Raw genomic sequence first — 144,179 nt, 5'->3', positions numbered from 1 at the left:
ATTTAATAAGCCTAAGTTGCTGAAATAAGCCTATTTAATAAGCCTAAGTTGCTGTAATAAGGCTATTTAATAAGTCTAAGTTGCTGAAAAAAGCCTAATTAATAAGCCTAAGTTGCTAAAATAAGCCTATTTAATGAGGCTATTTAATAAGTCTATTTAATAAGCCTATTTAATAAGCCTATTTAATAAGCCTATTTAATAAGCACATTTAATACGTCTATTTAATAAGTCTATTTAATTAGCCTATTTAATAAGTATATAATGAGCCTATTTAATAAGCCTATTTATCGTGCCTATTTAATAAGCCTAATTATTGAGCCTATTTAATAAGCCTATTTATTGAGCCTATTTAATGAGCCTATTTATTGAGCCTATTTAATAAGACTATTTAATGAGCCTATTTAATAAGCCTATTTAATAAGTCTATTTAACACGCCTATTTAATAAGCCTATTTAATAAGCCGATTTAATAAGCCTATTTATGAAGCCTATTTAATGAGCCTATTTAATAGGCCTATTTATTGAGCCTGTTTAATAAGTCTATTTAATAAGCCTGTTTAATAAGCCTATTTAATAAGTATTTAATGAGCCTATTTAATAAGCCTAAGTTGCTGAATAAGCCTATTTAATAAGCCTAAGTTCCTGAAAAAAGCCTATTTAATAAGCCTATTTAATAAGCCTAAGTTGCTGAACTAAGCCTATTTAAAAAGGTATATTTAATAAGTCTAAGTTGCTGAAATAAACCTATTTAAAAATGCTATTTAATAAGCCTAAGTTGCTGAAATAAACCTGTTTTATAAGGCTATTTAATAAGCATAAGTTGCTGAAATAAGCCTATTTAATAAGCCTAAGTTGCTGAATAAGCCTATTTCATAAGCCTAAGTTGCTGAAATAAGCATTTTTAATATGTCTAAGTTGCTGAAATAAGCCTATTTAATAAGCCTAAGTTGCTGAAATAAGCCTATTTAAAAAGGCTATTTAATAAGCCTAAGTTGCTGAATAAGCCTATTTAATAAGTCTAAGTTGCTGAAATAAGGCTATTTAATAAGCCTAAGTTGCTGAAATAAGCCTATTTAATAAGCCTACGTTGGTGAACTAAACCTATATAAAAAGGTCTATTTAATAAGTCTAAGTTGCTGAAAAAACGTATTTAAAAATGCTATTTAATAAGCCTAAATTTCTAGAAATAAACCTGATTAATAAGGCTATTTAATAAGCATAAGTTGCTGAAATAAGCCTATTTAATAAGCCTAAGTTGCTGAAATAAGCCTATTTAATAAGGCTATTTAATAAGTCTAAGTTGCAGAAATAAACCTATTTAATAATGCTATTTAATACGCCTAATTTGCTTAAATAAGCATATTTAATAAGCCTAAGTTGCTAAAATAAGCCTATTTAATAAGGCTATTTAATAAGCCTAAGTTGCTGAAATAAGCCTATTTAATAAGACTATTTAATGAGCCTAAGTTCCTGAAAAAAGCCTATTTAATAAGGCTATTTAATGAGCCTAAGTTGCTGAAATAAGCCTATTTAATAAGCCTAAGTTTCTGAACTAAGCCTATTTAAAAATGCTATTTAATAAGCCTAAGTTGCTGAAATAAACCTGTTTAATAAGGCTATTTAATAAGCATAAGTTGCTGAAATAAGCCTATTTAATAAGCCTAAATTGCTGAAATAAGCCTATTTAATAAGGCTATTTAATAAGTCTAAGTTGCTGAAATAAACCTATTTAATAAGCCTAAGTTGCTAAAATAAGCCTATTTAATGAGGCTATTTAATAAGTCTATTTAATAAGCCTATTTAATAGGCCTATTTAATAAGCCTATTAATAAGCCTATTTAATACGCCTATTTAATAAGCCTATTTAATACGCCTATTTATTAAGCCTATTTATTGAGCCTATTTAATAAGCCTATTTAATAAGCCTATTTAATAAGTCTATTTAATAAGCCTATTTAATAAGTCTATTTAATAAGTCTATTTAATAAGCCTATTTAATAAGTATTTAATGAGCCTATTTAATAAGCCTATTTATTGAGCTTATTTAATAAGCCTATTTAATGAGCCTATTTCATGAGCCTATTTAATAAGCCTATTTATTGAGCCTATTTAATAAGCCTATTTAATAAGCCTATTTAATAAGCCTCTTTATTGAGCCTTTTTAATAAGTCTATTTAATAAGCCTATTTAATAAGCCTATTTATTGAGCCTATTTAATAAGTCTATTTATTGAGCCTATTTAATAAGCCTATTTAATAAGTCTATTTAATAAGCCTATTTAATAGGCCTATTTAATAAGTCTAATTTGCTGAAATAAGCCTATTTAATAAGACTAAATTGCTGAATAAGCCTATTTCATAAGCCTAAGTTGCAGAAATAAGTCTTTTTAATAAGTCTAAGTTGCTGAAATAAGCCTATTTAATAAGCCTTGGTTGCTGAAATAAGCCTATTTAATAAGGCTATTTAATAAGCCTAAGTTGCTGAATAAGCCTATTTAATAAGCATAAGTTGCTGAAATATGCCTATTTAATAAGCTTAAGTTGCTGTAATAAGGCTATTTAATAAGTCTAAGTTGCTGAAAAAAGCCTAATTAATAAGCCTAAGTTGCTAAAATAAGCCTATTTAATGAGGCTATTTAATAAGTCTATTTAATAAGCCTATTTAATAAGCCTATTTAATAAGCCTATTTAATAAGCATATTGAATACGTCTATTTAATAAGTCTATTTAATAAGCCTATTTTATAGGCCTATTTAATAAGCCTATTTATTGAGCCTATTTAATAAGTCTATTTAATGAGCCTATTTAATAAGCATATTTAATAAGTATTTAATGAGCCTATTTAATAAGTCTATTTAATAAGCCTATTTAATAGGCCTATTTAATAAGTCTAAGTTGCTGAAATAAGCCTATTTGATAATCCTAAGTTGCTGAAATAAGCCTATTTAATAAGGCTATTTAATAAGCATAAGTTGCTGAAATAAACCTATTTAATAAGCCTAAGTTGCTAAAATAAGCCTATTTAATAAGCCTAAGTTGCTGAAATAAGCCTATTTAATAAGCTTAAGTTGCTGTAATAAGGCTATTTAATAAGTCTAAGTTGCTGAAATAAGGCTATTTAATAAGGCTATTAAATAAGCCTAAGTTGCTGAATAAGCCTATTTAATAAGCCTAAGTTGCTGAAATAAGCCTATTTAATAAGCCTAAGTTGCTGAAATAAGCCTATTTAATAAGCCTAAGTTGCTGTAATAAGGCTATTTAATAAGTCTAAGTTGCTGAAAAAAGCCTAATTAATAAGCCTAAGTTGCTAAAATAAGCCTATTTAATGAGGCTATTTAATAAGTCTATTTAATAAGCCTATTTAATAAGCCTATTTAATAAGCCTATTTAATAAGCATATTTAATACGTCTATTTAATAAGTCTATTTAATTAGCCTATTTAATAAGTATATAATGAGCATATTTAATAAGCCTATTTATTGAGCCTATTTAATAAGCCTAATTATTGAGCCTATTTAGTAAGCCTATTTATTGAGCCTATTTAATTAGCCTATTTATTGAGCCTATTTAATGAGACTATTTAATGAGCCTATTTAATAAGCCTATTTAATAAGTCTATTTAATACGCCTATTTAATAAGCCTGTTTAATAAGCCTATTTAATAAGTATTTAATGAGCCTATTTAATAAGCCTAAGTTGCTGAATAAGCCTATTTAATAAGCCTAAGTTCCTGAAAAAAGCCTATTTAATAAGCCTATTTAATAAGCCTAAGTTGCTGAACTAAGCCTATTTAAAAAGGTATATTTTATTAAGTCTAAGTTGCTGAAATAAACCTATTTAAAAATGCTATTTAATAAGCCTAAGTTTCTGAAATAAACCTGTTTTATAAGGCTATTTAATAAGCATAAGTTGCTGAAATAAGCCTATTTAATAAGCCTAAGTTGCTGAATAAGCCTATTTCATAAGCCTAAGTTGCTGAAATAAGCATTTTTAATATGTCTAAGTTGCTGAAATAAGCCTATTTAATAAGCCTAAGTTGCTGAAATAAGCCTATTTAATAAGGCTATTTAATAATCCTAAGTTGCTGAATAAGCCTATTTAATAAGTCTAAGTTGCTGAAATAAGGCTATTTAATAAGCCTAAGTTGCTGAAATAAGCCTATTTAATAAGCCTACGTTGGTGAACTAAACCTATATAAAAAGGTATATTTAATAAGTCTAAGTTGCTGAAAAAAACGTATTTAAAAATGCTATTTAATAAGCCTAAATTTCTAGAAATAAACCTGATTAATAAGGCTATTTAATAAGCATAAGTTGCTGAAATAAGCCTATTTAATAAGCCTAAGTTGCTGAAATAAGCCTATTTAATAAGGCTATTTAATAAGTCTAAGTTGCAGAAATAAACCTATTTAATAATGCTATTTAATACGCCTAATTTGCTTAAATAAGCATATTTAATAAGCCTAAGTTGCTAAAATAAGCCTATTTAATAAGGCTATTTAATAAGCCTAAGTTGCTGAAATAAGCCTATTTAATAAGACTATTTAATGAGCCTAAGTTCCTGAAAAAAGCCTATTTAATAAGGCTATTTAATGAGCCTAAGTTGCTGAAATAAGCCTATTTAATAAGCCTAAGTTTCTGAACTAAGCCTATTTAAAAATGCTATTTAATAAGCCTAAGTTGCTGAAATAAACCTGTTTAATAAGGCTATTTAATAAGCATAAGTTGCTGAAATAAGCCTATTTAATAAGCCTAAGTTGCTGAAATAAGCCTATTTAATAAGGCTATTTAATAAGTTTATTTAATAAGCCTATTTAATAAGCCTATTTAATAAGCCTAAGTTGCTAAAATAAGCCTATTTAATGAGGCTATTTAATAAGTCTATTTAATAAGCCTATTTAATAAGCCTATTTAATAAGCCTATTAATAAGCCTATTTAATACGCCTATTTAATAAGCCTATTTAATGCGCCTATTTATTAAGCCTATTTATTGAGCCTATTTAATAAGCCTATTTAATAAGCCTATTTAATAAGTCTATTTAATAAGCCTATTTAATAAGTCAATTTAATAAGTCTATTTAATAAGCCTATTTAATAAGTATTTAATGAGCCTATTTAATAAGCCTATTTATTAAGCCTATTTATTGAGCTTATTTAATAAGCCTATTTATTGAGCCTATTTCATGAGCCTATTTAATAAGCCTATTTATTGAGCCTATTTAATAAGCCTATTTAATAAGCCTATTTAATAAGCCTCTTTATTGAGCCTATTTAATAAGTCTATTTAATAAGCCTATTTAATAAGCCTATTTATTGAGCCTATTTAATAAGCCTATTTATTGAGCCTATTTAATAAGCCTATTTAATAAGTCTATTTAATAAGCCTATTTAATAGGCCTATTTAATAAGTCTAATTTGCTGAAATAAGCCTATTTAATAAGACTAAATTGCTGAATAAGCCTATTTCATAAGCCTAAGTTGCAGAAATAAGTCTTTTTAATAAGTCTAAGTTGCTGAAATAAGCCTATTTAATAAGCCTTGGTTGCTGAAATAAGCCTATTTAATAAGGCTATTTAATAAGCCTAAGTTGCTGAATAAGCCTATTTAATAAGCCTAAGTTGCTGAAATACGCCTATTTAATAAGCTTACGTTGCTGTAATAAGGCTATTTAATAAGTCTAAGTTGCTGAAAAAAGCCTAATTAATAAGCCTAAGTTGCTAAAATAAGCCTATTTAATGAGGCTATTTAATAAGTCTATTTAATAAGCCTATTGAATAAGCCTATTTAATAAGCCTATTTAATAAGCATATTGAATTCGTCTATTTAATAAGTCTATTTAATAAGCCTATTTTATAGGCCTATTTAATAAGCCTATTTATTGAGCCTATTTAATAAGTCTATTTAATGAGCCTATTTAATAAGCATATTTAATAAGTATTTAATGAGCCTATTTAATAAGTCTATTTAATAAACCTATTTAATAGGCCTATTTAATAAGTCTAAGTTGCTGAAATAAGCCTATTTGATAATCCTAAGTTGCTGAAATAAGCCTATTTAATAAGGCTATTTAATAAGCATAAGTTGCTGAAATAAACCTATTTAATAAGCCTAAGTTGCTAAAATAAGCCTATTTAATAAGCCTAAGTTGCTGAAATAAGCCTATTTAATAAGCTTAAGTTGCTGTAATAAGGCTATTTAATAAGTCTAAGTTGCTGAAATAAGGCTATTTAATAAGGCTATTTAATAAGCCTAAGTTGCTGAATAAGCCTATTTAATAAGCCTAAGTTGCTGAAATAAGCCTATTTAATGAGCATAAGTTGCTGAAATAAGCCTATTTAATAAGCCTAAGTTGCTGTAATAAGGCTATTTAATAAGTCTAAGTTGCTGAAAAAAGCCTAATTAATAAGCCTAAGTTGCTAAAATAAGCCTATTTAATGAGGCTATTTAATAAGTCTATTTAATAAGCCTATTTAATAAGCCTATTTAATAAGCCTATTTAATAAGCATATTGAATACGTCTATTTAATAAGTCTATTTAATAAGCCTATTTTATAGGCCTATTTAATAAGCCTATTTATTGAGCCTATTTAATAAGCATATTTAATAAGTATTTAATGAGCCTATTTAATAAGTCTATTTAATAAGCCTATTTAATAGGCCTATTTAATAAGTCTAAGTTGCTGAAATAAGCCTATTTGATAATCCTAAGTTGCTGAAATAAGCCTATTTAATAAGGCTATTTAATAAGCATAAGTTGCTGTAATAAGGCTATTTAATAAGTCTAAGTTGCTGAAAAAAGCCTAATTAATAAGCCTAAGTTGCTAAAATAAGCCTATTTAATGAGGCTATTTAATAAGTCTATTTAATAAGCCTATTTAATAAGCCTATTTAATAAGCCTATTTAATAAGCACATTTAATACGTCTATTTAATAAGTCTATTTAATTAGCCTATTTAATAAGTATATAATGAGCCTATTTAATAAGCCTATTTATCGTGCCTATTTAATAAGCCTAATTATTGAGCCTATTTAATAAGCCTATTTATTGAGCCTATTTAATGAGCCTATTTATTGAGCCTATTTAATAAGACTATTTAATGAGCCTATTTAATAAGCCTATTTAATAAGTCTATTTAATACGCCTATTTAATAAGCCTATTTAATAAGCCGATTTAATAAGCCTATTTATGAAGCCTATTTAATGAGCCTATTTAATAGGCCTATTTATTGAGCCTGTTTAATAAGTCTATTTAATAAGCCTGTTTAATAAGCCTATTTAATAAGTATTTAATGAGCCTATTTAATAAGCCTAAGTTGCTGAATAAGCCTATTTAATAAGCCTAAGTTCCTGAAAAAAGCCTATTTAATAAGCCTATTTAATAAGCCTAAGTTGCTGAACTAAGCCTATTTAAAAAGGTATATTTAATAAGTCTAAGTTGCTGAAATAAACCTATTTAAAAATGCTATTTAATAAGCCTAAGTTGCTGAAATAAACCTGTTTTATAAGGCTATTTAATATGCATAAGTTGCTGAAATAAGCCTATTTAATAAGCCTAAGTTGCTGAATAAGCCTATTTCATAAGACTAAGTTGCTGAAATAAGCATTTTTAATATGTCTAAGTTGCTGAAATAAGCCTATTTAATAAGCCTAAGTTGCTGAAATAAGCCTATTTAATAAGGCTATTTAATAAGCCTAAGTTGCTGAATAAGCCTATTTAATAAGTCTAAGTTGCTGAAATAAGGCTATTTAATAAGCCTAAGTTGCTGAAATAAGCCTATTTAATAAGCCTACGTTGGTGAACTAAACCTATATAAAAAGGTCTATTTAATAAGTCTAAGTTGCTGAAAAAACGTATTTAAAAATGCTATTTAATAAGCCTAAATTTCTAGAAATAAACCTGATTAATAAGGCTATTTAATAAGCATAAGTTGCTGAAATAAGCCTATTTAATAAGCATAAGTTGCTGAAATAAGCCTATTTAATAAGGCTATTTAATAAGTCTAAGTTGCAGAAATAAACCTATTTAATAATGCTATTTAATACGCCTAATTTGCTTAAATAAGCATATTTAATAAGCCTAAGTTGCTAAAATAAGCCTATTTAATAAGGCTATTTAATAAGCCTAAGTTGCTGAAATAAGCCTATTTAATAAGACTATTTAATGAGCCTAAGTTCCTGAAAAAAGCCTATTTAATAAGGCTATTTAATGAGCCTAAGTTGCTGAAATAAGCCTATTTAATAAGCCTAAGTTTCTGAACTAAGCCTATTTAAAAATGCTATTTAATAAGCCTAAGTTGCTGAAATAAACCTGTTTAATAAGGCTATTTAATAAGCATAAGTTGCTGAAATAAGCCTATTTAATAAGCCTAAATTGCTGAAATAAGCCTATTTAATAAGGCTATTTAATAAGTCTAAGTTGCTGAAATAAACCTATTTAATAAGCCTAAGTTGCTAAAATAAGCCTATTTAATGAGGCTATTTAATAAGTCTATTTAATAAGCCTATTTAATAAGCCTATTTAATAAGCCTATTAATAAGCCTATTTAATACGCCTATTTAATAAGCCTATTTAATACGCCTATTTATTAAGCCTATTTATTGAGCCTATTTAATAAGCCTATTTAATAAGCCTATTTAATAAGTCTATTTAATAAGCCTATTTAATAAGTCTATTTAATAAGTCTATTTAATAAGCCTATTTAATAAGTATTTAATGAGCCTATTTAATAAGCCTATTTATTGAGCTTATTTAATAAGCCTATTTATTGAGCCTATTTCATGAGCCTATTTAATAAGCCTATTTATTGAGCCTATTTAATAAGCCTATTTAATAAGCCTATTTAATAAGCCTCTTTATTGAGCCTATTTAATAAGTCTATTTAATAAGCCTATTTAATAAGCCTATTTATTGAGCCTATTTAATAAGCCTATTTATTGAGCCTATTTAATAAGCCTATTTAATAAGTCTATTTAATAAGCCTATTTAATAGGCCTATTTAATAAGTCTAATTTGCTGAAATAAGCCTATTTAATAAGACTAAATTGCTGAATAAGCCTATTTCATAAGCCTAAGTTGCAGAAATAAGTCTTTTTAATAAGTCTAAGTTGCTGAAATAAGCCTATTTAATAAGCCTTGGTTGCTGAAATAAGCCTATTTAATAAGGCTATTTAATAAGCCTAAGTTGCTGAATAAGCCTATTTAATAAGCATAAGTTGCTGAAATACGCCTATTTAATAAGCTTAAGTTGCTGTAATAAGGCTATTTAATAAGTCTAAGTTGCTGAAAAAAGCCTAATTAATAAGCCTAAGTTGCTAAAATAAGCCTATTTAATGAGGCTATTTAATAAGTCTATTTAATAAGCCTATTTAATAAGCCTATTTAATAAGCCTATTTAATAAGCATATTGAATACGTCTATTTAATAAGTCTATTTAATAAGCCTATTTTATAGGCCTATTTAATAAGCCTATTTATTGAGCCTATTTAATAAGTCTATTTAATGAGCCTATTTAATAAGCATATTTAATAAGTATTTAATGAGCCTATTTAATAAGTCTATTTAATAAGCCTATTTAATAGGCCTGTTTAATAAGTCTAAGTTGCTGAAATAAGCCTATTTGATAATCCTAAGTTGCTGAAATAAGCCTATTTAATAAGGCTATTTAATAAGCATAAGTTGCTGAAATAAACCTATTTAATAAGCCTAAGTTGCTAAAATAAGCCTATCTAATAAGCCTAAGTTGCTGAAATAAGCCTATTTAATAAGCTTAAGTTGCTGTAATAAGGCTATTTAATAAGTCTAAGTTGCTGAAATAAGGCTATTTAATAAGGCTATTAAATAAGCCTAAGTTGCTGAATAAGCCTATTTAATAAGCCTAAGTTGCTGAAATAAGCCTATTTAATAAGCCTAAGTTGCTGAAATAAGCCTATTTAATAAGCCTAAGTTGCTGTAATAAGGCTATTTAATAAGTCTAAGTTGCTGAAAAAAGCCTAATTAATAAGCCTAAGTTGCTAAAATAAGCCTATTTAATGAGGCTATTTAATAAGTCTATTTAATAAGCCTATTTAATAAGCCTATTTAATAAGCCTATTTAATAAGCATATTTAATACGTCTATTTAATAAGTCTATTTAATTAGCCTATTTAATAAATATATAATGAGCTTATTTAATAAGCCTATTTATTGAGCCTATTTAATAAGCCTAATTATTGAGCCTATTTAGTAAGCCTATTTATTGAGCCTATTTAATTAGCCTATTTATTGAGCCTATTTAATGAGACTATTTAATGAGCCTATTTAATAAGCCTATTTAATAAGTCTATTTAATACGCCTATTTAATAAGCCTGTTTAATAAGCCTATTTAATAAGTATTTAATGAGCCTATTTAATAAGCCTAAGTTGCTGAATAAGCCTATTTAATAAGCCTAAGTTCCTGAAAAAAGCCTATTTAATAAGCCTATTTAATAAGCCTAAGTTGCTGAACTAAGCCTATTTAAAAAGGTATATTTTATTAAGTCTAAGTTGCTGAAATAAACCTATTTAAAAATGCTATTTAATAAGCCTAAGTTGCTGAAATAAACCTGTTTTATAAGGCTATTTAATAAGCATAAGTTGCTGAAATAAGCCTATTTAATAAGCCTAAGTTGCTGAATAAGCCTATTTCATAAGCCTAAGTTGCTGAAATAAGCATTTTTAATATGTCTAAGTTGCTGAAATAAGCCTATTTAATAAGCCTAAGTTGCTGAAATAAGCCTATTTAATAAGGCTATTTAATAATCCTAAGTTGCTGAATAAGCCTATTTAATAAGTCTAAGTTGCTGAAATAAGGCTATTTAATAAGCCTAAGTTGCTGAAATAAGCCTATTTAATAAGCCTACGTTGGTGAACTAAACCTATATAAAAAGGTATATTTAATAAGTCTAAGTTGCTGAAAAAAACGTATTTAAAAATGCTATTTAATAAGCCTAAATTTCTAGAAATAAACCTGATTAATAAGGCTATTTAATAAGCATAAGTTGCTGAAATAAGCCTATTTAATAAGCCTAAGTTGCTGAAATAAGCCTATTTAATAAGGCTATTTAATAAGTCTAAGTTGCAGAAATAAACCTATTTAATAATGCTATTTAATACGCCTAATTTGCTTAAATAAGCATATTTAATAAGCCTAAGTTGCTAAAATAAGCCTATTTAATAAGGCTATTTAATAAGCCTAAGTTGCTGAAATAAGCCTATTTAATAAGACTATTTAATGAGCCTAAGTTCCTGAAAAAAGCCTATTTAATAAGGCTATTTAATGAGCCTAAGTTGCTGAAATAAGCCTATTTAATAAGCCTAAGTTTCTGAACTAAGCCTATTTAAAAATGCTATTTAATAAGCCTAAGTTGCTGAAATAAACCTGTTTAATAAGGCTATTTAATAAGCATAAGTTGCTGAAATAAGCCTATTTAATAAGCCTAAGTTGCTGAAATAAGCCTATTTAATAAGGCTATTTAATAAGTCTATTTAATAAGCCTATTTAATAAGCCTATTTAATAAGCCTAAGTTGCTAAAATAAGCCTATTTAATGAGGCTATTTAATAAGTCTATTTAATAAGCCTATTTAATAAGCCTATTTAATAAGCCTATTAATAAGCCTATTTAATACGCCTATTTAATAAGCCTATTTAATGCGCCTATTTATTAAGCCTATTTATTGAGCCTATTTAATAAGCCTATTTAATAAGCCTATTTAATAAGTCTATTTAATAAGCCTATTTAATAAGTCTATTTAATAAGTCTATTTAATAAGCCTATTTAATAAGTATTTAATGAGCCTATTTAATAAGCCTATTTATTAAGCCTATTTATTGAGCATATTTAATAAGCCTATTTATTGAGCCTATTTCATGAGCCTATTTAATAAGCCTATTTATTGAGCCTATTTAATAAGCCTATTTAATAAGCCTATTTAATAAGCCTCTTTATTGAGCCTATTTAATAAGTCTATTTAATAAGCCTATTTAATAAGCCTATTTATTGAGCCTATTTAATAAGCCTATTTATTGAGCCTATTTAATAAGCCTATTTAATAAGTCTATTTAATAAGCCTATTTAATAGGCCTATTTAATAAGTCTAATTTGCTGAAATAAGCCTATTTAATAAGACTAAATTGCTGAATAAGCCTATTTCATAAGCCTAAGTTGCAGAAATAAGTCTTTTTAATAAGTCTAAGTTGCTGAAATAAGCCTATTTAATAAGCCTTGGTTGCTGAAATAAGCCTATTTAATAAGGCTATTTAATAAGCCTAAGTTGCTGAATAAGCCTATTTAATAAGCCTAAGTTGCTGAAATACGCCTATTTAATAAGCTTACGTTGCTGTAATAAGGCTATTTAATAAGTCTAAGTTGCTGAAAAAAGCCTAATTAATAAGCCTAAGTTGCTAAAATAAGCCTATTTAATGAGGCTATTTAATAAGCCTATTTAATAAGTCTATTTAATAAGCCTATTTAATAGGCCTATTTAATAAGTCTAAGTTGCTGAAATAAGCCTATTTAATAAGACTAAATTGCTGAATAAGCCTATTTCATAAGCCTAAGTTGCAGAAATAAGTCTTTTTAATAAGTCTAAGTTGCTGAAATAAGCCTATTTAATAAGCCTTGGTTGCTGAAATAAGCCTATTTAATAAGGCTATTTAATAAGCCTAAGTTGCTGAATAAGCCTATTTAATAAGCATAAGTTGCTTAAATACGCCTATTTAATAAGCTTAAGTTGCTGTAATAAGGCTATTTAATAAGTCTAAGTTGCTGAAAAAAGCCTAATTAATAAGCCTAAGTTGCTAAAATAAGCCTATTTAATGAGGCTATTTAATAAGTCTATTTAATAAGCCTATTTAATAAGCCTATTTAATAAGCCTATTTAATAAGCATATTGAATACGTCTATTTAATAAGTCTATTTAATAAGCCTATTTTATAGGCCTATTTAATAAGCCTATTTATTGAGCCTATTTAATAAGTCTATTTAATGAGCCTATTTAATAAGCATATTTAATAAGTATTTAATGAGCCTATTTAATAAGTCTATTTAATAAGCCTATTTAATAGGCCTATTTAATAAGTCTAAGTTGCTGAAATAAGCCTATTTGATAATCCTAAGTTGCTGAAATAAGCCTATTTAATAAGGCTATTTAATAAGCATAAGTTGCTGAAATAAACCTATTTAATAAGCCTAAGTTGCTAAAATAAGCCTATTTAATAAGCCTAAGTTGCTGAAATAAGCCTATTTAATAAGCTTAAGTTGCTGTAATAAGGCTATTTAATAAGTCTAAGTTGCTGAAATAAGGCTATTTAATAAGGCTATTAAATAAGCCTAAGTTGCTGAATAAGCCTATTTAATAAGCCTAAGTTGCTGAAATAAGCCTATTTAATAAGCCTAAGTTGCTGAAATAAGCCTATTTAATAAGCCTAAGTTGCTGTAATAAGGCTATTTAATAAGTCTAAGTTGCTGAAAAAAGCCTAATTAATAAGCCTAAGTTGCTAAAATAAGCCTATTTAATGAGGCTATTTAATAAGTCTATTTAATAAGCCTATTTAATAAGCCTATTTAATAAGCCTATTTAATAAGCATATTTAATACGTCTATTTAATAAGTCTATTTAATTAGCCTATTTAATAAGTATATAATGAGCATATTTAATAAGCCTATTTATTGAGCCTATTTAATAAGCCTAATTATTGAGCCTATTTAGTAAGCCTATTTATTGAGCCTATTTAATTAGCCTATTTATTGAGCCTATTTAATGAGACTATTTAATGAGCCTATTTAATAAGCCTATTTAATAAGTCTATTTAATACGCCTATTTAATAAGCCTGTTTAATAAGCCTATTTAATAAGTATTTAATGAGCCTATTTAATAAGCCTAAGTTGCTGAATAAGCCTATTTAATAAGCCTAAGTTCCTGAAAAAAGCCTATTTAATAAGCCTATTTAATAAGCCTAAGTTGCTGAACTAAGCCTATTTAAAAAGGTATATTTTATTAAGTCTAAGTTGCTGAAATAAACCTATTTAAAAATGCTATTTAATAAGCCTAAGTTGCTGAAATAAACCTGTTTTATAAGGCTATTTAATAAGCATAAGTTGCTGAAATAAGCCTATTTAATAAGCCTAAGTTGCTGAATAAGCCTATTTCATAAGCCTAAGTTGCTGAAATAAGCATTTTTAATATGTCTAAGTTGCTGAAATAAGCCTATTTAATAAGCCTAAGTTGCTGAAATAAGCCTATTTAATAAGGCTATTTAATAATCCTAAGTTGCTGAATAAGCCTATTTAATAAGTCTAAGTTGCTGAAATAAGGCTATTTAATAAGCCTAAGTTGCTGAAATAAGCCTATTTAATAAGCCTACGTTGGTGAACTAAACCTATATAAAAAGGTATATTTAATAAGTCTAAGTTGCTGAAAAAAACGTATTTAAAAATGCTATTTAATAAGCCTAAATTTCTAGAAATAAACCTGATTAATAAGGCTATTTAATAAGCATAAGTTGCTGAAATAAGCCTATTTAATAAGCCTAAGTTGCTGAAATAAGCCTATTTAATAAGGCTATTTAATAAGTCTAAGTTGCAGAAATAAACCTATTTAATAATGCTATTTAATACGCCTAATTTGCTTAAATAAGCATATTTAATAAGCCTAAGTTGCTAAAATAAGCCTATTTAATAAGGCTATTTAATAAGCCTAAGTTGCTGAAATAAGCCTATTTAATAAGACTATTTAATGAGCCTAAGTTCCTGAAAAAAGCCTATTTAATAAGGCTATTTAATGAGCCTAAGTTGCTGAAATAAGCCTATTTAATAAGCCTAAGTTTCTGAACTAAGCCTATTTAAAAATGCTATTTAATAAGCCTAAGTTGCTGAAATAAACCTGTTTAATAAGGCTATTTAATAAGCATAAGTTGCTGAAATAAGCCTATTTAATAAGCCTAAGTTGCTGAAATAAGCCTATTTAATAAGGCTATTTAATAAGTCTATTTAATAAGCCTATTTAATAAGCCTATTTAATAAGCCTAAGTTGCTAAAATAAGCCTATTTAATGAGGCTATTTAATAAGTCTATTTAATAAGCCTATTTAATAAGCCTATTTAATAAGCCTATTAATAAGCCTATTTAATACGCCTATTTAATAAGCCTATTTAATGCGCCTATTTATTAAGCCTATTTATTGAGCCTATTTAATAAGCCTATTTAATAAGCCTATTTAATAAGTCTATTTAATAAGCCTATTTAATAAGTCTATTTAATAAGTCTATTTAATAAGCCTATTTAATAAGTATTTAATGAGCCTATTTAATAAGCCTTTTTATTAAGCCTATTTATTGAGCATATTTAATAAGCCTATTTATTGAGCCTATTTCATGAGCCTATTTAATAAGCCTATTTATTGAGCCTATTTAATAAGCCTATTTAATAAGCCTATTTAATAAGCCTCTTTATTGAGCCTATTTAATAAGTCTATTTAATAAGCCTATTTAATAAGCCTATTTATTGAGCCTATTTAATAAGCCTATTTATTGAGCCTATTTAATAAGCCTATTTAATAAGTCTATTTAATAAGCCTATTTAATAGGCCTATTTAATAAGTCTAATTTGCTGAAATAAGCCTATTTAATAAGACTAAATTGCTGAATAAGCCTATTTCATAAGCCTAAGTTGCAGAAATAAGTCTTTTTAATAAGTCTAAGTTGCTGAAATAAGCCTATTTAATAAGCCTTGGTTGCTGAAATAAGCCTATTTAATAAGGCTATTTAATAAGCCTAAGTTGCTGAATAAGCCTATTTAATAAGCCTAAGTTGCTGAAATACGCCTATTTAATAAGCTTACGTTGCTGTAATAAGGCTATTTAATAAGTCTAAGTTGCTGAAAAAAGCCTAATTAATAAGCCTAAGTTGCTAAAATAAGCCTATTTAATGAGGCTATTTAATAAGTCTATTTAATAAGCCTATTGAATAAGCCTATTTAATAAGCCTATTTAATAAGCATATTGAATTCGTCTATTTAATAAGTCTATTTAATAAGCCTATTTTATAGGCCTATTTAATAAGCCTATTTATTGAGCCTATTTAATAAGTCTATTTAATGAGCCTATTTAATAAGCATATTTAATAAGTATTTAATGAGCCTATTTAATAAGTCTATTTAATAAACCTATTTAATAGGCCTATTTAATAAGTCTAAGTTGCTGAAATAAGCCTATTTGATAATCCTAAGTTGCTGAAATAAGCCTATTTAATAAGGCTATTTAATAAGCATAAGTTGCTGAAATAAACCTATTTAATAAGCCTAAGTTGCTAAAATAAGCCTATTTAATAAGCCTAAGTTGCTGAAATAAGCCTATTTAATAAGCTTAAGTTGCTGTAATAAGGCTATTTAATAAGTCTAAGTTGCTGAAATAAGGCTATTTAATAAGGCTATTTAATAAGCCTAAGTTGCTGAATAAGCCTATTTAATAAGCCTAAGTTGCTGAAATAAGCCTATTTAATGAGCATAAGTTGCTGAAATAAGCCTATTTAATAAGCCTAAGTTGCTGTAATAAGGCTATTTAATAAGTCTAAGTTGCTGAAAAAAGCCTAATTAATAAGCCTAAGTTGCTAAAATAAGCCTATTTAATGAGGCTATTTAATAAGTCTATTTAATAAGCCTATTTAATAAGCCTATTTAATAAGCCTATTTAATAAGCATATTTAATACGTCTATTTAATAAGTCTATTTAATTAGCCTATTTAATAAGTATATAATGAGCCTATTTATTAAGCCTATTTATTGAGCCTATTTAATAAGCCAAATTATTGAGCCTATTTAATAAGCCTATTTATTGAGCCTATTTAATGAGCCTATTTATTGAGCCTATTTAATAAGACTATTTAATGAGCCTATTTAATAAGCCTATTTAATAAGTCTATTTAATACGCCTATTTAATAAGCCTATTTAAAAAGCCGATTTAATAAGCCTATTTATGAAGCCTATTTAATGAGCCTATTTAATAGGCCTATTTATTGAGCCTATTTAATAAGTCTATTTAATGAGCCTATTTAATAAGCATATTTAATAAGTATTTAATGAGCCTATTTAATAAGTCTATTTAATAAGCCTATTTAATAGGCCTATTTAATAAGTCTAAGTTGCTGAAATAAGCCTATTTGATAATCCTAAGTTGCTGAAATAAGCCTATTTAATAAGGCTATTTAATAAGCCGATTTAATAAGCCTATTTATGAAGCCTATTTAATGAGCCTATTTAATAGGCCTATTTATTGAGCCTGTTTAATAAGTCTATTTAATAAGCCTGTTTAATAAGCCTATTTAATAAGTATTTAATGAGCCTATTTAATAAGCCTAAGTTGCTGAATAAGCCTATTTAATAAGCCTAAGTTCCTGAAAAAAGCCTATTTAATAAGCCTATTTAATAAGCGTAAGTTGCTGAATAAGCCTATTTAATAAGCCTAAGTTTCTGAACTAAGCCTATTTAAAAATGCTATTTAATAAGCCTAAGTTGCTGAAATAAACCTGTTTAATAAGGCTAGTTAATAAGCATAAGTTGCTGAAATAAGCCTATTTAATAAGCCTAAGTTGCTGAAATATGCCTATTTAATAAGGCTATTTAATAAGTCTAAGTTGCTGAAATAAACCTATTTAATAAGCCTAAGTTGCTAAAGTAAGCCTATTTAATGAGGCTATTTAATAAGTCTATTTAATAAGCCTATTTAATAAGCCTATTTAATAAGCCTATTAATAAGCCTATTTAATACGCCTATTTAATAAGCCTATTTAATACGCCTATTTATTAAGCCTATTTATTGAGCCTATTTAATAAGCCTATTTAATAAGCCTATTTAATAAGTCTATTTAATAAGCCTATTTAATAAGTCTATTTAATAAGTCTATTTAATAAGCCGATTTAATAAGTATTTAATGAGCCTATTTAATAAGCCTATTCATTGAGCCTATTTAATAAGCCTATTTATTGAGCCTATTTCATAAGCCTATTTAATAAGCCTATTTAATAAGCCTATTTATTGAGCCTATTTAATAAGTCTATGTAATAAGCCTATTTAATAAGCCTATTTAATAAGCCTCTTTATTGAGCCTATTTAATAAGTCTATTTAATAGGCCTATTTAATAAGCCTATTTATTGAGCCTATTTAATAAGCCTATTTATTGAGCCTATTTAATAAGCCTATTTAATAAGTCTATTTAATAAGCCTATTTAATAGGCCTATTTAATAAGCATATTTAATACGTCTATTTAATAAGTCTATTTAATTAGCCTATTTAATAAGTATATAATGAGCCTATTTAATAAGCCTATTTATTGAGCCTATTTAATAAGCCTAATTATTGAGCCTATTTAATAAGCCTATTTATTGAGCCTATTTAATGAGCCTATTTATTAAGCCTATTTAATAAGTCTATTTAATACGCCTATTTAATAAGCCTATTTAATAAGCCGATTTAATAAGCCTATTTATGAAGCCTATTTAATGAGCCTATTTAATAGGCCTATTTATTGAGCCTGTTTAATAAGTCTATTTAATAAGCCTGTTTAATAAGCCTATTTAATAAGTATTTAATGAGCCTATTTAATAAGCCTAAGTTGCTGAATAAGCCTATTTAATAAGCCTAAGTTTCTGAAATAAGCCTATTTAATAAGGCTATTTAATAAGTCTAAGTTGCTGAAATAAACCTATTTAATAAGCCTAAGTTGCTAAAGTAAGCCTATTTAATGAGGCTATTTAATAAGTCTATTTAATAAGCCTATTTAATAAGCCTATTAATAAGCCTATTTAATACGCCTATTTAATAAGCCTATATAATACGCCTATTTATTAAGCCTATTTATTGAGCCTATTTAATAAGCCTATTTAATAAGCCTATTTAATAAGTCTATTTAATAAGCCTATTTAATAAGTCTATTTAATAAGTCTATTTAATAAGCCGATTTAATAAGTATTTAATGAGCCTATTTAATAAGCCTATTCATTGAGCCTATTTAATAAGCCTATTTATTGAGCCTATTTCATAAGCCTATTTAATAAGCCAATTTAATAAGCCTATTTATTGAGCCTATTTAATAAGTCTATTTAATGAGCCTATTTAATAAGACTATTTAATGAGCCTATTTAATAAGCCTATTTAATAAGTCTATTTAATACGCCTATTTAATAAGCCTATTTAATAAGCCGATTTAATAAGCCTATTTATGAAGCCTATTTAATGAGCCTATTTAATAGGCCTATTTATTGAGCCTGTTTAATAAGTCTATTTAATAAGCCTGTTTAATAAGCCTATTTAATAAGTATTTAATGAGCCTATTTAATAAGCCTAAGTTGCTGAATAAGCCTATTTAATAAGCCTAAGTTTCTGAACTAAGCCTATTTAAAAATGCTATTTAATAAGCCTAAGTTGCTGAAATAAACCTGTTTAATAAGGCTAGTTAATAAGCATAAGTTGCTGAAATAAGCCTATTTAATAAGCCTAAGTTGCTGAAATAAGCCTATTTAATAAGGCTATTTAATAAGTCTAAGTTGCTGAAATAAACCTATTTAATAAGCCTAAGTTGCTAAAGTAAGCCTATTTAATGAGGCTATTTAATAAGTCTATTTAATAAGCCTATTTAATAAGCCTATTAATAAGCCTATTTAATACGCCTATTTAATAAGCCTATTTAATACGCCTATTTATTAAGCCTATTTATTGAGCCTATTTAATTAAGCCTATTTAATAAGCCTATTTAATAAGTCTATTTAATAAGCCTATTTAATAAGTCTATTTAATAAGTCTATTTAATAAGCCGATTTAATAAGTATTTAATGAGCCTATTTAATAAGCCTATTCATTGAGCCTATTTAATAAGCCTATTTATTGAGCCTATTTCATAAGCCTATTTAATAAGCCAATTTAATAAGCCTATTTATTGAGCCTATTTAATAAGTCTATGTAATAAGCCTATTTAATAAGCCTATTTAATAAGCCTATTTAATAAGCCTATTTATTGAGCCTATTTAATAAACCTATTTAATAAGCCTATTTAATAAGCCTCTTTATTGAGCCTATTTAATAAGTCTATTTAATAAGCCTATTTAATAAGCCTCTTTATTGAGCCTATTTAATAAGCCTATTTATTGAGCCTATTTAATATGCCTATTTAATAAGTCTATTTAATAAGCCTATTTAATAGGCTTATTTAATAAGCATATTTAATACGTCTATTTAATAAGTCTATTTAATTAGCCTATTTAATAAGTATATAATGAGCCTATTTAATAAGCCTATTTATTGAGCCTATTTAATAAGCCTAATTATTGAGCCTATTTAATAAGCCTATTTATTGAGCCTATTTAATGAGCCTATTTATTGAGCCTATTTAATAAGACTATTTAATGAGCCTATTTAATAAGCCTATTTAATAAGTCTATTTAATACGCCTATTTAATAAGCCTATTTAATAAGCCGATTTAATAAGCCTATTTATGAAGCCTATTTAATGAGCCTATTTAATAGGCCTATTTATTGAGCCTGTTTAATAAGTCTATTTAATAAGCCTGTTTAATAAGCCTATTTAATAAGTATTTAATGAGCCTATTTAATAAGCCTAAGTTGCTGAATAAGCCTATTTAATAAGCCTAAGTTCCTGAAAAAAGCCTATTTAATAAGCCTATTTAATAAGCCTAAGTTGCTGAATAAGCCTATTTAATAAGCCTAAGTTTCTGAACTAAGCCTATTTAAAAATGCTATTTAATAAGCCTAAGTTGCTGAAATAAACCTGTTTAATAAGGCTAGTTAATAAGCATAAGTTGCTGAAATAAGCCTATTTAATAAGCCTAAATTGCTGAATAAGCCTATTTAATAAGCCTAAGTTCCTGAAAAAAGCCTATTTAATAAGCCTATTTAATAAGCCTAAGTTGCTGAACTAAGCCTATTTAAAAAGGTATATTTTATTAAGTCTAAGTTGCTGAAATAAACCTATTTAAAAATGCTATTTAATAAGCCTAAGTTGCTGAAATAAACCTGTTTAATAAGGCTATTTAATAAGTCTAAGTTGCTGAAATAAACCTATTTAATAAGCCTAAGTTGCTAAAGTAAGCCTATTTAATGATTCTATTTAATAAGTCTATTTAATAAGCCAATTTAATAAGCCTATTAATAAGCCTATTTAATACGCCTATTTAATAAGCCTATTTAATACGCCTATTTATTAAGCCTATTTATTCAGCCTATTTAATAAGCCTATTTAATAAGCCTATTTAATACGTCTATTTAATAAGCCTATTTAATAAGTCTATTTAATAAGTCTATTTAATAAGCCGATTTAATAAGTATTTAATGAGCCTATTTAATAAGCCTATTCATTGAGCCTATTTAATAAGCCTATTTATTGAGCCTATTTCATAAGCCTATTTAATAAGCCTATTTAATAAGCCTATTTATTGAGCCTATTTAATAAGTCTATGTAATAAGCATATTTAATAAGCCTATTTAATAAGCCTATTTAAAAAGCCTATTTATTGAGCCTATTTAATAAGCCTATTTAATAAGCCTATTTAATAAGCCTCTTTATTGAGCCTATTTAATAAGTCTATTTAATAAGCCTATTTAATAAGCCTATTTATTGAGCCTATTTAATAAGCCTATTTATTGAGCCTATTTAATAAGCCTATTTAATAAGTCTATTTAATAAGCCTATTTAATAGGCCTATTTAATAAGTCTAAGTTGCTGAAATAAGCCTATTTAATAAGACTAAATTTCTGAATAAGCCTATTTCATAAGCCAAAGTTGCAGAAATAAGTCTTTTTAAATAAGTCTAAGTTGCTGAAATAAGCCTATTTAATAAGCCTTGGTTGCTCAAATAAGCCTATTTAATAAGGCTATTTAATAAGCCTAAGTTGCTGAATAAGCCTATTTAATAAGCCTAAGTTGCTGAAATAAGCCTATTTAATAAGCCTAAGTTGCTGAAATACGCCTATTTAATAAGCTTAAGTTGCCGTAATAAGGCTATTTAATAAGTCTAAGTTGCTGAAAAAAGCCTAATTAATAAGCCTAAGTTGCTAAAATAAGCCTATTTAATGAGGCTATTTAATAAGTCTATTTAATAAGCCTATTTAATAAGCCTATTTAATAGGCCTATTTAATAAGTCTAAGTTGCTGAAATAAGCCTATTTAATAATCCTAAGTTGCTGAAATATGCCTATTTAATAAGGCTATTTAATAAGCATAAGTTGCTGAAATAAACCTATTTAATAAGCCTAAGTTGCTAAAATAAGCCTATTTAATAAGCCTAAGTTGCTGAAATAAGCCTATTTAATAAGCTTAAGTTGCTGTAATAAGGCTATTTAATAAGTCTAAGTTGCTAAAATAAGGCTATTTAATAAGGCTATTTAATAAGCCTAAGTTGCTGAATAAGCCTATTTAATAAGCCTAAGTTGCTGTAATAAGGCTATTTAATAAGTCTAAGTTGCTGAAAAAAGCCTAATTAATAAGCCTAAGTTGCTAAAATAAGCAGATTTAATAAGCCTAAGTTTCTGAACTAAGCCTATTTAAAAAGGTATATTTAATAAGTCTAAGTTGCTGAAATAAACCTATTTAAAAATGCTATTTAATAAGCCTAAGTTGCTGAAATAAACCTGTTTTATAAGGCTATTTAATAAGCATAAGTTGCTGAAATAAGCCTATTTAATAAGCCTAAGTTGCTGAATAAGCCTATTTCATAAGCCTAAGTTGCTGAAATAAGCCTTTTTAATATGTCTAAGTTGCTGAAATAAGCCTATTTAATAAGCCTAAGTTGCTGAAATAAACCTATTTAATAAGGCTATTTAATAAGCCTAAGTTGCTGAATAAGCCTATTTAATAAGTCTAAGTTGCTGAAATAAGGCTATTTAATAAGCCTAAGTTGCTGAAATAAGCCTCTTTAATAAGCCTACGTTGGTGAACTAAACCTATATAAAAAAGTCTATTTAATAAGTCTAAGTTGCTGAAAAAAAACTATTTAAAAATGCTATTTAATGAGCCTAAATTGCTAGAAATAAACCTGTTTAATAAGGCTATTTAATAAGCATAAGTTGCTGAAATAAGCCTATTTAATAAGCCTAAGTTGCTGAAATAAGCCTATTTAATAAGGCTATTTAATAAGTCTAAGTTGCAGAAATAAACCTATTTAATAATGCTATTTAATACGCCTAATTTGCTTAAATACGCATATTTAATAAGCCTAAGTTGCTAAAATAAGCCTATTTAATAGGCCTATCTAATAAGTCTAAGTTGCACAAATAAGCATATTTCATAAGCATATTTAATGAGCCTAAGTTGCTGAAATGTCTATTTAATAAGTCGATTTAATAAGTCTAAGTTGCTAACATAAGCCTATTTAATAAGGCTATTTAATAAGCCTAAGTTGCTGAAATAAGCCTATTTAATAAGGCTATTTAATGAGCCTAAGTTCCTGAAAAAAACCTATTTAATAAGGCTATTTAATGAGCCTAAGTTGCTGAAATAAGCCTATTTAATAAGCCTAAGTTTCTGAACTAAGCCTATTTAAAAATGCTATTTAATAAGCCTAAGTTGCTGAAATAAACCTGTTTAATAAGGCTATTTAATAAGCATAAGTTGCTGAAATAAGCCTATTTAATAAGCTTAAGTTGCTGAAATAAGCCTATTTAATAAGGCTATTTATTAGACTTATTAAATAGCCTTATTACAGCAACTTAAGCTTATTAAATAGGCGTATTTCAGCAACTTAGGCTTATTAAATAGGCTTATTTCAGCAACTTAGGCTTATTAAATAGGCTTATTCAGCAACTTAGGCTTATTAAATAGCCTTATTAAATAGGCTTATTTCAGCAACCAAGGCTTATTAAATAGGCTTATTTCAGCAACTTAGACTTATTAAAAAGACTTATTTCTGCAACTTAGGCTTATGAAATAGGCTTATTCAGCAATTTAGTCTTATTAAATAGGCTTATTTCAGCAACTTAGACGTATTAAATAGGCCTATTAAATAGGCTTATTAAATAGACTTATTAAATAGGCTTATTAAATAGGCTCAATAAATAGGCTTATTAAATAGGCTCAATAAATAGGCTTATTAAATAGGCTTATTAAATAGACTCATTAAATAGGCTCAATAAAGAGGCTTATTAAATAGGCTTATTAAATAGGCTTATTAAATAGGCTCAATAAATAGGCTTATTAAATAGGCTTATTAAATAGGCTTATTAAATAGGCTTATTACATAGACTTATTAAATAGGCTCAATAAATAGGCTTATTAAATAGGCTTATTAAATAGGCTTATGAAATAGGCTCAATAAATAGGCTTATTAAATAGGCTCAATAAATAGGCTTATTAAATAGGCTCATTAAATACTTATTAAATAGGCTTATTAAATAGACTTATTAAATAGACTTATTAAATAGGCTTATTAAATAGACTTATTAAATAGGCTTATTAAATAGGCTTATTAAATAGGCTCAATAAATAGGCTTAATAAATAGGCGTACTAAATAGGCTTATTAAATAGGCGTATTAAATAGGCTTATTAATAGGCTTATTAAATAGGCTTATTAAATAGGCTTATTAAATAGACTTATTAAATAGCCTCATTAAATAGGCTTATTTTAGCAACTTAGGCTTATTAAATAGGTTTATTTCAGCAACTTAGACTTGCTAAAATAAGCCTATTTAATAAGGCTATTTAATAAGCCTAAGTTGCTGAAACAAGCCTATTTAATAAGGCTATTTAATGAGCCTAAGTTCCTGAAAAAAGCCTATTTAATAAGGCTATTTAATGAGCCTAAGTTGCTGAAATAAGCCTATTTTATAAGCCTAAGTTTCTGAACTAAGCCTATTTAAAAATGATATTTAATAAGCCTAAGTTGCTGAAATAAACCTGTTTAATAAGGCTATTTAATAATCATAAGTTGCTGAAATAAGCCTATTTAATAAGCCTAAGTTGCTGAAATAAGCCTATTTAATAAGGCTATTTAATAAGTCTATTTAATAAGCCTATTTAATAAGCCTATTTAATAAGCCTATTAATAAGCCTATTTAATACGCCTATTTAATATGCCTATTTAATAAGCCTATTTAATAAGCCTATTTATTGAGCCTATTTAATAAGCCTATTTAATAAGCCTATTTAATAAGTCTATTTAATAAGCCTATTTAATAAGCCTATTTAATAAGTATTTAATGTGCCTATTTAATAAGCCTATTTATTGAGCCTATTTAATAAGCCTATTTATTGAGCCTATTTAATAAGCCTATTTAATAAGCCTATTTAATCAGCCTATTTATTGAGCCTATTTAATAAGTCTATGTAATAAGCCTATTTAATGAGCCTATTTAATAAGCCTATTTAATAAGCCTATTTATTGAGCCTATTTAATAAGCCTATTTAATACGCCTATTTAATAAGCCTCTTTATTGAGCCTATTTAATAAGTCTATTTAATAAGCCTATTTAATAAGCCTATTTAATAAGTATTTAATGAGCCTATTTAATCAGTCTATTTAATAAGCCTATTTAATAGGCCTATTTAATAAGTCTAAGTTGCTGAAATAAGCCTATTTAATGAGACTAAATTGCTGAATAAGCCTATTTAATAAGCCTAAGTTGCTGAAATAAGCCTATTTAATAAGCCTAAGTTGCTGAAATAAGCCTATTTAATAAGCCTAAGTTGCTGAAATAAGCCTATTTAATAAGTCTAAGTTGCTGAAATAAGGCTATTTAATAAGTTGAAGTTGCTGAAATAATCCTATTTAATCAGCGTAAGTTGCTGAAATAAGCCTATTTAATTAGCCCAAGTTGCTGAAATAAGCCTATTTAATAAGGCTATTTAATAAGCCTAAGTTGCTGAAATAAGCCTATTTAATAAGGCTATTTAATGAGCCTAAGTTGCTGAAATAAGCCTATTTAATAAGCCTAAGTTTGTGAACTAAGCCTATTTAAAAAGGTATATTTAATAAGTCTAAGTTGCTGAAATAAACCTATTTAAAAATGCTATTTAATAAGCCTACGTTGCTGAAATAAACCTGTTTTATAAGGCTATTTAATAAGCATAAGTTGCTGAAATAAGCCTATTTAATAAGCCTAAGTTGCTGAATAAGCCTATTTCATAAGCCTAAGTTGCTGAAATAAGCCTTTTTAATATGTCTAAGTTGCTGAAATAAGCCTATTTAATAAGCCTAAGTTGCTGAAATAAGCCTATTTAATAAGGCTATTTAATAAGCCTAAGTTGCTGAATAAGCCTATTTAATAAGTCTAAGTTGCTGAAATAAGGCTATTTAATAAGCCTAAGTTGCTGAAATAAGCCTATTTAATAAGCCTACGTTGGTGAACTAAACCTATATAAAAAGGTCTATTTAATAAGTCTAAGTTGCTGAAAAAAACCTATTTAAAAATGCTATTTAATAAGCCTAAATTGCTAGAAATAAACATGTTTAATAAGGCTATTTAATAAGCATAAGTTGCTGAAATAAGCCTATTTAATAAGCCTAAGTTGCTGAAATAAGCCTATTTAATAAGCCTAAGTTGCTGAAATAAGCCTATTTAATAAGGCTATTTAATAAGTCTAAGTTGCAGAAATAAACCTATTTAATAATGCTATTTAATACGCCTAATTTGCTTAAATACGCATATTTAATAAGCCTAAGTTGCTAAAATAAGCCTATTTAATAGGCCTATCTAATAAGTCTAAGTTGCACAAATAAGCATATTTCATAAGCATATTTAATGAGCCTAAGTTGCTGAAATGTCTATTTAATAAGTCGATTTAATAAGTCTAAGTTGCTAACATAAGCCTATTTAATAAGGCTATTTAATAAGCCTAAGTTGCTGAAATAAGCCTATTTAATAAGGCTATTTAATGAGCCTAAGTTCCTGAAAAAAACCTATTTAATAAGGCTATTTAATGAGCCTAAGTTGCTGAAATAAGCCTATTTAATAAGCCTAAGTTTCTGAACTAAGCCTATTTAAAAATGCTATTTAATAAGCCTAAGTTGCTGAAATAAACCTGTTTAATAAGGCTATTTAATAAGCATAAGTTGCTGAAATAAGCCTATTTAATAAGCTTAAGTTGCTGAAATAAGCCTATTTAATAAGGCTATTTATTAGACTTATTAAATAGCCTTATTACAGCAACTTAAGCTTATTAAATAGGCGTATTTCAGCAACTTAGGCTTATTAAATAGGCTTATTTCAGCAACTTAGGCTTATTAAATAGGCTTATTCAGCAACTTAGGCTTATTAAATAGCCTTATTAAATAGGCTTATTTCAGCAACCAAGGCTTATTAAATAGGCTTATTTCAGCAACTTAGACTTATTAAAAAGACTTATTTCTGCAACTTAGGCTTATGAAATAGGCTTATTCAGCAATTTAGTCTTATTAAATAGGCTTATTTCAGCAACTTAGACTTATTAAATAGGCCTATTAAATAGGCTTATTAAATAGACTTATTAAATAGGCTTATTAAATAGGCTCAATAAATAGGCTTATTAAATAGGCTCAATAAATAGGCTTATTAAATAGGCTTATTAAATAGACTCATTAAATAGGCTCAATAAAGAGGCTTATTAAATAGGCTTATTAAATAGGCTTATTAAATAGGCTCAATAAATAGGCTTATTAAATAGGCTTATTAAATAGGCTTATTAAATAGGCTTATTACATAGACTTATTAAATAGGCTCAATAAATAGGCTTATTAAATAGGCTTATTAAATAGGCTTATGAAATAGGCTCAATAAATAGGCTTATTAAATAGGCTCAATAAATAGGCTTATTAAATAGGCTCATTAAATACTTATTAAATAGGCTTATTAAATAGACTTATTAAATAGACTTATTAAATAGGCTTATTAAATAGACTTATTAAATAGGCTTATTAAATAGGCTTATTAAATAGGCTCAATAAATAGGCTTAATAAATAGGCGTACTAAATAGGCTTATTAAATAGGCGTATTAAATAGGCTTATTAATAGGCTTATTAAATAGGCTTATTAAATAGGCTTATTAAATAGACTTATTAAATAGCCTCATTAAATAGGCTTATTTTAGCAACTTAGGCTTATTAAATAGGTTTATTTCAGCAACTTAGACTTGCTAAAATAAGCCTATTTAATAAGGCTATTTAATAAGCCTAAGTTGCTGAAACAAGCCTATTTAATAAGGCTATTTAATGAGCCTAAGTTCCTGAAAAAAGCCTATTTAATAAGGCTATTTAATGAGCCTAAGTTGCTGAAATAAGCCTATTTTATAAGCCTAAGTTTCTGAACTAAGCCTATTTAAAAATGATATTTAATAAGCCTAAGTTGCTGAAATAAACCTGTTTAATAAGGCTATTTAATAATCATAAGTTGCTGAAATAAGCCTATTTAATAAGCCTAAGTTGCTGAAATAAGCCTATTTAATAAGGCTATTTAATAAGTCTATTTAATAAGCCTATTTAATAAGCCTATTTAATAAGCCTATTAATAAGCCTATTTAATACGCCTATTTAATATGCCTATTTAATAAGCCTATTTAATAAGCCTATTTATTGAGCCTATTTAATAAGCCTATTTAATAAGCCTATTTAATAAGTCTATTTAATAAGCCTATTTAATAAGCCTATTTAATAAGTATTTAATGTGCCTATTTAATAAGCCTATTTATTGAGCCTATTTAATAAGCCTATTTATTGAGCCTATTTAATAAGCCTATTTAATAAGCCTATTTAATCAGCCTATTTATTGAGCCTATTTAATAAGTCTATGTAATAAGCCTATTTAATGAGCCTATTTAATAAGCCTATTTAATAAGCCTATTTATTGAGCCTATTTAATAAGCCTATTTAATACGCCTATTTAATAAGCCTCTTTATTGAGCCTATTTAATAAGTCTATTTAATAAGCCTATTTAATAAGCCTATTTAATAAGTATTTAATGAGCCTATTTAATCAGTCTATTTAATAAGCCTATTTAATAGGCCTATTTAATAAGTCTAAGTTGCTGAAATAAGCCTATTTAATGAGACTAAATTGCTGAATAAGCCTATTTAATAAGCCTAAGTTGCTGAAATAAGCCTATTTAATAAGCCTAAGTTGCTGAAATAAGCCTATTTAATAAGCCTAAGTTGCTGAAATAAGCCTATTTAATAAGTCTAAGTTGCTGAAATAAGGCTATTTAATAAGTTGAAGTTGCTGAAATAATCCTATTTAATCAGCGTAAGTTGCTGAAATAAGCCTATTTAATTAGCCCAAGTTGCTGAAATAAGCCTATTTAATAAGGCTATTTAATAAGCCTAAGTTGCTGAAATAAGCCTATTTAATAAGGCTATTTAATGAGCCTAAGTTGCTGAAATAAGCCTATTTAATAAGCCTAAGTTTGTGAACTAAGCCTATTTAAAAAGGTATATTTAATAAGTCTAAGTTGCTGAAATAAACCTATTTAAAAATGCTATTTAATAAGCCTACGTTGCTGAAATAAACCTGTTTTATAAGGCTATTTAATAAGCATAAGTTGCTGAAATAAGCCTATTTAATAAGCCTAAGTTGCTGAATAAGCCTATTTCATAAGCCTAAGTTGCTGAAATAAGCCTTTTTAATATGTCTAAGTTGCTGAAATAAGCCTATTTAATAAGCCTAAGTTGCTGAAATAAGCCTATTTAATAAGGCTATTTAATAAGCCTAAGTTGCTGAATAAGCCTATTTAATAAGTCTAAGTTGCTGAAATAAGGCTATTTAATAAGCCTAAGTTGCTGAAATAAGCCTATTTAATAAGCCTACGTTGGTGAACTAAACCTATATAAAAAGGTCTATTTAATAAGTCTAAGTTGCTGAAAAAAACCTATTTAAAAATGCTATTTAATAAGCCTAAATTGCTAGAAATAAACATGTTTAATAAGGCTATTTAATAAGCATAAGTTGCTGAAATAAGCCTATTTAATAAGCCTAAGTTGCTGAAATAAGCCTATTTAATAAGGCTATTTAATAAGTCTAAGTTGCAGAAATAAACCTATTTAATAATGCTATTTAATACGCCTAATTTGCTTAAATAAGCATATTTAATAAGCCTAAGTTGCTAAAATAAGCCTATTTAATAGGCCTATCTAATAAGTCTAAGTTGCACAAATAAGCATATTTCATAAGCATATTTAATGAGCCTAAGTTGCTGAAATGTCTATTTAATAAGTCGATTTAATAAGCCTAAGTTGCTAAAATAAGCCTATTTAATAAGGCTTTTTAATAAGCCTAAGTTGCTGAAACAAGCCTATTTAATAAGGCTATTTAATGAGCCTAAGTTCCTGAAAAAATCCTATTTAATAAGGCTATTAAATGAGCCTAAGTTGCTGAAATAAGCCTATTTAATAAGCCTAAGTTTCTGAACTAAGCCTATTTAAAAATGCTATTTAATAAGCCTAAGTTGCTGAAATAAACCTGTTTAATAAGGCTATTTAATAATCATAAGTTGCTGAAATAAGCCTATTTAATAAGCCTAAGTTGCTGAAATAAGCCTATTTAATAAGGCTATTTAATAAGTCTATTTAATAAGCCTATTTAATAAGCCTATTTAATAAGCCTATTAATAAGCCTATTTAATACACCTATTTAATAAGCCTATTTAATAAGCCTATTTAATAAGCCTATTTTTTTAGCCTATTTAATAAGCCTATTTAATAAGCCTATTTACTAAGTCTATTTAATAAGCCTATTTAATAAGTCTATTTAATAAGTCTATTTAATATGCCTTTTTAATAAGCCTATTTAATAAGTCTATTTAATAAGCCTATTTAATAAGTCTATTTAATAAGCCTATTTATTGAGCCTATTTAATAAGCCTATTTAATAAGCCTATTTAATAAGCCTATTTATTGAGCCTATTTAATAAGTCTATGTAATAAGCCTATTTAATAAGCCTATTTAATAAGCCTATTTAATAAGCCTATTTATTGAGCCTATTTAATAAGCCTATTTAATAAGCCTATTTAATAAGCCTCTTTATTGAGCCTATTTAATAAGTCTATTTAATAAGCCTATTTAATAAGCCTATTTAATAAGTATTTAATGAGCCTATTTAATCAGTCTATTTAATAAGCCTATTTAATAGGCCTATTTAATAAGTCTAAGTTGCTGAAATAAGCCTATTTAATAAGACTAAATTGCTGAATAAGCCTATTTCATGAGCCTAAGTTGCAGAAATAAGGCTATTTAATAAGCCTAAGTTGCTGAATAAGCCTATTTAATAAGCTTAAGTTGCTGTAATAAGGCTATTTAATAAGTCTAAGTTGCTGAAAAAAGCCTAATTAATAAGCCTAAGTTGCTAAAATAAGCCTATTTAATGAGGCTATTTAATAAGTCTATTTAATAAGCCTATTTAATAAGCCTATTTAATAAGCCTATTTAATAAGCATATTGAAAACGTCTATTTAATAAGTCTATTTAATAAGCCTATTTTATAGGCCTATTTAATAAGCCTATTTATTGAGCCTATTTAATACGTCTATTTAATAAGCCTATTTAATAAGCATATTTAATAAGTATTTAATGAGCCTATTTAATAAGTCTATTTAATAAGCCTATTTAATAGGCCTATTTAATAAGTCTAAGTTGCTGAAATAAGCCTATTTAATAATCCTAAGTTGCTGAAATAAGCCTATTTAATAAGGCTATTTAATAAGCATAAGTTGCTGAAATAAACCTATTTAATAAGCCTAAGTTGCTAAAATAAGCCTATTTAATAAGCCTAAGTTGCTGAAATAAGCCTATTTAATAACCTTAAGTTGCTGTAATAAGGCTATTTAATAAGTCTAAGTTGCTGAAATAATCCTATTTAATAAGGCTATTTAATAAGCATAAGTTGCTGAATAAGCCTATTTAATAAGCCTAAGTTGCTGAAATAAGCCTATTTAATAAGCCTAAGTTGCTGAAATAAGCCTATTTAATAAGCCTAAGTTGCTGTAATAAGGCTATTTAATAAGTCTAAGTTGCTGAAAAAAGCCTAATTAATAAGCCTAAGTTGCTAAAATAAGCCTATTTAATGAGGCTATTTAATAAGTCTATTTAATACGCCTATTTAATAAACCTATTTAATAAGTATATAATGAGCCTATTTAATAAGTCTATTTAATAAGCCTTTTTAATAAGCCTATTTAATAAGTCTATTTAATGAGCCTATTTAATAAGTCTATTTAATAAGACTATTTAATAAGCCTATTTTTTGAGCCTATTTAATAAGCCTATTTATTGAGCCTATTTAATAAGCCTAATTATTGAGCCTATTTCATAAGCCTATTTAATAAGTCTATTTAATAAGCCTAATTAATAAGCCTATTTAATAAGCCTATTCAATTACTCTATTTAATAAGTCTATTTAATAAGCCTATTTAATACGTTTTTAATGAGCCTATTTAAAAAGCCTATTTATTGAGCCTATTTAATAAGCCTATTTATTGAGCCTATTTAATAAGCCTATTTAATTAGCCTATTTATTGAGCCTATTTAATAAGTCTATTTAATAAGCCTATTTATTGAGCCTATTTAATGAGCCTATGTATTGAGCCTATTTAATAAGACTATTTAATGAGTCTATTTAATAAGCCTATTTAATAAGCCTATTTAATACGCCTATTTTATAAGCCTATTTATTAAGCCTATTAAAAGAGCCTATTCAATAAGCCCATTTGATAAGCCTATTTATTGAGCCTATTTAATATGCCTATTTAATAAACCTATTTAATAAGTATTTAATGAGCCTTTTTAATAAGTCTATTTAATAAGCCTTTTTAATAAGCCTATTTAATAAGTCTATTTAATAAGCCTATTTAATAAGTCTATTTAATAAGTCTATTTAATAAGCCTATTTAATAAGTATTTAATGAGCCTATTTAATAAGCCTATTTATTGAGCCTATTTAATAAGCCTATTTATTGAACCTATTTAATAAGCCTATTTATTGAGCCTATTTAATAAGCCTATTTATTGAGCCTATTTAATAAGCCTATTGAATAAGTCTATTTAATATGCATATTTAATAAGCCTATTTAATAAGCCTATTTAATAAGCCTATTTAATAAGCCTATTTAATACGCCTATTTATTGAGGCTATTTAATCAGTCTATTTAATAAGCCTATTTAATAAGCCTATTTAATAAGTATTTAATGAGCCTATTTAATAAGGCTATTTAATAAGCATAAGCTGCTGAAATAAGCCTATTTAATAAGCCTAAGTTTCTGAACTAAGCCTATTTAAAAATGCTATTTAATAAGCCTAAGTTGCTGAAATAAACCTGTTTAATAAGGCTAGTTAATAAGCATAAGTTGCTGAAATAAGCCTATTTAATAAGCCTAAATTGCTGAATAAGCCTATTTAATAAGCCTAAGTTCCTGAAAAAAGCCTATTTAATAAGCCTATTTAATAAGCCTAAGTTGCTGAACTAAGCCTATTTAAAAAGGTATATTTTATTAAGTCTAAGTTGCTGAAATAAACCTATTTAAAAATGCTATTTAATAAGCCTAAGTTGCTGAAATAAACCTGTTTAATAAGGCTATTTAATAAGTCTAAGTTGCTGAAATAAACCTATTTAATAAGCCTAAGTTGCTAAAGTAAGCCTATTTAATGATTCTATTTAATAAGTCTATTTAATAAGCCAATTTAATAAGCCTATTAATAAGCCTATTTAATACGCCTATTTAATAAGCCTATTTAATACGCCTATTTATTAAGCCTATTTATTCAGCCTATTTAATAAGCCTATTTAATAAGCCTATTTAATACGTCTATTTAATAAGCCTATTTAATAAGTCTATTTAATAAGTCTATTTAATAAGCCGATTTAATAAGTATTTAATGAGCCTATTTAATAAGCCTATTCATTGAGCCTATTTAATAAGCCTATTTATTGAGCCTATTTCATAAGCCTATTTAATAAGCCTATTTAATAAGCCTATTTATTGAGCCTATTTAATAAGTCTATGTAATAAGCATATTTAATAAGCCTATTTAATAAGCCTATTTAAAAAGCCTATTTATTGAGCCTATTTAATAAGCCTATTTAATAAGCCTATTTAATAAGCCTCTTTATTGAGCCTATTTAATAAGTCTATTTAATAAGCCTATTTAATAAGCCTATTTATTGAGCCTATTTAATAAGCCTATTTATTGAGCCTATTTAATAAGCCTATTTAATAAGTCTATTTAATAAGCCTATTTAATAGGCCTATTTAATAAGTCTAAGTTGCTGAAATAAGCCTATTTAATAAGACTAAATTTCTGAATAAGCCTATTTCATAAGCCAAAGTTGCAGAAATAAGTCTTTTTAAATAAGTCTAAGTTGCTGAAATAAGCCTATTTAATAAGCCTTGGTTGCTCAAATAAGCCTATTTAATAAGGCTATTTAATAAGCCTAAGTTGCTGAATAAGCCTATTTAATAAGCCTAAGTTGCTGAAATAAGCCTATTTAATAAGCCTAAGTTGCTGAAATACGCCTATTTAATAAGCTTAAGTTGCCGTAATAAGGCTATTTAATAAGTCTAAGTTGCTGAAAAAAGCCTAATTAATAAGCCTAAGTTGCTAAAATAAGCCTATTTAATGAGGCTATTTAATAAGTCTATTTAATAAGCCTATTTAATAAGCCTATTTAATAGGCCTATTTAATAAGTCTAAGTTGCTGAAATAAGCCTATTTAATAATCCTAAGTTGCTGAAATAAGCCTATTTAATAAGGCTATTTAATAAGCATAAGTTGCTGAAATAAACCTATTTAATAAGCCTAAGTTGCTAAAATAAGCCTATTTAATAAGCCTAAGTTGCTGAAATAAGCCTATTTAATAAGCTTAAGTTGCTGTAATAAGGCTATTTAATAAGTCTAAGTTGCTAAAATAAGGCTATTTAATAAGGCTATTTAATAAGCCTAAGTTGCTGAATAAGCCTATTTAATAAGCCTAAGTTGCTGTAATAAGGCTATTTAATAAGTCTAAGTTGCTGAAAAAAGCCTAATTAATAAGCCTAAGTTGCTAAAATAAGCAGATTTAATAAGCCTAAGTTTCTGAACTAAGCCTATTTAAAAAGGTATATTTAATAAGTCTAAGTTGCTGAAATAAACCTATTTAAAAATGCTATTTAATAAGCCTAAGTTGCTGAAATAAACCTGTTTTATAAGGCTATTTAATAAGCATAAGTTGCTGAAATAAGCCTATTTAATAAGCCTAAGTTGCTGAATAAGCCTATTTCATAAGCCTAAGTTGCTGAAATAAGCCTTTTTAATATGTCTAAGTTGCTGAAATAAGCCTATTTAATAAGCCTAAGTTGCTGAAATAAACCTATTTAATAAGGCTATTTAATAAGCCTAAGTTGCTGAATAAGCCTATTTAATAAGTCTAAGTTGCTGAAATAAGGCTATTTAATAAGCCTAAGTTGCTGAAATAAGCCTCTTTAATAAGCCTACGTTGGTGAACTAAACCTATATAAAAAGGTCTATTTAATAAGTCTAAGTTGCTGAAAAAAAACTATTTAAAAATGCTATTTAATGAGCCTAAATTGCTAGAAATAAACCTGTTTAATAAGGCTATTTAATAAGCATAAGTTGCTGAAATAAGCCTATTTAATAAGCCTAAGTTGCTGAAATAAGCCTATTTAATAAGGCTATTTAATGAGCATAAGTTGCTGAAATAGGCCTATCTAATAAGTCTAAGTTGCACAAATAAGCATATTTCATAAGAATATTTAATGAGCCTAAGTTGCTGAAATGTCTATTTAATAAGTCGATTTAATAAGTCTAAGTTGCTAACATAAGCCTATTTAATAAGCCTATTTAATAAGCCTATTAATAAGCCTATTTAATACGCCTATTTAATAAGCCTATTTAGTACGCCTATTTATTAAGCCTATTTATTGAGCCTATTTAATAAGCCTATTTATTGAGCCTATTTAATAAGCCTATTTATTGAGCCTATTTATTAAGCCTATTTAATAAGTCTATTTAATACGCATATTTAATAAGCCTATTTAATAAGCCTATTTAATACGCCTATTTATTGAGCCTATTTAATCAGTCTATTTAATAAGCCTATTTAATAAGTCTATTTAATAAGTATTTAATGAGCCTATTTAATAAGTCTATTTAATAAGCCTATTTAATAGGCCTATTTAATAAGTCTAAGTTGCTGAAATAAGCCTATTTAATAATCCTAAGTTGCTGAAATAAGCCTATTTAATAAGGCTATTTAATAAGCATAAGCTGCTGAAATAAGCCTATTTAATAAGCCTAAGTTGCTGAAATAAGCATATTTAATATGGCGATTTAATAAGTCTAAGTTGCTGAAATAAACCTATTTAATAAGCCTAAGTTGCTAAAATAAGCCTATTTAATGAGGCTATTTAATAAGTCTATTTAATAAGCCTATTTATTAAGCCTTTTTAATAAGCCTATTTAATAAGCCTATTTAAGCCTAAGTTGCTGAATAATCCTACTTAATAAGTCTAAGTTGCTGAAATAAGGCTATTTAATAAGCCTAAGTTGCTGAAATAAGCCTATTTAATAAGCCTAAGTTGCTGAAATAAGCCTATTTAATGAGCCTAAGTTGCTAAAATAAGCCTATTTAATAAGCCTAAGTTGCTGTAATAAGGCTGTTTAATAAGTCTAAGTTGCTGAAAAAAGCCTAATTAATAAGCCTAAGTTGCTAAAATAAGCCTATTTAATGAGGCTATTTAATAAGTCTATTTAATAAGCCTATTTAATAAGCCTATTTCATAAGCATATTAAATACGTCTATTTAATAAGTCTATTTAATAAGCCTATTTAATAAGTATATAATGAGCCTATTTAATAAGCATATTTATTGAGCCTATTTAATAAGCCTAATTATTGAGCCTATTTAATAAGCCTATTTATTGAGCCTATTTAATGAGCCTATTTATTGAGCCTATTTAATAAGCCTATTTAATGAGTCTATTTAATAAGCCTATTTAATAAGCCTATTTAATACGCCTATTTAATAAGCCTATTTATTAAGCCTATTTAATGAGCCTATTCAATAAGCCCATTTAATAAGCCTATTTATTGAGCCTATTTAATAAGCCTATTTAATACGCCTATTTAATAAACCTATTTAATAAGTATTTAATGAGCCTGTTTAATAAGTCTATTTAATAAGCCTTTTAATAAGCCTATTTAATAAGTCTTTAATAAGCCTATTTAATAAGTCTATTTAATAAGCCTTTTAATAAGCCGATTTAATAAGTCTTTAATAAGCCTATTTAATAAGTCTATTTAATAAGTCTATTTAATAAGCCTATTTAATAAGTATTTAATGAGCCTATTTAATAAGCCTATTTATTGAGCCTATTTAAAAAGCCTATTTATTGAGCCTATTTAATAAGCCTATTTATTGAGCCTATTTAATAAGCCTATTTAATAAGCCTATTTATTGAGCCTATTTAATAAGTCTATTTAATAAGCCTATATAATAAGCCTATTTATTGAGCCTATTTAATAAGCCTATTTAATAAGCCTATTTAATAAGCCTATTTATTGAGCCTATTTAATAAGTCTATTTAATAAGCCTATTTAATAAGCCTATTTAATAAGTATTTAATAAGTCTATTTAATAAGCCTATTTAATAAGCCTATTTAATAAGCCTATTTAATAAGCATATTTAATACGTCTATTTAATAAGTCTATTTAATACGCCTATTTAATAAGCCTATTTATTAAGCCTATTTAATGAGCCTTTTTAATAAGCCCATTTAATAAGCCTATTTATTGAGCCTATTTAATAAGCCTATTTAATACGCCTATTTAATAAACCTATTTAATAAGTATTTAATGAGCCTGTTTAATAAGTCTATTTAATAAGCCTTTTAATAAGCCTATTTAATAAGTCTTTAATAAGCCTATTTAATAAGTCTATTTAATAAGCCTTTTAATAAGCCGATTTAATAAGTCTTTAATAAGCCTATTTAATAAGTCTATTTAATAAGTCTATTTAATAAGCCTATTTAATAAGTATTTAATGAGCCTATTTAATAAGCCTATTTATTGAGCCTATTTAAAAAGCCTATTTATTGAGCCTATTTAATAAGCCTATTTATTGAGCCTATTTAATAAGCCTATTTAATAAGCCTATTTATTGAGCCTATTTAATAAGTCTATTTAATAAGCCTATATAATAAGCCTATTTATTGAGCCTATTTAATAAGCCTATTTAATAAGTCTATTTAATAAGCCTATTTATTAAGCCTATTTAATAAGCCTATTTAATAAGCCTATTTATTGAGCCTATTTAATAAGTCTATTTAATAAGCCTATTTAATAAGCCTATTTAATAAGTATTTAATAAGTCTATTTAATAAGCCTATTTAATAAGCCTATTTAATAAGCCTATTTAATAAGCATATTTAATACGTCTATTTAATAAGTCTATTTAATACGCCTATTTAATAAGCCTATTTATTAAGCCTATTTAATGAGCCTTTTTAATAAGCCCATTTAATAAGCCTATTTATTGAGCCTATTTAATAAGCCTATTTAATACGCCTATTTAATAAACCTATTTAATAAGTATTTAATGAGCCTGTTTAATAAGTCTATTTAATAAACCTTTTTAATAAGCCTATTTAATAAGTCTATTTAATAAGCCTATTTAATAAGTCTATTTAATAAGTCTATTTAATAAGCCTATTTAATAAGTATTTAATGAGCCTATTTAATAAGCCTATTTATTGAGCCTATTTAAAAAGCCTATTTATTAAGCCTATTTAATAAGCCTATTTATTGAGCCTATTTAATAAGCCTATTTAATAAGCCTATTTATTGAGCCTATTTAATAAGTCTTTTTAATAAGCCTATTTAATAAGCCTATTTATTGAGCCTATTTAATAAGTCTATTTAATAAGCCTATTTAATAAGCCTATTTAATAAGCCTATTTAATAAGCCTATTTATTGACCCTATTTAATAAGTCTATTTAATAAGCCTATTTAATAAGCCTATTTAAAAAGCCTATTTAATAAGCCTATTTAATAAGTCTATTTAATAAGCCTATTTAATAAGCCTATTTAATAAGCCCATTTGATAAGCCTATTTATTGAGCCTATTTAATAAGCCTATTTAATACGCCTATTTAATAAACCTATTTAATAATTATTTAATGAGCCTGTTTAATAAGTCTATTTAATAAGCCTTTTTAATAAGCCTATTTAATAAGTCTATTTAATAAGCCTATTTAATAAGCCTATTTATTGAGCCTATTTAATAAGCCTATTTATTGAGCCTATTTAATAAGCCTATTTATTGAGCCTATTTAATAAGCCTATTTAATAAGTCTATTTAATACGCATATTTAATAAGCCTATTTAATAAGCCTATTTAATAAGCCTATTTAATAAGCCTATTTAATACGCCTATTTATTGAGCCTATTTAATCAGTCTATTTAATAAGCCTATTTAATAAGTCTATTTAATAAGTATTTAATGAGCCTATTTAATAAGTCTATTTAATAAGCCTATTTAATAGGCCTATTTAATAAGTCTAAGTTGCTGAAATAAGCCTATTAAATAATCCTAAGTTGCTGAAATAAGCCTATTTAATAAGGCTATTTAATAAGCATAAGCTGCTGAAATAAGCCTATTTAATAAACCTAAGTTGCTGAAAAAAGCATATTTAATATGGCGATTTAATAAGTCTAATTTGCTGAAATAAACCTATTTAATAAGCCTAAGTTGCTAAAATAAGCCTATTTAATGAGGCTATTTAATAAGTCTATTTAATAAGCCTATTTATTAAGCCTTTTTAATAAGCCTATTTAATAAGCCTATTTAAGCCTAAGTTGCTGAATAATCCTATTTAATAAGTCTAAGTTGCTGAAATAAGGCTATTTAATAAGCCTAAGTTGCTGAAATAAGCCTATTTAATAAGCCTAAGTTGCTGAAATAAGCCTATTTAATAAGCCTAAGTTGCTAAAATAAGCCTATTTAATAAGCCTAAGTTGCTGTAATAAGGCTGTTTAATAAGTCTAAGTTGCTGAAAAAAGCCTAATTAATAAGCCTAAGTTGCTAAAATAAGCCTATTTAATGAGGCTATTTAATAAGTCTATTTAATAAGCCTATTTAATAAGCCTATTTCATAAGCATATTAAATACGTCTATTTAATAAGTCTATTTAATAAGCCTATTTAATAAGTATATAATGAGCCTATTTAATAAGCATATTTATTGAGCCTATTTAATAAGCCTAATTATTGAGCCTATTTAATGAGCCTATTTATTGAGCCTATTTAATGAGCCTATTTATTGAGCCTATTTAATAAGCCTATTTAATGAGTCTATTTAATAAGCCTATTTAATAAGCCTATTTAATACGCCTATTTAATAAGCCTATTTATTAAGCCTATTTAATGAGCCTATTTAATAAGCCCATTTAATAAGCCTATTTATTGAGCCTATTTAATAAGCCTATTTAATACGCCTATTTAATAAACCTATTTAATAAGTATTTAATGAGCCTGTTTAATAAGACTATTTAATAAGCCTTTTAATAAGCCTATTTAATAAGTCTTTAATAAGCCTATTTAATAAGTCTATTTAATAAGCCTTTTAATAAGCCTATTTAATAAGTCTTTAATAAGCCTATTTAATAAGTCTATTTAATAAGTCTATTTAATAAGCCTATTTAATAAGTATTTAATGAGCCTATTTAATAAGCCTATTTATTGAGCCTATTTAAAAAGCCTATTTATTGAGCCTATTTAATAAGCCTATTTATTGAGCCTATTTTTATTAAGCCTATTTAATAAGCCTATTTATTGAGCCTATTTAATAAGTCTATTTAATAAGCCTATTTAATAAGCCTATTTATTGAGCCTATTTAATAAGCCTATTTCATAAGTCTATTTAATAAGCCTATTTAATAAGCCTATTTAATAAGCCTATTTAATAAGCCTATTTATTGAGCCTATTTAATAAGTCTATTTAATAAGCCTATTTAATAAGCCTATTTAATAAGTATTTAATAAGTCTATTTAATAAGCCTATTTAATAAGCCTATTTAATAAGCCTATTTAATAAGCATATTTAATACGTCTATTTAATAAGTCTATTTAATACGCCTATTTAATAAGCCTATTTATTAAGCCTATTTAATGAGCCTTTTTAATAAGCCCATTTAATAAGCCTATTTATTGAGCCTATTTAATAAGCCTATTTAATACGCCTATTTAATAATCCTATTTAATAAGTATTTAATGAGCCTGTTTAATAAGTCTATTTAATAAACCTTTTTAATAAACCTATTTAATAAGTCTATTTAATAAGCCTATTTAATAAGTCTATTTAATAAGTCTATTTAATAAGCCTATTTAATAAGTATTTAATGAGCCTATTTAATAAGCCTATTTATTAAGCCTATTTAATGAGCCTTTTTAATAAGCCCATTTAATAAGCCTATTTATTGAGCCTATTTAATAAGCCTATTTAATACGCCTATTTAATAAACCTATTTAATAAGTATTTAATGAGCCTGTTTAATAAGTCTATTTAATAAACCTTTTTAATAAGCCTATTTAATAAATCTATTTAATAAGCCTATTTAATAAGTCTATTTAATAAGTCTATTTAATAAGCCTATTTAATAAGTATTTAATGAGCCTATTTAATAAGCCTATTTATTGAGCCTATTTAAAAAGCCTATTTATTGAGCCTATTTAATAAGCCTATTTATTGAGCCTATTTAATAAGCCTATTTAATAAGCCTATTTATTGAGCCTATTTAATAAGTCTTTTTAATAAGCCTATTTAATAAGCCTATTTATTGAGCCTATTTAATGAGCCTATTTAATAAGTCTATTTAATAAGCCTATTTAATAAGCCTATTTAATAAGCCTATTTAATAAGCCTATTTATTGAGCCTATTTAATAAGTCTATTTAATAAGCCTATTTAATAAGCCTATTTAAAAAGCCTATTTAATAAGCCTATTTAATAAGTCTATTTAATAAGCCTATTTAATAAGCCTATTTAATAAGCCCATTTGATAAGCCTATTTATTGAGCCTATTTAATAAGCCTATTTAATACGCCTATTTAATAAACCTATTTAATAAGTATTTAATGAGCCTGTTTAATAAGTCTATTTAATAAGCCTTTTTAATAAGCCTATTTAATAAGTCTATTTAATAAGCCTATTTAATAAGCCTATTTATTGAGCCTATTTAATAAGCCTATTTATTGAGCCTATTTAATAAGCCTATTTATTGAGCCTATTTAATAAGCCTATTTATTGAGCCTATTTAATAAGCCTATTTAATAAGTCTATTTAATACACATATTTAATAAGCCTATTTAATAAGCCTATTTAATAAGCCTATTTAATAAGCCTATTTAATACGCTTATTTATTGAGCCTATTTAATCAGTCTATTTAATAAGCCTATTTAATAAGTCTATTTAATAAGTATTTAATGAGCCTATTTAATAAGTCTATTTAATAAGCCTAGTTAATAGGCCTATTTAATAAGTCTAAGTTGCTGAAATAAGCCTATTTAATAATCCTAAGTTGCTAAAATAAGCCTATTTAATGAGGCTATTTAATGAGTCTATTTAATAAGCCTATTTATTAAGCCTTTTTAATAAGCCTATTTAATAAGCCTATTTAAGCCTAAGTTGCTGAAAAATCCTATTTAATAAGTCTAAGTTGCTGAAATAAGGCTATTTAATAAGCCTAAGTTGCTGAAATAAGCCTATTTAATAAGCCTAAGTTGCTGAAATAAGCCTATTTAATGAGCCTAAGTTGCTAAAATAAGCCTATTTAATAAGCCTAAGTTGCTGTAATAAGGCTGTTTAATAAGTCTAAGTTGCTGAAAAAAGCCTAATTAATAAGCCTAAGTTGCTAAAATAAGCCTATTTAATGAGGCTATTTAATAAGTCTATTTAATAAGCCTATTTAATAAGCCTATTTCATAAGCATATTAAATACGTCTATTTAATAAGTCTATTTAATAAGCCTATTTAATAAGTATATAATGAGCCTATTTAATAAGCATATTTATTGAGCCTATTTAATAAGCCTAATTATTGAGCCTATTTAATAAGCCTATTTATTGAGCCTATTTAATGAGCCTATTTATTGAGCCTATTTAATAAGCCTATTTAATGAGTCTATTTAATAAGCCTATTTAATAAGCCTATTTAATACGCCTATTTAATAAGCCTATTTATTAAGCCTATTTAATGAGCCTATTCAATAAGCCCATTTAATAAGCCTATTTATTGAGCCTATTTAATAAGCCTATTTAATACGCCTATTTAATAAACCTATTTAATAAGTATTTAATGAGCCTGTTTAATAAGTCTATTTAATAAGCCTTTTAATAAGCCTATTTAATAAGTCTTTAATAAGCCTATTTAATAAGTCTATTTAATAAGCCTTTTAATAAGCCGATTTAATAAGTCTTTAATAAGCCTATTTAATAAGTCTATTTAATAAGTCTATTTAATAAGCCTATTTAATAAGTATTTAATGAGCCTATTTAATAAGCCTATTTATTGAGCCTATTTAAAAAGCCTATTTATTGAGCCTATTTAATAAGCCTATTTATTGAGCCTATTTAATAAGCCTATTTAATAAGCCTATTTATTGAGCCTATTTAATAAGTCTATTTAATAAGCCTATATAATAAGCCTATTTATTGAGCCTATTTAATAAGCCTATTTAATAAGTCTATTTAATAAGCCTATTTATTAAGCCTATTTAATAAGCCTATTTAATAAGCCTATTTATTGAGCCTATTTAATAAGTCTATTTAATAAGCCTATTTAATAAGCCTATTTAATAAGTATTTAATAAGTCTATTTAATAAGCCTATTTAATAAGCCTATTTAATAAGCCTATTTAATAAGCATATTTAATACGTCTATTTAATAAGTCTATTTAATACGCCTATTTAATAAGCCTATTTATTAAGCCTATTTAATGAGCCTTTTTAATAAGCCCATTTAATAAGCCTATTTATTGAGCCTATTTAATAAGCCTATTTAATACGCCTATTTAATAAACCTATTTAATAAGTATTTAATGAGCCTGTTTAATAAGTCTATTTAATAAGCCTTTTAATACGCCTATTTAATAAGTCTTTAATAAGCCTATTTAATAAGTCTATTTAATAAGCCTTTTAATAAGCCGATTTAATAAGTCTTTAATAAGCCTATTTAATAAGTCTATTTAATAAGTCTATTTAATAAGCCTATTTAATAAGTATTTAATGAGCCTATTTAATAAGCCTATTTATTGAGCCTATTTAAAAAGCCTATTTATTGAGCCTATTTAATAAGCCTATTTATTGAGCCTATTTAATAAGCCTATTTAATAAGCCTATTTATTGAGCCTATTTAATAAGTCTATTTAATAAGCCTATATAATAAGCCTATTTATTGAGCCTATTTAATAAGCCTATTTAATAAGTCTATTTAATAAGCCTATTTATTAAGCCTATTTAATAAGCCTATTTAATAAGCCTATTTATTGAGCCTATTTAATAAGTCTATTTAATAAGCCTATTTAATAAGCCTATTTAATAAGTATTTAATAAGTCTATTTAATAAGCCTATTTAATAAGCCTATTTAATAAGCCTATTTAATAAGCATATTTAATACGTCTATTTAATAAGTCTATTTAATACGCCTATTTAATAAGCCTATTTATTAAGCCTATTTAATGAGCCTTTTTAATAAGCCCATTTAATAAGCCTATTTATTGAGCCTATTTAATAAGCCTATTTAATACGCCTATTTAATAAACCTATTTAATAAGTATTTAATGAGCCTGTTTAATAAGTCTATTTAATAAACCTTTTTAATAAGCCTATTTAATAAGTCTATTTAATAAGCCTATTTAATAAGTCTATTTAATAAGTCTATTTAATAAGCCTATTTAATAAGTATTTAATGAGCCTATTTAATAAGCCTATTTATTGAGCCTATTTAAAAAGCCTATTTATTAAGCCTATTTAATAAGCCTATTTATTGAGCCTATTTAATAAGCCTATTTAATAAGCCTATTTATTGAGCCTATTTAATAAGTCTTTTTAATAAGCCTATTTAATAAGCCTATTTATTGAGCCTATTTAATAAGTCTATTTAATAAGCCTATTTAATAAGCCTATTTAATAAGCCTATTTAATAAGCCTATTTATTGACCCTATTTAATAAGTCTATTTAATAAGCCTATTTAATAAGCCTATTTAAAAAGCCTATTTAATAAGCCTATTTAATAAGTCTATTTAATAAGCCTATTTAATAAGCCTATTTAATAAGCCCATTTGATAAGCCTATTTATTGAGCCTATTTAATAAGCCTATTTAATACGCCTATTTAATAAACCTATTTAATAATTATTTAATGAGCCTGTTTAATAAGTCTATTTAATAAGCCTTTTTAATAAGCCTATTTAATAAGTCTATTTAATAAGCCTATTTAATAAGCCTATTTATTGAGCCTATTTAATAAGCCTATTTATTGAGCCTATTTAATAAGCCTATTTATTGAGCCTATTTAATAAGCCTATTTAATAAGTCTATTTAATACGCATATTTAATAAGCCTATTTAATAAGCCTATTTAATAAGCCTATTTAATAAGCCTATTTAATACGCCTATTTATTGAGCCTATTTAATCAGTCTATTTAATAAGCCTATTTAATAAGTCTATTTAATAAGTATTTAATGAGCCTATTTAATAAGTCTATTTAATAAGCCTATTTAATAGGCCTATTTAATAAGTCTAAGTTGCTGAAATAAGCCTATTAAATAATCCTAAGTTGCTGAAATAAGCCTATTTAATAAGGCTATTTAATAAGCATAAGCTGCTGAAATAAGCCTATTTAATAAACCTAAGTTGCTGAAAAAAGCATATTTAATATGGCGATTTAATAAGTCTAATTTGCTGAAATAAACCTATTTAATAAGCCTAAGTTGCTAAAATAAGCCTATTTAATGAGGCTATTTAATAAGTCTATTTAATAAGCCTATTTATTAAGCCTTTTTAATAAGCCTATTTAATAAGCCTATTTAAGCCTAAGTTGCTGAATAATCCTATTTAATAAGTCTAAGTTGCTGAAATAAGGCTATTTAATAAGCCTAAGTTGCTGAAATAAGCCTATTTAATAAGCCTAAGTTGCTGAAATAAGCCTATTTAATAAGCCTAAGTTGCTAAAATAAGCCTATTTAATAAGCCTAAGTTGCTGTAATAAGGCTGTTTAATAAGTCTAAGTTGCTGAAAAAAGCCTAATTAATAAGCCTAAGTTGCTAAAATAAGCCTATTTAATGAGGCTATTTAATAAGTCTATTTAATAAGCCTATTTAATAAGCCTATTTCATAAGCATATTAAATACGTCTATTTAATAAGTCTATTTAATAAGCCTATTTAATAAGTATATAATGAGCCTATTTAATAAGCATATTTATTGAGCCTATTTAATAAGCCTAATTATTGAGCCTATTTAATGAGCCTATTTATTGAGCCTATTTAATGAGCCTATTTATTGAGCCTATTTAATAAGCCTATTTAATGAGTTTATTTAATAAGCCTATTTAATAAGCCTATTTAATACGCCTATTTAATAAGCCTATTTATTAAGCCTATTTAATGAGCCTATTTAATAAGCCCATTTAATAAGCCTATTTATTGAGCCTATTTAATAAGCCTATTTAATACGCCTATTTAATAAACCTATTTAATAAGTATTTAATGAGCCTGTTTAATAAGACTATTTAATAAGCCTTTTAATAAGCCTATTTAATAAGTCTTTAATAAGCCTATTTAATAAGTCTATTTAATAAGCCTTTTAATAAGCCTATTTAATAAGTCTTTAATAAGCCTATTTAATAAGTCTATTTAATAAGTCTATTTAATAAGCCTATTTAATAAGTATTTAATGAGCCTATTTAATAAGCCTATTTATTGAGCCTATTTAAAAAGCCTATTTATTGAGCCTATTTAATAAGCCTATTTATTGAGCCTATTTTTATTAAGCCTATTTAATAAGCCTATTTATTGAGCCTATTTAATAAGTCTATTTAATAAGCCTATTTAATAAGCCTATTTATTGAGCCTATTTAATAAGCCTATTTCATAAGTCTATTTAATAAGCCTATTTAATAAGCCTATTTAATAAGCCTATTTAATAAGCCTATTTATTGAGCCTATTTAATAAGTCTATTTAATAAGCCTATTTAATAAGCCTATTTAATAAGTATTTAATAAGTCTATTTAATAAGCCTATTTAATAAGCCTATTTAATAAGCCTATTTAATAAGCATATTTAATACGTCTATTTAATAAGTCTATTTAATACGCCTATTTAATAAGCCTATTTATTAAGCCTATTTAATGAGCCTTTTTAATAAGCCCATTTAATAAGCCTATTTATTGAGCCTATTTAATAAGCCTATTTAATACGCCTATTTAATAATCCTATTTAATAAGTATTTAATGAGCCTGTTTAATAAGTCTATTTAATAAACCTTTTTAATAAACCTATTTAATAAGTCTATTTAATAAGCCTATTTAATAAGTCTATTTAATAAGTCTATTTAATAAGCCTATTTAATAAGTATTTAATGAGCCTATTTAATAAGCCTATTTATTAAGCCTATTTAATGAGCCTTTTTAATAAGCCCATTTAATAAGCCTATTTATTGAGCCTATTTAATAAGCCTATTTAATACGCCTATTTAATAAACCTATTTAATAAGTATTTAATGAGCCTGTTTAATAAGTCTATTTAATAAACCTTTTTAATAAGCCTATTTAATAAATCTATTTAATAAGCCTATTTAATAAGTCTATTTAATAAGTCTATTTAATAAGCCTATTTAATAAGTATTTAATGAGCCTATTTAATAAGCCTATTTATTGAGCCTATTTAAAAAGCCTATTTATTGAGCCTATTTAATAAGCCTATTTATTGAGCCTATTTAATAAGCCTATTTAATAAGCCTATTTATTGAGCCTATTTAATAAGTCTTTTTAATAAGCCTATTTAATAAGCCTATTTATTGAGCCTATTTAATGAGCCTATTTAATAAGTCTATTTAATAAGCCTATTTAATAAGCCTATTTAATAAGCCTATTTAATAAGCCTATTTATTGAGCCTATTTAATAAGTCTATTTAATAAGCCTATTTAATAAGCCTATTTAAAAAGCCTATTTAATAAGCCTATTTAATAAGTCTATTTAATAAGCCTATTTAATAAGCCTATTTAATAAGCCCATTTGATAAGCCTATTTATTGAGCCTATTTAATAAGCCTATTTAATACGCCTATTTAATAAACCTATTTAATAAGTATTTAATGAGCCTGTTTAATAAGTCTATTTAATAAGCCTTTTTAATAAGCCTATTTAATAAGTCTATTTAATAAGCCTATTTAATAAGCCTATTTATTGAGCCTATTTAATAAGCCTATTTATTGAGCCTATTTAATAAGCCTATTTATTGAGCCTATTTAATAAGCCTATTTATTGAGCCTATTTAATAAGCCTATTTAATAAGTCTATTTAATACACATATTTAATAAGCCTATTTAATAAGCCTATTTAATAAGCCTATTTAATAAGCCTATTTAATACGCTTATTTATTGAGCCTATTTAATCAGTCTATTTAATAAGCCTATTTAATAAGTCTATTTAATAAGTATTTAATGAGCCTATTTAATAAGTCTATTTAATAAGCCTAGTTAATAGGCCTATTTAATAAGTCTAAGTTGCTGAAATAAGCCTATTTAATAATCCTAAGTTGCTAAAATAAGCCTATTTAATGAGGCTATTTAATGAGTCTATTTAATAAGCCTATTTATTAAGCCTTTTTAATAAGCCTATTTAATAAGCCTATTTAAGCCTAAGTTGCTGAAAAATCCTATTTAATAAGTCTAAGTTGCTGAAATAAGGCTATTTAATAAGCCTAAGTTGCTGAAATAAGCCTATTTAATAAGCCTAAGTTGCTGAAATAAGCCTATGTAATAAGCCTAAGTTGCTAAAATAAGCCTATTTAATAAGGCTGTTTAATAAGTCTAAGTTGCTGAAAAAAGCCTAATTAATAAGCCTAAGTTGCTAAAATAAGCCTATTTAATGAGGCTATTTAATAAGTCTATTTAATAAGCCTATTTAATAAGCCTATTTCATAAGCATATTAAATACGTCTATTTAATAAGTCTATTTAATAAGCCTATTTAATAAGTATATAATGAGCCTATTTAATAAGCATATTTATTGAGCCTATTTAATAAGCCTAATTATTGAGCCTATTTAATTAGCCTATTTATTGAGCCTATTTAATGAGCCTATTTATTGAGCCTATTTAATAAGCCTATTTAATGAGTCTATTTAATAAGCCTATTTAATAAGCCTATTTAATACGCCTATTTAATAAGCCTATTTATTAAGCCTATTTAATGAGCCTATTTAATAAGCCCATTTAATAAGCCTATTTATTGAGCCTATTTAATAAGCCTATTTAATATGCCTATTTAATAAACCTATTTAATAAGTATTTAATGAGCCTGTTTAATAAGTCTATTTAATAAGCCTTTTAATAAGCCTATTTAATAAGTCTTTAATAAGCCTATTTAATAAGTCTATTTAATAAGCCTTTTAATAAGCCTATTTAATAAGTCTTTAATAAGCCTATTTAATAAGTCTATTTAATAAGTCTATTTAATAAGCCTATTTAATAAGTATTTAATTAGCCTATTTAATAAGCCTATTTATTGAGCCTATTTAAAAAGCCTATTTATTGAGCCTATTTAATAAGCCTATTTATTGAGCCTATTTAATAAGCCTATTTAATAAGCCTATTTATTGAGCCTATTTAATAAGTCTATTTAATAAGCCTATTTAATAAGCCTATTTATTGAGCCTATTTAATAAGCCTATTTAATAAGTCTATTTAATAAGCCTATTTAATAAGCCTATTTAATAAGCCTATTTAATAAGCCTATTTATTGAGCCTATTTAATAAGTCTATTTAATAAGCCTATATAATAAGCCTATTTAATAAGTATTTAATAAGTCTATTTAATAAGCCTATTTAATAAGCTTATTTAATAAGCCTATTTAATAAGCATATTTAATACGTCTATTTAATAAGTCTATTTAATACGCCTATTTAATAAGCCTATTTATTAAGCCTATTTAATGAGCCTTTTTAATAAGCCCATTTAATAAGCCTATTTATTGAGCCTATTTAATAAGCCTATTTAATACGCCTATTTAATAAACCTATTTAATAAGTATTTAATGAGCCTGTTTAATAAGTCTATTTAATAAACCTTTTTAATAAGCCTATTTAATAAGTCTATTTAATAAGCCTATTTAATAAGTCTATTTAATAAGTCTATTTAATAAGCCTATTTAATAAGTATTTAATGAGCCTATTTAATAAGCCTATTTATTGAGCCTATTTAAAAAGCCTATTTATTGAGCCTATTTAATAAGCCTATTTATTGAGCCTATTTAATAAGCCTATTTAATAAGCCTATTTATTGAGCCTATTTAATAAGTCTATTTAATAAGCCTATTTAATAAGCCTATTTATTGAGCCTATTTAAAAAGCCTATTTATTAAGCCTATTTAATAAGCCTATTTATTGAGCCTATTTAATAAGCCTATTTAATAAGCCTATTTATTGAGCCTATTTAATAAGTCTTTTTAATAAGCCTATTTAATAAGCCTATTTATTGAGCCTATTTAATGAGCCTATTTAATAAGTCTATTTAATAAGCCTATTTAATAAGCCTATTTAATAAGCCTATTTAATAAGCCTATTTATTGAGCCTATTTAATAAGTCTATTTAATAAGCCTATTTAATAAGCCTATTTAAAAAGCCTATTTAATAAGCCTATTTAATAAGTCTATTTAATAAGCCTATTTAATAAGCCTATTTAATAAGCCCATTTGATAAGCCTATTTATTGAGCCTATTTAATAAGCCTATTTAATACGCCTATTTAATAAACCTATTTAATAATTATTTAATGAGCCTGTTTAATAAGTCTATTTAATAAGCCTTTTTAATAAGCCTATTTAATAAGTCTATTTAATAAGCCTATTTAATAAGCCTATTTATTGAGCCTATTTAATAAGCCTATTTATTGAGCCTATTTAATAAGCCTATTTATTGAGCCTATTTAATAAGCCTATTTAATAAGTCTATTTAATACGCATATTTAATAAGCCTATTTAATAAGCCTATTTAATAAGCCTATTTAATAAGTCTATTTAATAAGTATTTAATGAGCCTATTTAATAAGTCTATTTAATAAGCCTATTTAATAGGCCTATTTAATAAGTCTAAGTTGCTGAAATAAGCCTATTAAATAATCCTAAGTTGCTGAAATAAGCCTATTTAATAAGGCTATTTAATAAGCATAAGCTGCTGAAATAAGCCTATTTAATAAACCTAAGTTGCTGAAAAAAGCATATTTAATATGGCGATTTAATAAGTCTAAGTTGCTGAAATAAACCTATTTAATAAGCCTAAGTTGCTAAAATAAGCCTATTTAATGAGGCTATTTAATAAGTCTATTTAATAAGCCTATTTATTAAGCCTTTTTAATAAGCCTATTTAATAAGCCTATTTAAGCCTAAGTTGCTAAATAATCCTATTTAATAAGTCTAAGTTGCTGAAATAAGGCTATTTAATAAGCCTAAGTTGCTGAAATAAGCCTATTTAATAAGCCTAAGTTGCTGAAATAAGCCTATTTAATAAGCCTAAGTTGCTAAAATAAGCCTATTTAATAAGCCTAAGTTGCTGTAATAAGGCTGTTTAATAAGTCTAAGTTGCTGAAAAAAGCCTAATTAATAAGCCTAAGTTGCTAAAATAAGCCTATTTAATGAGGCTATTTAATAAGTCTATTTAATAAGCCTATTTAATAAGCCTATTTCATAAGCATATTAAATACGTCTATTTAATAAGTCTATTTAATAAGCCTATTTAATAAGTATATAATGAGCCTATTTAATAAGCATATTTATTGAGCCTATTTAATAAGCCTAATTATTGAGCCTATTTAATGAGCCTATTTATTGAGCCTATTTAATGAGCATATTTATTGAGCCTATTTAATAAGCCTATTTAATGAGTCGATTTAATAAGCCTATTTAATAAGCCTATTTAATACGCCTATTTAATAAGCCTATTTATTAAGCCTATTTAATGAGCCTATTTAATAAGCCCATTTAATAAGCCTATTTATTGAGCCTATTTAATAAGCCTATTTAATAAACCTATTTAATAAGTATTTAATGAGCCTGTTTAATAAGACTATTTAATAAGCCTTTTAATAAGCCTATTTAATAATTCTTTAATAAGCCTATTTAATAAGTCTATTTAATAAGCCTTTTAATAAGCCTATTTAATAAGTCTATTTAATAAGTCTATTTAATAAGCCTATTTAATAAGTATTTAATGAGCCTATTTAATAAGCCTATTTATTGAGCCTATTTAAAAAGCCTATTTATTGAGCCTATTTAATAAGCCTATTTATTGAGCCTATTTTTATTAAGCCTATTTAATAAGCCTATTTATTGAGCCTATTTAATAAGTCTATTTAATAAGCCTATTTAATAAGCCTATTTATTGAGCCTATTTAATAAGCCTATTTCATAAGTCTATTTAATAAGCCTATTTAATAAGCCTATTTAATAAGCCTATTTATTGAGCCTATTTAATAAGTCTATTTAATAAGCCTATTTAATAAGCCTATTTAATAAGTATTTAATAAGTCTATTTAATAAGCCTATTTAATAAGCCTATTTAATAAGCCTATTTAATAAGCATATTTAATACGTCTATTTAATAAGTCTATTTAATACGCCTATTTAATAAGCCTATTTATTAAGCCTATTTAATGAGCCTTTTTAATAAGCCCATTTAATAAGCCTATTTATTGAGCCTATTTAATAAGCCTATTTAATACGCCTATTTAATAATCCTATTTAATAAGTATTTAATGAGCCTGTTTAATAAGTCTATTTAATAAACCTTTTTAATAAACCTATTTAATAAGTCTATTTAATAAGCCTATTTAATAAGTCTATTTAATAAGTCTATTTAATAAGCCTATTTAATAAGTATTTAATGAGCCTATTTAATAAGCCTATTTATTAAGCCTATTTAATGAGCCTTTTTAATAAGCCCATTTAATAAGCCTATTTATTGAGCCTATTTAATAAGCCTATTTAATACGCCTATTTAATAAACCTATTTAATAAGTATTTAATGAGCCTGTTTAATAAGTCTATTTAATAAACCTTTTTAATAAGCCTATTTAATAAATCTATTTAATAAGCCTATTTAATAAGTCTATTTAATAAGTCTATTTAATAAGCCTATTTAATAAGTATTTAATGAGCCTATTTAATAAGCCTATTTATTGAGCCTATTTAAAAAGCCTATTTATTGAGCCTATTTAATAAGCCTATTTATTGAGCCTATTTAATAAGCCTATTTAATAAGCCTATTTATTGAGCCTATTTAATAAGTCTTTTTAATAAGCCTATTTAATAAGCCTATTTATTGAGCCTATTTAATGAGCCTATTTAATAAGTCTATTTAATAAGCCTATTTAATAAGCCTATTTAATAAGCCTATTTAATAAGCCTATTTATTGAGCCTATTTAATAAGTCTATTTAATAAGCCTATTTAATAAGCCTATTTAAAAAGCCTATTTAATAAGCCTATTTAATAAGTCTATTTAATAAGCCTATTTAATAAGCCTATTTAATAAGCCCATTTGATAAGCCTATTTATTGAGCCTATTTAATAAGCCTATTTAATACGCCTATTTAATAAACCTATTTAATAAGTATTTAATGAGCCTGTTTAATAAGTCTATTTAATAAGCCTTTTTAATAAGCCTATTTAATAAGTCTATTTAATAAGCCTATTTTATAAGCCTATTTATTGAGCCTATTTAATAAGCCTATTTATTGAGCCTATTTAATAAGCCTATTTATTGAGCCTATTTAATAAGCCTATTTAATAAGTCTATTTAATACACATATTTAATAAGCCTATTTAATAAGCCTATTTAATAAGCCTATTTAATAAGCCTATTTAATACGCTTATTTATTGAGCCTATTTAATCAGTCTATTTAATAAGCCTATTTAATAAGTCTATTTAATAAGTATTTAATGAGCCTATTTAATAAGTCTATTTAATAAGCCTAGTTAATAGGCCTATTTAATAAGTCTAAGTTGCTGAAATAAGCCTATTTAATAATCCTAAGTTGCTAAAATAAGCCTATTTAATGAGGCTATTTAATGAGTCTATTTAATAAGCCTATTTATTAAGCCTTTTTAATAAGCCTATTTAATAAGCCTATTTAAGCCTAAGTTGCTGAAAAATCCTGTTTAATAAGTCTAAGTTGCTGAAATAAGGCTATTTAATAAGCCTAAGTTGCTGAAATAAGCCTATTTAATAAGCCTAAGTTGCTGAAATAAGCCTATGTAATAAGCCTAAGTTGCTAAAATAAGCCTATTTAATAAGGCTGTTTAATAAGTCTAAGTTGCTGAAAAAAGCCTAATTAATAAGCCTAAGTTGCTAAAATAAGCCTATTTAATGAGGCTATTTAATAAGTCTATTTAATAAGCCTATTTAATAAGCCTATTTCATAAGCATATTAAATACGTCTATTTAATAAGTCTATTTAATAAGCCTATTTAATAAGTATATAATGAGCCTATTTAATAAGCATATTTATTGAGCCTATTTAATAAGCCTAATTATTGAGCCTATTTAATTAGCCTATTTATTGAGCCTATTTAATGAGCCTATTTATTGAGCCTATTTAATAAGCCTATTTAATGAGTCTATTTAATAAGCCTATTTAATAAGCCTATTTAATACGCCTATTTAATAAGCCTATTTATTAAGCCTATTTAATGAGCCTATTTAATAAGCCCATTTAATAAGCCTATTTATTGAGCCTATTTAATAAGCCTATTTAATACGCCTATTTAATAAACCTATTTAATAAGCCTATTTAATACGCCTATTTAATAAGCCTATTTAATACGCCTATTTATTGAGCCTATTTAATCAGTCTATTTAATAAGCCTATTTAATAAGTCTATTTAATAAGTATTTAATGAGCCTATTTAATAAGTCTATTTAATAAGCCTATTTAATAGGCCTATTTAATAAGTCTAAGTTGCTGAAATAAGCCTATTAAATAATCCTAAGTTGCTGAAATAAGCCTATTTAATAAGGCTATTTAATAAGCATAAGCTGCTGAAATAAGCCTATTTAATAAACCTAAGTTGCTGAAAAAAGCATATTTAATATGGCGATTTAATAAGTCTAAGTTGCTGAAATAAACCTATTTAATAAGCCTAAGTTGCTAAAATAAGCCTATTTAATGAGGCTATTTAATAAGTCTATTTAATAAGCCTATTTATTAAGCCTTTTTAATAAGCCTATTTAATAAGCCTATTTAAGCCTAAGTTGCTAAATAATCCTATTTAATAAGTCTAAGTTGCTGAAATAAGGCTATTTAATAAGCCTAAGTTGCTGAAATAAGCCTATTTAATAAGCCTAAGTTGCTGAAATAAGCCTATTTAATAAGCCTAAGTTGCTAAAATAAGCCTATTTAATAAGCCTAAGTTGCTGTAATAAGGCTGTTTAATAAGTCTAAGTTGCTGAAAAAAGCCTAATTAATAAGCCTAAGTTGCTAAAATAAGCCTATTTAATGAGGCTATTTAATAAGTCTATTTAATAAGCCTATTTAATAAGCCTATTTCATAAGCATATTAAATACGTCTATTTAATAAGTCTATTTAATAAGCCTATTTAATAAGTATATAATGAGCCTATTTAATAAGCATATTTATTGAGCCTATTTAATAAGCCTAATTATTGAGCCTATTTAATGAGCCTATTTATTGAGCCTATTTAATGAGCATATTTATTGAGCCTATTTAATAAGCCTATTTAATGAGTCGATTTAATAAGCCTATTTAATAAGCCTATTTAATACGCCTATTTAATAAGCCTATTTATTAAGCCTATTTAATGAGCCTATTTAATAAGCCCATTTAATAAGCCTATTTATTGAGCCTATTTAATAAGCCTATTTAATAAACCTATTTAATAAGTATTTAATGAGCCTGTTTAATAAGACTATTTAATAAGCCTTTTAATAAGCCTATTTAATAATTCTTTAATAAGCCTATTTAATAAGTCTATTTAATAAGCCTTTTAATAAGCCTATTTAATAAGTCTATTTAATAAGTCTATTTAATAAGCCTATTTAATAAGTATTTAATGAGCCTATTTAATAAGCCTATTTATTGAGCCTATTTAAAAAGCCTATTTATTGAGCCTATTTAATAAGCCTATTTATTGAGCCTATTTTTATTAAGCCTATTTAATAAGCCTATTTATTGAGCCTATTTAATAAGTCTATTTAATAAGCCTATTTAATAAGCCTATTTATTGAGCCTATTTAATAAGCCTATTTCATAAGTCTATTTAATAAGCCTATTTAATAAGCCTATTTAATAAGCCTATTTATTGAGCCTATTTAATAAGTCTATTTAATAAGCCTATTTAATAAGCCTATTTAATAAGTATTTAATAAGTCTATTTAATAAGCCTATTTAATAAGCCTATTTAATAAGCCTATTTAATAAGCATATTTAATACGTCTATTTAATAAGTCTATTTAATACGCCTATTTAATAAGCCTATTTATTAAGCCTATTTAATGAGCCTTTTTAATAAGCCCATTTAATAAGCCTATTTATTGAGCCTATTTAATAAGCCTATTTAATACGCCTATTTAATAATCCTATTTAATAAGTATTTAATGAGCCTGTTTAATAAGTCTATTTAATAAACCTTTTTAATAAACCTATTTAATAAGTCTATTTAATAAGCCTATTTAATAAGTCTATTTAATAAGTCTATTTAATAAGCCTATTTAATAAGTATTTAATGAGCCTATTTAATAAGCCTATTTATTAAGCCTATTTAATGAGCCTTTTTAATAAGCCCATTTAATAAGCCTATTTATTGAGCCTATTTAATAAGCCTATTTAATACGCCTATTTAATAAACCTATTTAATAAGTATTTAATGAGCCTGTTTAATAAGTCTATTTAATAAACCTTTTTAATAAGCCTATTTAATAAATCTATTTAATAAGCCTATTTAATAAGTCTATTTAATAAGTCTATTTAATAAGCCTATTTAATAAGTATTTAATGAGCCTATTTAATAAGCCTATTTATTGAGCCTATTTAAAAAGCCTATTTATTGAGCCTATTTAATAAGCCTATTTATTGAGCCTATTTAATAAGCCTATTTAATAAGCCTATTTATTGAGCCTATTTAATAAGTCTTTTTAATAAGCCTATTTAATAAGCCTATTTATTGAGCCTATTTAATGAGCCTATTTAATAAGTCTATTTAATAAGCCTATTTAATAAGCCTATTTAATAAGCCTATTTAATAAGCCTATTTATTGAGCCTATTTAATAAGTCTATTTAATAAGCCTATTTAATAAGCCTATTTAAAAAGCCTATTTAATAAGCCTATTTAATAAGTCTATTTAATAAGCCTATTTAATAAGCCTATTTAATAAGCCCATTTGATAAGCCTATTTATTGAGCCTATTTAATAAGCCTATTTAATACGCCTATTTAATAAACCTATTTAATAAGTATTTAATGAGCCTGTTTAATAAGTCTATTTAATAAGCCTTTTTAATAAGCCTATTTAATAAGTCTATTTAATAAGCCTATTTTATAAGCCTATTTATTGAGCCTATTTAATAAGCCTATTTATTGAGCCTATTTAATAAGCCTATTTATTGAGCCTATTTAATAAGCCTATTTAATAAGTCTATTTAATACACATATTTAATAAGCCTATTTAATAAGCCTATTTAATAAGCCTATTTAATAAGCCTATTTAATACGCTTATTTATTGAGCCTATTTAATCAGTCTATTTAATAAGCCTATTTAATAAGTCTATTTAATAAGTATTTAATGAGCCTATTTAATAAGTCTATTTAATAAGCCTAGTTAATAGGCCTATTTAATAAGTCTAAGTTGCTGAAATAAGCCTATTTAATAATCCTAAGTTGCTAAAATAAGCCTATTTAATGAGGCTATTTAATGAGTCTATTTAATAAGCCTATTTATTAAGCCTTTTTAATAAGCCTATTTAATAAGCCTATTTAAGCCTAAGTTGCTGAAAAATCCTGTTTAATAAGTCTAAGTTGCTGAAATAAGGCTATTTAATAAGCCTAAGTTGCTGAAATAAGCCTATTTAATAAGCCTAAGTTGCTGAAATAAGCCTATGTAATAAGCCTAAGTTGCTAAAATAAGCCTATTTAATAAGGCTGTTTAATAAGTCTAAGTTGCTGAAAAAAGCCTAATTAATAAGCCTAAGTTGCTAAAATAAGCCTATTTAATGAGGCTATTTAATAAGTCTATTTAATAAGCCTATTTAATAAGCCTATTTCATAAGCATATTAAATACGTCTATTTAATAAGTCTATTTAATAAGCCTATTTAATAAGTATATAATGAGCCTATTTAATAAGCATATTTATTGAGCCTATTTAATAAGCCTAATTATTGAGCCTATTTAATTAGCCTATTTATTGAGCCTATTTAATGAGCCTATTTATTGAGCCTATTTAATAAGCCTATTTAATGAGTCTATTTAATAAGCCTATTTAATAAGCCTATTTAATACGCCTATTTAATAAGCCTATTTATTAAGCCTATTTAATGAGCCTATTTAATAAGCCCATTTAATAAGCCTATTTATTGAGCCTATTTAATAAGCCTATTTAATACGCCTATTTAATAAACCTATTTAATAAGTATTTAATGAGCCTGTTTAATAAGTCTATTTAATAAGCCTTTTAATAAGCCTATTTAATAAGTCTTTAATAAGCCTATTTAATAAGTCTATTTAATAAGCCTTTTAATAAGCCTATTTAATAAGTCTTTAATAAGCCTATTTAATAAGTCTATTTAATAAGTCTATTTAATAAGCCTATTTAATAAGTATTTAATTAGCCTATTTAATAAGCCTATTTATTGAGCCTATTTAAAAAGCCTATTTATTGAGCCTATTTAATAAGCCTATTTATTGAGCCTATTTGATAAGCCTATTTAATAAGCCTATTTATTGAGCCTATTTAATAAGTCTATTTAATAAGCCTATTTAATAAGCCTATTTATTGAGCCTATTTAATAAGCCTATTTAATAAGTCTATTTTATAAGCCTATTTAATAAGCCTATTTAATAAGCCTATTTAATAAGCCTATTTATTGAGCCTATTTAATAAGTCTATTTAATAAGCCTACATAATAAGCCTATTTAATAAGTATTTAATAAGTCTATTTAATAAGCCTATTTAATAAGCTTATTTAATAAGCCTATTTAATAAGCATATTTAATACGTCTATTTAATAAGTCTATTTAATACGCCTATTTAATAAGCCTATTTATTAAGCCTATTTAATGAGCCTTTTTAATAAGCCCATTTAATAAGCCTATTTATTGAGCCTATTTAATAAGCCTATTTAATACGCCTATTTAATAAACCTATTTAATAAGTATTTAATGAGCCTGTTTAATAAGTCTATTTAATAAACCTTTTTAATAAGCCTATTTAATAAGTCTATTTAATAAGCCTATTTAATAAGTCTATTTAATAAGTCTATTTAATAAGCCTATTTAATAAGTATTTAATGAGCCTATTTAATAAGCCTATTTATTGAGCCTATTTAAAAAGCCTATTTATTGAGCCTATTTAATAAGCCTATTTATTGAGCCTATTTAATAAGCCTATTTAATAAGCCTATTTATTGAGCCTATTTAATAAGTCTATTTAATAAGCCTATTTAATAAGCCTATTTATTGAGCCTATTTAATAAGCCTATTTAATAAGTCTATTTAATAAGCCTATTTAATAAGCCTATTTAATAAGCCTATTTAATAAGCCTATTTATTGAGCCTATTTAATAAGTCTATTTAATAAGCCTATATAATAAGCCTATTTAATAAGTATTTAATAAGTCTATTTAATAAGCCTATTTAATAAGCCTATTTAATAAGCCTATTTAATAAGCATATTTAATACGTCTATTTAATAAGTCTATTTAATACGCCTATTTAATAAGCCTATTTATTAAGCCTATTTAATGAGCCTGTTTAATAAGCCCATTTAATAAGCCTATTTATTGAGCCTATTTAATAAGCCTATTTAATACGCCTATTTAATAAACCTATTTAATAAGTATTTAATGAGCCTGTTTAATAAGTCTATTTAATAAACCTTTTTAATAAGCCTATTTAATAAGTCTATTTAATAAGCCTATTTAATAAGTCTATTTAATAAGTCTATTTAATAAGCCTATTTAATAAGTATTTAATGAGCCTATTTAATAAGCCTATTTATTGAGCCTATTTAATAAGTCTATTTAATAAGCCTATTTAATAAGCCTATTTATTGAGCCTATTTAATAAGCCTATTTAATAAATCTATTTAATAAGCCTATTTAATAAGCCTATTTAATAAGCCTATTTAATAAGCCTATTTATTGAGCCTATTTAATAAGTCTATTTAATAAGCCTATTTAATAAGCCTATTTAAAAAGCCTATTTAATAAGCATATTTAATACATCTATTTAATAAGTCTATTTAATAAGCCTATTTATTGAGCCTATTTAATGAGCCTATGTATTGAGCCTATTTAATAAGACTATTTAATGAGTCTATTTAATAAGCCTATTTAATAAGCCTATTTAATACACCTATTTAATAAGCCTATTTATTAAGCCTATTAAAATAGCCTATTTAATAAGCCCATTTGATAAGCCTTTTTATTGAGCCTATTTAATAAGCCTATTTAATACGCCTTTTTAATAAACCTATTTAATAAGTATTTAATGAGCCTGTTTAATAAGTCTATTTAATAAGCCTTTTTAATAAGCTTATTTAATAAGTCTATTTAATAAGCCTATTTAATAAGTCTATTTAATAAGTCTATTTAATAAGCCTATTTAATAAGTATTTAATGAGCCTATTTAATAAGCCTATTTATTGAGCCTATTTAATAAGCCTATTTATTGAGCCTATTTAATAAGCCTATTTATTGAGCCTATTGAATGAGCCTATTTAATAAGCCCATTTAATAAGCCTATTTATTGAGCCTATTTAATAAGCCTATTTAATACACCTATTTAATAAACCTATTTAATAAGTATTTAATGAGCCTGTTTAATAATTCTATTTAATAAGCCTTTTAATAAGCCTATTTAATAAGTCTATTTAATAAGCCTATTTAATAAGTCTATTTAATAAGTCTATTTAATAAGCCTATTTAATAAGTATTTAATGAGCCTATTTAATAAGCCTTTTTATTGAGCCTATTTAAAAAGCCTATTTATTAAGCCTATTTAATAAGCCTATTTATTGAGCCTATTTAATAAGCCTATTTAATGAGCCTATTTATTGAGCCTATTTAATAAGTCTATTTAATAAGCCTATTTAATAAGCCTATTTAATAAGCCTATTTAATGTCTATTTAATAAGCCTATTTAATAAGCCTATTTAATAAGCCTATTTATTGAGCCTATTTAATAAGTCTATTTAATAAGCCTATTTAATAAGCCTATTTAATAAGTATTTAATAAGTCTATTTAATAAGCCTATTTAATAAGCCTATTTAATAAGCCTATTTAATAAGCATATTTAATACGTCTATTTAATAAGTCTATTTAATATGCCTATTTAATAAGCCTATTTATTAAGCCTATTTAATGAGCCTTTTTAATAAGCCCATTTAATAAGCCTATTTATTGAGCCTATTTAATAAGCCTATTTAATACGCCTATTTAATAAACCTATTTAATAAGTATTTAATGAGCCTGTTTAATAAGTCTATTTAATAAACATTTTTAATAAGCCTATTTAATAAGTCTATTTAATAAGCCTATTTAATAAGTCTATTTAATAAGTCTATTTAATAAGCCTATTTAATAAGTATTTAATGAGCCTATTTAATAAGCCTATTTATTGAGCCTATTTAAAAAGCCTATTTATTGAGCCTATTTAATAAGCCTATTTATTGAGCCTATTTAATAAGCCTATTTAATAAGCCTATTTATTGAGCCTATTTAATAAGTCTATTTAATAAGCCTATTTAATAAGCCTATGTATTCAGCCTATTTAATAAGCCTATTTAATAAGTCTATTTAATAAGCCTATTTATTGAGCCTATTTAATAAGCCTATTTATTGAGCCTATTTAATAAGCCTATTTAATAAGCCTATTTATTGAGCCTATTTAATAAGTCTATTTAATAAGCCTATTTAATAAGCCTATGTATTCAGCCTATTTAATAAGCCTATTTAATAAGTCTATTTAATAAGCCTATTTAATAGGCCTATTTAATAAGTCTAAGTTGCTGAAATAAGCCTATTTAATAATCCTAAGTTGCTGAAATAAGCCTATTTAATAAGGCTATTTAATAAGCATAAGCTGCTGAAATAAGCCTATTTAATAAGCCTAAGTTGCTGAAATAAGCATATTTAATATGGCGATTTAATAAGTTAAGTTGCTGAAATAAACCTATTTAATAAGCCTAAGTTGCTAAAATAAGCCTATTTAATGAGGCTATTTAATAAGTCTATTTAATAAGCCTATTTATTAAGCCTTTTTAATAAGCCTATTTAATAAGCCTATTTAAGCCTAAGTTGCTGAATAATCCTATTTAATAAGTCTAAGTTGCTGAAATAAGGCATTTTAATAAGCCTAAGTTGCTGAAATAAGCCTATTTAATAAGCCTAAGTTGCTGAAATAAGCCTATTTAATAAGCCGAAGTTGCTAAAATAAGCCTATTTAATGAGGCTATTTAATAAGTCTATTTAATAAGCCTATTTAATAAGCCTATTTCATAAGCATATTAAATACGTCTATTTAATAAGTCTATTTAATGAGCCTATTTAATAAGTATATAATGAGCCTATTTAATAAGCATATTTATTGAGTCTATTTAATAAGCCTAATTATTGAGCCTATTTAATAAGCCTATTTATTGAGCCTATTTAATGAGCCTATTTATTGAGCCTATTTAATAAGCCTATTTAATAAGCCTATTTAATAAGCCTATTCAATTACTCTATTTAATAAGTCTATTTAATAAGCCTATTTAATAAGTATTTAGTGAGCCTATTTAAAAAGCGTATTTATTGAGCCTATTTAATAAGCCTATTTATTGAGCCTATTTAATAAGCCTATTTAATAAGCCTATTTATTGAGCCTATTTAATAAGTCTATTTAATAAGCCTATTTATTGAGCCTATTTAATGAGCCTATGTATTGAGCCTATTTAATAAGACTATTTAATGAGTCTATTTAATAAGCCTATTTAATAAGCCTATTTAATACGCCTATTTAATAAGCCTATTTATTAAGCCTATTAAAAGAGCCTATTTAATAAGCCCATTTGATAAGCCTATTTATTGAGCCTATTTAATAAGCCTATTTAATAAGTCTATTTAATAAGCCTATTTAATAGGCCTATTTAATAAGTCTAAGTTGCTGAAATAAGCCTATTTAATAATCCTAAGTTGCTGAAATAAGCCTATTTAATAAGGCTATTTAATAAGCATAAGCTGCTGAAATAAGCCTATTTAATAAGCCTAAGTTGCTGAAATAAGCATATTTAATATGGCGATTTAATAAGTTAAGTTGCTGAAATAAACCTATTTAATAAGCCTAAGTTGCTAAAATAAGCCTATTTAATGAGGCTATTTAATAAGTCTATTTAATAAGCCTATTTATTAAGCCTTTTTAATAAGCCTATTTAATAAGCCTATTTAAGCCTAAGTTGCTGAATAATCCTATTTAATAAGTCTAAGTTGCTGAAATAAGGCATTTTAATAAGCCTAAGTTGCTGAAATAAGCCTATTTAATAAGCCTAAGTTGCTGAAATAAGCCTATTTAATAAGCCGAAGTTGCTAAAATAAGCCTATTTAATAAGCCTAAGTTGCTGTAATAAGGCTGTTTAATAAGTCTAAGTTGCTGAAAAAAGCCTAATTAATAAGCCTAAGTTGCTAAAATAAGCCTATTTAATGAGGCTATTTAATAAGTCTATTTAATAAGCCTATTTAATAAGCCTATTTCATAAGCATATTAAATACGTCTATTTAATACGTCTATTTAATAAGCCTATTTAATAAGTATATAATGAGCCTATTTAATAAGCATATTTATTGAGCCTATTTAATAAGCCTAATTATTGAGCCTATTTAATAAGCCTATTTATTGAGCCTATTTAATGAGCCTATTTATTGAGCCTATTTAATAAGCCTATTTAATAAGCCTATTTAATAAGCCTATTCAATTACTCTATTTAATAAGTCTATTTAATAAGCCTATTTAATAAGTATTTAATGAGCCTATTTAAAAAGCGTATTTATTGAGCCTATTTAATAAGCCTATTTATTGAGCCTATTTAATAAGCCTATTTAATAAGCCTATTTATTGAGCCTATTTAATAAGTCTATTTAATAAGCCTATTTATTGAGCCTATTTAATGAGCCTATGTATTGAGCCTATTTAATAAGACTATTTAATGAGTCTATTTAATAAGCCTATTTAATAAGCCTATTTAATACGCCTATTTAATAAGCCTATTTATTAAGCCTATTAAAAGAGCCTATTTAATAAGCCCATTTGATAAGCCTATTTATTGAGCCTATTTAATAAGCCTATTTAATACGCCTATTTAATAAACCTATTTAATAAGTATTTAATGAGCCTGTTTAATAAGTCTATTTAATAAGCCTTTTTAATAAGCCTATTTAATAAGTCGATTTAATAAGCCTATTTAATAAGTCTATTTAATAAGTCTATTTAATAAGCCTATTTAATAAGCCTATTTATTGAGCCTATTTAATAAGCCTATTTATTGAGCCTATTTAATAAGCCTATTTATTGAGCCTATTTAATAAGCCTATTTATTGAGCCTATTTAATAAGCCTATTTATTGAGCCTATTTAATAAGCCTATTTAATAAGTCTATTTAATACGCATATTTAATAAGCCTATTTAATAAGCCTATTTAATAAGCCTATTTAATAAGCCTATTTAATACGCCTATTTATTGAGCCTATTTAATCAGTCTATTTAATAAGCCTATTTAATAAGCCTATTTAATAAGTATTTAATGAGCCTATTTAATAAGTCTATTTAATAAGCCTATTTAATAGGCCTATTTAATAAGTCTAAGTTGCTGAAATAAGCCTATTTAATAATCCTAAGTTGCTGAAATAAGCCTATTTAATAAGGCTATTTAATAAGCATAAGCTGCTGAAATAAGCCCATTTAATAAGCCTATTTATTGAGCCTATTTAATAAGCCTATTTAATACGCCTATTCAATAAACCTATTTAATAAGTATTTAATGAGCCTGTTTAATAAGTCTATTTAATAAGCCTTTTAATAAGCCTATTTAATAAGTCTTTAATAAGCCTATTTAATAAGTCTATTTAATAAGCCTTTTAATAAGCCGATTTAATAAGTCTTTAATAAGCCTATTTAATAAGTCTATTTAATAAGTCTATTTAATAAGCCTATTTAATAAGTATTTAATGAGCCTATTTAATAAGCCTATTTATTGAGCCTATTTAAAAAGCCTATTTATTGAGCCTATTTAATAAGCCTATTTATTGAGCCTATTTAATAAACCTATTTATTGAGCCTATTTAATAAGTCTATTTAATAAGCCTATTTATTGAGCCTATTTAATAAGCCTATTTAATAAGTCTATTTAATAAGCCTATTTATTAAGCCTATTTAATAAGCCTATTTAATAAGCCTATTTATTGAGCCTATTTAATAAGTCTATTTAATATGCCTATTTAATAAGCCTATTTAATAAGTATTTAATAAGTCTATTTAATAAGCCTATTTAATAAGCCTATTTAATAAGCCTATTTAATAAGCATATTTAATACGTCTATTTAATAAGTCTATTTAATACGCCTATTTAATAAGCCTATTTATTAAGCCTATTTAATGAGCCTGTTTAATAAGTCTATTTAATAAACCTTTTTAATAAGCCTATTTAATAAGTCTATTTAATAAGCCTATTTAATAAGTCTATTTAATAAGTCTATTTAATAAGCCTGTTTAATAAGTATTTAATGAGCCTATTTAATAAGCCTATTTATTGAGCCTATTTAATAAGCCTATTTAATAAGCCTATTTATTGAGCCTATTTAATAAGTCTTTTTAATAAGCCTATTTAATAAGCCTATTTATTGAGCCTATTTAATGAGCCTATTTAATAAGTCTATTTAATAAGCCTATTTAATAAGCCTATTTAATAAGCCTATTTAATAATGCTATTTATTGAACCTATTTAATAAGTCTATTTAATAAGCCTATTTAATAAGCCTATTTAAAAAGCCTATTTAATAAGCCTATTTAATAAGTCTATTTAATAAGCCTATTTAATAAGCCTATTTAATAAGCCCATTTGATAAGCCTATTTATTGAGCCTATTTAATAAGCCTATTTAATACGCCTATTTAATAAACCTATTTAATAAGTATTTAATGAGCCTGTTTAATAAGTCTATTTAATAAGCCTTTTTAATAAGCCTATTTAATAAGTCTATTTAATAAGCCTATTTAATAAGCCTATTTATTGAGCCTATTTAATAAGCCTATTTATTGAGCCTATTTAATAAGCCTATTTATTGAGCCTATTTAATAAGCCTATTTAATAAGTCTATTTAATACGCAAATTTAATAAGCCTATTTAATAAGCCTATTTAATAAGCCTATTTAATAAGCCTATTTAATACGCCTATTTATTGAGCCTATTTAATCAGTCTATTTAATAAGCCTATTTAATAAGTCTATTTAATAAGTATTTAATGAGCCTATTTAATAAGTCTATTTAATAAGCCTATTTAATAGGCCTATTTAATAAGTCTAAGTTGCTGAAATAAGCCTATGTAATAATCCTAAGTTGCTGAAATAAGCCTATTTAATAAGGCTATTTAATAAGCATAAGCTGCTGAAATAAGCCTATTTAATAAACCTAAGTTGCTGAAAAAAGCATATTTAATATGGCGATTTAATAAGTCTAAGTTGCTGAAATAAACCTATTTAATAAGCCTAAGTTGCTAAAATAAGCCTATTTAATGAGGCTATTTAATAAGTCTATTTAATAAGCCTATTTATTAAGCCTTTTTAATAAACCTATTTAATAAGCCTATTTAAGCCTAAGTTGCTGAATAATCCTATTTAATAAGTCTAAGTTGCTGAAATAAGGCTATTTAATAAGCCTAAGTTGCTGAAATAAGCCTATTTAATAAGCCTAAGTTGCTGAAATAAGCCTATTTAATAAGCCTAAGTTGCTAAAATAAGCCTATTTAATAAGCCTAAGTTGCTGTAATAAGGCTGTTTAATAAGTCTAAGTTGCTGAAAAAGCCTAATTAATAAGCCTAAGTTGCTAAAATAAGCCTATTTAATGAGGCTATTTAATAAGTCTATTTAATAAGCCTATTTAATAAGCCTATTTCATAAGCATATTAAATATGTCTATTTAATAAGTCTATTTAATAAGCCTATTTAATAAGTATATAATGAGCCTATTTAATAAGCATATTTATTGAGCCTATTTAATAAGCCTAATTATTGAGCCTATTTAATGAGCCTATTTATTGAGCCTATTTAATGAGCCTATTTATTGAGCCTATTTAATAAGCCTATTTAATGAGTCTATTTAATAAGCCTATTTAATAAGCCTATTTATTAAGCCTATTTAATGAGCCTTTTTAATAAGCCCATTTAATAAGCCTATTTATTGAGCCTATTTAATAAGCCTATTTAATACGCCTATTTAATAAACCTATTTAATAAGTATTTAATGAGCCTGTTTAATAAGTCTATTTAATAAACATTTTTAATAAGCCTATTTAATAAGTCTATTTAATAAGCCTATTTAATAAGTCTATTTAATAAGTCTATTTAATAAGCCTATTTAATAAGTATTTAATGAGCCTATTTAATAAGCCTATTTATTGAGCCTATTTAAAAAGCCTATTTATTGAGCCTATTTAATAAGCCTATTTATTGAGCCTATTTAATAAGCCTATTTAATAAGCCTATTTATTGAGCCTATTTAATAAGTCTATTTAATAAGCCTATTTAATAAGCCTATGTATTGAGCCTATTTAATAAGCCTATTTAATAAGTCTATTTAATAAGCCTATTTAATAGGCCTATTTAATAAGTCTAAGCTGCTGAAATAAGCCTATTTAATAATCCTAAGTTGCTGAAATAAGCCTATTTAATAAGGCTATTTAATAAGCATAAGCTGCTGAAATAAGCCTATTTAATAAGCCTAAGTTGCTGAAATAAGCATATTTAATATGGCGATTTAATAAGTTAAGTTGCTGAAATAAACCTATTTAATAAGCCTAAGTTGCTAAAATAAGCCTATTTAATGAGGCTATTTAATAAGTCTATTTAATAAGCCTATTTATTAAGCCTTTTTAATAAGCCTATTTAATAAGCCTATTTAAGCCTAAGTTGCTGAATAATCCTATTTAATAAGTCTAAGTTGCTGAAATAATGCATTTTAATAAGCCTAAGTTGCTGAAATAAGCCTATTTAATAAGCCTAAGTTGCTGAAATAAGCCTATTTAATAAGCCAAAGTTGCTAAAATAAGCCTATTTAATAAGCCTAAGTTGCTGTAATAAGGCTGTTTAATAAGTCTAAGTTGCTGAAAAAAGCCTAATTAATAAGCCTAAGTTGCTAAAATAAGCCTATTTAATGAGGCTATTTAATAAGTCTATTTAATAAGCCTATTTAATAAGCCTATTTCATAAGCATATTAAATACGCCTATTTAATAAGTCTATTTAATAAGCCTATTTAATAAGTATATAATGAGCCTATTTAATAAGCCTATTTATTGAGCCTATTTAATAAGCCTAATTATTTAGCCTATTTAATAAGCCTATTTATTGAGCCTATTTAATGAGCCTATTTATTGAGCATATTTAATAAGCCTATTTAATAAACCTATTTAATAAGCCTATTCAATTACTCTATTTAATAAGTCTATTTAATAAGCCTATTTAATAAGTATTTAGTGAGCCTATTTAAAAAGCATATTTATTGAGCCTATTTAATAAGCCTATTTATTGAGCCTATTTAATAAGCCTATTTAATAAGCCTATTTATTGAGCCTATTTAATAAGTCTATTTAATAAGCCTATTTATTGAGCCTATTTAATGAGCCTATGTATTGAGCCTATTTAATAAGACTATTTAATGAGTCTATTTAATAAGCCTATTTAATAAGCCTATTTAATACGCCTATTTAATAAGCCTATTTATTAAGCCTATTAAAAGAGCCTATTTAATAAGCCCATTTGATAAGCCTATTTATTGAGCCTATTTAATAAGCCTATTTAATAAGTCTATTTAATAAGCCTATTTAATAGGCCTATTTAATAAGTCTAAGTTGCTGAAATAAGCCTATTTAATAATCCTAAGTTGCTGAAATAAGCCAATTTAATAAGGCTATTTAATAAGCATAAGCTGCTGAAATAAGCCTATTTAATAAGCCTAAGTTGCTGAAATAAGCATATTTAATATGGCGATTTAATAAGTTAAGTTGCTGAAATAAACCTATTTAATAAGCCTAAGTTGCTAAAATAAGCCTATTTAATGAGGCTATTTAATAAGTCTATTTAATAAGCCTATTTATTAAGCCTTTTTAATAAGCCTATTTAATAAGCCTATTTAAGCCTAAGTTGCTGAATAATCCTATTTAATAAGCCTAAGTTGCTGAAATAAGCCTATTTAATAAGCCGAAGTTGCTAAAATAAGCCTATTTAATAAGCCTAAGTTGCTGTAATAAGGCTGTTTAATAAGTCTAAGTTGCTGAAAAAAGCCTAATTAATAAGCCTAAGTTGCTAAAATAAGCCTATTTAATGAGGCTATTTAATAAGTCTATTTAATAAGCCTATTTAATAAGCCTATTTCATAAGCATATTAAATACGTCTATTTAATAAGTCTATTTAATAAGCCTATTTAATAAGTATATAATGAGCCTATTTAATGAGCCTATTTATTGAGCCTATTTAATAAGCCTAATTATTGAGCCTATTTAATAAGCCTATTTATTGAGCCTATTTAATGAGCCTATTTATTGAGCATATTTAATAAGCCTATTTAATAAGCCTATTTAATAAGCCTATTCAATTACTCTATTTAATAAGTCTATTTAATAAGCCTATTTAATAAGTATTTAGTGAGCCTATTTAAAAAGCGTATTTATTGAGCCTATTTAATAAGCCTATTTATTGAGCCTATTTAATAAGCCTATTTAATAAGCCTATTTATTGAGCCTATTTAATAAGTCTATTTAATAAGCCTATTTATTGAGCCTATTTAATGAGCCTATGTATTGAGCCTATTTAATAAGACTATTTAATGAGTCTATTTAATAAGCCTATTTAATAAGCCTATTTAATACGCCTATTTAATAAGCCTATTTATTAAGCCTATTAAAAGAGCCTATTTAATAAGCCCATTTGATAAGCCTATTTATTGAGCCTATTTAATAAGCCTATTTAATAAGTCTATTTAATAAGCCTATTTAATAGGCCTATTTAATAAGTCTAAGTTGCTGAAATAAGCCTATTTAATAATCCTAAGTTGCTGAAATAAGCCAATTTAATAAGGCTATTTAATAAGCATAAGCTGCTGAAATAAGCCTATTTAATAAGCCTAAGTTGCTGAAATAAGCATATTTAATATGGCGATTTAATAAGTTAAGTTGCTGAAATAAACCTATTTAATAAGCCTAAGTTGCTAAAATAAGCCTATTTAATGAGGCTATTTAATAAGTCTATTTAATAAGCCTATTTATTAAGCCTTTTTAATAAGCCTATTTAATAAGCCTATTTAAGCCTAAGTTGCTGAATAATCCTATTTAATAAGTCTAAGTTGCTGAAATAAGGCATTTTAATAAGCCTTAGTTGCTGAAATAAGCCTATTTAATAAGCCTAAGTTGCTGAAATAAGCCTATTTAATAAGCCGAAGTTGCTAAAATAAGCCTATTTAATAAGCCTAAGTTGCTGTAATAAGGCTGTTTAATAAGTCTAAGTTGCTGAAAAAAGCCTAATTAATAAGCCTAAGTTGCTAAAATAAGCCTATTTAATGAGGCTATTTAATAAGTCTATTTAATAAGCCTATTTAATAAGCCTATTTCATAAGCATATTAAATACGTCTATTTAATAAGTCTATTTAATAAGCCTATTTAATAAGTATATAATGAGCCTATTTAATAAGCCTATTTATTGAGCCTATTTAATAAGCCTAATTATTGAGCCTATTTAATAAGCCTATTTATTGAGCCTATTTAATGAGCCTATTTATTGAGCCTATTTAATAAGCCTATTTAATAAGCCTATTTAATAAGCCTATTCAATTACTCTATTTAATAAGTCTATTTAATAAGCCTATTTAATAAGTATTTAATGAGCCTATTTAAAAAGCGTATTTATTGAGCCTATTTAATAAGCCTATTTATTGAGCCTATTTAATAAGCCTATTTAATAAGCCTATTTATTGAGCCTATTTAATAAGTCTATTTAATAAGCCTATTTATTGAGCCTATTTAATGAGCCTATGTATTGAGCCTATTTAATAAGACTATTTAATGAGTCTATTTAATAAGCCTATTTAATAAGCCTATTTAATACGCCTATTTAATAAGCCTATTTATTAAGCCTATTAAAAGAGCCTATTTAATAAGCCCATTTGATAAGCCTATTTATTGAGCCTATTTAATAAGCCTATTTAATACGCCTATTTAATAAACCTATTTAATAAGTATTTAATGAGCCTGTTTAATAAGTCTATTTAATAAGCCTTTTTAATAAGCCTATTTAATAAGTCGATTTAATAAGCCTATTTAATAAGTCTATTTAATAAGTCTATTTAATAAGCCTATTTAATAAGCCTATTTATTGAGCCTATTTAATAAGCCTATTTATTGAGCCTATTTAATAAGCCTATTTATTGAGCCTATTTAATAAGCCTATTTATTGAGCCTATTTAATAAGCCTATTTATTGAGCCTATTTAATAAGCCTATTTAATAAGTCTATTTAATACGCATATTTAATAAGCCTATTTAATAAGCCTATTTAATAAGCCTATTTAATAAGCCTATTTAATACGCCTATTTATTGAGCCTATTTAATCAGTCTATTTAATAAGCCTATTTAATAAGCCTATTTAATAAGTATTTAATGAGCCTATTTAATAAGTCTATTTAATAAGCCTATTTAATAGGCCTATTTAATAAGTCTAAGTTGCTGAAATAAGCCTATTTAATAATCCTAAGTTGCTGAAATAAGCCTATTTAATAAGGCTATTTAATAAGCATAAGCTGCTGAAATAAGCCCATTTAATAAGCCTATTTATTCAGCCTATTTAATAAGCCTATTTAATACGCCTATTTAATAAACCTATTTAATAAGTATTTAATGAGCCTGTTTAATAAGTCTATTTAATAAGCCTTTTAATAAGCCTATTTAATAAGTCTTTAATAAGCCTATTTAATAAGTCTATTTAATAAGCCTTTTAATAAGCCTATTTAATAAGTCTTTAATAAGCCTATTTAATAAGTCTATTTAATAAGTCTATTTAATAAGCCTATTTAATAAGTATTTAATGAGCCTATTTAATAAGCCTATTTATTGAGCCTATTTAAAAAGCCTATTTATTGAGCCTATTTAATAAGCCTATTTATTGAGCCTATTTAATAAGCCTATTTAATAAGCCTATTTATTGAGCCTATTTAATAAGTCTATTTAATAAGCCTATTTAATAAGCCTATTTATTGAGCCTATTTAATAAGCCTATTTAATAAGTCTATTTAATAAGCCTATTTAATAAGCCTATTTAATAAGCCTATTTAATAAGCCTATTTATTGAGCCTATTTAATAAGTCTATTTAATAAGCCTATTTAATAAGCCTATTTAATAAGTATTTAATAAGTCTATTTAATAAGCCTATTTAATAAGCCTATTTAATAAGCCTATTTAATAAGCATATTTAATACGTCTATTTAATAAGTCTATTTAATACGCCTATTTAATAAGCCTATTTATTAAGCCTATTTAATGAGCCTTTTTAATAAGCCCATTTAATAAGCCTATTTATTGAGCCTATTTAATAAGCCTATTTAATACGCCTATTTAATAAACCTATTTAATAAGTATTTAATGAGCCTGTTTAATAAGTCTATTTAATAAACCTTTTTAATAAGCCTATTTAATAAGTCTATTTAATAAGCCTATTTAATAAGTCTATTTAATAAGTCTATTTAATAAGCCTATTTAATAAGTATTTAATGAGCCTATTTAATAAGCCTATTTATTGAGCCTATTTAATAAGTCTATTTAATAAGCCTATTTAATAAGCCTATTTATTGAGCCTATTTAATAAGCCTATTTAATAAATCTATTTAATAAGCCTATTTAATAAGCCTATTTAATAAGCCTATTTAATAAGCCTATTTATTGAGCCTATTTAATAAGTCTATTTAATAAGCCTATTTAATAAGCCTATTTAAAAAGCCTATTTAATAAGCATATTTAATACATCTATTTAATAAGTCTATTTAATAAGCCTATTTATTGAGCATATTTAATGAGCCTATGTATTGAGCCTATTTAATAAGACTATTTAATGAGTCTATTTAATAAGCCTATTTAATAAGCCTATTTAATACACCTATTTAATAAGCCTATTTATTAAGCCTATTAAAATAGCCTATTAAATAAGCCCATTTGATAAGCCTTTTTATTGAGCCTATTTAATAAGCCTATTTAATACGCCTTTTTAATAAACCTATTTAATAAGTATTTAATGAGCCTGTTTAATAAGTCTATTTAATAAGCCTTTTTAATAAGCTTATTTAATAAGTCTATTTAATAAGCCTATTTAATAAGTCTATTTAATAAGTCTATTTAATAAGCCTATTTAATAAGTATTTAATGAGCCTATTTAATAAGCCTATTTATTGAGCCTATTTAATAAGCCTATTTATTGAGCCTATTTAATAAGCCTATTTATTGAGCCTATTTAATGAGCCTATTTAATAAGCCCATTTAATAAGCCTATTTATTGAGCCTATTTAATAAGCCTATTTAATACACCTATTTAATAAACCTATTTAATAAGTATTTAATGAGCCTGTTTAATAAGTCTATTTAATAAGCCTTTTAATAAGCCTATTTAATAAGTCTATTTAATAAGCCTATTTAATAAGCCTTTTTATTGAGCCTATTTAAAAAGCCTATTTATTGAGCCTATTTAATAAGCCTATTTATTGAGCCTATTTAATAAGCCTATTTAATAAGCCTATTTATTGAGCCTATTTAATAAGTCTATTTAATAAGCCTATTTAATAAGCCTATTTATTGAGCCTATTTAATAAGCCTATTTAATGTCTATTTAATAAGCCTATTTAATAAGCCTATTTAATAAGCCTATTTAATAAGCCTATTTATTGAGCCTATTTAATAAGTCTATTTAATAAGCCTATTTAATTAGCCTATTTAATAAGTATTTAATAAGTCTATTTAATAAGCCTATTTAATAAGCCTATTTAATAAGCCTATTTAATAAGCATATTTAATACGTCTATTTAATAAGTCTATTTAATTAGCCTATTTAATAAGTATTTAATAAGTCTATTTAATAAGTCTATTTAATAAGCCTATTTAATAAGCCTATTTCATAAGCATATTAAATACGTCTATTTAATAAGTCTATTTAATAAGCCTATTTAATAAGTATATAATGAGCCTATTTAATAAGCATATTTATTGAGCCTATTTAATGAGCCTAATTATTGAGCCTATTTAATGAGCCTATTTATTGAGCCTATTTAATGAGCCTATTTATTGAGCCTATTTAATAAGCCTATTTAATGAGTCTATTTAATAAGCCTATTTAATAAGCCTATTTAATACGCCTATTTAATAAGCCTATTTATTAAGCCTATTTAATGAGCCTATTTAATAAGCCCATTTAATAAGCCTATTTATTGAGCCTATTTAATAAGCCTATTTAATACGCCTATTTAATAAACCTATTTAATAAGTATTTAATGAGCCTGTTTAATAAGTCTATTTAATAAGCCTTTTAATAAGCCTATTTAATAAGTCTTTAATAAGCCTATTTAATAAGTCTATTTAATAAGCCTTTTAATAAGCCTATTTAATAAGTCTTTAATAAGCCTATTTAATAAGTCTATTTAATAAGTCTATTTAATAAGCCTATTTAATAAGTATTTAATGAGCCTATTTAATAAGCCTATTTATTGAGCCTATTTAAAAAGCCTATTTATTGAGCCTATTTAATAAGCCTATTTATTGAGCCTATTTAATAAGCCTATTTAATAAGCCTATTTATTGAGCCTATTTAATAAGTCTATTTAATAAGCCTATTTAATAAGCCTATTTATTGAGCCTATTTAATAAGCCTATTTAATAAGTCTATTTAATAAGCCTATTTAATAAGCCTATTTAATAAGCCTATTTAATAAGCCTATTTATTGAGCCTATTTAATAAGTCTATTTAATAAGCCTATTTAATAAGCCTATTTAATAAGTATTTAATAAGTCTATTTAATAAGCCTATTTAATAAGCCTATTTAATAAGCCTATTTAATAAGCATATTTAATACGTCTATTTAATAAGTCTATTTAATACGCCTATTTAATAAGCCTATTTATTAAGCCTATTTAATGAGCCTTTTTAATAAGCCCATTTAATAAGCCTATTTATTGAGCCTATTTAATAAGCCTATTTAATACGCCTATTTAATAAACCTATTTAATAAGTATTTAATGAGCCTGTTTAATAAGTCTATTTAATAAACCTTTTTAATAAGCCTATTTAATAAGTCTATTTAATAAGCCTATTTAATAAGTCTATTTAATAAGTCTATTTAATAAGCCTATTTAATAAGTATTTAATGAGCCTATTTAATAAGCCTATTTATTGAGCCTATTTAATAAGTCTATTTAATAAGCCTATTTAATAAGCCTATTTATTGAGCCTATTTAATAAGCCTATTTAATAAATCTATTTAATAAGCCTATTTAATAAGCCTATTTAATAAGCCTATTTAATAAGCCTATTTATTGAGCCTATTTAATAAGTCTATTTAATAAGCCTATTTAATAAGCCTATTTAAAAAGCCTATTTAATAAGCATATTTAATACATCTATTTAATAAGTCTATTTAATAAGCCTATTTATTGAGCCTATTTAATGAGCCTATGTATTGAGCCTATTTAATAAGACTATTTAATGAGTCTATTTAATAAGCCTATTTAATAAGCCTATTTAATACACCTATTTAATAAGCCTATTTATTAAGCCTATTAAAATAGCCTATTTAATAAGCCCATTTGATAAGCCTTTTTATTGAGCCTATTTAATAAGCCTATTTAATACGCCTTTTTAATAAACCTATTTAATAAGTATTTAATGAGCCTGTTTAATGAGTCTATTTAATAAGCCTTTTTAATAAGCTTATTTAATAAGTCTATTTAATAAGCCTATTTAATAAGTCTATTTAATAAGTCTATTTAATAAGCCTATTTAATAAGTATTTAATGAGCCTATTTAATAAGCCTATTTATTGAGCCTATTTAATAAGCCTATTTATTGAGCCTATTTAATAAGCCTATTTATTGAGCCTATTTAATGAGCCTATTTAATAAGCCCATTTAATAAGCCTATTTATTGAGCGTATTTAATAAGCCTATTTAATAAGTATTTAATGAGCCTGTTTAATAAGTCTATTTAATAAGCCTTTTAATAAGCCTATTTAATAAGTCTATTTAATAAGCCTATTTAATAAGCCTTTTTATTGAGCCTATTTAAAAAGCCTATTTATTGAGCCTATTTAATAAGCCTATTTATTGAGCCTATTTAATAAGCCTATTTAATAAGCCTATTTATTGAGCCTATTTAATAAGTCTATTTAATAAGCCTATTTAATAAGCCTATTTATTGAGCCTATTTAATAAGCCTATTTAATGTCTATTTAATAAGCCTATTTAATAAGCCTATTTAATAAGCCTATTTAATAAGCCTATTTATTGAGCCTATTTAATAAGTCTATTTAATAAGCCTATTTAATTAGCCTATTTAATAAGTATTTAATAAGTCTATTTAATATGCCTATTTAATAAGCCTATTTATTAAGCCTATTTAATGAGCCTTTTTAATAAGCCCATTTAATAAGCCTATTTATTGAGCCTATTTAATAAGCCTATTTAATACGCCTATTTAATAAACCTATTTAATAAGTATTTAATGAGCCTGTTTAATAAGTCTATTTAATAAACATTTTTAATAAGCATATTTAATAAGTCTATTTAATAAGCCTATTTAATAAGTCTATTTAATAAGTCTATTTAATAAGCCTATTTAATAAGTATTTAATGAGCCTATTTAATAAGCCTATTTATTGAGCCTATTTAAAAAGCCTATTTATTGAGCCTATTTAATAAACCTATTTATTGAGCCTATTTAATAAGCCTATTTAATAAGCCTATTTATTGAGCCTATTTAATAAGTCTATTTAATAAGCCTATTTAATAAGCCTATGTATTGAGCCTATTTAATAAGCCTATTTAATAAGTCTATTTAATAAGCCTATTTAATAGGCCTATTTAATAAGTCTAAGTTGCTGAAATAAGCCTATTTAATAATCCTAAGTTGCTGAAATAAGCCTATTTAATAAGGCTATTTAATAAGCATAAGCTGCTGAAATAAGCCTATTTAATAAGCCTAAGTTGCTGAAATAAGCATATTTAATATGGCGATTTAATAAGTTAAGTTGCTGAAATAAACCTATTTAATAAGCCTAAGTTGCTAAAATAAGCCTATTTAATGAGGCTATTTAAGCCTAAGTTGCTGAATAATCCTATTTAATAAGTCTAAGTTGCTGAAATAAGGCATTTTAATAAGCCTAAGTTGCTGAAATAAGCGTATTTAATAAGCCTAAGTTGCTGAAATAAGCCTATTTAATAAGCCGAAGTTGCTAAAATAAGCCTATTTAATAAGCCTAAGTTGCTGTAATAAGGTTGTTTAATAAGTCTAAGTTGCTGAAAAAAGCCTAATTAATAAGCCTAAGTTGCTAAAATAAGCCTATTTAATGAGGCTATTTAATAAGTCTATTTAATAAGCCTATTTAATAAGCCTATTTCATAAGCATATTAAATACGTCTATTTAATAAGTCTATTTAATAAGCCTATTTAATAAGTATATAATGAGCCTATTTAATAAGCCTATTTATTGAGCCTATTTAATAAGCCTAATTATTGAGCCTATTTAATAAGCCTATTTATTGAGCCTATTTAATAAGCCTATTTAATAAGCCTATTTAATAAGCCTATTCAATTACTCTATTTAATAAGTCTATTTAATAAGCCTATTTAATAAGTATTTAATGAGCCTATTTAAAAAGCGTATTTATTGAGCCTATTTAATAAGCCTATTTATTGAGCCTATTTAATAAGCCTATTTAATAAGCCTATTTATTGAGCCTATTTAATAAGTCTATTTAATAAGCCTATTTATTGAGCCTATTTAATGAGCCTATGTATTGAGCCTATTTAATAAGACTATTTAATGAGTCTATTTAATAAGCCTATTTAATAAGCCTATTTAATACGCCTATTTAATAAGCCTATTTATTAAGCCTATTAAAAGAGCCTATTTAATAAGCCCATTTGATAAGCCTATTTATTGAGCCTATTTAATAAGCCTATTTAATACGCCTATTTAATAAACCTATTTAATAAGTATTTAATGAGCCTGTTTAATAAGTCTATTTAATAAGCCTTTTTAATAAGCCTATTTAATAAGTCGATTTAATAAGCCTATTTAATAAGTCTATTTAATTAGTCTATTTAATAAGCCTATTTAATAAGCCTATTTATTGAGCCTATTTAATAAGCCTGTTTATTGAGCCTATTTAATAAGCCTATTTATTGAGCCTATTTAATAAGCCTATTTATTGAGCCTATTTAATAAGCCTATTTATTGAGCCTATTTAATAAGCCTATTTAATAAGTCTATTTAATACGCATATTTAATAAGCCTATTTAATAAGCCTATTTAATAAGCCTATTTAATAAGCCTATTCAATACGCCTATTTATTGAGCCTATTTAATCAGTCTATTTAATAAGCCTATTTAATAAGCCTATTTAATAAGTATTTAATGAGCCTATTTAATAAGTCTATTTAATAAGCCTATTTAATAGGCCTATTTAATAAGTCTAAGTTGCTGAAATAAGCCTATTTAATAATCCTAAGTTGCTGAAATAAGCCTATTTAATAAGGCTATTTAATAAGCATAAGCTGCTGAAATAAGCCTATTTAATAAGCCTAAGTTGCTGAAATAAGCATATTTAATATGGCGATTTAATAAGTCTAAGTTGCTGAAATAAACCTATTTAATAAGCCTAAGTTGCTAAAATAAGCCTATTTAATGAGGCTATTTAATAAGTCTATTTAATAAGCATATTTATTAAGCCTTTTTAATAAGCCTATTTAATAAGCCTATTTAAGCCTAAGTTGCTGAATAATCCTATTTAATAAGTCTAAGTTGCTGAAATAAGGCTATTTAATAAGCCTAAGTTGCTGAAATAAGCCTATTTAATAAGCCTAAGTTGCTGAAATAAGCCTATTTAATAAGCCTAATTTGCTAAAATAAGCCTATTTAATAAGCCTAAGTTGCTGTAATAAGGCTGTTTAATAAGTCTAAGTTGCTGAAAAAAGCCTAATTAATAAGCCTAAGTTGCTAAAATAAGCCTATTTAATGAGGCTATTTAATAAGTCTATTTAATAAGCCTATTTAATAAGCCTATTTCATAAGCATATTAAATACGTCTATTTAATAAGTCTATTTAATAAGCCTATTTAATAAGTATATAATGAGCCTATTTAATAAGCATATTTATTGAGCCTATTTAATAAGCCTAATTATTGAGCCTATTTAATAAGCCTATTTATTGAGCCTATTTAATGAGCCTATTTATTGTGCCTATTTAATAAGCCTATTTAATGAGTCTATTTAATAAGCCTATTTAATAAGCCTATTTAATACGCCTATTTAATAAGCCTATTTATTAAGCCTATTTAATAAGCCTATTTAATAAGCCCATTTAATAAGCCTATTTATTGAGCCTATTTAATAAGCCTATTTAATACGCCTATTTAATAAACCTATTTAATAAGTATTTAATGAGCCTGTTTAATAAGTCTATTTAATAAGCCTTTTAATAAGCCTATTTAATAAGTCTTTAATAAGCCTATTTAATAAGTCTATTTAATAAGCCTTTTAATAAGCCTATTTAATAAGTCTTTAATAAGCCTATTTAATAAGTCTATTTAATAAGTCTATTTAATAAGCCTATTTAATAAGTATTTAATGAGCCTATTTAATAAGCCTATTTATTGAGCCTATTTAAAAAGCCTATTTATTGAGCCTATTTAATAAGCCTATTTATTGAGCCTATTTAATAAGCCTATTTAATAAGCCTATTTATTGAGCCTCTTTAATAAGTCTATTTAATAAGCCTATTTAATAAGCCTATTTATTGAGCCTATTTAATAAGCCTATTTAATAAGTCTATTTAATAAGCCTATTTAATAAGCCTATTTAATAAGCCTATTTAATAAGAATATTTATTGAGCCTATTTAATAAGTCTATTTAATAAGCCTATTTAATAAGCCTATTTAATAAGTATTTAATAAGTCTATTTAATAAGCCTATTTAATAAGCCTATTTAATAAGCCTATTTAATAAGCATTTTTAATACGTCTATTTAATAAGTCTATTTAATACGCCTATTTAATAAGCCTATTTATTAAGCCTATTTAATGAGCCTTTTTAATAAGCCCATTTAATAAGCCTATTTATTGAGCCTATTTAATAAGCCTATTTAATACGCCTATTTAATAAACCTATTTAATAAGTATTTAATGAGCCTGTTTAATAAGTCTATTTAATAAACCTTTTTAATAAGCCTATTTAATAAGTCTATTTAATAAGCCTATTTAATAAGTCTATTTAATAAGTCTATTTAATAAGCCTATTTAATAAGTATTTAATGAGCCTATTTAATAAGCCTATTTATTGAGCCTATTTAAAAAGCCTATTTATTGAGCCTATTTAATAAACCTATTTATTGAGCCTATTTAATAAGCCTATTTAATAAGCCTATTTATTGAGCCTATTTAATAAGTCTATTTAATAAGCCTATTTAATAAGCCTATTTATTGAGCCTATTTAATAAGCCTATTTAATAAGTCTATTTAATAAGCCTATTTAATAAGCCTATTTAATAAGCCTATTTAATAAGCCTATTTATTGAGCCTATTTAATAAGTCTATTTAATAAGCCTATTTAATAAGCCTATTTAAAAAGCCTATTTAATAAGCATATTTAATACGTCTATTTAATAAGTCTATTTAATAAGCCTATTTATTGAGCCTATTTAATGAGCCTATGTATTGAGCCTATTTAATAAGACTATTTAATGAGTCTATTTAATAAGCCTATTTAATAAGCCTATTTAATACACCTATTTAATAAGCCTATTTATTAAGCCTATTAAAATAGCCTATTTAATAAGCCCATTTGATAAGACTTTTTATTGAGCCTATTTAATAAGCCTATTTAATACGCCTATTTAATAAACCTATTTAATAAGTATTTAATGAGCCTGTTTAATAAGTCTATTTAATAAGCCTTTTTAATAAGCTTATTTAATAAGTCTATTTAATAAGCCTATTTAATAAGTCTATTTAATAAGTCTATTTAATAAGTCTATTTAATAAGTCTATTTAATAAGCCTATTTAATAAGTATTTAATGAGCCTATTTAATAAGCCTATTTAATGAGCCTATTTAATAAGCCTATTTATTGAGCCTATTTAATAAGCCTATTTATTGAGCCTATTTAATGAGCCTATTTAATAAGCCCATTTAATAAGCCTATTTATTGAGCCTATTTAATAAGCCTATTTAATACGCCTATTTAATAAACCTATTTAATAAGTATTTAATGAGCCTGTTTAATAAGTCTATTTAATAAGCCTTTTAATAAGCCTATTTAATAAGTCTATTTAATAAGCCTATTTAATAAGTCTATTTAATAAGTCTATTTAATAAGCCTATTTAATAAGTATTTAATGAGCCTATTTAATAAGCCTATTTATTGAGCCTATTTAAAAAGCCTATTTATTGAGCCTATTTAATAAGCCTATTTATTGAGCCTATTTAATAAGCCTATTTAATAAGCCTATTTATTGAGCCTATTTAATAAGTCTATTTAATAAGCCTATTTAATAAGCCTATTTATTGAGCCTATTTAATAAGCCTATTTAATAAGTCTATTTAATAAGCCTATTTAATAAGCCTATTTAATAAGCCTATTTAATAAGCCTATTTATTGAGCCTATTTAATAAGTCTATTTAATAAGCCTATTTAATAAGCCTATTTAATAAGTATTTAATAAGTCTATTTAATAAGCCTATTTAATAAGCCTATTTAATAAGCCTATTTAATAAGCATATTTAATACATCTATTTAATGAGTCTATTTAATATGCCTATTTAATAAGCCTATTTATTAAGCCTATTTAATGAGCCTTTTTAATAAGCATATTTAATACATCTATTTAATGAGTCTATTTAATATGCCTATTTAATAAGCCTATTTATTAAGCCTATTTAATGAGCCTTTTTAATAAGCCCATTTAATAAGCCTATTTATTGAGCCTATTTAATAAGCCTATTTAATACGCCTATTTAATAAACCTATTTAATAAGTATTTAATGAGCCTGTTTAATAAGTCTATTTAATAAACCTTTTTAATAAGCCTATTTAATAAGTCTATTTAATAAGCCTATTTAATAAGTCTATTTAATAAGTCTATTTAATAAGCCTATTTAATAAGTATTTAATGAGCCTATTTAATAAGCCTATTTATTGAGCCTATTTAAAAAGCCTATTTATTGAGCCTATTTAATAAGCCTATTTATTGAGCCTATTTAATAAGCCTATTTAATAAGCCTATTTATTGAGCCTATTTAATAAGTCTATTTAATAAGCCTATTTAATAAGCCTATTTATTGAGCCTATTTAATAAGCCTATTTAATAAGTCTATTTAATAAGCCTATTTAATAAGCCTATTTAATAAGCCTATTTAATAAGCCTATTTATTGAGCCTATTTAATAAGTCTATTTAATAAGCCTATTTATTGAGCCTATTTAATAAGTCTATTTAATAAGCCTGTTTAATAAGCCTATTTAATAAGCCTATTTATTGAGCCTATTTAATAAGTCTATTTAATAAGCCTATTTAATAAGCCTATTTAAAAAGCCTATTTAATAAGCATATTTAATACGTCTATTTAATAAGTCTATTTAATAAGCCTATTTATTGAGCCTATTTAATGAGCCTATGTATTGAGCCTATTTAATAAGACTATTTAATGAGTCTATTTAATAAGCCTATTTAATAAGCCTATTTAATACACCTATTTAATAAGCCTATTTATTAAGCCTATTAAAAGAGCCTATTTAATAAGCCCATTTGATAAGCCTTTTTATTGAGCCTATTTAATAAGCCTATTTAATACGCCTATTTAATAAACCTATTTAATAAGTATTTAATGAGCCTGTTTAATAAGTCTATTTAATAAGCCTTTTTAATAAGCCTATTTAATAAGTCTATTTAATAAGCCTATTTAATAAGTCTATTTAATAAGTCTATTTAATAAGCCTATTTAATAAGTATTTAATGAGCCTATTTAATAAGCCTATTTATTGAGCCTATTTAATAAGCCTATTTATTGAGCCTATTTAATAAGCCTATTTATTGAGCCTATTTAATAAGCCTATTTATTGAGCCTATTTAATACGCCTATTTATTGAGCCTATTTAATCAGTCTATTTAATAAGCCTATTTAATAAGCCTATTTAATAAGTATTTAATGAGCCTATTTAATAAGTTTATTTAATAAGCCTATTTAATAGGCCTATTTAATAAGTCTAAGTTGCTGAAATAAGCCTATTTAATAATCCTAAGTTGCTGAAATAAGCCTATTTAATAAGGCTATTTAATAAGCCTAAGTTGCTGAAATAAGCATATTTAATATGGCGATTTAATAAGTCTAAGTTGCTGAAATAAACCTATTTAATAAGCCTAAGTTGCTAAAATAAGCCTATTTAATGAGGCTATTTAATAAGTCTATTTAATAAGCCTATTTATTAAGCCTATTTAATAAGCCTATTTAATAAGCCTATTTAAGCCTAAGTTGCTGAATAATCCTATTTAATAAGTCTAAGTTGCTGAAATAAGGCTATTTAATAAGCCTAATTTGCTGAAATAAGCCTGTTTAATAAGCCTAAGTTGCTGAAATAAGCCTATTTAATAAGCCTAAGTTGCTGAAATAAGCCTATTTAATAAGCCTAAGTTGCTGTAATAAGGCTGTTTAATAAGTCTAAGTTGCTGAAAAAAGCCTAATTAATAAGCCTAAGTTGCTAAAATAAGCCTATTTAATGAGGCTATTTAATAAGTCTATTTAATAAGCCTATTTAATAAGCCTATTTCATAAGCATATTTAATACGTCTATTTAATAAGTCTATTTAATAAGCCTAATTATTGAGCCTATTTAATAAGCCTATTTATTGAGCCTATTTAATGAGCCTATTTATTGAGCCTATTTAATAAGCCTATTTAATGAGTCTATTTAATAAGCCTATTTAATAAGCCTATTTAATACGCCTATTTAATAAGCCTATTTATTATGCCTATTTAATTAGCCTATTTAATAAGCCCATTTAATAAGCCTATTTATTGAGCCTATTTAATAAGCCTATTTAATACGCCTATTTAATAAACCTATTTAATAAGTATTTAATGAGCCTGTTTAATAAGTCTATTTAATAAGCCTTTTTAATAAGCCTATTTAATAAGCCTAAGTTGCTGAACTAAGCCTATTTAAAAAGGTATATTTAATAAGTCTAAGTTGCTGAAATAAACCTATTTAAAAATGCTATTTAATAAGCCTAAGTTGCTGAAATAAACCTGTTTTATAAGGCTATTTAATAAGCATAAGTTGCTGAAATAAGCCTATTTAATAAGCCTAAGTTGCTGAATAAGCCTATTTCATAAGCCTAAGTTGCTGAAATAAGCCTATTTAATAAGGCTATTTAATAAGCCTAAGTTGCTGAATAAGCCTATTTAATAAGTCTAAGTTGCTGAAATAAGGCTATTTAATAAGCCTAAGTTGCTGAAATAAGCCTATTTAATAAGCCTACGTTGGTGAACTAAACCTATATAAAAAGGTCTATTTAATAAGTCTAAGTTGCTGAAAAAAACGTATTTAAAAATGCTATTTAATAAGCCTAAATTTCTAGAAATAAACCTGATTAATAAGGCTATTTAATAAGCATAAGTTGCTGAAATAAGCCTATTTAATAAGCCTAAGTTGCTGAAATAAGCCTATTTAATAAGGCTATTTAATAAGTCTAAGTTGCAGAAATAAACCTATTTAATAATGCTATTTAATACGCCTAATTTGCTTAAATAAGCATATTTAATAAGCCTAAGTTGCTAAAATAAGCCTATTTAATAAGGCTATTTAATAAGCCTAAGTTGCTGAAATAAGCCTATTTAATAAGACTATTTAATGAGCCTAAGTTCCTGAAAAAAGCCTATTTAATAAGGCCATTTAATGAGCCTAAGTTGCTGAAATAAGCCTAAGTTTCTGAACTAAGGCTATTTAAAAATGCTATTTAATAAGCCTAAGTTGCTGAAATAAACCTGTTAAATAAGGCTATTTAATAAGCATAAGTTGCTGAAATAAGCCTATTTAATAAGCCTAAGTTGCTGAAATAAGCCTATTTAATAAGGCTATTTAATAAGTCTAAGTTGCTGAAATAAACCTATTTAATAAGCCTAAGTTGCTAAAATAAGCCTATTTAATGAGGCTATTTAATAAGTCTATTTAATAAGCCTATTTAATAAGCCTATTTAATAAGCCTATTAATAAGCCTATTTAATACGCCTATTTAATAAGCCTATTTAATACGCCTATTTATTAAGCCTATTTATTGAGCCTATTTTATAAGCCTATTTAATAAGCCTATTTAATAAGTCTATTTAATAAGCCTATTTAATAAGTCTATTTAATAAGTCTATTTAATAAGCCTATTTAATAAGTATTTAATGAGCCTATTTAATAAGCCTATTTATTGAGCCTATTTAATAAGCCTATTTAATAAGCCTATTTAATAAGCCTCTTTATTGGGCCTATTTAATAAGTCTATTTAATAAGCCTATTTAATAAGCCTATTTATTGAGCCTATTTAATAAGCCTATTTATTGAGCCTATTTAATAAGCCTATTTAATAAGTCTATTTAATAAGCCTATTTAATAGGCCTATTTAATAAGTCTAATTTGCTGAAATAAGCCTATTTAATAAGACTAAATTGCTGAATAAGCCTATTTCATAAGCCTAAGTTGCAGAAATAAGTCTTTTTAATAAGTCTAAGTTGCTGAAATAAGCCTATTTAATAAGCCTTGGTTGCTGAAATAAGCCTATTTAATAAGGCTATTTAATAAGCCTAAGTTGCTGAATAAGCCTATTTAATAAGCATAAGTTGCTGAAATACGCCTATTTAATAAGCTTAAGTTGCTGTAATAAGGCTATTTAATAAGTCTAAGTTGCTGAAAAAAGCCTAATTAATAAGCCTAAGTTGCAAAAATAAGCCTATTTAATGAGGCTATTTAATAAGTCTATTTAATAAGCCTATTTAATAAGCCTATTTAATAAGCCTATTTAATAAGCATATTGAATACGTCTATTTAATAAGTCTATTTAATAAGCCTATTTTATAGGCCTATTTAATAAGCCTATTTATTGAGCCTATTTAATAAGTCTATTTAATGAGCCTATTTAATAAGCATATTTAATAAGTATTTAATGAGCCTATTTAATAAGTCTATTTAATAAGCCTATTTAATAGGCCTATTTAATAAGTCTAAGTTGCTGAAATAAGCCTATTTGATAATCCTAAGTTGCTGAAATAAGCCTATTTAATAAGTCTATTTAATAAGCATAAGTTCCTGAAAAAAGCCTATTTAATAAGGCCATTTAATGAGCCTAAGTTGCTGAAATAAGCCTATTTAATAAGCCTAAGTTTCTGAACTAAGGCTATTTAAAAATGCTATTTAATAAGCCTAAGTTGCTGAAATAAACCTGTTAAATAAGGCTATTTAATAAGCATAAGTTGCTGAAATAAGCCTATTTAATAAGCCTAAGTTGCTGAAATAAGCCTATTTAATAAGGCTATTTAATAAGTCTAAGTTGCTGAAATAAACCTATTTAATAAGCCTAAGTTGCTAAAATAAGCCTATTTAATGAGGCTATTTAATAAGTCTATTTAATAAGCCTATTTAATAAGCCTATTTAATAAGCCTATTAATAAGCCTATTTAATACGCCTATTTAATAAGCCTATTTAATACGCCTATTTATTAAGCCTATTTATTGAGCCTATTTAATAAGCCTATTTAATAAGCCTATTTAATAAGTCTATTTAATAAGCCTATTTAATAAGTCTATTTAATAAGTCTATTTAATAAGCCTATTTAATAAGTATTTAATGAGCCTATTTAATAAGCCTATTTATTGAACTTATTTAATAAGCCTATTTATTGAGCCTATTTCATGAGCCTATTTAATAAGCCTATTTATTGAGCCTATTTAATAAGCCTATTTAATAAGCCTATTTAATAAGCCTCTTTATTGAGCCTATTTAATAAGTCTATTTAATAAGCCTATTTAATAAGCCTATTTATTGAGCCTATTTAATAAGCCTATTTATTGAGCCTATTTAATAAGCCTATTTAATAAGTCTATTTAATAAGCCTATTTAATAGGCCTATTTAATAAGTCTAATTTGCTGAAATAAGCCTATTTAATAAGACTAAATTGCTGAATAAGCCTATTTCATAAGCCTAAGTTGCAGAAATAAGTCTTTTTAATAAGTCTAAGTTGCTGAAATAAGCCTATTTAATAAGCCTTGGTTGCTGAAATAAGCCTATTTAATAAGGCTATTTAATAAGCCTAAGTTGCTGAATAAGCCTATTTAATAAGCATAAGTTGCTGAAATACGCCTATTTAATAAGCTTAAGTTGCTGTAATAAGGCTATTTAATAAGTCTAAGTTGCTGAAAAAAGCCTAATTAATAAGCCTAAGTTGCAAAAATAAGCCTATTTAATGAGGCTATTTAATAAGTCTATTTAATAAGCCTATTTAATAAGCCTATTTAATAAGCCTATTTAATAAGCATATTGAATACGTCTATTTAATAAGTCTATTTAATAAGCCTATTTTATAGGCCTATTTAATAAGCCTATTTATTGAGCCTATTTAATAAGTCTATTTAATGAGCCTATTTAATAAGCATATTTAATAAGTATTTAATGAGCCTATTTAATAAGTCTATTTAATAAGCCTATTTAATAGGCCTATTTAATAAGTCTAAGTTGCTGAAATAAGCCTATTTGATAATCCTAAGTTGCTGAAATAAGCCTATTTAATAAGGCTATTTAATAAGCATAAGTTGCTGAAATAAACCTATTTAATAAGCCTAAGTTGCTAAAATAAGCCTATTTAATAAGCCTAAGTTGCTGAAATAAGCCTATTTAATAAGCTTAAGTTGCTGTAATAAGGCTATTTAATAAGTCTAAGTTGCTGAAATAAGGCTATTTAATAAGGCTATTTAATAAGCCTAAGTTGCTGAATAAGCCTATTTAATAAGCCTAAGTTGCTGAAATAAGCCTATTTAATAAGCCTAAGTTGCTGAAATAAGCCTATTTAATAAGCCTAAATTGCTGTAATAAGGCTATTTAATAAGTCTAAGTTGCTGAAAAAAGCCTAATTAATAAGCCTAAGTTGCTAAAATAAGCCTATTTAATGAGGCTATTTAATAAGTCTATTTAATAAGCCTATTTAATAAGCCTATTTAATAAGCCTATTTAATAAGTCTATTTAATAAGCCTATTTAATAAGCCTATTTAATAAGCCTATTTAATAAGCCTATTTATTGAGCCTATTTAATAAGTCTATTTAATAAGCCTATTTAATAAGCCTATTTAATAAGTATTTAATAAGTCTATTTAATAAGCCTATTTAATAAGCCTATTTAATAAGCCTATTTAATAAGCATATTTAATACATCTATTTAATGAGTCTATTTAATATGCCTATTTAATAAGCCTATTTATTAAGCCTATTTAATGAGCCTTTTTAATAAGCCCATTTAATAAGCCTATTTATTGAGCCTATTTAATAAGCCTATTTAATACGCCTATTTAATAAACCTATTTAATAAGTATTTAATGAGCCTGTTTAATAAGTCTATTTAATAAACCTTTTTAATAAGCCTATTTAATAAGTCTATTTAATAAGCCTATTTAATAAGTCTATTTAATAAGTCTATTTAATAAGCCTATTTAATAAGTATTTAATGAGCCTATTTAATAAGCCTATTTATTGAGCCTATTTAAAAAGCCTATTTATTGAGCCTATTTAATAAGCCTATTTATTGAGCCTATTTAATAAGCCTATTTAATAAGCCTATTTATTGAGCCTATTTAATAAGTCTATTTAATAAGCCTATTTAATAAGCCTATTTATTGAGCCTATTTAATAAGCCTATTTAATAAGTCTATTTAATAAGCCTATTTAATAAGCCTATTTAATAAGCCTATTTAATAAGCCTATTTATTGAGCCTATTTAATAAGTCTATTTAATAAGCCTATTTATTGAGCCTATTTAATAAGTCTATTTAATAAGCCTATTTAATAAGCCTATTTAATAAGCCTATTTATTCAGCCTATTTAATAAGTCTATTTAATAAGCCTATTTAATAAGCCTATTTAAAAAGCCTATTTAATAAGCATATTTAATACGTCTATTTAATAAGTCTATTTAATAAGCCTATTTATTGAGCCTATTTAATGAGCCTATGTATTGAGCCTATTTAATAAGACTATTTAATGAGTCTATTTAATAAGCCTATTTAATAAGCCTATTTATTAAGCCTATTAAAAGAGCCTATTTAATAAGCCCATTTGATAAGCCTTTTTATTGAGCCTATTTAATAAGCCTATTTAATACGCCTATTTAATAAACCTATTTAATAAGTATTTAATGAGCCTGTTTAATAAGTCTATTTAATAAGCCTTTTTAATAAGCCTATTTAATAAGTCTATTTAATAAGCCTATTTAATAAGTCTATTTAATAAGTCTATTTAATAAGCCTATTTAATAAGTATTTAATGAGCCTATTTAATAAGCCTATTTATTGAGCCTATTTAATAAGCCTATTTATTGAGCCTATTTAATAAGCCTATTTATTGAGCCTATTTAATAAGCCTATTTATTGAGCCTATTTAATACGCCTATTTATTGAGCCTATTTAATCAGTCTATTTAATAAGCCTATTTAATAAGCCTATTTAATAAGTATTTAATGAGCCTATTTAATAAGTTTATTTAATAAGCCTATTTAATAGGCCTATTTAATAAGTCTAAGTTGCTGAAATAAGCCTATTTAATAATCCTAAGTTGCTGAAATAAGCCTATTTAATAAGGCTATTTAATAAGCCTAAGTTGCTGAAATAAGCATATTTAATATGGCGATTTAATAAGTCTAAGTTGCTGAAATAAACCTATTTAATAAGCCTAAGTTGCTAAAATAAGCCTATTTAATGAGGCTATTTAATAAGTCTATTTAATAAGCCTATTTATTAATCCTATTTAATAAGCCTATTTAATAAGCCTATTTAAGCCTAAGTTGCTGAATAATCCTATTTAATAAGTCTAAGTTGCTGAAATAAGGCTATTTAATAAGCCTAAGTTGCTGAAATAAGCCTGTTTAATAAGCCTAAGTTGCTGAAATAAGCCTATTTAATAAGCCTAAGTTGCTGAAATAAGCCTATTTAATAAGCCTAAGTTGCTGTAATAAGGCTGTTTAATAAGTCTAAGTTGCTGAAAAAAGCCTAATTAATAAGCCTAAGTTGCTAAAATAAGCCTATTTAATGAGGCTATTTAATAAGTCTATTTAATAAGCCTATTTAATAAGCCTATTTCATAAGCATATTTAATACGTCTATTTAATAAGTCTATTTAATAAGCCTAATTATTGAGCCTATTTAATAAGCCTATTTATTGAGCCTATTTAATGAGCCTATTTATTGAGCCTATTTAATAAGCCTATTTAATGAGTCTATTTAATAAGCCTATTTAATAAGCCTATTTAATACGCCTATTTAATAAGCCTATTTATTATGCCTATTTAATTAGCCTATTTAATAAGCCCATTTAATAAGCCTATTTATTGAGCCTATTTAATAAGCCTATTTAATACGCCTATTTAATAAACCTATTTAATAAGTATTTAATGAGCCTGTTTAATAAGTCTATTTAATAAGCCTTTTTAATAAGCCTATTTAATAAGTCTATTTAATAAGCCTATTTAATAAGTCTATTTAATAAGTCTCTTTAATAAGCCTATTTAATAAGTATTTAATGAGCCTATTTAATAAGCCTATTTATTGAGCCTATTTAATAAGCATATTTATTGAGCCTATTTAATAAGCCTATTTAATAAGTATTTAATGAGCCTATTTAATAAGCCTATTTATTGAGCCTATTTAATAAGCCTATTTATTGAGCCTATTTAATAAGCCTATTTATTGAGCCTATTTAATAAGCCTATTTATTGAGCCTATTTAATAAGCCTATTTAATAAGTCTATTTAATACGCATATTTAATAAGCCTATTTAATAAGCCTATATAATAAGCCTATTTAATAAGCCTATTTAATACGCCTATTTATTGAGCCTATTTAATAAGTATTTAATGAGCCTTTTTAATAAGTCTATTTAATAAGTCTATTTAATAGGCCTATTTAATAAGTCTAAGTTGCTGAAATAAGCCTTTTTAATAATCCTAATGTTGCTGAAATAAGCCTATTTAATAAGGCTATTTAATAAGCATAAACTGCTGAAATAAGCCTATTTAATAAACCTAAGTTGCTGAAATAAGCATATTTAATATGGCTATTTAATAAGCATAAGTTGCTAAAATAAGCCTATTTAATGAGGTTATTTAATAAGTTTATTTAATAAGCCTATTTAATAAGCCTATTTAATAAGCCTATTTAATAAGCCTATTTAAGCGTAAGTTGCTGAATAAGCCTATTTAATAAGTCTAAGTTGCTGAAATAAGGCTATTTAATAAGCCTAAGTTGCTGAAATAAGCCTATTTAATAAGCCTAAGTTGCTGAAATAAGGCTATTTAATAAGTCTAAGTTGCTGAAATAAGCCTATTTAATAAGCCTATTTAATATGTATTTAATGAGCCTATTTAATCAGTCTATTTAATAAGCCTATTTAATAGGCCTATTTAATAAGTCTAAGTTGCTGAAATAAGCCTATTTAATAAGCCTAAGTTGCTGAATAAGCCTATTTCATAAGCCTAAGTTGCTGAAATAAGCATTTTTAATATGTCTAAGTTGCTGAAATAAGCCTATTTAATAAGCCTAAGTTGCTGAAATAAGCCTATTTAATAAGGCTATTTAATACCTAAGTTGCTGAATAAGCCTATTTAATAAGTCTAAGTTGCTGAAATAAGCCTATTTAATAAGCCTACGTTGGTGAACTAACCTATATAAAAAGGTCTATTTAATAAGTCTAAGTTGCTGAAAAAAACGTATTTAAAAATGCTATTTAATAAGCCTAAATTTCTAGAAATAAACCTGATTAATAAGGCTATTTATTAAGCATGAGTTGCTGAAATAAGCCTATTTAATAAGCCTAAGTTGCTGAAATAAGCCTATTTAATAAGGCTATTTAATAAGTCTAAGTTGCAGAAATAAACCTATTTAATAATGCTATTTAATACGCCTAATTTGCTTAAATAAGCATATTTAATAAGCCTAAGTTGCTAAAATAAGCCTATTTAATAAGGCTATTTAATAATCCTAAGTTGCTGAAATAAGCCTATTTAATAAGACTATTTAATGAGCCTAAGTTCCTGAAAAAAGCCTATTTAATAAGGCTATTTAATGAGCCTAAGTTGCTGAAATAAGCCTATTTAATAAGCCTAAGTTTCTGAACTAAGCCTATTTAAAAATGCTATTTAATAAGCCTAAGTTGCTGAAATAAACCTGTTTAATAAGGCTATTTAATAAGCATAAGTTGCTGAAATAAGCCTATTTAATAAGCGTAAGTTGCTGAAATAAGCCTATTTAATAAGGCTATTTAATAAGTCTAAGTTGCTGAAATAAACCTATTTAATAAGCCTAAGTTGCTAAAATAAGCCGATTTAATGAGGCTATTTAATAAGTCTATTTAATAAGCCTATTTAATAAGCCTATTTAATAAGCCTATTAATAAGCCTATTTAATACGCCTATTTAATAAGCCTATTTAATACGCCTATTTATTAAGCCTATTTATTGAGCCTATTTAATAAGCCTATTTAATAAGCCTATTTAATAAGTCTATTTAATAAGCCTATTTAATAAGTCTATTTAATAAGTCTATTTAATAAGCCTATTTAATAAGTATTTAATGAGCCTATTTAATAAGCCTATTTATTGAGCTTATTTAATAAGCCTATTTATTGAGCCTATTTCATGAGCCTATTTAATAAGCCTATTTATTGAGCCTATTTAATAAGCCTATTTAATAAGCCTATTTAATAAGCCTCTTTATTGAGCCTATTTAATAAGTCTATTTAATAAGCCTATTTAATAAGCCTATTTATTGAGCCTATTTAATAAGCCTATTTATTGAGCCTATTTAATAAGCCTATTTAATAAGTCTATTTAATAAGCCTATTTAATAGGCCTATTTAATAAGTCTAATTTGCTGAAATAAGCCTATTTAATAAGACTAAATTGCTGAATAAGCCTATTTCATAAGCCTAAGTTGCAGAAATAAGTCTTTTTAATAAGTCTAAGTTGCTGAAATAAGCCTATTTAATAAGCCTTGGTTGCTGAAATAAGCCTATTTAATAAGGCTATTTAATAAGCCTAAGTTGCTGAATAAGCCTATTTAATAAGCCTAAGTTGCTGATATATGCCTATTTAATAAGCTTAAGTTGCTGTAATAAGGCTATTTAATAAGTCTAAGTTGCTGAAAAAAGCCTAATTAATAAGCCTAAGTTGCTAAAATAAGCCTATTTAATGAGCCTATTTAATAAGTCTATTTAATAAGCCTATTTAATAAGCCTATTTAATAAGCCTATTTAATAAGCATATTGAATACGTCTATTTAATAAGTCTATTTAATAAGCCTATTTTATAGGCCTATTTAATAAGCCTATTTATTGAGCCGATTTAATAAGTCTATTTAATGAGCCTATTTAATAAGCATATTTAATAAGTATTTAATGAGCCTATTTAATAAGTCTATTTAATAAGCCTATTTAATAGGCCTATTTAAAAGTGTCTAAGTTGCTGAAATAAGCCTATTTGATAATCCTAAGTTGCTGAAATAAGCCTATTTAATAAGGCTATTTAATAAGCATAAGTTGCTGAAATAAACCTATTTAATAAGCCTAAGTTGCTGAAATAAGCCTATTTAATAAGCCTAAGTTGCTGAAATAAGCCTATTTAATAAGCCTAAGTTGCTGTAATAAGGCTATTTAATAAGTCTAAGTTGCTGAAAAAAGCCTAATTAATAAGCCTAAGTTGCTAAAATAAGCCTATTTAATGAGGCTATTTAATAAGTCTATTTAATAAGCCTATTTAATAAGCCTATTTAATAAGCCTATTTAATAAGCATATTTAATACGTCTATTTAATAAGTCTATTTAATTAGCCTATTTAATAAGTATATAATGAGCCTATTTAATAAGCCTATTTATTGTGCCTATTTAATAAGCCTAATTATTGAGCCTATTTAATAAGCCTATTTATTGAGCCTATTTAATGAGCCTATTTATTGAGTCTATTTAATAAGACTATTTAATGAGCCTATTTAATAAGCCTATTTAATAAGTCTATTTAATACGCCTATTTAATAAGCCTGTTTAATAAGCCTATTTAATAAGTATTTAATGAGCCTATTTAATAAGCCTAAGTTGCTGAATAAGCCTATTTAATAAGCCTAAGTTCCTGAAAAAGCCTATTTAATAAGCCTATTTAATAAGCCTAAGTTGCTGAACTAAGCCTATTTAAAAAGGTATATTTAATAAGTCTAAGTTGCTGAAATAAACCTATTTAAAAATGCTATTTAATAAGCCTAAGTTGCTGAAATAAACCTGTTTTATAAGGCTATTTAATAAGCATAAGTTGCTGAAATAAGCCTATTTAATAAGCCTAAGTTGCTGAATAAGCCTATTTCATAAGCCTAAGTTGCTGAAATAAGCCTATTTAATAAGGCTATTTAATAAGCCTAAGTTGCTGAATAAGCCTATTTAATAAGTCTAAGTTGCTGAAATAAGGCTATTTAATAAGCCTAAGTTGCTGAAATAAGCCTATTTAATAAGCCTACGTTGGTGAACTAAACCTATATAAAAAGGTCTATTTAATAAGTCTAAGTTGCTGAAAAAAACGTATTTAAAAATGCTATTTAATAAGCCTAAATTTCTAGAAATAAACCTGATTAATAAGGCTATTTAATAAGCATAAGTTGCTGAAATAAGCCTATTTAATAAGCCTAAGTTGCTGAAATAAGCCTATTTAATAAGGCTATTTAATAAGTCTAAGTTGCAGAAATAAACCTATTTAATAATGCTATTTAATACGCCTAATTTGCTTAAATAAGCATATTTAATAAGCCTAAGTTGCTAAAATAAGCCTATTTAATAAGGCTATTTAATAAGCCTAAGTTGCTGAAATAAGCCTATTTAATAAGACTATTTAATGAGCCTAAGTTCCTGAAAAAAGCCTATTTAATAAGGCCATTTAATGAGCCTAAGTTGCTGAAATAAGCCTATTTAATAAGCCTAAGTTTCTGAACTAAGGCTATTTAAAAATGCTATTTAATAAGCCTAAGTTGCTGAAATAAACCTGTTAAATAAGGCTATTTAATAAGCATAAGTTGCTGAAAGAAGCCTATTTAATAAGCCTAAGTTGCTGAAATAAGCCTATTTAATAAGGCTATTTAATAAGTCTAAGTTGCTGAAATAAACCTATTTAATAAGCCTAAGTTGCTAAAATAAGCCTATTTAATGAGGCTATTTAATAAGTCTATTTAATAAGCCTATTTAATAAGCCTATTTAATAAGCCTATTAATAAGCCTATTTAATACGCCTATTTAATAAGCCTATTTAATACGCCTATTTATTAAGCCTATTTATTGAGCCTATTTAATAAGCCTATTTAATAAGCCTATTTAATAAGTCTATTTAATAAGCCTATTTAATAAGTCTATTTAATAAGTCTATTTAATAAGCCTATTTAATAAGTATTTAATGAGCCTATTTAATAAGCCTATTTAATGAGCTTATTTAATAAGCCTATTTATTGAGCCTATTTCATGAGCCTATTTAATAAGCCTATTTATTGAGCCTATTTAATAAGCCTATTTAATAAGCCTATTTAATAAGCCTCTTTATTGAGCCTATTTAATAAGTCTATTTAATAAGCCTATTTAATAAGCCTATTTATTGAGCCTATTTAATAAGCCTATTTATTGAGCCTATTTAATAAGCCTATTTAATAAGTCTATTTAATAAGCCTATTTAATAGGCCTATTTAATAAGTCTAATTTGCTGAAATAAGCCTATTTAATAAGACTAAATTGCTGAATAAGCCTATTTCATAAGCCTAAGTTGCAGAAATAAGTCTTTTTAATAAGTCTAAGTTGCTGAAATAAGCCTATTTAATAAGCCTTGGTTGCTGAAATAAGCCTATTTAATAAGGCTATTTAATAAGCCTAAGTTGCTGAATAAGCCTATTTAATAAGCATAAGTTGCTGAAATACGCCTATTTAATAAGCTTAAGTTGCTGTAATAAGGCTATTTAATAAGTCTAAGTTGCTGAAAAAAGCCTAATTAATAAGCCTAAGTTGCAAAAATAAGCCTATTTAATGAGGCTATTTAATAAGTCTATTTAATAAGCCTATTTAATAAGCCTATTTAATAAGCCTATTTAATAAGCATATTGAATACGTCTATTTAATAAGTCTATTTAATAAGCCTATTTTATAGGCCTATTTAATAAGCCTATTTATTGAGCCTATTTAATGAGTCTATTTAATGAGCCTATTTAATAAGCATATTTAATAAGTATTTAATGAGCCTATTTAATAAGTCTATTTAATAAGCCTATTTAATAGGCCTATTTAATAAGTCTAAGTTGCTGAAATAAGCCTATTTGATAATCCTAAGTTGCTGAAATAAGCCTATTTAATAAGGCTATTTAATAAGCATAAGTTGCTGAAATAAACCTATTTAATAAGCCTAAGTTGCTAAAATAAGCCTATTTAATAAGCCTAAGTTGCTGAAATAAGCCTATTTAATAAGCTTAAGTTGCTGTAATAAGGCTATTTAATAAGTCTAAGTTGCTGAAATAAGGCTATTTAATAAGGCTATTTAATAAGCCTAAGTTGCTGAATAAGCCTATTTAATAAGCCTAAGTTGCTGAAATAAGCCTATTTAATAAGCCTAAGTTGCTGAAATAAGCCTATTTAATAAGCCTAAATTGCTGTAATAAGGCTATTTAATAAGTCTAAGTTGCTGAAAAAAGCCTAATTAATAAGCCTAAGTTGCTATAATAAGCCTATTTAATGAGGCTATTTAATAAGTCTATTTAATAAGCCTATTTAATAAGCCTATTTAATAAGCCTATTTATTGAGCCTATTTAATAAGCCAAATTATTGAGCCTATTTAATAAGCCTATTTATTGAGCCTATTTAATGAGCCTATTTATTGAGCCTATTTAATAAGACTATTTAATGAGCCTATTTAATAAGCCTATTTAATAAGTCTATTTAATACGCCTATTTAATAAGCCTATTTAATAAGCCGATTTAATAAGCCTATTTATGAAGCCTATTTAATGAGCCTATTTAATAGGCCTATTTATTGAGCCTATTTAATAAGTCTATTTAATGAGCCTATTTAATAAGCATATTTAATAAGTATTTAATGAGCCTATTTAATAAGTCTATTTAATAAGGCTATTTAATAGGCCTATTTAATAAGTCTAAGTTGCTGAAATAAGCCTATTTAATAAGGCTATTTAATAAGCATAAGTTGCTGAAATAAACCTATTTAATAAGCCTAAGTTGCTAAAATAAGCCTATTTAATAAGCCTAAGTTGCTGAAATAAGCCTATTTAATAAGCTTAAGTTGCTGTAATAAGACTATTTAATAAGTCTAAGTTGCTGAAATAAGGCTATTTAATAAGGCTATTTAATAAGCCTAAGTTGCTGAATAAGCCTATTTAATAAGCCTAAGTTGCTGAAATAAGCCTATTTAATAAGCCTAAGTTGCTGAAATAAGCCTAATTAATAAGCCTAAGTTGCTAAAATAAGCCTATTTAATGAGGCTATTTAATAAGTCTATTTAATAAAACTATTTAATAAGCATATTTAATACGTCTATTTAATAAGTCTATTTAATTAGCCTATTTAATAAGTATATAATGAGCCTATTTAATAAGCCTATTTATTGAGCCTATTTAATACGCCTAATTATTGAGCCTATTTAATAAACCTATTTATTGAGCCTATTTAATGAGCCTATTTATTGAGCCTATTTAATAAGACTATTTAATGAGCCTATTTAATAAGCCTATTTAATAAGTCTATTTAATACGCCTATTTAATAAGCCTATTTAATAAGCCGATTTAATAAGCCTATTTATGAAGCCTATTTAATGAGCCTATTTAATAGGCCTATTTATTGAGCCTGTTTAATAAGTCTATTTAATAAGCCTGTTTAATAAGCCTATTTAATAAGTATTTAATGAGCCTATTTAATAAGCCTAAGTTGCTGAATAAGCCTATTTAATAAGCCTAAGTTCCTGAAAAAAGCCTATTTAATAAGCCTATTTAATAAGCCTAAGTTGCTGAATAAGCCTATTTAATAAGCCTAAGTTTCTGAACTAAGCCTATTTAAAAATTCTATTTAATAAGCCTAAGTTGCTGAAATAAACCTGTTTAATAAGGCTAGTTAATAAGCATAAGTTGCTGAAATAAGCCTATTTAATAAGCCTAAGTTGCTGAAATATGCCTATTTAATAAGGCTATTTAATAAGTCTAAGTTGCTGAAATAAACCTATTTAATAAGCCTAAGTTGCTAAAGTAAGCCTATTTAATGAGGCTATTTAATAAGTCTATTTAATAAGCCTATTTAATAAGCCTATTTAATAAGCCTATTAATACGCCTATTTAATACGCCTATTTAATAAGCCTATTTAATACGCCTATTTATTAAGCCTATTTATTGAGCCTATTTAATAAGCCTATTTAATAAGCCTATTTAATAAGTCTATTTAATAAGCCTATTTAATAAGTCTATTTAATAAGTCTATTTAATAAGCCGATTTAATAAGTATTTAATGAACCTATTTAATAAGCCTATTCATTGAGCCTATTTAATAAGCCTATTTATTGAGCCTATTTCATAAGCCTATTTAATAAGCCTATTTAATAAGCCTATTTATTGAGCCTATTTAATAAGTCTATGTAATAAGCCTATTTAATAAGCCTATTTAATAAGCCTATTTAATAAGCCTATTTATTGAGCCTATTTAATAAGCCTATTTAATAAGCCTATTTAATAAGCCTCTTTATTGAGCCTATTTAATAAGTCTATTTAATAAGCCTATTTAATAAGCCTATTTATTGAGCCAATTTAATAAGCCTATTTATTGAGCCTATTTAATAAGCCTATTTAATAAGTCTATTTAATAAGCCTATTTAATAGGCCTATTTAATAAGCATATTTAATACGTCTATTTAATAAGTCTATTTAATTAGCCTATTTAATAAGTATATAATGAGCCTATTTAATAAGCCTATTTATTGAGCCTATTTAATAAGCCTAATTATTGAGCCTATTTAATAAGCCTATTTATTGAGCCTATTTAATGAGCCTATTTATTGAGCCTATTTAATAAGACTATTTAATGAGCCTATTTAATAATCCTATTTAATAAGTCTATTTAATACGCCTATTTAATAAGCCTATTTAATAAGCCGATTTAATAAGCCTATTTATGAAGCCTATTTAATGAGCCTATTTAATAGGCCTATTTATTGAGCCTGTTTAATAAGTCTATTTAATAAGCCTGTTTAATAAGCCTATTTAATAAGTATTTAATGAGCCTATTTAATAAGCCTAAGTTGCTGAATAAGCCTATTTAATAAGCCTAAGTTCCTGAAAAAAGCCTATTTAATAAGCCTATTTAATAAGCCTAAGTTGCTGAATAAGCCTATTTAATACGCCTAAGTTTCTGAACTAAGCCTATTTCAAAATGCTATTTAATAAGCCTAAGTTGCTGAAATAAACCTGTTTAATAAGGCTAGTTAATAAGCATAAGTTGCTGAAATAAGCCTATTTAATAAGCCTAAGTTGCTGAAATAAGCCTATTTAATAAGGCTATTTAATAAGTCTAAGTTGCTGAAATAAACCTATTTAATAAGCCTAAGTTGCTAAAGTAAGCCTATTTAATGAGGCTATTTAAAAAGTCTATTTAATAAGCCTATTTAATAAGCCTATTAATATGCCTATTTAATACGCCTATTTAATAAGCCTATTTAATACGCCTATTTATTAAGCTATTTATTGAGCCTATTTAATAAGCCTATTTAATAAGCCTATTTAATAAGTCTATTTAATAAGCCTATTTAATAAGTCTATTTAATAAGTCTATTTAATAAGCCGATTTAATAAGTATTTAATGAGCCTATTTAATAAGCCTATTCATTGAGCCTATTTAATAAGCCTATTTATTGAGGCTATTTCATAAGCCTATTTAATAAGCCAATTTAATAAGCCTATTTATTGAGCCTATTTAATAAGTCTATGTAATAAGCCTATTTAATAAGCCTATTTAATAAGCCTATTTAATAAGCCTATTTATTGAGCCTATTTAATAAGCCTATTTAATAAGCCTATTTAATAAGCCTCTTTATTGAGCCTATTTAATAAGTCTATTTAATAAGCCTATTTAATAAGCCTATTTATTGAGCCTATTTAATAAGCCTATTTATTGAGCCTATTTAATAAGCCTATTTGATAAGTCTATTTAATAAGCCTATTTAATAGGCCTATTTAATAAGTCTAATTTGCTGAAATAAGCCTATTTAATAAGCCTAAGTTGCTGAAATAAGCATATTTAATAAGGCTATTCAATAAGCCTAAGTTGCTGAATAAGCCTATTTAATAAGTCTAAGTTGCTGAAATAAGGCTATTTAATAAGCCTAAGTTGCTGAAATAAGCCTATTTAATAAGCCTACGTTGGTGAACTAAACCTATATAAAAAGGTCTATTTAATAAGTCTAAGTTGCTGAAAAAAACGTATTTAAAAATGCTATTTAATAAGCCTAAATTTCTAGAAATAAACCTGATTAATAAGGCTATTTAATAAGCATAAGTTGCTGAAATAAGCCTATTTAATAAGCCTAAGTTGCTGAAATAAGCCTATTTAATAAGGCTATTTAATAAGTCTAAGTTGCAGAAATAAACCTATTTAATAAGACTATTTAATGAGCCTAAGTTCCTGAAAAAAGCCTATTTAATAAAGCTATTTAATGAGCCTAAGTTGCTGAAATAAGCCTATTTAATAAGCCTAAGTTTCTGAACTAAGCCTATTTAAAAATGCTATTTAATAAGCCTAAGTTGCTGAAATAAACCTGTTTAATAAGGCTATTTAATAAGCATAAGTTGCTGAAATAAGCCTATTTAATAAGCCTAAGTTGCTGAAATAAGCCTATTTAATAAGGCTATTTAATAAGTCTAAGTTGCTGAAATAAACCTATTTAATAAGCCTAAGTTGCTAAAATAAGCCTATTTAATGAGGCTATTTAATAAGTCTATTTAATAAGCCTATTTAATAAGCCTATTTAATAAGCCTATTAATAAGCCTATTTAATACGCCTATTTAATAAGCCTATTTAATACGCCTATTTATTAAGCCTATTTATTGAGCCTATTTAATAAGCCTATTTAATAAGCCTATTTAATAAGTCTATTTAATAAGCCTATTTAATAAGTCTATTTAATAAGTCTATTTAATAAGCCTATTTAATAAGTATTTAATGAGCCTATTTAATAAGCCTATTTATTGAGCTTATTTAATAAGCCTATTTATTGAGCCTATTTCATGAGCCTATTTAATAAGCCTATTTATTAAGCCTATTTAATAAGCCTATTTAATAAGCCTATTTAATAAGCCTCTTTATTGAGCCTATTTAATAAGTCTATTTAATAAGCCTATTTAATAAGCCTATTTATTGAGCCTATTTAATAAGCCTATTTATTGAGCCTATTTAATAAGCCTATTTAATAAGTCTATTTAATAAGCCTATTTAATAGGCCTATTTAATAAGTCTAATTTGCTGAAATAAGCCTATTTAATAAGCTTAAGTTGCTGTAATAAGGCTATTTAATAAGTCTAAGTTGCTGAAATAAGGCTATTTAATAAGGCTATTTAATAAGCCTAAGTTGCTGAATAAGCCTATTTAATAAGCCTAAGTTGCTGAAATAAGCCTATTTAATAAGCCTAAGTTGCTGAAATAAGCCTATTTAATAAGCCTAAATTGCTGTAATAAGGCTATTTAATAAGTCTAAGTTGCTGAAAAAAGCCTAATTAATAAGCCTAAGTTGCTAAAATAAGCCTATTTAATGAGGCTATTTAATAAGTCTATTTAATAAGCCTATTTAATAAGCCTATTTAATAAGCCTATTTATTGAGCCTATTTAATAAGCCAAATTATTGAGCCTATTTAATAAGCCTATTTATTGAGCCTATTTAATGAGCCTATTTATTGAGCCTATTTAATAAGACTATTTAATGAGCCTATTTAATAAGCCTATTTAATAAGTCTATTTAATACGCCTATTTAATAAGCCTATTTAATAAGCCGATTTAATAAGCCTATTTATGAAGCCTATTTAATGAGCCTATTTAATAGGCCTATTTATTGAGCCTATTTAATAAGTCTATTTAATGAGCCTATTTAATAAGCATATTTAATAAGTATTTAATGAGCCTATTTAATAAGTCTATTTAATAAGGCTATTTAATAGGCCTATTTAATAAGTCTAAGTTGCTGAAATAAGCCTATTTAATAAGGCTATTTAATAAGCATAAGTTGCTGAAATAAACCTATTTAATAAGCCTAAGTTGCTAAAATAAGCCTATTTAATAAGCCTAAGTTGCTGAAATAAGCCTATTTAATAAGCTTAAGTTGCTGTAATAAGACTATTTAATAAGTCTAAGTTGCTGAAATAAGGCTATTTAATAAGGCTATTTAATAAGCCTAAGTTGCTGAATAAGCCTATTTAATAAGCCTAAGTTGCTGAAATAAGCCTATTTAATAAGCCTAAGTTGCTGAAATAAGCCTAATTAATAAGCCTAAGTTGCTAAAATAAGCCTATTTAATGAGTCTATTTAATAAGCCTATTTAATAGGCCTATTTAATAAGCATATTTAATACGTCTATTTAATAAGTCTATTTAATTAGCCTATTTAATAAGTATATAATGAGCCTATTTAATAAGCCTATTTATTGAGCCTATTTAATAAGCCTAATTATTGAGCCTATTTAATAAGCCTATTTATTGAGCCTATTTAATGAGCCTATTTATTGAGCCTATTTAATAAGACTATTTAATGAGCCTATTTAATAATCCTATTTAATAAGTCTATTTAATACGCCTATTTAATAAGCCTATTTAATAAGCCGATTTAATAAGCCTATTTATGAAGCCTATTTAATGAGCCTATTTAATAGGCCTATTTATTGAGCCTGTTTAATAAGTCTATTTAATAAGCCTGTTTAATAAGCCTATTTAATAAGTATTTAATGAGCCTATTTAATAAGCCTAAGTTGCTGAATAAGCCTATTTAATAAGCCTAAGTTCCTGAAAAAAGCCTATTTAATAAGCCTATTTAATAAGCCTAAGTTGCTGAATAAGCCTATTTAATACGCCTAAGTTTCTGAACTAAGCCTATTTCAAAATGCTATTTAATAAGCCTAAGTTGCTGAAATAAACCTGTTTAATAAGGCTAGTTAATAAGCATAAGTTGCTGAAATAAGCCTATTTAATAAGCCTAAGTTGCTGAAATAAGCCTATTTAATAAGGCTATTTAATAAGTCTAAGTTGCTGAAATAAACCTATTTAATAAGCCTAAGTTGCTAAAGTAAGCATATTTAATGAGGCTATTTAAAAAGTCTATTTAATAAGCCTATTTAATAAGCCTATTAATATGCCTATTTAATATGCCTATTTAATAAGCCTATTTAATACGCCTATTTATTAAGCTATTTATTGAGCCTATTTAATAAGCCTATTTAATAAGCCTATTTAATAAGTCTATTTAATAAGCCTATTTAATAAGTCTATTTAATAAGTCTATTTAATAAGCCGATTTAATAAGTATTTAATGAGCCTATTTAATAAGCCTATTCATTGAGCCTATTTAATAAGCCTATTTATTGAGCCTATTTCATGAGCCTATTTAATAAGCCAATTTAATAAGCCTATTTATTGAGCCTATTTAATAAGTCTATGTAATAAGCCTATTTAATAAGCCTATTTAATAAGCCTATTTAATAAGCCTATTTATTGAGCCTATTTAATAAGCCTATTTAATAAGCCTATTTAATAAGCCTTTTTATTGAGCCTATTTAATAAGTCTATTTAATAAGCCTATTTAATAAGCCTATTTATTGAGCCTATTTAATAAGCCTATTTATTGAGCCTATTTAATAAGCCTATTTAATAAGCCTATTTAATAAGTATTTAATGAGCCTATTTAATCAGTCTATTTAATAAGCCTATTTAATAGGCCTATTTAATAAGTCTAAGTTGCTGAAATAAGCCTATTTAATAAGACTAAATTGCTGAATAAGCCTATTTCATGAGCCTAAGTTGCAGAAATAAGGCTATTTAATAAGCCTAAGTTGCTGAATAAGCCTATTTAATAAGCTTAAGTTGCTGTAATAAGGCTATTTAATAAGTCTAAGTTGCTGAAAAAAGCCTAATTAATAAGCCTAAGTTGCTAAAATAAGCCTATTTAATGAGGCTATTTAATAAGTCTATTTAATAAGCCTATTTAATAAGCCTATTTAATAAGCCTATTTAATAAGCATATTGAAAACGTCTATTTAATAAGTCTATTTAATAAGCCTATTTTATAGGCCTATTTAATAAGCCTATTTATTGAGCCTATTTAATACGTCTATTTAATAAGCCTATTTAATAAGCATATTTAATAAGTATTTAATGAGCCTATTTAATAAGTCTATTTAATAAGCCTATTTAATAGGCCTATTTAATAAGTCTAAGTTGCTGAAATAAGCCTATTTAATAATCCTAAGTTGCTGAAATAAGCCTATTTAATAAGGCTATTTAATAAGCATAAGTTGCTGAAATAAACCTATTTAATAAGCCTAAGTTGCTAAAATAAGCCTATTTAATAAGCCTAAGTTGCTGAAATAAGCCTATTTAATAACCTTAAGTTGCTGTAATAAGGCTATTTAATAAGTCTAAGTTGCTGAAATAATCCTATTTAATAAGGCTATTTAATAAGCATAAGTTGCTGAATAAGCCTATTTAATAAGCCTAAGTTGCTGAAATAAGCCTATTTAATAAGCCTAAGTTGCTGAAATAAGCCTATTTAATAAGCCTAAGTTGCTGTAATAAGGCTATTTAATAAGTCTAAGTTGCTGAAAAAAGCCTAATTAATAAGCCTAAGTTGCTAAAATAAGCCTATTTAATGAGGCTATTTAATAAGTCTATTTAATACGCCTATTTAATAAACCTATTTAATAAGTATATAATGAGCCTATTTAATAAGTCTATTTAATAAGCCTTTTTAATAAGCCTATTTAATAAGTCTATTTAATGAGCCTATTTAATAAGTCTATTTAATAAGACTATTTAATAAGCCTATTTTTTGAGCCTATTTAATAAGCCTATTTATTGAGCCTATTTAATAAGCCTAATTATTGAGCCTATTTCATAAGCCTATTTAATAAGTCTATTTAATAAGCCTAATTAATAAGCCTATTTAATAAGCCTATTCAATTACTCTATTTAATAAGTCTATTTAATAAGCCTATTTAATACGTTTTTAATGAGCCTATTTAAAAAGCCTATTTATTGAGCCTATTTAATAAGCCTATTTATTGAGCCTATTTAATAAGCCTATTTAATTAGCCTATTTATTGAGCCTATTTAATAAGTCTATTTAATAAGCCTATTTATTGAGCCTATTTAATGAGCCTATGTATTGAGCCTATTTAATAAGACTATTTAATGAGTCTATTTAATAAGCCTATTTAATAAGCCTATTTAATACGCCTATTTTATAAGCCTATTTATTAAGCCTATTAAAAGAGCCTATTCAATAAGCCCATTTGATAAGCCTATTTATTGAGCCTATTTAATATGCCTATTTAATAAACCTATTTAATAAGTATTTAATGAGCCTTTTTAATAAGTCTATTTAATAAGCCTTTTTAATAAGCCTATTTAATAAGTCTATTTAATAAGCCTATTTAATAAGTCTATTTAATAAGTCTATTTAATAAGCCTATTTAATAAGTATTTAATGAGCCTATTTAATAAGCCTATTTATTGAGCCTATTTAATAAGCCTATTTATTGAACCTATTTAATAAGCCTATTTATTGAGCCTATTTAATAAGCCTATTTATTGAGCCTATTTAATAAGCCTATTGAATAAGTCTATTTAATATGCATATTTAATAAGCCTATTTAATAAGCCTATTTAATAAGCCTATTTAATAAGCCTATTTAATACGCCTATTTATTGAGGCTATTTAATCAGTCTATTTAATAAGCCTATTTAATAAGCCTATTTAATAAGTATTTAATGAGCCTATTTAATAAGGCTATTTAATAAGCATAAGCTGCTGAAATAAGCCTATTTAATAAGCCTAAGTTTCTGAACTAAGCCTATTTAAAAATGCTATTTAATAAGCCTAAGTTGCTGAAATAAACCTGTTTAATAAGGCTAGTTAATAAGCATAAGTTGCTGAAATAAGCCTATTTAATAAGCCTAAATTGCTGAATAAGCCTATTTAATAAGCCTAAGTTCCTGAAAAAAGCCTATTTAATAAGCCTATTTAATAAGCCTAAGTTGCTGAACTAAGCCTATTTAAAAAGGTATATTTTATTAAGTCTAAGTTGCTGAAATAAACCTATTTAAAAATGCTATTTAATAAGCCTAAGTTGCTGAAATAAACCTGTTTAATAAGGCTATTTAATAAGTCTAAGTTGCTGAAATAAACCTATTTAATAAGCCTAAGTTGCTAAAGTAAGCCTATTTAATGATTCTATTTAATAAGTCTATTTAATAAGCCAATTTAATAAGCCTATTAATAAGCCTATTTAATACGCCTATTTAATAAGCCTATTTAATACGCCTATTTATTAAGCCTATTTATTCAGCCTATTTAATAAGCCTATTTAATAAGCCTATTTAATACGTCTATTTAATAAGCCTATTTAATAAGTCTATTTAATAAGTCTATTTAATAAGCCGATTTAATAAGTATTTAATGAGCCTATTTAATAAGCCTATTCATTGAGCCTATTTAATAAGCCTATTTATTGAGCCTATTTCATAAGCCTATTTAATAAGCCTATTTAATAAGCCTATTTATTGAGCCTATTTAATAAGTCTATGTAATAAGCATATTTAATAAGCCTATTTAATAAGCCTATTTAAAAAGCCTATTTATTGAGCCTATTTAATAAGCCTATTTAATAAGCCTATTTAATAAGCCTCTTTATTGAGCCTATTTAATAAGTCTATTTAATAAGCCTATTTAATAAGCCTATTTATTGAGCCTATTTAATAAGCCTATTTATTGAGCCTATTTAATAAGCCTATTTAATAAGTCTATTTAATAAGCCTATTTAATAGGCCTATTTAATAAGTCTAAGTTGCTGAAATAAGCCTATTTAATAAGACTAAATTTCTGAATAAGCCTATTTCATAAGCCAAAGTTGCAGAAATAAGTCTTTTTAAATAAGTCTAAGTTGCTGAAATAAGCCTATTTAATAAGCCTTGGTTGCTCAAATAAGCCTATTTAATAAGGCTATTTAATAAGCCTAAGTTGCTGAATAAGCCTATTTAATAAGCCTAAGTTGCTGAAATAAGCCTATTTAATAAGCCTAAGTTGCTGAAATACGCCTATTTAATAAGCTTAAGTTGCCGTAATAAGGCTATTTAATAAGTCTAAGTTGCTGAAAAAAGCCTAATTAATAAGCCTAAGTTGCTAAAATAAGCCTATTTAATGAGGCTATTTAATAAGTCTATTTAATAAGCCTATTTAATAAGCCTATTTAATAGGCCTATTTAATAAGTCTAAGTTGCTGAAATAAGCCTATTTAATAATCCTAAGTTGCTGAAATAAGCCTATTTAATAAGGCTATTTAATAAGCATAAGTTGCTGAAATAAACCTATTTAATAAGCCTAAGTTGCTAAAATAAGCCTATTTAATAAGCCTAAGTTGCTGAAATAAGCCTATTTAATAAGCTTAAGTTGCTGTAATAAGGCTATTTAATAAGTCTAAGTTGCTAAAATAAGGCTATTTAATAAGGCTATTTAATAAGCCTAAGTTGCTGAATAAGCCTATTTAATAAGCCTAAGTTGCTGTAATAAGGCTATTTAATAAGTCTAAGTTGCTGAAAAAAGCCTAATTAATAAGCCTAAGTTGCTAAAATAAGCAGATTTAATAAGCCTAAGTTTCTGAACTAAGCCTATTTAAAAAGGTATATTTAATAAGTCTAAGTTGCTGAAATAAACCTATTTAAAAATGCTATTTAATAAGCCTAAGTTGCTGAAATAAACCTGTTTTATAAGGCTATTTAATAAGCATAAGTTGCTGAAATAAGCCTATTTAATAAGCCTAAGTTGCTGAATAAGCCTATTTCATAAGCCTAAGTTGCTGAAATAAGCCTTTTTAATATGTCTAAGTTGCTGAAATAAGCCTATTTAATAAGCCTAAGTTGCTGAAATAAACCTATTTAATAAGGCTATTTAATAAGCCTAAGTTGCTGAATAAGCCTATTTAATAAGTCTAAGTTGCTGAAATAAGGCTATTTAATAAGCCTAAGTTGCTGAAATAAGCCTCTTTAATAAGCCTACGTTGGTGAACTAAACCTATATAAAAAGGTCTATTTAATAAGTCTAAGTTGCTGAAAAAAAACTATTTAAAAATGCTATTTAATGAGCCTAAATTGCTAGAAATAAACCTGTTTAATAAGGCTATTTAATAAGCATAAGTTGCTGAAATAAGCCTATTTAATAAGCCTAAGTTGCTGAAATAAGCCTATTTAATAAGGCTATTTAATGAGCATAAGTTGCTGAAATAGGCCTATCTAATAAGTCTAAGTTGCACAAATAAGCATATTTCATAAGAATATTTAATGAGCCTAAGTTGCTGAAATGTCTATTTAATAAGTCGATTTAATAAGTCTAAGTTGCTAACATAAGCCTATTTAATAAGCCTATTTAATAAGCCTATTAATAAGCCTATTTAATACGCCTATTTAATAAGCCTATTTAGTACGCCTATTTATTAAGCCTATTTATTGAGCCTATTTAATAAGCCTATTTATTGAGCCTATTTAATAAGCCTATTTATTGAGCCTATTTATTAAGCCTATTTAATAAGTCTATTTAATACGCATATTTAATAAGCCTATTTAATAAGCCTATTTAATACGCCTATTTATTGAGCCTATTTAATCAGTCTATTTAATAAGCCTATTTAATAAGTCTATTTAATAAGTATTTAATGAGCCTATTTAATAAGTCTATTTAATAAGCCTATTTAATAGGCCTATTTAATAAGTCTAAGTTGCTGAAATAAGCCTATTTAATAATCCTAAGTTGCTGAAATAAGCCTATTTAATAAGGCTATTTAATAAGCATAAGCTGCTGAAATAAGCCTATTTAATAAGCCTAAGTTGCTGAAATAAGCATATTTAATATGGCGATTTAATAAGTCTAAGTTGCTGAAATAAACCTATTTAATAAGCCTAAGTTGCTAAAATAAGCCTATTTAATGAGGCTATTTAATAAGTCTATTTAATAAGCCTATTTATTAAGCCTTTTTAATAAGCCTATTTAATAAGCCTATTTAAGCCTAAGTTGCTGAATAATCCTACTTAATAAGTCTAAGTTGCTGAAATAAGGCTATTTAATAAGCCTAAGTTGCTGAAATAAGCCTATTTAATAAGCCTAAGTTGCTGAAATAAGCCTATTTAATGAGCCTAAGTTGCTAAAATAAGCCTATTTAATAAGCCTAAGTTGCTGTAATAAGGCTGTTTAATAAGTCTAAGTTGCTGAAAAAAGCCTAATTAATAAGCCTAAGTTGCTAAAATAAGCCTATTTAATGAGGCTATTTAATAAGTCTATTTAATAAGCCTATTTAATAAGCCTATTTCATAAGCATATTAAATACGTCTATTTAATAAGTCTATTTAATAAGCCTATTTAATAAGTATATAATGAGCCTATTTAATAAGCATATTTATTGAGCCTATTTAATAAGCCTAATTATTGAGCCTATTTAATAAGCCTATTTATTGAGCCTATTTAATGAGCCTATTTATTGAGCCTATTTAATAAGCCTATTTAATGAGTCTATTTAATAAGCCTATTTAATAAGCCTATTTAATACGCCTATTTAATAAGCCTATTTATTAAGCCTATTTAATGAGCCTATTCAATAAGCCCATTTAATAAGCCTATTTATTGAGCCTATTTAATAAGCCTATTTAATACGCCTATTTAATAAACCTATTTAATAAGTATTTAATGAGCCTGTTTAATAAGTCTATTTAATAAGCCTTTTAATAAGCCTATTTAATAAGTCTTTAATAAGCCTATTTAATAAGTCTATTTAATAAGCCTTTTAATAAGCCGATTTAATAAGTCTTTAATAAGCCTATTTAATAAGTCTATTTAATAAGTCTATTTAATAAGCCTATTTAATAAGTATTTAATGAGCCTATTTAATAAGCCTATTTATTGAGCCTATTTAAAAAGCCTATTTATTGAGCCTATTTAATAAGCCTATTTATTGAGCCTATTTAATAAGCCTATTTAATAAGCCTATTTATTGAGCCTATTTAATAAGTCTATTTAATAAGCCTATATAATAAGCCTATTTATTGAGCCTATTTAATAAGCCTATTTAATAAGCCTATTTAATAAGCCTATTTATTGAGCCTATTTAATAAGTCTATTTAATAAGCCTATTTAATAAGCCTATTTAATAAGTATTTAATAAGTCTATTTAATAAGCCTATTTAATAAGCCTATTTAATAAGCCTATTTAATAAGCATATTTAATACGTCTATTTAATAAGTCTATTTAATACGCCTATTTAATAAGCCTATTTATTAAGCCTATTTAATGAGCCTTTTTAATAAGCCCATTTAATAAGCCTATTTATTGAGCCTATTTAATAAGCCTATTTAATACGCCTATTTAATAAACCTATTTAATAAGTATTTAATGAGCCTGTTTAATAAGTCTATTTAATAAGCCTTTTAATAAGCCTATTTAATAAGTCTTTAATAAGCCTATTTAATAAGTCTATTTAATAAGCCTTTTAATAAGCCGATTTAATAAGTCTTTAATAAGCCTATTTAATAAGTCTATTTAATAAGTCTATTTAATAAGCCTATTTAATAAGTATTTAATGAGCCTATTTAATAAGCCTATTTATTGAGCCTATTTAAAAAGCCTATTTATTGAGCCTATTTAATAAGCCTATTTATTGAGCCTATTTAATAAGCCTATTTAATAAGCCTATTTATTGAGCCTATTTAATAAGTCTATTTAATAAGCCTATATAATAAGCCTATTTATTGAGCCTATTTAATAAGCCTATTTAATAAGTCTATTTAATAAGCCTATTTATTAAGCCTATTTAATAAGCCTATTTAATAAGCCTATTTATTGAGCCTATTTAATAAGTCTATTTAATAAGCCTATTTAATAAGCCTATTTAATAAGTATTTAATAAGTCTATTTAATAAGCCTATTTAATAAGCCTATTTAATAAGCCTATTTAATAAGCATATTTAATACGTCTATTTAATAAGTCTATTTAATACGCCTATTTAATAAGCCTATTTATTAAGCCTATTTAATGAGCCTTTTTAATAAGCCCATTTAATAAGCCTATTTATTGAGCCTATTTAATAAGCCTATTTAATACGCCTATTTAATAAACCTATTTAATAAGTATTTAATGAGCCTGTTTAATAAGTCTATTTAATAAACCTTTTTAATAAGCCTATTTAATAAGTCTATTTAATAAGCCTATTTAATAAGTCTATTTAATAAGTCTATTTAATAAGCCTATTTAATAAGTATTTAATGAGCCTATTTAATAAGCCTATTTATTGAGCCTATTTAAAAAGCCTATTTATTAAGCCTATTTAATAAGCCTATTTATTGAGCCTATTTAATAAGCCTATTTAATAAGCCTATTTATTGAGCCTATTTAATAAGTCTTTTTAATAAGCCTATTTAATAAGCCTATTTATTGAGCCTATTTAATAAGTCTATTTAATAAGCCTATTTAATAAGCCTATTTAATAAGCCTATTTAATAAGCCTATTTATTGACCCTATTTAATAAGTCTATTTAATAAGCCTATTTAATAAGCCTATTTAAAAAGCCTATTTAATAAGCCTATTTAATAAGTCTATTTAATAAGCCTATTTAATAAGCCTATTTAATAAGCCCATTTGATAAGCCTATTTATTGAGCCTATTTAATAAGCCTATTTAATACGCCTATTTAATAAACCTATTTAATAATTATTTAATGAGCCTGTTTAATAAGTCTATTTAATAAGCCTTTTTAATAAGCCTATTTAATAAGTCTATTTAATAAGCCTATTTAATAAGCCTATTTATTGAGCCTATTTAATAAGCCTATTTATTGAGCCTATTTAATAAGCCTATTTATTGAGCCTATTTAATAAGCCTATTTAATAAGTCTATTTAATACGCATATTTAATAAGCCTATTTAATAAGCCTATTTAATAAGCCTATTTAATAAGCCTATTTAATACGCCTATTTATTGAGCCTATTTAATCAGTCTATTTAATAAGCCTATTTAATAAGTCTATTTAATAAGTATTTAATGAGCCTATTTAATAAGTCTATTTAATAAGCCTATTTAATAGGCCTATTTAATAAGTCTAAGTTGCTGAAATAAGCCTATTAAATAATCCTAAGTTGCTGAAATAAGCCTATTTAATAAGGCTATTTAATAAGCATAAGCTGCTGAAATAAGCCTATTTAATAAACCTAAGTTGCTGAAAAAAGCATATTTAATATGGCGATTTAATAAGTCTAATTTGCTGAAATAAACCTATTTAATAAGCCTAAGTTGCTAAAATAAGCCTATTTAATGAGGCTATTTAATAAGTCTATTTAATAAGCCTATTTATTAAGCCTTTTTAATAAGCCTATTTAATAAGCCTATTTAAGCCTAAGTTGCTGAATAATCCTATTTAATAAGTCTAAGTTGCTGAAATAAGGCTATTTAATAAGCCTAAGTTGCTGAAATAAGCCTATTTAATAAGCCTAAGTTGCTGAAATAAGCCTATTTAATAAGCCTAAGTTGCTAAAATAAGCCTATTTAATAAGCCTAAGTTGCTGTAATAAGGCTGTTTAATAAGTCTAAGTTGCTGAAAAAAGCCTAATTAATAAGCCTAAGTTGCTAAAATAAGCCTATTTAATGAGGCTATTTAATAAGTCTATTTAATAAGCCTATTTAATAAGCCTATTTCATAAGCATATTAAATACGTCTATTTAATAAGTCTATTTAATAAGCCTATTTAATAAGTATATAATGAGCCTATTTAATAAGCATATTTATTGAGCCTATTTAATAAGCCTAATTATTGAGCCTATTTAATGAGCCTATTTATTGAGCCTATTTAATGAGCCTATTTATTGAGCCTATTTAATAAGCCTATTTAATGAGTCTATTTAATAAGCCTATTTAATAAGCCTATTTAATACGCCTATTTAATAAGCCTATTTATTAAGCCTATTTAATGAGCCTATTTAATAAGCCCATTTAATAAGCCTATTTATTGAGCCTATTTAATAAGCCTATTTAATACGCCTATTTAATAAACCTATTTAATAAGTATTTAATGAGCCTGTTTAATAAGACTATTTAATAAGCCTTTTAATAAGCCTATTTAATAAGTCTTTAATAAGCCTATTTAATAAGTCTATTTAATAAGCCTTTTAATAAGCCTATTTAATAAGTCTTTAATAAGCCTATTTAATAAGTCTATTTAATAAGTCTATTTAATAAGCCTATTTAATAAGTATTTAATGAGCCTATTTAATAAGCCTATTTATTGAGCCTATTTAAAAAGCCTATTTATTGAGCCTATTTAATAAGCCTATTTATTGAGCCTATTTTTATTAAGCCTATTTAATAAGCCTATTTATTGAGCCTATTTAATAAGTCTATTTAATAAGCCTATTTAATAAGCCTATTTATTGAGCCTATTTAATAAGCCTATTTCATAAGTCTATTTAATAAGCCTATTTAATAAGCCTATTTAATAAGCCTATTTAATAAGCCTATTTATTGAGCCTATTTAATAAGTCTATTTAATAAGCCTATTTAATAAGCCTATTTAATAAGTATTTAATAAGTCTATTTAATAAGCCTATTTAATAAGCCTATTTAATAAGCCTATTTAATAAGCATATTTAATACGTCTATTTAATAAGTCTATTTAATACGCCTATTTAATAAGCCTATTTATTAAGCCTATTTAATGAGCCTTTTTAATAAGCCCATTTAATAAGCCTATTTATTGAGCCTATTTAATAAGCCTATTTAATACGCCTATTTAATAATCCTATTTAATAAGTATTTAATGAGCCTGTTTAATAAGTCTATTTAATAAACCTTTTTAATAAACCTATTTAATAAGTCTATTTAATAAGCCTATTTAATAAGTCTATTTAATAAGTCTATTTAATAAGCCTATTTAATAAGTATTTAATGAGCCTATTTAATAAGCCTATTTATTAAGCCTATTTAATGAGCCTTTTTAATAAGCCCATTTAATAAGCCTATTTATTGAGCCTATTTAATAAGCCTATTTAATACGCCTATTTAATAAACCTATTTAATAAGTATTTAATGAGCCTGTTTAATAAGTCTATTTAATAAACCTTTTTAATAAGCCTATTTAATAAATCTATTTAATAAGCCTATTTAATAAGTCTATTTAATAAGTCTATTTAATAAGCCTATTTAATAAGTATTTAATGAGCCTATTTAATAAGCCTATTTATTGAGCCTATTTAAAAAGCCTATTTATTGAGCCTATTTAATAAGCCTATTTATTGAGCCTATTTAATAAGCCTATTTAATAAGCCTATTTATTGAGCCTATTTAATAAGTCTTTTTAATAAGCCTATTTAATAAGCCTATTTATTGAGCCTATTTAATGAGCCTATTTAATAAGTCTATTTAATAAGCCTATTTAATAAGCCTATTTAATAAGCCTATTTAATAAGCCTATTTATTGAGCCTATTTAATAAGTCTATTTAATAAGCCTATTTAATAAGCCTATTTAAAAAGCCTATTTAATAAGCCTATTTAATAAGTCTATTTAATAAGCCTATTTAATAAGCCTATTTAATAAGCCCATTTGATAAGCCTATTTATTGAGCCTATTTAATAAGCCTATTTAATACGCCTATTTAATAAACCTATTTAATAAGTATTTAATGAGCCTGTTTAATAAGTCTATTTAATAAGCCTTTTTAATAAGCCTATTTAATAAGTCTATTTAATAAGCCTATTTAATAAGCCTATTTATTGAGCCTATTTAATAAGCCTATTTATTGAGCCTATTTAATAAGCCTATTTATTGAGCCTATTTAATAAGCCTATTTATTGAGCCTATTTAATAAGCCTATTTAATAAGTCTATTTAATACACATATTTAATAAGCCTATTTAATAAGCCTATTTAATAAGCCTATTTAATAAGCCTATTTAATACGCTTATTTATTGAGCCTATTTAATCAGTCTATTTAATAAGCCTATTTAATAAGTCTATTTAATAAGTATTTAATGAGCCTATTTAATAAGTCTATTTAATAAGCCTAGTTAATAGGCCTATTTAATAAGTCTAAGTTGCTGAAATAAGCCTATTTAATAATCCTAAGTTGCTAAAATAAGCCTATTTAATGAGGCTATTTAATGAGTCTATTTAATAAGCCTATTTATTAAGCCTTTTTAATAAGCCTATTTAATAAGCCTATTTAAGCCTAAGTTGCTGAAAAATCCTATTTAATAAGTCTAAGTTGCTGAAATAAGGCTATTTAATAAGCCTAAGTTGCTGAAATAAGCCTATTTAATAAGCCTAAGTTGCTGAAATAAGCCTATTTAATGAGCCTAAGTTGCTAAAATAAGCCTATTTAATAAGCCTAAGTTGCTGTAATAAGGCTGTTTAATAAGTCTAAGTTGCTGAAAAAAGCCTAATTAATAAGCCTAAGTTGCTAAAATAAGCCTATTTAATGAGGCTATTTAATAAGTCTATTTAATAAGCCTATTTAATAAGCCTATTTCATAAGCATATTAAATACGTCTATTTAATAAGTCTATTTAATAAGCCTATTTAATAAGTATATAATGAGCCTATTTAATAAGCATATTTATTGAGCCTATTTAATAAGCCTAATTATTGAGCCTATTTAATAAGCCTATTTATTGAGCCTATTTAATGAGCCTATTTATTGAGCCTATTTAATAAGCCTATTTAATGAGTCTATTTAATAAGCCTATTTAATAAGCCTATTTAATACGCCTATTTAATAAGCCTATTTATTAAGCCTATTTAATGAGCCTATTCAATAAGCCCATTTAATAAGCCTATTTATTGAGCCTATTTAATAAGCCTATTTAATACGCCTATTTAATAAACCTATTTAATAAGTATTTAATGAGCCTGTTTAATAAGTCTATTTAATAAGCCTTTTAATAAGCCTATTTAATAAGTCTTTAATAAGCCTATTTAATAAGTCTATTTAATAAGCCTTTTAATAAGCCGATTTAATAAGTCTTTAATAAGCCTATTTAATAAGTCTATTTAATAAGTCTATTTAATAAGCCTATTTAATAAGTATTTAATGAGCCTATTTAATAAGCCTATTTATTGAGCCTATTTAAAAAGCCTATTTATTGAGCCTATTTAATAAGCCTATTTATTGAGCCTATTTAATAAGCCTATTTAATAAGCCTATTTATTGAGCCTATTTAATAAGTCTATTTAATAAGCCTATATAATAAGCCTATTTATTGAGCCTATTTAATAAGCCTATTTAATAAGTCTATTTAATAAGCCTATTTATTAAGCCTATTTAATAAGCCTATTTAATAAGCCTATTTATTGAGCCTATTTAATAAGTCTATTTAATAAGCCTATTTAATAAGCCTATTTAATAAGTATTTAATAAGTCTATTTAATAAGCCTATTTAATAAGCCTATTTAATAAGCCTATTTAATAAGCATATTTAATACGTCTATTTAATAAGTCTATTTAATACGCCTATTTAATAAGCCTATTTATTAAGCCTATTTAATGAGCCTTTTTAATAAGCCCATTTAATAAGCCTATTTATTGAGCCTATTTAATAAGCCTATTTAATACGCCTATTTAATAAACCTATTTAATAAGTATTTAATGAGCCTGTTTAATAAGTCTATTTAATAAGCCTTTTAATAAGCCTATTTAATAAGTCTTTAATAAGCCTATTTAATAAGTCTATTTAATAAGCCTTTTAATAAGCCGATTTAATAAGTCTTTAATAAGCCTATTTAATAAGTCTATTTAATAAGTCTATTTAATAAGCCTATTTAATAAGTATTTAATGAGCCTATTTAATAAGCCTATTTATTGAGCCTATTTAAAAAGCCTATTTATTGAGCCTATTTAATAAGCCTATTTATTGAGCCTATTTAATAAGCCTATTTAATAAGCCTATTTATTGAGCCTATTTAATAAGTCTATTTAATAAGCCTATATAATAAGCCTATTTATTGAGCCTATTTAATAAGCCTATTTAATAAGTCTATTTAATAAGCCTATTTATTAAGCCTATTTAATAAGCCTATTTAATAAGCCTATTTATTGAGCCTATTTAATAAGTCTATTTAATAAGCCTATTTAATAAGCCTATTTAATAAGTATTTAATAAGTCTATTTAATAAGCCTATTTAATAAGCCTATTTAATAAGCCTATTTAATAAGCATATTTAATACGTCTATTTAATAAGTCTATTTAATACGCCTATTTAATAAGCCTATTTATTAAGCCTATTTAATGAGCCTTTTTAATAAGCCCATTTAATAAGCCTATTTATTGAGCCTATTTAATAAGCCTATTTAATACGCCTATTTAATAAACCTATTTAATAAGTATTTAATGAGCCTGTTTAATAAGTCTATTTAATAAACCTTTTTAATAAGCCTATTTAATAAGTCTATTTAATAAGCCTATTTAATAAGTCTATTTAATAAGTCTATTTAATAAGCCTATTTAATAAGTATTTAATGAGCCTATTTAATAAGCCTATTTATTGAGCCTATTTAAAAAGCCTATTTATTAAGCCTATTTAATAAGCCTATTTATTGAGCCTATTTAATAAGCCTATTTAATAAGCCTATTTATTGAGCCTATTTAATAAGTCTTTTTAATAAGCCTATTTAATAAGCCTATTTATTGAGCCTATTTAATAAGTCTATTTAATAAGCCTATTTAATAAGCCTATTTAATAAGCCTATTTAATAAGCCTATTTATTGACCCTATTTAATAAGTCTATTTAATAAGCCTATTTAATAAGCCTATTTAAAAAGCCTATTTAATAAGCCTATTTAATAAGTCTATTTAATAAGCCTATTTAATAAGCCTATTTAATAAGCCCATTTGATAAGCCTATTTATTGAGCCTATTTAATAAGCCTATTTAATACGCCTATTTAATAAACCTATTTAATAATTATTTAATGAGCCTGTTTAATAAGTCTATTTAATAAGCCTTTTTAATAAGCCTATTTAATAAGTCTATTTAATAAGCCTATTTAATAAGCCTATTTATTGAGCCTATTTAATAAGCCTATTTATTGAGCCTATTTAATAAGCCTATTTATTGAGCCTATTTAATAAGCCTATTTAATAAGTCTATTTAATACGCATATTTAATAAGCCTATTTAATAAGCCTATTTAATAAGCCTATTTAATAAGCCTATTTAATACGCCTATTTATTGAGCCTATTTAATCAGTCTATTTAATAAGCCTATTTAATAAGTCTATTTAATAAGTATTTAATGAGCCTATTTAATAAGTCTATTTAATAAGCCTATTTAATAGGCCTATTTAATAAGTCTAAGTTGCTGAAATAAGCCTATTAAATAATCCTAAGTTGCTGAAATAAGCCTATTTAATAAGGCTATTTAATAAGCATAAGCTGCTGAAATAAGCCTATTTAATAAACCTAAGTTGCTGAAAAAAGCATATTTAATATGGCGATTTAATAAGTCTAATTTGCTGAAATAAACCTATTTAATAAGCCTAAGTTGCTAAAATAAGCCTATTTAATGAGGCTATTTAATAAGTCTATTTAATAAGCCTATTTATTAAGCCTTTTTAATAAGCCTATTTAATAAGCCTATTTAAGCCTAAGTTGCTGAATAATCCTATTTAATAAGTCTAAGTTGCTGAAATAAGGCTATTTAATAAGCCTAAGTTGCTGAAATAAGCCTATTTAATAAGCCTAAGTTGCTGAAATAAGCCTATTTAATAAGCCTAAGTTGCTAAAATAAGCCTATTTAATAAGCCTAAGTTGCTGTAATAAGGCTGTTTAATAAGTCTAAGTTGCTGAAAAAAGCCTAATTAATAAGCCTAAGTTGCTAAAATAAGCCTATTTAATGAGGCTATTTAATAAGTCTATTTAATAAGCCTATTTAATAAGCCTATTTCATAAGCATATTAAATACGTCTATTTAATAAGTCTATTTAATAAGCCTATTTAATAAGTATATAATGAGCCTATTTAATAAGCATATTTATTGAGCCTATTTAATAAGCCTAATTATTGAGCCTATTTAATGAGCCTATTTATTGAGCCTATTTAATGAGCCTATTTATTGAGCCTATTTAATAAGCCTATTTAATGAGTTTATTTAATAAGCCTATTTAATAAGCCTATTTAATACGCCTATTTAATAAGCCTATTTATTAAGCCTATTTAATGAGCCTATTTAATAAGCCCATTTAATAAGCCTATTTATTGAGCCTATTTAATAAGCCTATTTAATACGCCTATTTAATAAACCTATTTAATAAGTATTTAATGAGCCTGTTTAATAAGACTATTTAATAAGCCTTTTAATAAGCCTATTTAATAAGTCTTTAATAAGCCTATTTAATAAGTCTATTTAATAAGCCTTTTAATAAGCCTATTTAATAAGTCTTTAATAAGCCTATTTAATAAGTCTATTTAATAAGTCTATTTAATAAGCCTATTTAATAAGTATTTAATGAGCCTATTTAATAAGCCTATTTATTGAGCCTATTTAAAAAGCCTATTTATTGAGCCTATTTAATAAGCCTATTTATTGAGCCTATTTTTATTAAGCCTATTTAATAAGCCTATTTATTGAGCCTATTTAATAAGTCTATTTAATAAGCCTATTTAATAAGCCTATTTATTGAGCCTATTTAATAAGCCTATTTCATAAGTCTATTTAATAAGCCTATTTAATAAGCCTATTTAATAAGCCTATTTAATAAGCCTATTTATTGAGCCTATTTAATAAGTCTATTTAATAAGCCTATTTAATAAGCCTATTTAATAAGTATTTAATAAGTCTATTTAATAAGCCTATTTAATAAGCCTATTTAATAAGCCTATTTAATAAGCATATTTAATACGTCTATTTAATAAGTCTATTTAATACGCCTATTTAATAAGCCTATTTATTAAGCCTATTTAATGAGCCTTTTTAATAAGCCCATTTAATAAGCCTATTTATTGAGCCTATTTAATAAGCCTATTTAATACGCCTATTTAATAATCCTATTTAATAAGTATTTAATGAGCCTGTTTAATAAGTCTATTTAATAAACCTTTTTAATAAACCTATTTAATAAGTCTATTTAATAAGCCTATTTAATAAGTCTATTTAATAAGTCTATTTAATAAGCCTATTTAATAAGTATTTAATGAGCCTATTTAATAAGCCTATTTATTAAGCCTATTTAATGAGCCTTTTTAATAAGCCCATTTAATAAGCCTATTTATTGAGCCTATTTAATAAGCCTATTTAATACGCCTATTTAATAAACCTATTTAATAAGTATTTAATGAGCCTGTTTAATAAGTCTATTTAATAAACCTTTTTAATAAGCCTATTTAATAAATCTATTTAATAAGCCTATTTAATAAGTCTATTTAATAAGTCTATTTAATAAGCCTATTTAATAAGTATTTAATGAGCCTATTTAATAAGCCTATTTATTGAGCCTATTTAAAAAGCCTATTTATTGAGCCTATTTAATAAGCCTATTTATTGAGCCTATTTAATAAGCCTATTTAATAAGCCTATTTATTGAGCCTATTTAATAAGTCTTTTTAATAAGCCTATTTAATAAGCCTATTTATTGAGCCTATTTAATGAGCCTATTTAATAAGTCTATTTAATAAGCCTATTTAATAAGCCTATTTAATAAGCCTATTTAATAAGCCTATTTATTGAGCCTATTTAATAAGTCTATTTAATAAGCCTATTTAATAAGCCTATTTAAAAAGCCTATTTAATAAGCCTATTTAATAAGTCTATTTAATAAGCCTATTTAATAAGCCTATTTAATAAGCCCATTTGATAAGCCTATTTATTGAGCCTATTTAATAAGCCTATTTAATACGCCTATTTAATAAACCTATTTAATAAGTATTTAATGAGCCTGTTTAATAAGTCTATTTAATAAGCCTTTTTAATAAGCCTATTTAATAAGTCTATTTAATAAGCCTATTTAATAAGCCTATTTATTGAGCCTATTTAATAAGCCTATTTATTGAGCCTATTTAATAAGCCTATTTATTGAGCCTATTTAATAAGCCTATTTATTGAGCCTATTTAATAAGCCTATTTAATAAGTCTATTTAATACACATATTTAATAAGCCTATTTAATAAGCCTATTTAATAAGCCTATTTAATAAGCCTATTTAATACGCTTATTTATTGAGCCTATTTAATCAGTCTATTTAATAAGCCTATTTAATAAGTCTATTTAATAAGTATTTAATGAGCCTATTTAATAAGTCTATTTAATAAGCCTAGTTAATAGGCCTATTTAATAAGTCTAAGTTGCTGAAATAAGCCTATTTAATAATCCTAAGTTGCTAAAATAAGCCTATTTAATGAGGCTATTTAATGAGTCTATTTAATAAGCCTATTTATTAAGCCTTTTTAATAAGCCTATTTAATAAGCCTATTTAAGCCTAAGTTGCTGAAAAATCCTATTTAATAAGTCTAAGTTGCTGAAATAAGGCTATTTAATAAGCCTAAGTTGCTGAAATAAGCCTATTTAATAAGCCTAAGTTGCTGAAATAAGCCTATGTAATAAGCCTAAGTTGCTAAAATAAGCCTATTTAATAAGGCTGTTTAATAAGTCTAAGTTGCTGAAAAAAGCCTAATTAATAAGCCTAAGTTGCTAAAATAAGCCTATTTAATGAGGCTATTTAATAAGTCTATTTAATAAGCCTATTTAATAAGCCTATTTCATAAGCATATTAAATACGTCTATTTAATAAGTCTATTTAATAAGCCTATTTAATAAGTATATAATGAGCCTATTTAATAAGCATATTTATTGAGCCTATTTAATAAGCCTAATTATTGAGCCTATTTAATTAGCCTATTTATTGAGCCTATTTAATGAGCCTATTTATTGAGCCTATTTAATAAGCCTATTTAATGAGTCTATTTAATAAGCCTATTTAATAAGCCTATTTAATACGCCTATTTAATAAGCCTATTTATTAAGCCTATTTAATGAGCCTATTTAATAAGCCCATTTAATAAGCCTATTTATTGAGCCTATTTAATAAGCCTATTTAATATGCCTATTTAATAAACCTATTTAATAAGTATTTAATGAGCCTGTTTAATAAGTCTATTTAATAAGCCTTTTAATAAGCCTATTTAATAAGTCTTTAATAAGCCTATTTAATAAGTCTATTTAATAAGCCTTTTAATAAGCCTATTTAATAAGTCTTTAATAAGCCTATTTAATAAGTCTATTTAATAAGTCTATTTAATAAGCCTATTTAATAAGTATTTAATTAGCCTATTTAATAAGCCTATTTATTGAGCCTATTTAAAAAGCCTATTTATTGAGCCTATTTAATAAGCCTATTTATTGAGCCTATTTAATAAGCCTATTTAATAAGCCTATTTATTGAGCCTATTTAATAAGTCTATTTAATAAGCCTATTTAATAAGCCTATTTATTGAGCCTATTTAATAAGCCTATTTAATAAGTCTATTTAATAAGCCTATTTAATAAGCCTATTTAATAAGCCTATTTAATAAGCCTATTTATTGAGCCTATTTAATAAGTCTATTTAATAAGCCTATATAATAAGCCTATTTAATAAGTATTTAATAAGTCTATTTAATAAGCCTATTTAATAAGCTTATTTAATAAGCCTATTTAATAAGCATATTTAATACGTCTATTTAATAAGTCTATTTAATACGCCTATTTAATAAGCCTATTTATTAAGCCTATTTAATGAGCCTTTTTAATAAGCCCATTTAATAAGCCTATTTATTGAGCCTATTTAATAAGCCTATTTAATACGCCTATTTAATAAACCTATTTAATAAGTATTTAATGAGCCTGTTTAATAAGTCTATTTAATAAACCTTTTTAATAAGCCTATTTAATAAGTCTATTTAATAAGCCTATTTAATAAGTCTATTTAATAAGTCTATTTAATAAGCCTATTTAATAAGTATTTAATGAGCCTATTTAATAAGCCTATTTATTGAGCCTATTTAAAAAGCCTATTTATTGAGCCTATTTAATAAGCCTATTTATTGAGCCTATTTAATAAGCCTATTTAATAAGCCTATTTATTGAGCCTATTTAATAAGTCTATTTAATAAGCCTATTTAATAAGCCTATTTATTGAGCCTATTTAAAAAGCCTATTTATTAAGCCTATTTAATAAGCCTATTTATTGAGCCTATTTAATAAGCCTATTTAATAAGCCTATTTATTGAGCCTATTTAATAAGTCTTTTTAATAAGCCTATTTAATAAGCCTATTTATTGAGCCTATTTAATGAGCCTATTTAATAAGTCTATTTAATAAGCCTATTTAATAAGCCTATTTAATAAGCCTATTTAATAAGCCTATTTATTGAGCCTATTTAATAAGTCTATTTAATAAGCCTATTTAATAAGCCTATTTAAAAAGCCTATTTAATAAGCCTATTTAATAAGTCTATTTAATAAGCCTATTTAATAAGCCTATTTAATAAGCCCATTTGATAAGCCTATTTATTGAGCCTATTTAATAAGCCTATTTAATACGCCTATTTAATAAACCTATTTAATAATTATTTAATGAGCCTGTTTAATAAGTCTATTTAATAAGCCTTTTTAATAAGCCTATTTAATAAGTCTATTTAATAAGCCTATTTAATAAGCCTATTTATTGAGCCTATTTAATAAGCCTATTTATTGAGCCTATTTAATAAGCCTATTTATTGAGCCTATTTAATAAGCCTATTTAATAAGTCTATTTAATACGCATATTTAATAAGCCTATTTAATAAGCCTATTTAATAAGCCTATTTAATAAGTCTATTTAATAAGTATTTAATGAGCCTATTTAATAAGTCTATTTAATAAGCCTATTTAATAGGCCTATTTAATAAGTCTAAGTTGCTGAAATAAGCCTATTAAATAATCCTAAGTTGCTGAAATAAGCCTATTTAATAAGGCTATTTAATAAGCATAAGCTGCTGAAATAAGCCTATTTAATAAACCTAAGTTGCTGAAAAAAGCATATTTAATATGGCGATTTAATAAGTCTAAGTTGCTGAAATAAACCTATTTAATAAGCCTAAGTTGCTAAAATAAGCCTATTTAATGAGGCTATTTAATAAGTCTATTTAATAAGCCTATTTATTAAGCCTTTTTAATAAGCCTATTTAATAAGCCTATTTAAGCCTAAGTTGCTAAATAATCCTATTTAATAAGTCTAAGTTGCTGAAATAAGGCTATTTAATAAGCCTAAGTTGCTGAAATAAGCCTATTTAATAAGCCTAAGTTGCTGAAATAAGCCTATTTAATAAGCCTAAGTTGCTAAAATAAGCCTATTTAATAAGCCTAAGTTGCTGTAATAAGGCTGTTTAATAAGTCTAAGTTGCTGAAAAAAGCCTAATTAATAAGCCTAAGTTGCTAAAATAAGCCTATTTAATGAGGCTATTTAATAAGTCTATTTAATAAGCCTATTTAATAAGCCTATTTCATAAGCATATTAAATACGTCTATTTAATAAGTCTATTTAATAAGCCTATTTAATAAGTATATAATGAGCCTATTTAATAAGCATATTTATTGAGCCTATTTAATAAGCCTAATTATTGAGCCTATTTAATGAGCCTATTTATTGAGCCTATTTAATGAGCATATTTATTGAGCCTATTTAATAAGCCTATTTAATGAGTCGATTTAATAAGCCTATTTAATAAGCCTATTTAATACGCCTATTTAATAAGCCTATTTATTAAGCCTATTTAATGAGCCTATTTAATAAGCCCATTTAATAAGCCTATTTATTGAGCCTATTTAATAAGCCTATTTAATAAACCTATTTAATAAGTATTTAATGAGCCTGTTTAATAAGACTATTTAATAAGCCTTTTAATAAGCCTATTTAATAATTCTTTAATAAGCCTATTTAATAAGTCTATTTAATAAGCCTTTTAATAAGCCTATTTAATAAGTCTATTTAATAAGTCTATTTAATAAGCCTATTTAATAAGTATTTAATGAGCCTATTTAATAAGCCTATTTATTGAGCCTATTTAAAAAGCCTATTTATTGAGCCTATTTAATAAGCCTATTTATTGAGCCTATTTTTATTAAGCCTATTTAATAAGCCTATTTATTGAGCCTATTTAATAAGTCTATTTAATAAGCCTATTTAATAAGCCTATTTATTGAGCCTATTTAATAAGCCTATTTCATAAGTCTATTTAATAAGCCTATTTAATAAGCCTATTTAATAAGCCTATTTATTGAGCCTATTTAATAAGTCTATTTAATAAGCCTATTTAATAAGCCTATTTAATAAGTATTTAATAAGTCTATTTAATAAGCCTATTTAATAAGCCTATTTAATAAGCCTATTTAATAAGCATATTTAATACGTCTATTTAATAAGTCTATTTAATACGCCTATTTAATAAGCCTATTTATTAAGCCTATTTAATGAGCCTTTTTAATAAGCCCATTTAATAAGCCTATTTATTGAGCCTATTTAATAAGCCTATTTAATACGCCTATTTAATAATCCTATTTAATAAGTATTTAATGAGCCTGTTTAATAAGTCTATTTAATAAACCTTTTTAATAAACCTATTTAATAAGTCTATTTAATAAGCCTATTTAATAAGTCTATTTAATAAGTCTATTTAATAAGCCTATTTAATAAGTATTTAATGAGCCTATTTAATAAGCCTATTTATTAAGCCTATTTAATGAGCCTTTTTAATAAGCCCATTTAATAAGCCTATTTATTGAGCCTATTTAATAAGCCTATTTAATACGCCTATTTAATAAACCTATTTAATAAGTATTTAATGAGCCTGTTTAATAAGTCTATTTAATAAACCTTTTTAATAAGCCTATTTAATAAATCTATTTAATAAGCCTATTTAATAAGTCTATTTAATAAGTCTATTTAATAAGCCTATTTAATAAGTATTTAATGAGCCTATTTAATAAGCCTATTTATTGAGCCTATTTAAAAAGCCTATTTATTGAGCCTATTTAATAAGCCTATTTATTGAGCCTATTTAATAAGCCTATTTAATAAGCCTATTTATTGAGCCTATTTAATAAGTCTTTTTAATAAGCCTATTTAATAAGCCTATTTATTGAGCCTATTTAATGAGCCTATTTAATAAGTCTATTTAATAAGCCTATTTAATAAGCCTATTTAATAAGCCTATTTAATAAGCCTATTTATTGAGCCTATTTAATAAGTCTATTTAATAAGCCTATTTAATAAGCCTATTTAAAAAGCCTATTTAATAAGCCTATTTAATAAGTCTATTTAATAAGCCTATTTAATAAGCCTATTTAATAAGCCCATTTGATAAGCCTATTTATTGAGCCTATTTAATAAGCCTATTTAATACGCCTATTTAATAAACCTATTTAATAAGTATTTAATGAGCCTGTTTAATAAGTCTATTTAATAAGCCTTTTTAATAAGCCTATTTAATAAGTCTATTTAATAAGCCTATTTTATAAGCCTATTTATTGAGCCTATTTAATAAGCCTATTTATTGAGCCTATTTAATAAGCCTATTTATTGAGCCTATTTAATAAGCCTATTTAATAAGTCTATTTAATACACATATTTAATAAGCCTATTTAATAAGCCTATTTAATAAGCCTATTTAATAAGCCTATTTAATACGCTTATTTATTGAGCCTATTTAATCAGTCTATTTAATAAGCCTATTTAATAAGTCTATTTAATAAGTATTTAATGAGCCTATTTAATAAGTCTATTTAATAAGCCTAGTTAATAGGCCTATTTAATAAGTCTAAGTTGCTGAAATAAGCCTATTTAATAATCCTAAGTTGCTAAAATAAGCCTATTTAATGAGGCTATTTAATGAGTCTATTTAATAAGCCTATTTATTAAGCCTTTTTAATAAGCCTATTTAATAAGCCTATTTAAGCCTAAGTTGCTGAAAAATCCTGTTTAATAAGTCTAAGTTGCTGAAATAAGGCTATTTAATAAGCCTAAGTTGCTGAAATAAGCCTATTTAATAAGCCTAAGTTGCTGAAATAAGCCTATGTAATAAGCCTAAGTTGCTAAAATAAGCCTATTTAATAAGGCTGTTTAATAAGTCTAAGTTGCTGAAAAAAGCCTAATTAATAAGCCTAAGTTGCTAAAATAAGCCTATTTAATGAGGCTATTTAATAAGTCTATTTAATAAGCCTATTTAATAAGCCTATTTCATAAGCATATTAAATACGTCTATTTAATAAGTCTATTTAATAAGCCTATTTAATAAGTATATAATGAGCCTATTTAATAAGCATATTTATTGAGCCTATTTAATAAGCCTAATTATTGAGCCTATTTAATTAGCCTATTTATTGAGCCTATTTAATGAGCCTATTTATTGAGCCTATTTAATAAGCCTATTTAATGAGTCTATTTAATAAGCCTATTTAATAAGCCTATTTAATACGCCTATTTAATAAGCCTATTTATTAAGCCTATTTAATGAGCCTATTTAATAAGCCCATTTAATAAGCCTATTTATTGAGCCTATTTAATAAGCCTATTTAATACGCCTATTTAATAAACCTATTTAATAAGCCTATTTAATACGCCTATTTAATAAGCCTATTTAATACGCCTATTTATTGAGCCTATTTAATCAGTCTATTTAATAAGCCTATTTAATAAGTCTATTTAATAAGTATTTAATGAGCCTATTTAATAAGTCTATTTAATAAGCCTATTTAATAGGCCTATTTAATAAGTCTAAGTTGCTGAAATAAGCCTATTAAATAATCCTAAGTTGCTGAAATAAGCCTATTTAATAAGGCTATTTAATAAGCATAAGCTGCTGAAATAAGCCTATTTAATAAACCTAAGTTGCTGAAAAAAGCATATTTAATATGGCGATTTAATAAGTCTAAGTTGCTGAAATAAACCTATTTAATAAGCCTAAGTTGCTAAAATAAGCCTATTTAATGAGGCTATTTAATAAGTCTATTTAATAAGCCTATTTATTAAGCCTTTTTAATAAGCCTATTTAATAAGCCTATTTAAGCCTAAGTTGCTAAATAATCCTATTTAATAAGTCTAAGTTGCTGAAATAAGGCTATTTAATAAGCCTAAGTTGCTGAAATAAGCCTATTTAATAAGCCTAAGTTGCTGAAATAAGCCTATTTAATAAGCCTAAGTTGCTAAAATAAGCCTATTTAATAAGCCTAAGTTGCTGTAATAAGGCTGTTTAATAAGTCTAAGTTGCTGAAAAAAGCCTAATTAATAAGCCTAAGTTGCTAAAATAAGCCTATTTAATGAGGCTATTTAATAAGTCTATTTAATAAGCCTATTTAATAAGCCTATTTCATAAGCATATTAAATACGTCTATTTAATAAGTCTATTTAATAAGCCTATTTAATAAGTATATAATGAGCCTATTTAATAAGCATATTTATTGAGCCTATTTAATAAGCCTAATTATTGAGCCTATTTAATGAGCCTATTTATTGAGCCTATTTAATGAGCATATTTATTGAGCCTATTTAATAAGCCTATTTAATGAGTCGATTTAATAAGCCTATTTAATAAGCCTATTTAATACGCCTATTTAATAAGCCTATTTATTAAGCCTATTTAATGAGCCTATTTAATAAGCCCATTTAATAAGCCTATTTATTGAGCCTATTTAATAAGCCTATTTAATAAACCTATTTAATAAGTATTTAATGAGCCTGTTTAATAAGACTATTTAATAAGCCTTTTAATAAGCCTATTTAATAATTCTTTAATAAGCCTATTTAATAAGTCTATTTAATAAGCCTTTTAATAAGCCTATTTAATAAGTCTATTTAATAAGTCTATTTAATAAGCCTATTTAATAAGTATTTAATGAGCCTATTTAATAAGCCTATTTATTGAGCCTATTTAAAAAGCCTATTTATTGAGCCTATTTAATAAGCCTATTTATTGAGCCTATTTTTATTAAGCCTATTTAATAAGCCTATTTATTGAGCCTATTTAATAAGTCTATTTAATAAGCCTATTTAATAAGCCTATTTATTGAGCCTATTTAATAAGCCTATTTCATAAGTCTATTTAATAAGCCTATTTAATAAGCCTATTTAATAAGCCTATTTATTGAGCCTATTTAATAAGTCTATTTAATAAGCCTATTTAATAAGCCTATTTAATAAGTATTTAATAAGTCTATTTAATAAGCCTATTTAATAAGCCTATTTAATAAGCCTATTTAATAAGCATATTTAATACGTCTATTTAATAAGTCTATTTAATACGCCTATTTAATAAGCCTATTTATTAAGCCTATTTAATGAGCCTTTTTAATAAGCCCATTTAATAAGCCTATTTATTGAGCCTATTTAATAAGCCTATTTAATACGCCTATTTAATAATCCTATTTAATAAGTATTTAATGAGCCTGTTTAATAAGTCTATTTAATAAACCTTTTTAATAAACCTATTTAATAAGTCTATTTAATAAGCCTATTTAATAAGTCTATTTAATAAGTCTATTTAATAAGCCTATTTAATAAGTATTTAATGAGCCTATTTAATAAGCCTATTTATTAAGCCTATTTAATGAGCCTTTTTAATAAGCCCATTTAATAAGCCTATTTATTGAGCCTATTTAATAAGCCTATTTAATACGCCTATTTAATAAACCTATTTAATAAGTATTTAATGAGCCTGTTTAATAAGTCTATTTAATAAACCTTTTTAATAAGCCTATTTAATAAATCTATTTAATAAGCCTATTTAATAAGTCTATTTAATAAGTCTATTTAATAAGCCTATTTAATAAGTATTTAATGAGCCTATTTAATAAGCCTATTTATTGAGCCTATTTAAAAAGCCTATTTATTGAGCCTATTTAATAAGCCTATTTATTGAGCCTATTTAATAAGCCTATTTAATAAGCCTATTTATTGAGCCTATTTAATAAGTCTTTTTAATAAGCCTATTTAATAAGCCTATTTATTGAGCCTATTTAATGAGCCTATTTAATAAGTCTATTTAATAAGCCTATTTAATAAGCCTATTTAATAAGCCTATTTAATAAGCCTATTTATTGAGCCTATTTAATAAGTCTATTTAATAAGCCTATTTAATAAGCCTATTTAAAAAGCCTATTTAATAAGCCTATTTAATAAGTCTATTTAATAAGCCTATTTAATAAGCCTATTTAATAAGCCCATTTGATAAGCCTATTTATTGAGCCTATTTAATAAGCCTATTTAATACGCCTATTTAATAAACCTATTTAATAAGTATTTAATGAGCCTGTTTAATAAGTCTATTTAATAAGCCTTTTTAATAAGCCTATTTAATAAGTCTATTTAATAAGCCTATTTTATAAGCCTATTTATTGAGCCTATTTAATAAGCCTATTTATTGAGCCTATTTAATAAGCCTATTTATTGAGCCTATTTAATAAGCCTATTTAATAAGTCTATTTAATACACATATTTAATAAGCCTATTTAATAAGCCTATTTAATAAGCCTATTTAATAAGCCTATTTAATACGCTTATTTATTGAGCCTATTTAATCAGTCTATTTAATAAGCCTATTTAATAAGTCTATTTAATAAGTATTTAATGAGCCTATTTAATAAGTCTATTTAATAAGCCTAGTTAATAGGCCTATTTAATAAGTCTAAGTTGCTGAAATAAGCCTATTTAATAATCCTAAGTTGCTAAAATAAGCCTATTTAATGAGGCTATTTAATGAGTCTATTTAATAAGCCTATTTATTAAGCCTTTTTAATAAGCCTATTTAATAAGCCTATTTAAGCCTAAGTTGCTGAAAAATCCTGTTTAATAAGTCTAAGTTGCTGAAATAAGGCTATTTAATAAGCCTAAGTTGCTGAAATAAGCCTATTTAATAAGCCTAAGTTGCTGAAATAAGCCTATGTAATAAGCCTAAGTTGCTAAAATAAGCCTATTTAATAAGGCTGTTTAATAAGTCTAAGTTGCTGAAAAAAGCCTAATTAATAAGCCTAAGTTGCTAAAATAAGCCTATTTAATGAGGCTATTTAATAAGTCTATTTAATAAGCCTATTTAATAAGCCTATTTCATAAGCATATTAAATACGTCTATTTAATAAGTCTATTTAATAAGCCTATTTAATAAGTATATAATGAGCCTATTTAATAAGCATATTTATTGAGCCTATTTAATAAGCCTAATTATTGAGCCTATTTAATTAGCCTATTTATTGAGCCTATTTAATGAGCCTATTTATTGAGCCTATTTAATAAGCCTATTTAATGAGTCTATTTAATAAGCCTATTTAATAAGCCTATTTAATACGCCTATTTAATAAGCCTATTTATTAAGCCTATTTAATGAGCCTATTTAATAAGCCCATTTAATAAGCCTATTTATTGAGCCTATTTAATAAGCCTATTTAATACGCCTATTTAATAAACCTATTTAATAAGTATTTAATGAGCCTGTTTAATAAGTCTATTTAATAAGCCTTTTAATAAGCCTATTTAATAAGTCTTTAATAAGCCTATTTAATAAGTCTATTTAATAAGCCTTTTAATAAGCCTATTTAATAAGTCTTTAATAAGCCTATTTAATAAGTCTATTTAATAAGTCTATTTAATAAGCCTATTTAATAAGTATTTAATTAGCCTATTTAATAAGCCTATTTATTGAGCCTATTTAAAAAGCCTATTTATTGAGCCTATTTAATAAGCCTATTTATTGAGCCTATTTGATAAGCCTATTTAATAAGCCTATTTATTGAGCCTATTTAATAAGTCTATTTAATAAGCCTATTTAATAAGCCTATTTATTGAGCCTATTTAATAAGCCTATTTAATAAGTCTATTTTATAAGCCTATTTAATAAGCCTATTTAATAAGCCTATTTAATAAGCCTATTTATTGAGCCTATTTAATAAGTCTATTTAATAAGCCTACATAATAAGCCTATTTAATAAGTATTTAATAAGTCTATTTAATAAGCCTATTTAATAAGCTTATTTAATAAGCCTATTTAATAAGCATATTTAATACGTCTATTTAATAAGTCTATTTAATACGCCTATTTAATAAGCCTATTTATTAAGCCTATTTAATGAGCCTTTTTAATAAGCCCATTTAATAAGCCTATTTATTGAGCCTATTTAATAAGCCTATTTAATACGCCTATTTAATAAACCTATTTAATAAGTATTTAATGAGCCTGTTTAATAAGTCTATTTAATAAACCTTTTTAATAAGCCTATTTAATAAGTCTATTTAATAAGCCTATTTAATAAGTCTATTTAATAAGTCTATTTAATAAGCCTATTTAATAAGTATTTAATGAGCCTATTTAATAAGCCTATTTATTGAGCCTATTTAAAAAGCCTATTTATTGAGCCTATTTAATAAGCCTATTTATTGAGCCTATTTAATAAGCCTATTTAATAAGCCTATTTATTGAGCCTATTTAATAAGTCTATTTAATAAGCCTATTTAATAAGCCTATTTATTGAGCCTATTTAATAAGCCTATTTAATAAGTCTATTTAATAAGCCTATTTAATAAGCCTATTTAATAAGCCTATTTAATAAGCCTATTTATTGAGCCTATTTAATAAGTCTATTTAATAAGCCTATATAATAAGCCTATTTAATAAGTATTTAATAAGTCTATTTAATAAGCCTATTTAATAAGCCTATTTAATAAGCCTATTTAATAAGCATATTTAATACGTCTATTTAATAAGTCTATTTAATACGCCTATTTAATAAGCCTATTTATTAAGCCTATTTAATGAGCCTGTTTAATAAGCCCATTTAATAAGCCTATTTATTGAGCCTATTTAATAAGCCTATTTAATACGCCTATTTAATAAACCTATTTAATAAGTATTTAATGAGCCTGTTTAATAAGTCTATTTAATAAACCTTTTTAATAAGCCTATTTAATAAGTCTATTTAATAAGCCTATTTAATAAGTCTATTTAATAAGTCTATTTAATAAGCCTATTTAATAAGTATTTAATGAGCCTATTTAATAAGCCTATTTATTGAGCCTATTTAATAAGTCTATTTAATAAGCCTATTTAATAAGCCTATTTATTGAGCCTATTTAATAAGCCTATTTAATAAATCTATTTAATAAGCCTATTTAATAAGCCTATTTAATAAGCCTATTTAATAAGCCTATTTATTGAGCCTATTTAATAAGTCTATTTAATAAGCCTATTTAATAAGCCTATTTAAAAAGCCTATTTAATAAGCATATTTAATACATCTATTTAATAAGTCTATTTAATAAGCCTATTTATTGAGCCTATTTAATGAGCCTATGTATTGAGCCTATTTAATAAGACTATTTAATGAGTCTATTTAATAAGCCTATTTAATAAGCCTATTTAATACACCTATTTAATAAGCCTATTTATTAAGCCTATTAAAATAGCCTATTTAATAAGCCCATTTGATAAGCCTTTTTATTGAGCCTATTTAATAAGCCTATTTAATACGCCTTTTTAATAAACCTATTTAATAAGTATTTAATGAGCCTGTTTAATAAGTCTATTTAATAAGCCTTTTTAATAAGCTTATTTAATAAGTCTATTTAATAAGCCTATTTAATAAGTCTATTTAATAAGTCTATTTAATAAGCCTATTTAATAAGTATTTAATGAGCCTATTTAATAAGCCTATTTATTGAGCCTATTTAATAAGCCTATTTATTGAGCCTATTTAATAAGCCTATTTATTGAGCCTATTGAATGAGCCTATTTAATAAGCCCATTTAATAAGCCTATTTATTGAGCCTATTTAATAAGCCTATTTAATACACCTATTTAATAAACCTATTTAATAAGTATTTAATGAGCCTGTTTAATAATTCTATTTAATAAGCCTTTTAATAAGCCTATTTAATAAGTCTATTTAATAAGCCTATTTAATAAGTCTATTTAATAAGTCTATTTAATAAGCCTATTTAATAAGTATTTAATGAGCCTATTTAATAAGCCTTTTTATTGAGCCTATTTAAAAAGCCTATTTATTAAGCCTATTTAATAAGCCTATTTATTGAGCCTATTTAATAAGCCTATTTAATGAGCCTATTTATTGAGCCTATTTAATAAGTCTATTTAATAAGCCTATTTAATAAGCCTATTTAATAAGCCTATTTAATGTCTATTTAATAAGCCTATTTAATAAGCCTATTTAATAAGCCTATTTATTGAGCCTATTTAATAAGTCTATTTAATAAGCCTATTTAATAAGCCTATTTAATAAGTATTTAATAAGTCTATTTAATAAGCCTATTTAATAAGCCTATTTAATAAGCCTATTTAATAAGCATATTTAATACGTCTATTTAATAAGTCTATTTAATATGCCTATTTAATAAGCCTATTTATTAAGCCTATTTAATGAGCCTTTTTAATAAGCCCATTTAATAAGCCTATTTATTGAGCCTATTTAATAAGCCTATTTAATACGCCTATTTAATAAACCTATTTAATAAGTATTTAATGAGCCTGTTTAATAAGTCTATTTAATAAACATTTTTAATAAGCCTATTTAATAAGTCTATTTAATAAGCCTATTTAATAAGTCTATTTAATAAGTCTATTTAATAAGCCTATTTAATAAGTATTTAATGAGCCTATTTAATAAGCCTATTTATTGAGCCTATTTAAAAAGCCTATTTATTGAGCCTATTTAATAAGCCTATTTATTGAGCCTATTTAATAAGCCTATTTAATAAGCCTATTTATTGAGCCTATTTAATAAGTCTATTTAATAAGCCTATTTAATAAGCCTATGTATTCAGCCTATTTAATAAGCCTATTTAATAAGTCTATTTAATAAGCCTATTTATTGAGCCTATTTAATAAGCCTATTTATTGAGCCTATTTAATAAGCCTATTTAATAAGCCTATTTATTGAGCCTATTTAATAAGTCTATTTAATAAGCCTATTTAATAAGCCTATGTATTCAGCCTATTTAATAAGCCTATTTAATAAGTCTATTTAATAAGCCTATTTAATAGGCCTATTTAATAAGTCTAAGTTGCTGAAATAAGCCTATTTAATAATCCTAAGTTGCTGAAATAAGCCTATTTAATAAGGCTATTTAATAAGCATAAGCTGCTGAAATAAGCCTATTTAATAAGCCTAAGTTGCTGAAATAAGCATATTTAATATGGCGATTTAATAAGTTAAGTTGCTGAAATAAACCTATTTAATAAGCCTAAGTTGCTAAAATAAGCCTATTTAATGAGGCTATTTAATAAGTCTATTTAATAAGCCTATTTATTAAGCCTTTTTAATAAGCCTATTTAATAAGCCTATTTAAGCCTAAGTTGCTGAATAATCCTATTTAATAAGTCTAAGTTGCTGAAATAAGGCATTTTAATAAGCCTAAGTTGCTGAAATAAGCCTATTTAATAAGCCTAAGTTGCTGAAATAAGCCTATTTAATAAGCCGAAGTTGCTAAAATAAGCCTATTTAATGAGGCTATTTAATAAGTCTATTTAATAAGCCTATTTAATAAGCCTATTTCATAAGCATATTAAATACGTCTATTTAATAAGTCTATTTAATGAGCCTATTTAATAAGTATATAATGAGCCTATTTAATAAGCATATTTATTGAGTCTATTTAATAAGCCTAATTATTGAGCCTATTTAATAAGCCTATTTATTGAGCCTATTTAATGAGCCTATTTATTGAGCCTATTTAATAAGCCTATTTAATAAGCCTATTTAATAAGCCTATTCAATTACTCTATTTAATAAGTCTATTTAATAAGCCTATTTAATAAGTATTTAGTGAGCCTATTTAAAAAGCGTATTTATTGAGCCTATTTAATAAGCCTATTTATTGAGCCTATTTAATAAGCCTATTTAATAAGCCTATTTATTGAGCCTATTTAATAAGTCTATTTAATAAGCCTATTTATTGAGCCTATTTAATGAGCCTATGTATTGAGCCTATTTAATAAGACTATTTAATGAGTCTATTTAATAAGCCTATTTAATAAGCCTATTTAATACGCCTATTTAATAAGCCTATTTATTAAGCCTATTAAAAGAGCCTATTTAATAAGCCCATTTGATAAGCCTATTTATTGAGCCTATTTAATAAGCCTATTTAATAAGTCTATTTAATAAGCCTATTTAATAGGCCTATTTAATAAGTCTAAGTTGCTGAAATAAGCCTATTTAATAATCCTAAGTTGCTGAAATAAGCCTATTTAATAAGGCTATTTAATAAGCATAAGCTGCTGAAATAAGCCTATTTAATAAGCCTAAGTTGCTGAAATAAGCATATTTAATATGGCGATTTAATAAGTTAAGTTGCTGAAATAAACCTATTTAATAAGCCTAAGTTGCTAAAATAAGCCTATTTAATGAGGCTATTTAATAAGTCTATTTAATAAGCCTATTTATTAAGCCTTTTTAATAAGCCTATTTAATAAGCCTATTTAAGCCTAAGTTGCTGAATAATCCTATTTAATAAGTCTAAGTTGCTGAAATAAGGCATTTTAATAAGCCTAAGTTGCTGAAATAAGCCTATTTAATAAGCCTAAGTTGCTGAAATAAGCCTATTTAATAAGCCGAAGTTGCTAAAATAAGCCTATTTAATAAGCCTAAGTTGCTGTAATAAGGCTGTTTAATAAGTCTAAGTTGCTGAAAAAAGCCTAATTAATAAGCCTAAGTTGCTAAAATAAGCCTATTTAATGAGGCTATTTAATAAGTCTATTTAATAAGCCTATTTAATAAGCCTATTTCATAAGCATATTAAATACGTCTATTTAATACGTCTATTTAATAAGCCTATTTAATAAGTATATAATGAGCCTATTTAATAAGCATATTTATTGAGCCTATTTAATAAGCCTAATTATTGAGCCTATTTAATAAGCCTATTTATTGAGCCTATTTAATTAGCCTATTTATTGAGCCTATTTAATAAGCCTATTTAATAAGCCTATTTAATAAGCCTATTCAATTACTCTATTTAATAAGTCTATTTAATAAGCCTATTTAATAAGTATTTAATGAGCCTATTTAAAAAGCGTATTTATTGAGCCTATTTAATAAGCCTATTTATTGAGCCTATTTAATAAGCCTATTTAATAAGCCTATTTATTGAGCCTATTTAATAAGTCTATTTAATAAGCCTATTTATTGAGCCTATTTAATGAGCCTATGTATTGAGCCTATTTAATAAGACTATTTAATGAGTCTATTTAATAAGCCTATTTAATAAGCCTATTTAATACGCCTATTTAATAAGCCTATTTATTAAGCCTATTAAAAGAGCCTATTTAATAAGCCCATTTGATAAGCCTATTTATTGAGCCTATTTAATAAGCCTATTTAATACGCCTATTTAATAAACCTATTTAATAAGTATTTAATGAGCCTGTTTAATAAGTCTATTTAATAAGCCTTTTTAATAAGCCTATTTAATAAGTCGATTTAATAAGCCTATTTAATAAGTCTATTTAATAAGTCTATTTAATAAGCCTATTTAATAAGCCTATTTATTGAGCCTATTTAATAAGCCTATTTATTGAGCCTATTTAATAAGCCTATTTATTGAGCCTATTTAATAAGCCTATTTATTGAGCCTATTTAATAAGCCTATTTATTGAGCCTATTTAATAAGCCTATTTAATAAGTCTATTTAATACGCATATTTAATAAGCCTATTTAATAAGCCTATTTAATAAGCCTATTTAATAAGCCTATTTAATACGCCTATTTATTGAGCCTATTTAATCAGTCTATTTAATAAGCCTATTTAATAAGCCTATTTAATAAGTATTTAATGAGCCTATTTAATAAGTCTATTTAATAAGCCTATTTAATAGGCCTATTTAATAAGTCTAAGTTGCTGAAATAAGCCTATTTAATAATCCTAAGTTGCTGAAATAAGCCTATTTAATAAGGCTATTTAATAAGCATAAGCTGCTGAAATAAGCCCATTTAATAAGCCTATTTATTGAGCCTATTTAATAAGCCTATTTAATACGCCTATTCAATAAACCTATTTAATAAGTATTTAATGAGCCTGTTTAATAAGTCTATTTAATAAGCCTTTTAATAAGCCTATTTAATAAGTCTTTAATAAGCCTATTTAATAAGTCTATTTAATAAGCCTTTTAATAAGCCGATTTAATAAGTCTTTAATAAGCCTATTTAATAAGTCTATTTAATAAGTCTATTTAATAAGCCTATTTAATAAGTATTTAATGAGCCTATTTAATAAGCCTATTTATTGAGCCTATTTAAAAAGCCTATTTATTGAGCCTATTTAATAAGCCTATTTATTGAGCCTATTTAATAAACCTATTTATTGAGCCTATTTAATAAGTCTATTTAATAAGCCTATTTATTGAGCCTATTTAATAAGCCTATTTAATAAGTCTATTTAATAAGCCTATTTATTAAGCCTATTTAATAAGCCTATTTAATAAGCCTATTTATTGAGCCTATTTAATAAGTCTATTTAATATGCCTATTTAATAAGCCTATTTAATAAGTATTTAATAAGTCTATTTAATAAGCCTATTTAATAAGCCTATTTAATAAGCCTATTTAATAAGCATATTTAATACGTCTATTTAATAAGTCTATTTAATACGCCTATTTAATAAGCCTATTTATTAAGCCTATTTAATGAGCCTGTTTAATAAGTCTATTTAATAAACCTTTTTAATAAGCCTATTTAATAAGTCTATTTAATAAGCCTATTTAATAAGTCTATTTAATAAGTCTATTTAATAAGCCTGTTTAATAAGTATTTAATGAGCCTATTTAATAAGCCTATTTATTGAGCCTATTTAATAAGCCTATTTAATAAGCCTATTTATTGAGCCTATTTAATAAGTCTTTTTAATAAGCCTATTTAATAAGCCTATTTATTGAGCCTATTTAATGAGCCTATTTAATAAGTCTATTTAATAAGCCTATTTAATAAGCCTATTTAATAAGCCTATTTAATAATGCTATTTATTGAACCTATTTAATAAGTCTATTTAATAAGCCTATTTAATAAGCCTATTTAAAAAGCCTATTTAATAAGCCTATTTAATAAGTCTATTTAATAAGCCTATTTAATAAGCCTATTTAATAAGCCCATTTGATAAGCCTATTTATTGAGCCTATTTAATAAGCCTATTTAATACGCCTATTTAATAAACCTATTTAATAAGTATTTAATGAGCCTGTTTAATAAGTCTATTTAATAAGCCTTTTTAATAAGCCTATTTAATAAGTCTATTTAATAAGCCTATTTAATAAGCCTATTTATTGAGCCTATTTAATAAGCCTATTTATTGAGCCTATTTAATAAGCCTATTTATTGAGCCTATTTAATAAGCCTATTTAATAAGTCTATTTAATACGCAAATTTAATAAGCCTATTTAATAAGCCTATTTAATAAGCCTATTTAATAAGCCTATTTAATACGCCTATTTATTGAGCCTATTTAATCAGTCTATTTAATAAGCCTATTTAATAAGTCTATTTAATAAGTATTTAATGAGCCTATTTAATAAGTCTATTTAATAAGCCTATTTAATAGGCCTATTTAATAAGTCTAAGTTGCTGAAATAAGCCTATGTAATAATCCTAAGTTGCTGAAATAAGCCTATTTAATAAGGCTATTTAATAAGCATAAGCTGCTGAAATAAGCCTATTTAATAAACCTAAGTTGCTGAAAAAAGCATATTTAATATGGCGATTTAATAAGTCTAAGTTGCTGAAATAAACCTATTTAATAAGCCTAAGTTGCTAAAATAAGCCTATTTAATGAGGCTATTTAATAAGTCTATTTAATAAGCCTATTTATTAAGCCTTTTTAATAAACCTATTTAATAAGCCTATTTAAGCCTAAGTTGCTGAATAATCCTATTTAATAAGTCTAAGTTGCTGAAATAAGGCTATTTAATAAGCCTAAGTTGCTGAAATAAGCCTATTTAATAAGCCTAAGTTGCTGAAATAAGCCTATTTAATAAGCCTAAGTTGCTAAAATAAGCCTATTTAATAAGCCTAAGTTGCTGTAATAAGGCTGTTTAATAAGTCTAAGTTGCTGAAAAAGCCTAATTAATAAGCCTAAGTTGCTAAAATAAGCCTATTTAATGAGGCTATTTAATAAGTCTATTTAATAAGCCTATTTAATAAGCCTATTTCATAAGCATATTAAATATGTCTATTTAATAAGTCTATTTAATAAGCCTATTTAATAAGTATATAATGAGCCTATTTAATAAGCATATTTATTGAGCCTATTTAATAAGCCTAATTATTGAGCCTATTTAATGAGCCTATTTATTGAGCCTATTTAATGAGCCTATTTATTGAGCCTATTTAATAAGCCTATTTAATGAGTCTATTTAATAAGCCTATTTAATAAGCCTATTTATTAAGCCTATTTAATGAGCCTTTTTAATAAGCCCATTTAATAAGCCTATTTATTGAGCCTATTTAATAAGCCTATTTAATACGCCTATTTAATAAACCTATTTAATAAGTATTTAATGAGCCTGTTTAATAAGTCTATTTAATAAACATTTTTAATAAGCCTATTTAATAAGTCTATTTAATAAGCCTATTTAATAAGTCTATTTAATAAGTCTATTTAATAAGCCTATTTAATAAGTATTTAATGAGCCTATTTAATAAGCCTATTTATTGAGCCTATTTAAAAAGCCTATTTATTGAGCCTATTTAATAAGCCTATTTATTGAGCCTATTTAATAAGCCTATTTAATAAGCCTATTTATTGAGCCTATTTAATAAGTCTATTTAATAAGCCTATTTAATAAGCCTATGTATTGAGCCTATTTAATAAGCCTATTTAATAAGTCTATTTAATAAGCCTATTTAATAGGCCTATTTAATAAGTCTAAGCTGCTGAAATAAGCCTATTTAATAATCCTAAGTTGCTGAAATAAGCCTATTTAATAAGGCTATTTAATAAGCATAAGCTGCTGAAATAAGCCTATTTAATAAGCCTAAGTTGCTGAAATAAGCATATTTAATATGGCGATTTAATAAGTTAAGTTGCTGAAATAAACCTATTTAATAAGCCTAAGTTGCTAAAATAAGCCTATTTAATGAGGCTATTTAATAAGTCTATTTAATAAGCCTATTTATTAAGCCTTTTTAATAAGCCTATTTAATAAGCCTATTTAAGCCTAAGTTGCTGAATAATCCTATTTAATAAGTCTAAGTTGCTGAAATAATGCATTTTAATAAGCCTAAGTTGCTGAAATAAGCCTATTTAATAAGCCTAAGTTGCTGAAATAAGCCTATTTAATAAGCCAAAGTTGCTAAAATAAGCCTATTTAATAAGCCTAAGTTGCTGTAATAAGGCTGTTTAATAAGTCTAAGTTGCTGAAAAAAGCCTAATTAATAAGCCTAAGTTGCTAAAATAAGCCTATTTAATGAGGCTATTTAATAAGTCTATTTAATAAGCCTATTTAATAAGCCTATTTCATAAGCATATTAAATACGCCTATTTAATAAGTCTATTTAATAAGCCTATTTAATAAGTATATAATGAGCCTATTTAATAAGCCTATTTATTGAGCCTATTTAATAAGCCTAATTATTTAGCCTATTTAATAAGCCTATTTATTGAGCCTATTTAATGAGCCTATTTATTGAGCATATTTAATAAGCCTATTTAATAAACCTATTTAATAAGCCTATTCAATTACTCTATTTAATAAGTCTATTTAATAAGCCTATTTAATAAGTATTTAGTGAGCCTATTTAAAAAGCATATTTATTGAGCCTATTTAATAAGCCTATTTATTGAGCCTATTTAATAAGCCTATTTAATAAGCCTATTTATTGAGCCTATTTAATAAGTCTATTTAATAAGCCTATTTATTGAGCCTATTTAATGAGCCTATGTATTGAGCCTATTTAATAAGACTATTTAATGAGTCTATTTAATAAGCCTATTTAATAAGCCTATTTAATACGCCTATTTAATAAGCCTATTTATTAAGCCTATTAAAAGAGCCTATTTAATAAGCCCATTTGATAAGCCTATTTATTGAGCCTATTTAATAAGCCTATTTAATAAGTCTATTTAATAAGCCTATTTAATAGGCCTATTTAATAAGTCTAAGTTGCTGAAATAAGCCTATTTAATAATCCTAAGTTGCTGAAATAAGCCAATTTAATAAGGCTATTTAATAAGCATAAGCTGCTGAAATAAGCCTATTTAATAAGCCTAAGTTGCTGAAATAAGCATATTTAATATGGCGATTTAATAAGTTAAGTTGCTGAAATAAACCTATTTAATAAGCCTAAGTTGCTAAAATAAGCCTATTTAATGAGGCTATTTAATAAGTCTATTTAATAAGCCTATTTATTAAGCCTTTTTAATAAGCCTATTTAATAAGCCTATTTAAGCCTAAGTTGCTGAATAATCCTATTTAATAAGCCTAAGTTGCTGAAATAAGCCTATTTAATAAGCCGAAGTTGCTAAAATAAGCCTATTTAATAAGCCTAAGTTGCTGTAATAAGGCTGTTTAATAAGTCTAAGTTGCTGAAAAAAGCCTAATTAATAAGCCTAAGTTGCTAAAATAAGCCT

Source organism: Petromyzon marinus, unplaced genomic scaffold, assembly GCF_048934315.1.
Source record: "Petromyzon marinus isolate PM22_M1 ecotype Great Lakes invasive population unplaced genomic scaffold, UKy_Petmar_22M1.pri1.0 PM_G_Scaffold_8, whole genome shotgun sequence".
NCBI lineage: Eukaryota > Metazoa > Chordata > Hyperoartia > Petromyzontiformes > Petromyzontidae > Petromyzon > Petromyzon marinus.
The sequence above is the reverse complement of the archived record's forward strand: the minus strand, read 5'-3'. Positions refer to the sequence as shown.